The sequence below is a fragment of the Narcine bancroftii genome, chromosome 14 (assembly GCF_036971445.1).
Source record: "Narcine bancroftii isolate sNarBan1 chromosome 14, sNarBan1.hap1, whole genome shotgun sequence".
Taxonomy (NCBI): Eukaryota; Metazoa; Chordata; class Chondrichthyes; order Torpediniformes; family Narcinidae; genus Narcine; species Narcine bancroftii.
Window position 1 is genome coordinate 52,913,455 of NC_091482.1, and position 144,179 is coordinate 53,057,633.

The 144,179-nt window shown below is 40.4% G+C and overlaps 1 protein-coding gene across 8 annotated transcripts; it reads left to right on the forward strand.

Annotated features, from left to right (window-relative positions):
* The first annotated feature begins 28,239 nt into the window (after window positions 1-28,239).
* Window positions 28,240-109,483, forward strand: LOC138749301 (RNA polymerase II elongation factor ELL2). Of its 8 annotated transcripts, XR_011348549.1 has the most exons (14): window positions 28,240-28,649; window positions 37,313-37,360; window positions 51,974-52,092; window positions 60,917-61,080; window positions 62,916-63,181; window positions 74,329-74,453; window positions 83,221-83,335; window positions 86,653-87,133; window positions 88,504-88,567; window positions 94,011-94,182; window positions 95,375-95,507; window positions 96,788-96,832; window positions 99,482-99,559; window positions 106,535-109,483. XR_011348549.1 is itself a non-coding variant. In XM_069910517.1 (13 exons), the coding sequence occupies exons 1-12, from the start codon at window positions 28,515-28,517 to the stop codon at window positions 96,808-96,810; spliced, it is 1,845 nt and encodes a 614-aa protein (XP_069766618.1). In that variant the 5' UTR covers window positions 28,240-28,514; the 3' UTR covers window positions 96,811-96,832; window positions 106,535-109,483. The 8 variants fall into 8 exon arrangements, 6 of the variants coding, with proteins under 6 accessions (XP_069766618.1, XP_069766617.1, XP_069766616.1 ...); XM_069910517.1 differs by lacking the exon at window positions 99,482-99,559; XM_069910516.1 differs by lacking the exon at window positions 106,535-109,483 and having other exon boundaries at window positions 99,482-101,626.
* The last annotated feature ends 34,696 nt before the right edge of the window (window positions 109,484-144,179 follow it).

Consider the following 144,179-nt stretch of genomic DNA (forward strand, 5'->3'; position numbering starts at 1 on the left):
TCAGTTTGGCTCTGAAAAAAAATTCAGATAGCTGAGGATTTCTGACTGCTTCAGATGTCCTCACTTACACGAAAATTTTCAGACGTCATTTCAGCTTCAAAATTTTTCAAAAGATTTCTGATTTTTTTTTACTGAAATCCTCAATTATACAAAAAAAGAGTCACTTCTAGCTCCAAAAAATTTCAGATAACTGAGGATTTTGGATAATCGGAGTTGTACTTCATTGTATATAGCAAAGATAAAGCTATAAAACCAACACTTTGGGCTTGAGCCCTTCATAAACTTTGAGCAAAATGTAGGCAGGCACCTGAACAAAATGGTGGGTGGGAGGGGCAGGGGAGGAGCCCAGGCCCACAATCAAGAGATAATAAGTGGATAAGAGAAGGAGGGCACAAAAATGAACAGTGGGAGGGAGGATGACTCTGTGAATGGAGTGGGAAGGGGGGGGCGCGTGAGCTGAAGGAAAGGAGAAAGTGGGATAGGGAAGAGCTGCTGAGTTTCTCCATCACTTATGTATATTGTGTTTCTCTGCTCGATCTCTTTTTTCATGAGGCGACCAGTGATAATTCTGGTGAACCTTCACCCTCAAGCAAATTCCTGAGAATTGCAGAAGGATCTCTCATTAAAAACCCTTGCAGATGTAATTATGCAAAAGTGCTGGAGAAACTCAGCAGGTCACGCAGCATCTGTGGAAAGCATAGGGATATAACCAATGTTTCAGGCCTGAGCCTATCGTCAAATAATGAGCAAAAACCTTGATGTAGGGCTGGGGCCTGAAACCTTGGCTTTCTATAGATGTTGCGTGATCTGCTGCATTTCTCCGGCATGTATTTCACGACAATCACAGTGTCTGCAGACTTTCCAATTTAACTGCAGATGTAATTAAACAAGACGTCAGAGCAATAATCAGCCACCACTGATTTTCTGATCACTTCATAGCTTCAGTTAAGCATCAATGGGTGTTCCTTTATAAGGAGCTGAGGCTGACTTGGATGTTTCTTGCCCTGCCCTCATCTCCCCCAAAGTCTCAGGAATGTTGATATTTTCTAGAAAATGCCAGCAAATGCTCCTTTTCAATTCGAACAGTATCATACCAGGGAGAAAACGAAAGGCAATCCATCTTGCTGATTGCATCCTTAAGAAGCATTAACAAATTTGATAAACATGATTCCTCCTCGGAAAATCTGGAGATCTGCTCCTGATTACTATGAGCCCATTTATCACTGCGCTAATGAAGTATTGCAGCAGCTCTCTGACTACTGATGTTAGACGAACTGGCCCCTATATTCCAGTTTTCTCTCTCCCTCTTTTTCTTGACTTGCTTTTGTTGTTTTCCAATCAATTGGAAATTTTCCACTGATTCCCAACTCACTTCCCAACTCTACTTTGCTCAAAACACGATGCAGGTCATCTGTTCCAAGGATATTCATGAGACCTCAGCCTCACAAGTTTATCGCTCATCATAATAACAGATCTGTTTCTCAATCTTTTTTTGCTCTTTGGCTTTCCGTTGTGTTTTAAGCATTTTCCATTTTGAACAAATATTTGTTTACTGTCTCTCCCACTCCTATATTACCCAGAGTGAGATAATGTGGCATTGAGGCAATAGTGGTTGATGTTGCTGCATTTAAAGCTCCAGGAACTAGGGTTCAATCCTCACCTCAGATGCTGTTTGTAGGGATTTGCATGTTCTCCCCCTTATACAAATGGCTCTCAATCTTTTTGTCCCCACTCACCTTAGGTAAGCCCCTACTAACCATCCTCTGGGATGCCAGGTTGCTTTGTAAAAGGTCGCACTGACCCCACTTTTCTTGGTTCAGTGTGAACGACCCAACCTGGCTTTAAACACGAGTCGGTCGCAAGCCATTTAAGTGGGGAATCTCTGTGTAAAAGGGGCAAGTGCTGCTGCCTTCAGGGATCTTTGGATATGTACGCTAGGGTCCCCGTATTCCATCCAGCGGAAAGAATTCCCAATCTGCCCACTGGTCTTCCACATCAGGTGCCCCCCTCCCCCCACCCCCTGTCCCATCAGTGCCTGTGCAACATTGGGCTCAGCTGTCAATTCTGAATCCACAAAACTGAAGGGGAAGCAGAACATCCTCGATCTCCGGGGTCCGCTGGATAAGAACGGAATAAGTGACAAAAGAAAGGCCACGTGGTGAGGTGACGAATAACAAAACGTGGGCAGAAATACAGCAATTGCTGGAAATATTCAGCAGGTCGGGTGGCACCTACGGAAAGGGAAACAGTTAACGTTTCCGACTGTGCATCAGAACTGGGAATGAGAGAAAGCTGCTGGTATCAGAAAATAATAGGGGAAACAAGGGTAGAAAAAATATATCACTTTAAGGGTGTGACTAGATAATGTGGCAGTTAAACAGTAGTTACAAGCAGATTAATCGCTGTCTGCATATCTTGGTACGAACAGCTAGGCTGTGGGATGTACTCAGCAGACTAAACTAACAATAAAAGTGAACATCTTGGTCAAAATAATGACAGGCAGAAAAAAAAGCTCCAGACAGAAGGGGTGGGCTACGTAAAGTTGGAGTCCTGAAGGCTACCATATGCCCAAATAGAAACTAGGGTACTATTCTTCAAGCTTGCCCTGGGACTCATGTCAACAGTGCAGGAGGTCATAGATAGAAAGGTCAAAGTGCCAGTGGGATGGTGAATCAAAATGGAAGTTCAGGTTCACTCCTGTGGACTGAATTCAGGTGCTCTATGGAACCATCCTCCAATCAGCTTTTGGTCTCTCCACTGTAGAGCAGTAGAGTGGATTGGAAGAAGTGCAGGGGCAAAGAAATGGCCCCATACAAGGCATAACTGGGTGAAGCAGAATAGATGGCTGAAATGACCAGAAAACCAAACTGTAAAGAAGAAATGAGAACTAGTTGATTATCTAAAAATCATAAGCTGAATTCTGAGCCTAGAATATCATTACTGGATCTTAAACTGAGGAGAGGGAGGTCAGATTGGGAATAAGAAGTATTAAAGTGGTATACAGCTGGACATGGAAGGTTACACTTTTAGACTGAAAATAAGTTCCCTGATGTGGTCAATATGGAAGATATCATATCATAGGTTGCAAGTGTAGCCTACTAAAATAGAAGATGGACAAGTACTGCTTCACCAAAAGACAGTTTGGAGTCCCTGCATGGAAAGGGATAGTTATTACTGCAGTTGTTCAATTAAGAAGGTGTGGACACTAGAACAGGTCTCAGATGCCAATGGCATCTTATTAAATGTATAGGAAGTTACCAAACTCATTGCTGGCTCATGGATTGCAGCCAGATTCTTCACAGTCAGAAAAAAATGAGAGAAAAAGGATGATGCAGAGGCCCATCAGTTACTGCTACTGATGCACAGATCTAGTCACCTATTTTGAAACTTATACTCAGTTACTGACAACATGGAGTTTGCCCACTCTCCCCCTGAATGAATGGGTTTCTTGCAAGATTTAAAAATTTATTTACAAAATGGTCCAAGCCGATTCCAGCATCGAAACCTATGCTGTCCAATTACACCCAATTAACCTACAACCCCGTATATTTTGGTGGGTGGGTAGGAACTGCAGAACCTGCGGAAAACCCACGCAGGTCATGGGCAGAACATACAAACTCTATACAGAGAGGGCCAAATTCAAACCCAGGTTGCTGGCACCGTAATAGCACTGCTCTAACCACTAAATTTTGGTTTACTTCCAAATCCCAAAGAGATTCTTTGGCAGCTCTACATTGCCCCTAATGTAGGTGACCAGCTGGGTCATCATGGGATATTTATGAGCATGTCAGTGAGAATAGGTTTCAGGGAAATAAGTGGGGAATGATGGGAGAGCTTTGGGATCTGGTATAGGCTAGCTGAGCCAAAAGGCCTGTTTCTATGTCAGAGAAATGGTTGAGGTCCCTTTAAGCAATGATGTAGGGACAGGTAAAAGGTGGCTCTAGTGTGGAAGAGATGTGATGGAGAAAAATGAGAGAATAGAGACTGTTACAAAACCTCAATTCTTGTCACTTTGCAATGTTTGTCTAATCCCAATGGGGTTACTGTGGTGAAAGATTGAAAACAGATGCTGATGTGTGCTGTGCTAATTAGACATTGCCTGGTTGTTAATTGGTTTTAAGACAACAGTTTTGAGGCTCTGGAATCACTAAAACAGCTGCATGTTTAACACAAGAGTTCTGTTTAAATTTTTTTGTGTGTGTAGCAGTATTTGTACCCTCCACCTATCCGCTTTTACTGAAGAACATTGAAGCGTTGGAAAGGGCTCAGAATTGGGATATTTGGGTCATAAAATCCTCCCAAATTGTGCAGTATCCTGGAGTGAAATGAACATCTCCTGGAGAACCCTGAGATAAATCCGTCAGCGAGTGGGAGATGGCACATATCCAGGCCATGAACTGAAGAATTTCTCAACAACAAAGGGCAGTGTGGTTAGCGTAGGGGTTGGCGCAACACTAGTACAGCGCCAGCGGCCCGGATTTGAATCCGCCGCCATTTGTACTTTCTCCCCGTGACCTGTGTGGGATTCTCTGGCTGCTCCAGTTCCCACCCACCTTCCAAAATGTACAGAGTTGGGGTGTAATTAACTGGGTGTAATTCGGCAACATGGGGCTCATGGGTTGGAAGGGCCTTTGACTATTCTGTATCATTGAAATTAACTATTTACAGCCTATAATCTACTTTAAAAAAAATAGACATACAGCACAATACCAGGCTCTGTCCCACAAGCCGCGCGTAGCCCAAATACCCCAATTAACCTATAACACTCATGCTGCCCTAAATCTGACCTCCGTTGATGACCAATGAAGGGTCAATAAAAAGTATACAGTAGCCAAATGCTACAAAGATAGGCGGGTTGTTAGGAGGACACATTAGACCCAAAGGGATATTTTTAGACATAATGACTGGGTATGAAATTGTTGGATGGAGTATAACTGTAGTGTGAAACACTTTGGAAGATGGAATGAAAAACAAATGATTATTTAAACAGAATGAATCTACAAATCATTGCCATAAATTGGTGAGAGATCTCTGAGTGCATGAAACATGAATAACATGCTGGTACAGTGGACAATCAGGAAGGTCAATACACTACTGTACACAAAAGTGCATCAGGAATTGTTGCTCCTCAATTGTTGCCCATATCACTGCCTGCTGATTGCTTTCCTTGAATGCTGCGTGATCTGCTGAGCACCTCGGGCATCTGGAGATTCCTTGGTTGGCCCCCCATTAGGCTGATATAATGTCAGCGTTCGTTGCAAAAGTATGGAGTACAAAAATGGGGAAGCGGTGATGCAATTTGTCAGGATGTTGGTGATGTTACATTTGAAATTCTGTGAAGAATCTTGATTTCTATAAATAGGACCACCCCACTGGTACTGGAGGCAGTGAAAAGGAAGTTTCACTGAAGTAGGTAGTATGAAGAGGGATTGAGTTGGTTGGGTAAATATTTATTGTTTAGATGAATGCAAGATGTCATTGATAAACTGAAGCACCGAGGGAATTAACAAAGTACACAACTTGAAGGCAGAGAACATAGTTAATGGAAGGATCATTAACATTGTGGAAGATCAGAGGGACCTTAGGATCCAAATCCATAGATCACTCAAGGTTGTCATGCAAGTTGAAAGGATAATTAAGAAGTCCTATGGTATGCTGGGCTTCATTTATCAGAGGGTTAAGATCAAGAGTCATGAGGTAATATTGCAGCTCTATAAATCTTTGGTGAGACCACACTTAGAATATTGTATTCAATTCGAGTCACCTCCTCAGAGGAAGGATATAGAAGCTACGGAGAGGATGCAGAGGAGATTTACCAGGATGTTGCCTGGATTGGAAAAAGGATGAGAAGTAACTTTATAGACATCTACTAGATTATGAGAGGCATAGAAAAAGTAGATGGTCAACACCATTTTCCCATGGTGGGAACACCAGAGGACATCTGTGCAAAGACTAAGCAATACAATGTCACCGTAAAGTGATTATAAACAAAACACAGACGTTTTATTAATGTCCACAAGTCTGCTATATCTCCTCCCGATTCTCTACATATGACGATGAGGCAGCAGGTAAAACTTGAATCTCCCAGCATAGTAAGCAATAGACTAATGGTAAATGTGATTTGTTTAGATACCTGTATGGACATGATGAGGTGAAGGGCTTAGTTGTTTGATTTTATGTCTCAATAGCCCAGGTTTGATGCTAATTATCTTTCTTTGGCTTGGCTTCGCGGATGAAGATTTATGGAGGGGTAATGTCCACCTCAGCTGCAGGCTCCTTTGTGGCTGACAAGTCCGATGCGGGACAGGCAGACACGGTTGCAAGGGAAAATTGGTTGGTTGAGGTTGGGTGTTGGGTTTTTCCTCCTTTGTCTTTTGTCAGTGAGGTGGGCTCTACGGTCTTCTTCAAAGGAGGTAGCCGAACTGTGAGGCGCCAAGATGCACGGTTTGAGGCGATATCAGCCCACTGGCGGTGGTCAATGTGGCAGGCACCAAGAGATTTCTTTAGGCAGTCCTTGTACCTCTTTTTTGGTGCACCTCTGTCTCAGTGGCCAGTGGAGAGCTCACCATATAACACGATCTTGGGAAGACGATGGTCCTCCATTCTGGAGACGTGACCTACCCAGCGCAGTTTGATCTTCAGCAGCATGGATTCGATGCTAATTATAGGTTCTCTCTAAAGGGAGTTTGCATGTTCTTCCCATAACCAAGTGAGCATCTCGCAGGTACTCCAATTTACTCTCAAAGAAATGTAGTTGATCCAAATACCACTTTTCCAATCTATTCCCTGTATGCCTTGCCTCTCTTTATATAGCTTAGTACAGCCTCTAGTGTTTGTAGGGGAAAGGCATACGGTTGGGGTGGACTGATGGGAATACAAGAGAAAAGGTGTGGTGAGAGCAGGTTGGATGGGTGTTTCAAGGTTGGCATGAACCCAATGAACCAAGGAGTCAAATTCCATGTTGTATGACTCTCTATCCAATGAGATGATGTCTAGACAAGCATAGTGGCATCTTAGAGCAGACCATGCAAACCCTCTGATGGCCCAATTGAAGCATCATTCTCAAATCCCCTATCCCACCACAGACTGATGTCCTGTTACCATGTTGTACAGTTCATGGACTTTTTCCATAATCTCTAGGTTTAGTGTTAATACAGAACTTTGGTCCTGTTCTATCCCACTTCAGAGTGAGCAACTCTGTTTCATCAATGTTAATTTTCAACCTTATTTAGGGCTAGGGGTTTTGAAAAATTAAAATTTATTATGTCATTCTTTATTATTTGCTTTGGGAATTCACACATATGATTATTCTTGTAATGCTTTTCTTTATCTTCTTGTTCTCTGTAGAACATTCCATAATTGCACGGTACAAACTTTTTATTGCTGGAAATCAATAAAAAAATATCTTAAGAAGAAAGAAGCAGATCAGCATCATGGGGAGAATTTTCCAGCAATGAATTTTCCCCCTTCAATTTCAGGATATCAATCCAATGATGCATTTAAGTTATTTGCTTGTAAATTTTCATCCTACCGGACTGTTCATATGGATGAACAAATTGATTGTGAAAATAATGGGCTGTGTCAACATCATTCATTCGTTGAATATTGCAATAGCCAGAGACAGTTATTATCTTTACAACTGCTTATTTTTGAAAATATTGAAACTTTTATTTGAATCACAGCATAGAAAGAGACTCTTCAATTAATATTGCATAAAAGACTGTTATCCAATGTTCCATTGGTCCATTACCTTCTATGCTCAATATTACCTGCTGCCTCACTGTAAGAGACTGAGTGAGAGAAAATTGAGCTAGCCTGCTATCCAATTCACTGAAGAAATTGAAATGCTGACAGCCAATTGAGGAGATCAGATTTTCAGGGTGGCCCGGTTGGCGTTGCGGTTAGCGCAATGCTGTTACAGCGCTAGCGATTAGGACTGGAATTCAAAACCTGAGCTGTCTGTGGGGAGTTTGTGCGTTCGCCCTGTGTCTGCATGGGTTTTGCCCAGTGGGCTCAGGTTTCTTCCCACCGTTCAAAAAATCTACTGTGGTTTGTAGGTCAATTGGGTGCAATTGGGCAGCGCGGGCTCATGGGCTGAAAGGGCCTGTTATCATGCTGTATGTCCAAATTTTTTTTAAATTAAAATGCGTGGACAGAGGTAATGATGGAAGATTGGTTGCCTGAAATGTTAATTCTCTTGTTTTCTCCATTGATGCTTGTTTCTCTCCTGTGTATTGACAACATTCTCTATTTTTATTTCAGATATCTGTCATCTGTGATATTTTACCAGTATCACTGAAAATACTTGTTTGCCAAATAATTCCCCCAGTGATTGGACAACTGTGATATTAAAGACAAACAGCTTAGCAAGAGCTCACTAAGTCACTGTTAGCAAGGAAAGCAGCAAGTAAACAAATCTGCTCAGTGTGAAACTGTTGCAATCGTGCTTCATTAATTTTCACTGATGAAAATGGAGTGTTTCTACATCTTTTGGTTTTTGTAGCTTCTGCCAATACTGCAGACCACTCAGAGTTGTGATGTTAAAATTGCCTTGCCAACTTCAATAAAAATTTGCATTTACATGGTTCCTGGCACAGGGTACTTCAGCAGACCAAAATTTACACTGAGCCAAAGGACAGGATATAAATGCAAAGGTCTCAGAAAAATGTTTTAAGGAGAATGGAGATTAATCCAAAATAAATGTCACCTTTTCCCCAAATGTATTCTAAATGTATGTGTTTTTGAATGACCACTGTGTCAACAATAGGTATTTCAGTGCTATTAACATAATTTAGCATTGGAATGAAAAGCAAACCACACCACCCATTGGATCAATACTACCTAATCTGATAAATGACACACTGTTGGATATAGTGTTCAGCAGATCAATAAATATCACATTATTGAACATTTGTTGAGTGCAATTGACATTATTGCCAACAGCATGGGAGTTTCAATTGATAAAATTTTAGATTTCACTCTATTTCTTTTGAAGTCAAATCTACTCCATGATTTAGGTTAGGCCCCGAAACGTTGTTTACCCTTTACTTCCTATCGATGCTATGTGACTGCTGAGTTTCTCCGGCACATTTGTGTATTGCACTCAACCCCACCTTCTGCAGATTCTCCTGTTTAAAACCTCCCGCAAGATATTTGTGGATTTGGTGATTATTCTATGGATGATCTTCCTTATTACTCTCCACAGCTTTGGCGTTTGATGAAATCTTTTGCAGCAAGATCTGATTTCCTGTCATATTAACTAGAATCACGCAAAGGATCGCTGGAAGAACGCAAAAGATTGACTGACCATTTCTATTCATGGATGCCATCTGACCTACTGAGTTCCTTCAGCAATTCAATGTTTGCTCAAGATTGCAGCCTCTGCAGCTTGTGTGTTTCTATTTTAATTAGAATATTTATTTGACATGAGTGAATATCAATATTTGTCATCAAACATTTATCAGTGTTGCAAAGCAAATTGATAAAGGCAGATCTGATTTGTTTGAAATGTTGAAATACTTTAAAAAGAAATTTGAACCTGAGATGATGGAAGAATTCTGCAAACCTGTCACCATCTTTAGAAAATAAAGATATTTTAAAGATAGCGCTCACAGGTCATTAATGACTTCAACAAGTCATTATTCCTGGCTTGTTTACTTTTCACTGCTTGGTGGCATCACTATCTGGAATGGAGGTGCCAATGTTCAGGACAGGAAAAAAACTCCAGAGGGTTGTTAACTCGGCGGGCTACTTTACAGGCACCAGTCTTCACTCCATCAAGGACATCTACAAGAGGTGGTGTCTTAAGAAAGCAGCCTCTATCAGCTAGAACACCCAACACCCAGGCCATGCCCTCTTCACTCTGTTACCATCAGGATAGAGGTAGCGGAGCCTGCCGCAAAAAAAATTGTGGCAGGTTCATGATAATAAATTCTGATTCCTGGTTGGACTGAGAAGGAGGCAATGAATCTTCCTCATCCTGGTCTTCTGTGACTGACAGTTTGAACACTTTTTATCATTCATTTTCAAGATCCGGCCTGCATTTATTGTGCATTCCTCGTTCCCGTGAAAAGGCTGCAGTCTTCAACTGTTTCAGTCCTTCTGGTAAAGGAGCTCCGGTGGTGCCGATCCCCAGAACAAGAGAAAAACCACAGAGCTGTGAACTCGGCCCATGCCATGATGGGCACCAGTCTCCACCCCATCAAGGACAACTACAAGAGGCGGTGTCTAAAGAAAGCTGCCTCTCTCCTCAAAGTCCCCCACCCCCATGCCCTCTTCACTCTGCTACCATTGGGAAAGAGGTACAAGAGCCTGAGGATGAGCATCCATCGGCGCAAGGACAACATCTTCCCCTCTTCCCCTCTGCCATCAGGCTGTGAATGGGCTGTGAACCACAGGCACTACCTCACTTTCTCTTCTTTTTGCACCAATATATTATTTTTAAATGTAATTTTTAGGGCAATGCTTGCACTGTGACGCTGATGCAAAACAGCAAATTTCGTGACATGCTCATGACAATAAATTCTGCTTCTGTTCAGTTATAGTCCATCTCCAATACCCCACTTTACAAAACTAAGGCCTTCCTACGGAATCTTTCATAAGCCGAAATGGCGTAAAGCGATCACCATTGATTTCTTTGGGAACATTTTTTTGAGTGTTTCCAGACCCAAAAAAATAACCCACCAAATCATACCAATTAACACATAACATCTAAAATAACACTAACATTTATTAAAATAGGAAGGATAAAGTAGAAATAATCTATGTTCCGAGTAGTTAGGCTGAGTCTTCGGAGTCTGAGATGGTGGGAGGTACATGAGACTGGAATGTAGGAGAGAGAGGAAGGACATCTCATTGTAGTTCCCGGGGAAGGAACTGCTCGGATGCGCACTCAGCCTCTATAATGGCTGGCTGCTTTCGCCAGGTTTCTTTGTAACAGCGAAAATCCTTTCATTAAAGTGAACACTGGTTTCTGCGTAAAAGCGAATTTGCGTAAAGCAAGTATTCGTAAAGCAGAGTATGCCTATAAAATGGGGACAGTAGAACTGAATGATTGTGAGGCCACATCTGATAGCATTTGAGAATCAACTATGGTGGATGCAGTGGGTCTGGATTCAGCCAGATGTGTAAGGAAGGCAGATTTTCTGCCCAAAAGAATACAACATTCACGGATCATCATTCTTACTAATGAATAGTTGGTATCATACCCTCTCCCATCTTCCCCAAACTCCAAATTATTAAATTTAAATTCACAGCTGCTGGTTCTTAGGAGTGGCTGGTCATTCATTCTGGGTTACTAGCGTATCTGTGCTATAACAGACCCTACTGGTATTAAAGGCTCCAATAGCTCAGTGGTTAAAGCACTGATCTTGTAAACCAGGGTTTGCAAGTTCATTCCTTGCTGGGTCTTCATTTCTGTGAGGAGCACTGGACAAAGTGCTTACAGTAGACAAAGTTAAAGAATTTCATGTTCATTACATTCTACATGTAGTATTGTGTGACAATAATGGAACCTTTACCTTTTCCATGGAATTGGGCAAGAGTCACGTGTTGAAACTGGAGCCACATATGGGGCAAACTAGGCATGATTTCCAAAGATCAGATATGAGTGTTATCGCAAATTTGGACTGAACTCTCACCTTCCCAAATCCCAAACCTTTTATTTTGTCATGAATAATCCCTTGTAATTTGATTAGAACTTAATTAAGACCATAAAAGACATAGGAGCAGAAATAGGCTATTCAGCCCATCGGGTTTGGCCTGTCATGTAATCATGAGCTGATTCATTTTCCCATTCAAGCCCATGGCCCAGCCGGCCTTCTCTCCATAACCTTTGATGCCCTGCCTAATCAAGAACCTGTCAATCTCTGTCTTAAATACACCAATAACCCGGTCTTCACCACCACCTGTGGCAACAAATTCCACAGATTTAACATCCTCTGGCCTCCACATCTCTGTTCTGAGGGGATACCCTTCAATGGGTGCACTGTGTAAATTTCTTGATTATATTGTACTGTATGTCTTGTGTCTTTTTGTTTAATATGATTGCTGCACTTTGCACAGTGTCCTTCCCACAGCTGCAGCCACTACCAAATAATAACTATGGTTAAAGTAAGGTGGCTGTCACTGAACGATATTCATTTTTGTAAACAGTCAGGAAAATGGTTAGAATGCACACACAGGGCCTCGGGCTGAAGCAGTCTGTGGAGGTGGTACGGTACATGGCAGAGAGAGGTTTTTAATGAGGAACTTCACAGTTGCAACCCATGGAGAACAGGGACGCTGATGAAGAAATGGCTTTTGGAAAATTTAATCAAAAATACAATCTGACATTTAAAGGCATGATTGATGAAGGGGAGGTCAGTTTTCTTCTTTTGTAGATGAAATAGAGAGGCAAAAAAACCAAGATATTTTCGACAGCTGGTACAGAAATGAGTGAGAGAACAAAACAACAGAACCTTCAACAAACTTGGGACATGACCGAACTGAAATCGAATTAGCAGGCCGAAGGCTGAGGTAGGAACCAAGTGAATCTTGTTTGTCATTTCCTTTGAAAGGCAGGCAGTAAGTACAGCCTCAATGAAATGGGTGAATGGTTACTGAACCCATTCATTTCAAGCTTAGTGTACCCAGATCTGCAGATGGTGTTGGTGCAGAAGAAGCGGAGTGCTATTGCAGAGGAAGGGAAGCTGCGTTAATGCATTTTGACGTCAGCCAGAAAACACTTGAAAACCAGATTGAAAAAAAAGGCTTTATAAGAACAATGGACAACTACTGTATATGGCCTTGGCTGGCAGTGGTGGGGGGGAATAAAATGTCAGCACACAGATCAAATGGAAGCTACTGGGAGAAAAGGTGCAAATTGAAAGTGAATACGTAGATAGGAAATCCTAAGAGGAAAATAAGCTAAACCTGAAATAAAGTACCATGAAAAATGAGAAGGAGTTTTGAGGATGTTGGATATTGGAACCATAGATTTGCATGAAGTTTCTGGGTGTGGGAGGTCATGATGAAATCAGATTAACACCAAATCAGGTGAGAAGCAAACAAAAAAAAAACCATCAATTACCTTACAACATAAATGCACAGTTCTAATAAAAATAGTGAAGAGAAGTTATTGGAAATGGTTGAATTTTTATTGAGTCCCGAAGACTGCCACGTGGCCACATGGATGATAAAATACTATTCCTGAAGCTCACGTTGGACTTCATTGGAAGAGTTCAGGAAGCTGCAGATATGATCTGTCGGAGTGGAAGTGGGATGGAGAATTAAAATGTCCGGCAATCAGAAGCTCAGGATCGCCTCCTGGTCTGGACATAAGAGCAGAAGAAAGAGGGTCAAGCTTGCTCCGCCATTCAGCGAGATCATGGTTTAGCTGGCTGTGCCCTACGATCCCACTTGCCCACCAATTCTCCATAACCCTTAATTCCCCTATTCTTCAAAAATATATCTATCTGCAGGCTAAAGTATATTTCATGAGGCAGCCTCTCCTGCTTCATTGGGAATAAAATGGCACAGATCCACAGCTCTGAGAGAAACAGTTCATCCTTATTTTTATCTAAAATCTTCTCCCCTGAATCTTGAGGCTGTGTCTCCCAAGTTCCAGTATCACGTACTAGTAGAAACTACCTTCCTTCCTCCTCGTTGACTCTTCCTTTCATAATTTTATATATTTTTATAAGGTCCTCTGCCAAACAGTCACAAGCTCCTTCAAAGAAATGGTACCATCGTATTTGTGGCCATAGGAGATGCTTGAAATAAGAGACCTGGGCTGGAAGGTATACTATCATATAAATGTGACTCCAACAAAGTTAAGAACAAAGTAGAGGCTCATGTTGATGCATAGTTATAGAGGTTTTCTCAAAAAAGAGTTTCAGTGGTGGTCTGGAAAGATGATAAAGGCACAGGCAGCAAAAAGATACCTTTGGTCAATTAGCCAATAATACCAAAGTAAAAGGGGGTGTTCTACTGATGCACAAACTGAAGCAAAAGGATTACTTTGGAAATGCATGAAGAATACATGGGTGCAGAGAAATGTATATGTATTGGTATATACAAAGATACAAAGAGATTGTTAATAACATGCTACATGTCAGAACTGTAGAAATACACATCAAAAAAGAAGAGATAATGTCTTGTTGATGCACAGCCAAGAAATTCGGATTATCACTACCAATTGCTATTTTATCAGAAGATGAAAATGAGAACACAATGAGAACCTGGAACTCAGCAGGTCAGGCTGCATTCCTGGGGAGAAATGGACAGTCAACAATGTGGGTCAGAACTCTTTTTCAAAACACAGCAGCTCAACACAGCAGTCTGAATCCTGTTTGTAAAACAAAACAAAGGATTTCTGAGAAATTGGCTTGCACCAATGGAAACCAATTCACATCTCACGCTTTTAAGAGTATTTGCAGAATGATGCAGGTTAACTATTCTCTTCTCATCCCCATAGTATTTGAGAAGACAGTAGGTGCTTTCAAGCTGCCTACTGGGGTTAACTGGGCAATTTGCCCAGTTAGCGCCCCACTCACAAGGCAGCTTGAAGGGTTCGACCTGGTCAACATCATTCAAAGTCAACCAGGCCCCTGCCCTGCCTCAGAGTTAGTCAGAGAACCTAGTTATACTTGCCACCACCACCTTGAACAGCAAAATGGCCGACCCGGTTACTCCAGTGACGTCAACGCTTACGCGCTGGCGTCACAGGGAAACCCCGGCTGAAGTGTCTGTGGTGATCAGGGAAGAGAGAGGTCGCTGCCAGGACCCGGGGTAGAGGTGGGGGAGGGGGGGGGGAAGGAGAAGACACTGCCATGAGGGGGAGAGGTCGATGTTGGGGTGTTGCCATGATCAGCAGGAAAGGGGTCACTACCACAGGGGAGAGAGGAGGGGGGTCACTGCTGCAGGGGGGAGAGGAGAGGGGTCACTGCTGTGGTGGGGGAAGAAGGGTCATTGCCATGGGGGGGAGAGGAGAGGGGTCGCTGCCGCGGTGGGGTGAGAGGAGAGAGGCCGGTGCCACGGGGGCAGAGGGGTTGGAAGCTGCAGGGTGGGGGGGGAGAGCACGATTGACAATGGGAGGGTGACTGACAACTGATAGGCGGGACAAGGGAGACTAGTTTGCGAGACGTGGCACTTACCGCATCATTGTGGGGGTGGGATCCCCCTTAAATCATCAGGTTGGCGATTTACTGTGGCTATCCGCCCCCCCTTCAACTTAAAAGGTGCTGGAGGCACCTTTGCCCCACTAGTGGCACTTGGGTCACTTAAAAGTGCCTAATCTTTGATGGAGAGCCACAACTAAGCAGTCAAGAGAATCTTTAACAAACTGAGAGAGAAGACGCAAACCTTGTCTTGTCTGTGGGCCACACCTCTGACAATTGAGGTAAAATCATCAAGGTGGCTGCTGCGCTTTCCTAAGCAAAATATATCTTCCTCAAGATCAGCATGGCCAACTGATGCATGAGTAAAGAGAAACTATCAAGGCAACATTACCTGAGTTGCTTACAACATCCAATTATGGGAACCAGGGCCACCCACAGCAGAAACGAAAATCAAAAGAAATGCAGATCCTGGAAGTCTGAAATGAAAGCAGACAGTGTTGGTCAGTTAGCATCTGTGGAAAGTGAAATTGATGTAATATTTCAAGTCTGAGACATAGACATAGCTAACTTGATCAATTAAGTTTAAACCCTGAGGTTATGCAACATCAAGAGCAATGAGATGGAGCAGAATCTATCTCCAGTTTAATTGAAAACTGATAAGTGTCAGCACCAATAACAGTATCACTTAAGCAACAAAGGTTATGGGCACCTATATCAACACTATACACCACAGAGGGAAGTAGAGGCTCAAAGTTCAGAATGCATACATAGGAACATAGGAAGTAGGAACACGAGTAGGCCAAAAATGGTCCATCGAGCCTGCTCCGCCATTCAATAAGATCATGGCTGATCTAATTTATGACCTAACTCCACCTACCTGCCTTCTCCCCATATCCCCCAATTCCTCTATCATGTAAAAATTTATCTCACCAAATTTTAAATATGTTTAATGAAGCAGCCTCAACCACTTCCCTGGATAGAGAATTCCAAACATTCACTACTCTCTGGGAAAAACTATTTTTTCTTATCTCTGTCCTAAATCTACTCCCCAGAATCTTCTCGTTGACATCCCATACAGCCCTGAGATTCTTTTTTTCCTGTGGGCAAGGCAGAATGACCACTTATTGGTAGTGCAAAAACACTGCACTCAAGAAGATACATGTGAGCCACTCAAGAAATATAAACAAACTGACTGTGCAATATTGAGAGAAATAAATCAATGAAGTGCAAGAATCCTTAAATGAATCTCTGATTGAGTTTATTATTGAGGATCTAATAGTGGAGGGGGAGCAGCTGCTTGTGAACATGGTGGTGTGAGCTTTGTGGCACCTCTCTCTTTTTCTTGATGGCGGCAGTGGGAACAGAGCGGGTGCTGGGTGGTGTGGGCCCCTGATAATTGTTGCTGTCCTCCGATGGCAGTGTTCTGTGTAGATGTTCTCAATGGTGGGAAGGGATTTACCTGTGATGTCCTGGGCTGTGTCTTCTACCTTTACCATCATTTTACCACTTGAACAATTCTTAAAGAAGCATGATAATTAATAGGAGTTTAAGATGTGAACTAAAAGAAACTGAAGGGACACCGTGGGGCCAATTGGTCTGGATTGTTTATTAAGACTGATATCATGGAGTTTCAAATGTTTTAAAATGGATTCTCCAAGTTAAAAGTTTGAAGAAGACATACAAAAAATAGTTTCAAGATAAAGAGATCTAATATTATTGCAAGAAACAAATGGCCTTGCATATAAATGTGATTATTTCACCACATCACTCATGAGCGCACCTGGAGGTGCAATGAACTATAAATGAGAAAGGAATGCATTTCAATTTGACATAGATAAGTTGGTAGAATAGTTGAAACCATTTAATGCTGAGAATTTGGAAGAGTTACATTTTGTTAGGAAGAGGAAATAATTCAGAAAAAGAAAACAGTGCTGGGCAGGTTGAAAAAGTGGTTGTGAAAGCATGCCAATCCATAGAGGGACGGAATATAAGAGCAAGGATGTCATGATGACAAAACAATGGTTCTGCCGCAGTTGGAATACTGTGTCCAGTTCTGGATGCCTTGGGAAAGATGTGAAGGCTTTGGAGACCATGTGATTTCAAGAATGTGGGACTTTTAATTACGTGGCAAGACCAATTAGGCTAAGCTTGTTCTCCTAGGGACAGAGGAGGTTGTAAGAAGTATTTCAAATCATTAAGGTTACAGAGATTAGACGGTGAGAAACTATTCTCGCTGGGGGATGGTTCAAGAACTCGGAAGCATAGAACAAAAGTGACAGTAGAAGGATCAAATATGAAGCGGGGATTTTATTTGTACACAGCAAGTGATTAGGATCTGCGATTCATTTTTGGGGATAGAGGTGCAGACAGATTCAGCTGCAAAGTTCAATTGAGAGCAAGATAAATATTTGACAGGAAAGAATGGTATTGGGACTATGGGTTTTCTCACACAAAGCTTGTATGAACTTGACTGACCACAAGGCTTCCTGTGTAACTATTCTGTGTTACTTTTTGAGTGGGAAAACATGCCACTCAACAACAAATATCATGTGGTCTGAAAATAAACACAGTAAACAGATTTGAGTCTTGAAGTGTAACGAAGAAGCAGATCTTTGGGAACAAAAATCACTTACAGTTACTAAGATGCTTTGGACTGAGGTCACAGCAGGAAAACAACACCCCCACTAACTTTTGTGGTATGGCGTGTGTAGAGCTCGTCGAAAGAACCAAAGACTTGTTGATCCAAACCAAGGCTTTTATTAGCAAAAGACCGGAGCTCTTCACAGGTGGCCGACCAGTCCGGAATGATCCGACCTGGCTAGGGACACAACCCTTTAAGGCCCAAACAATAGGTGTGGCTTAGCTCTCAGCCAATCGCTGTAAGCACAGTCTAGATACAGTAACTATATACACTATGTACATTGGTGATAGATCTGTACTATCACAGCGTGGCAAGCCTTCTTTCATGCACCGATTGAAAGACCTTCTGTCTTGTCTTTTTGATTGTCTTTTCTTTCGAGACACAAGTGGAATGAAATCGTTTGGCCTGGCTCTCACTCCGTGCTTTTTCCATTGCATGAACTGGGTGCAACATCAAATGATTAGGATTTAGAATTTACTGTAGGGAATTGTGCTGGCAGCAGATTAAGCTGTTAAAAATCCCTCTGAGTATGTTACACTCCAAACACTGTATATGTATAGCATGAGTCCTCTATTACGTGCACTGAAATGAATAACTGGACATTGCATGTACCTTGCACATTACATCCTTGGATTATTGATTGTTAGGATTCTCCTTGTACACACACTGACAGAACATTGCACATCACCTTCTTCTGTGGCGCACAAAGTAAATTGTTAACAGCTGTGTAATTTTTCACGTTCCCCACATTGTTGCAGGTGTTCTGGGAGCCAAGGGACATTATGTCCTCCCTGTCCAATTACATGGTGTTCTTAATCCACAGGTCCATACTTTATGTATGCACAACTCCCATTGCATTAGATAACACGGCACTGCAAACTCCATGCTTTTCGTTATAAAAATTCTTTCCACTGCATGCATCCCTGAGCACCACAGTCCCAGCACATTGAGTGAAAGTGCTGCACTTTTCACTCATGATACCAGCAACATAGATTATTTTCCCCTACATGATCCCACCACCAGACACATCTTCCCCTCTCTGCTCCCTCATCCTTTCCCACTGATCACACCTTGGCACCCACCCCTGTGATCGCAGGAAGTCCCATATTTGCACCTACACCTCCTCCCGGCCTATTTCTGTTGACCCCCTCCCTCCATTACCCACCTATTACCTCTTGCCAGGGGGCCTGTGCTCCTCCCACTACCCCTCCCCCCAGCATTTTATTCAGGCGCCTCCTTATGCTTGCTCGTAATTTGTTGAAAGGCTCAAGCCCAAAACATTGGTTCTGTATCTTTATTTTTGCTATATATTTGACCTGCTAAGTTTCTCAGTGTTGGGTTTTTACTTCAACCATGGTGTCTGGGGAGGAGTCACGTGATGGAGTAGCGGCCAGTTGGGAAAGCCTGCCCTCTCCAGAAAAAAAGGAAAAAAGTAAAAAAAAAAGACAAAGCACAACAAAAATGAAATAGAAGAAATAGAAGATAAAGTTACAGAGAAGACAAAGAAGATGGCACCCAAGAAGGAGAAAGTAAAAACGACCAAAAAAAGAAGAAAAGTCACCGGAGAAGAAAGAAGAAGGCCTTACCTGCACGAAGGAACAGGGAGCTGTGGTGGCGAGGGGCGCCCGATCTCTGAGGTTGGTGCCTGCCCTGCAGAGTCGTGACCTCTCAACCGGTAAACTTCAAAAATGGCTCTTGGAGCCAAACGAAAGTATGTAATCAAAGGAAGAAGAGGACATTGACAGGAGGGGTGCTCAGCAGAGGAGCGGGCTGTCACAGTGCAAACAGCTGAGGGACACCTGATACCAGGGCGCTTAACTGGAGGATGAGGAAGGCGGCAGGGGAGGGAGCGAGGAAACAGATGAGGGAGGAAGACGAAGGGGTGACCGACAAGAGGATCAATGGCAGGAGGCCCCACAGACGAGCAGCCCGGGAGGGGAGGACCAACAGCAAGAGACCCAGCAAGAGGAGGCCCGACAAAAAGGTATAAGCAGCTCATCAGGAAAAACAGAAGAGGCACAGACACAAAGAAGAGAAGAAGAAGGCTAAGATCTTCACAGAGAAATAGAAGGTAAAACTGATGGACAGGATATATTCTGTCTTTTTTTGATAAAGCCTTTTTTTGAAGAACAAATTAGATCATTAAAAGATTGGTTATCATTAGAATTTAATCCAATTAAAAGGAAAATGAAAAGAACAGAAGAAAAAATGCAAAGTTTAGAACTGGTAATGACAGAAATAGGGAAAAGAGTAGAGAATGTGGAAGAGCGGGAAACGGCTGTAGAAATGGAAGTGAATGACTTAAGAGAAAAATTGGAAGAAAGTGACAAAAAATTAAAGAGACACAAGAGATGTTATCTCAGAAAATTGATATGTTTGAAAATTATAGTAGGCGAAACAACATAAAAAATAATGGGCCTGAAGGAGGGTGAAGAAGGCACAGACATGAAGGAATTTATAAATGGATGGATCCCAAAGGTCCTGGAAACAACAGAAATACAGGAAGAAATGGAAATAGAAAGGGCTCACAAAGCATTAGGTCCGAAACTGCATACACATCAAAAACCAAGATCCATTTTAGTAAAACAAGAGAAAATATACTGGAGCGGGCAAGGAGTAAAATTAGAGAAGATAATAAGCCATTGGAATACAAGGGTCAAAAAATATTTTTTTACCCAGACATAAGTTTTGAACTCTTAAAGAGGAGGAAAGAGTTTAATACAGCGAAAACAATTTTATGGGAAAAAGGTTCTAGATTCAAGTTAAGACATCCAGCCGTGCTTAAAATATTTATACCTGGGGAGCAAAACAGACTCTTCTCGGATCTGGAGGAAGCACAAGAATTCACAGAACGTTTGCAGGACAGAAGAAGAGATGAAGAGATGGAACAAGAATGAAGAACGGCGACAAAGTATATATAAAGATGTAAAAACAATGTATATGTAAAGAACTAAAGAGGGAAAAGAGAAGGGAAGGAAGAAAGTAAGGGGGAAAAAAAAGGGAGAGCTTTGTTATATGTGTTATAAAAAAGTGTTTTCTGGGGGGGGGCTGGGGGAGAGAGGGAATAACCGTTACTGCAAAATCAGTTGACGCTTGCGAGCAAGATCGCAATCCAAATGGAACGGGGAGTTGTGGTTGCCCGGCAAGGGATAAGGGGCAACTCAGAGGGGGGAGGAGCATTTGGGGTTATGGTATTATTGGGTATGGGAATTGTTGGGGTATTTTATGTTTTAAATGTGTTGTCGTACACTGAGTTTAATAAGGGAAAACTAAGAGATGAAAATGGGAAAAAGGGGGATGGAGGTGGCAATGAGGTGGAAAAGAGGTGTAAGGCGTAAGCAAGATATAAGATGGGCACGTTGAACTATATAACTATAAACATTAATGGAATACATAACCAGATTAAAAGAGACTACTAAATTTATTGAAGAAGGAAAAAATAGATATAGCATTTGTGCAGGAAACGCATCTAACTGAAGTGAAATATAACAAATTAAAGAGAGACTGGGTTGGACACGTAGTGGCAGTATCCAATAATTCAAAAGCTAGAGGTGTAGCCACATTAGTTAACAAAAATGTACCACTCAAAATAGAGGAGGAAATAATAGATCCAGCAGGGAGGTATGTAATGATAAAGTGTCAAATATACTCAGAATTTTGGAATTTGCTCAATATATATGCACCTAATGAGGAGGTTCAAAAGTTTATGCAGGATTTTTTTTTGAAGATTGCAGACACACAAGGAAATATATTGATAGGAGGGGATTTTAACCTTAATTTGGATCTAATGTTGAATAAAACTGGACAAAAGACAAGCAAAAAGAATAAAGTAGCCAAATTTATGGTTAAATCAATGCAGGAAATGAAACTTATGGATATATGGCAACACCCAAGAGAGAAGGAATATTCATATTATTCAAGTAAGCATAAAACATACTCAAGGATTGATATGTTTTTGTTGTCGGCCCATATTCAAGGGAGAGTTAGGAAAACTGAGTATAAAGCTAGACTACTATCAGATCATTCACCCCTGTTGTTAGCAATAGAACTGGAGGACATCCCACCAAGACCACATAGATGGAGGTTGAACTCCATGTTACTTAAAAGGCAAGAATTTAGAGAGTTTATTGAATGCCAAATTAAAAAATATTTTGAAATAAACACAGAATCGGTGAAAGACAAATTTATATTGTGGGATGCAATGAAAGCCTTCATTAGAGGGCAGAAAATAAGTTATGTAACTAAGATTAAAAAGGTTTAGAATCGGGAAATAGAGCAGTTAGAAAGGGAGATAGTAAGTACAGAAAAGGAACTAGTAAAAAGGATGAGAAATGGAGGACAAAAAAAATTAAATACGAAACATTACAAACGTATAAGGTGGAGAAGAACATAATGAAAACAAAGCAAAAGTATTACGAACTGTGAGAAAAAGCACAAAATATTAGCCTGGCAACTTAAAATAGAACAAGCTAAAAGAATGATACTGGCATCAAGGAAAAAGGACAAACAAATTACATATAATCCAAAAGAGATTAATGAAAACTTTAAGGAATTTTATGAACAATTGTATCAAATTGAGAACAAGGGGAAAGATGATAAAATAGAGGAGTTTTTCGCTAAAATTGAACTGCTGAAATTGAAAGAAGAGGAACAAAACAAACTAATAAAACCATTTGAAATAGAGGAACTACAGGGTATATTAAAAAAGCTACCGAACAAAAAAATGCCTGGAGAGGATGGATTCCCAATAGAATTCTATAAAACATTTGAAGAGTTATTAATTCTTCCTCTCCTGGAAGTAATGAACCAGGGAGAAGAAACACAAAACTTGCCAGATTCATGTAAGACAGCAATAATTACAGTAATACCAAAGGCAGGGAAAGATCCATTAACACCAGCATCATATAGACCAATATCTCCTTAACTCAGTCTATAAGATAATAGCGAAATTATTAGCAAACAGATTGGCTGATTGTGTACCAAAAATAGTAAAACAAGATCAAACTGGATTTATTAAGAAAAGACGAACAGCGGACAATGTCTATAAATTTATTAATCTAATTCATGCAGTTCAAGGAAATAAGAAACTAACAGTGGCTGTGGCTTTAGATGCAGAAAAAGCCTTTGACAAAGTAGAGTGGAACTACTTATTTGAAGTATTACAGAAGATCAATCTAACAGAAAAATATATTAATTGGATTAAATCTTTGTATAATGGACTGTTGGTGAAGGTAGCAGTAAATGCACATGTATTGAATCAATTTAAATTAAGTAGGTCAACTAGACAGGGATGACCACTATCCCCCTCATTGTTCCCCTTAGCAATAGAACCTTTGCCAGAACTGATAAGAATAGAAAATAAAATAAAAGGGATAAAAATAAAGTAGAAGGAGTATAAAATCAGCTTATTTGCAGATTACATCATAGTATACCTAACAGAACCAGAGGTATCAGTAAAAGAATTTCATAAGAAATTGAAGGAATATGGAGAAATATTGGGGTACAAGATCAATACAAATAAAAGTGAAGTGATGCCAATGAGTTATGCAGACTATACAGAATTTAAAAAAGAATCACCATTTAAATGGCAAACACAAGCAATATGATACCTAGGGATCAGGTTAGATAATAACTTAAGCCAACTTGTACAAACTAAATTATCAGCCACGAATAAAAAAATTGCAGGAAGACTTAGAACATTGGAAAGAATTACCACTAACGTTGATAGGGAGGGTAAACTGCATTAAAATGAATGTGTTCCCAAGGATACAATACTTATTTCAAATGCTACCAATTCCCTTAACAATTTTTTTTTAATGGACTGAAGAGAATAATAAGGAAATTCTTGTGGAAAGGGAGGAAACCGAAGTTTTCTAACGGTTTCTAACGGTAGCGTTAGATAAATTAACAGAGAGGTATATGTTTGGCCTGGAAGTCAGCCTGAAGAAAACTGAGGTCCTCCATCAGCCAGCTCCCCAACATGACTACCAGACCCCCACATCTCCATCGGGCACACAGAACTCAAAACGATCAACCAGTTTACCTATCTCGGCTGCACCATTTCATCGGATGCAAGAATCGACAACAAGATAGACAACAGACTTGCCAAGGCAAATAGCGCCTTTGGAAGACTACACAAAAGAGTCTGGAAAAACAACCAACTGAAAAACCTCACAAAGATTAGCGTATACAGAGCGGTTGTCATACCCACACTCCTGTTCGGCTCCGAATCATGGGTCCTTTACCAGCATCACCTATGGCTCCTAGAATGCTTCCATCAGCGCTGTCTCCGCTCCATCCTCAACATTCATTGGAATGACTTCATCACCAACATCAAAGTACTCGAGCTGGCAGAGTCCGCAAGCATCGAATTCACGCTGCTGAAGACCCAACTGCGCTGGGTGGGTCACATCTCCAGAATGGAGGACCATCGCCTTCCCAAGATTGTGTTATATGACAAGCTCTCCACTGGCCACCGAGACAGAGGTGCACCAAAGAAGAGGTACAAGGACTGCTTAAAGAAATCTCTTGGTGCCTGTCACATTGACCACCGCCAGTGGCTGACATCGCCTCCAACCGTGCATCTTGGCGCCTCACAGTTTGCAACCTTCTTTGAAGAAGACTGCAGAGCCCACCTCACTGACAAAAGACAAAGGAGGAAAAACGCAACACCCAACCCCAACCAACCAATTTTCCCTTGCAACTGCTGCAACCGTACCTGCCTGTCCTGCATCGGACTTGTCAGTCACCAACGAGCCTGCAGCTGACGTGGACATTCCCCTCCATAAATCTTCGTCCGCGAAGCCAAGCCAAAGAAAGATAACCAAGGTGGTCTGCAGTTACCAAAATTTAGAAAATATTATAGAGCTGTATAATTAAGGTATTTATCAGATTTTTACCAGACACGGGAAAAACCAGACTGGACTAAGATAGAACTAGATAAAATAGGTGAGAAGGTACTGGAACATATACTTTATAAGTGGGATGAAAAGGTGGTGCAATATAAAAGCTCACCAGTATTGCATCATTTATTTAATACATGGAAGAAGATCCACTTAGAAAGGAAAAAAAAAATGAATGACCAAATATCATAATTATTATTTTGATGCAAAATCCGCTAATCCCTTTTACAATAGACAATCTTTCCTTTAGAGAATAGGAGAGAAAAGGAATCAAAAGAATAGAAAATTGTTTTTTGGGAAATAATTTATTAACATTTGAACAGTTGAAGTACAAATATGGAATAACTCATGGTACAATGTTTGCATATCATCAATTGAAAGCTTATTTAAAGGATAAATGGGAAACAGCTTGAGATTACCTGAAGGAAGCAGCTTGGAATATGTGATTACAGACAGAATGATAATTAAAAGATTTACAACCAAAATATGCATTAAGCTGCAAGATAAGGAAAATGATGAAATAAACTATAAGCCTAAACAAAAGTGGGAAAAGGATTTAAACATAAAGATAAAAATGAAGCATGGGAATATTTATGTTCTGGAACTATGAAGAATACAATAAACACAAGGTTACGCATGATACAGTATAATTGGTTACACAGGGTATATATCTCTCCTCAAAAATTAAAAGAATGGGATTCAACATTTTCTGATAGATGTTTTTGCTGTAAGAAGGAAATAGTAACAACATTACATGCAATTTGGTCATGTACGAAAGTGAATACGTTTTGGGAAGAACTAAATCAGATATTAAATAAAATCACAAAAAGCAACATACCAAAAAATCCAGAGATCTTTCTTTTAAGTAAAATAAGAAGTAAAAAATTAGGCCTCAAATTGGATAAAGTGCAAAAAAAGTAGCAAAAAAATGTAAAATGTCAACTTGGAAAATGGAAGAAAGCATGAGAATACAGCAATGGTACATGGAAATTAATAAATGTATTCCATTGGAAAAAATAACATATAATTTAAAAAATAAAGTCATAATGTATGAAAAAAATTGGGCCATACATGGAACACAACAGAGAGAGCTTGCCTAGGACCTCCATCCCCTAAAATGATAAGAAGACAAAACGACTAGATTCAGTGTGTAACAAATAGATGACACATTTTTCTTGTTTATTTTCCTTTGTGTGAAGATATTGTTTTATGGTTTTATTGTGTTGTATATGTTAAATATTTATGGATTTTGGAGGGGGGTGGGAAGAGGGGAGGGAGGGAAAGGGTGAAAAAAGAGAGAAAATGCCACTGTGTATATTTAATGAGAAACGTTTGTACATATTTTGGTTGATATGGTTCAGTGTGAAAAATTAAAAATTATTTAAAAAACCATGGTGTCTGCGGACTTTCGTGTTTTACTCGAGCATATATTCTTTATGTGGTGTTTCTCCTGCGCTGTGATAAATTTTCCCATTCTCATTCATGTACAATTCTGATGTCCTGAAAAATTTATGTCCTGTATCCCCGATCACATACTATTTCTAATCCAACGAATTGAAACTGTAAACCCTGACTGGTGCATCGAATAGCAGGGTATTTTGAATTCCCGGTTCCAGGAGCATTGAATGATAAAGAGTGCTGAGACAACTTCTTCAGTTATTCACTGAAGCCCCGGTCTATCAAGTGATTGTGCATATCTGCTCACTGTCCCTTTATAGGAATCATCTCAGGAACACTGCTGCGATGTATTAATTAAGTTCAAGTTCATTATCATCCGATTGCACAAGTACCACCCGAGGAAGCAATGTTCTTTGGTCCTCGGTGCAAAACATGCATACAACCAGACATAAATCACATATAGACAACCAATACAAATGCAAGAGAAGTCAAATAGATAAATAAATGCATATTGTTTCATGAATCTGAGAGTCTCGGGTGGTTAATGGGAGCAGTTCTTTTGCCCATGGGAAGAATCTGCTCCTCAGCTTGGTGGTGCTGGCCCTGACACTCCTGTATCTCTTTCATGACGGGAGCTGCTGAAAGATGCTGTGTGCAGGTTGGAAGGAGCCCTCAGACAACAATCCCAGTAGATCACACCGATGGAGGGAAGGGAGACTCCAATGATCTTCTCTGCCACTCTTATGGTCCTGTTGATTGACCTCCGATCCATTTTTCTGCAGGAACTGTACCTATTATTGTTCCATGTACTTTGCAAAGGATATTTATGAGTTTGTAGTAAATTGAGTGATGAGACACCATTCATCACTTCCTGATGATGCTTTTCCCAAACCTGGGCACAAGTCATTTTGGGTCCACTGAGCAATAAGAATCTATTTGTTTCAGGGATACTAGGCTACAGGACACTGTGTTGCCCATCTTTGAATAGATTATACATGGTGTTTTGAAAGGCATTATCCTTCACTCAATATCCTGTCAACATATACGTGTAAGTTGTCCATGTGTATATGTTCATGAGGTGTTGTGTTCGGTGACAGAGCATTGATTGTTTACTGCCTATTTACATACCTTGTATACATCCTGTGATGGTATTTGGTGTGCTACAACCTTTTCTGTGCACTGTGTGCAAGGTGCAATGTTAACCCCAACTCTCACCGTTAAAATACACAATGGAGTGTGTGGTATGCCTTCACCAGGCAGGAGAATGTGCATTAAATTTTACTGGTACTTTGGTACTAAGTATCTAAGGTTTCTTTGCTTACTAGGTCTATATTCTCCTTGCATTGTGTTATGAGACATGTTAAGTTCCATAGACAATGTGTTGAGCTGCACTGGATGTGTTTCACCTTTCTGAATCCAAAGACCACTGAGTGACATTTGACTTTGCCCAATATTCTTTCCAATCCCATACATTGTATAATGCTCCCTTGCCATGTTCCTAGGTGCCTGTGCACTGAGTGCCATGTTCCATTGCCTACCCCAAAGCATATACATTGAGTGACAGATTGCACTGCCCTCCCCGGTCCCTGTGGATTGAGTGACTGCACTGTCCACCCCAAGTGCCTTTGCAATGAGTGACAGGATGCAATGAATGATCGGTTACACTGCCCTCCCCTGCATGTGTGCAGCGCGTGACGAGTTGCCCTGCCCACCGTGCCTGTGGATTGAGTGTCAGGTTGCCCTGCCCCCTCCCCAGCGCCTGTGCATTGAGTGACAGGTTGCCCAGCCCTCCCCAGCGCCTGTGCATTGAGTGACAGGTTGCCCAGCCCTCCCCAGCGCCTGTGCATTGAGTGACAGGTTGCCCAGCCCTCCCCAGCGCCTGTGCATTGAGTGACAAGTTGCACTGCCCCCCCCTCCCCGAACCTCTGCATTAAGTGACAGGTTGCCCTGTCCTCCCCAGCGCCTGTGCATTGAGTGACAGGTTGCACAGCTCCCCCGCGCCTGTGCATTGAGTGACAGGTTGCCCTGACCTCCCCAGCGCCTGTGCATTGAGTGACAGGTTGCACAGCACCCCAGCGCCTGTGCATTGAGTGACAGTTGCCCTGCTCTCCCCAGCGCCTGTGCATTGAGTGACAGGTTAAACGACCCAGCCGGTGCATGCACATTGAGTGACGGGTTGTATTGCCCTCCCCGGTGACCCTGCAACTGCGTGACGGGTTACATTGCCCTCGCTGGGGACTGTGCAGAGCCGGGTTCCTGTGTCTTTGCCTTCCTCGATGCCTGTGCCATGAGTGGCAGATTGCACGGCTCTCACCGGCGCCTGTGCCTTGAGTGACAGGCTGCCCCTGCCCCTGCCCTCCCCTCCCCGGTGCGCTGGGCTGGGCCGGGCCGTCCCCCCGCCCCGGGCTCAGCGCGAGCCCGGCTGACGCGCGAGCTGGCAGCTCCGGGACTCGAGCGAGCGGCGCTCAGTGGAAGATGGCGGCGCTGGGCGAGGAGCGGCGCTTCGGGCTGTCGTGCGGGTCCGTGCCCTCGGGGCAGCGGCTGTCGCTCTACCACGTCAAGCTGACCGACACGGCTCTCCGGGCGCTCGAGGCTTACCGGCGCTTGGCGGTGAGGGAGTCGGCGGCCGGGGGGAGGGAGGGAGGGAGGGGGGGAGGGAACCTGTTGCCGAGCCCTGGGGCATGGAGGGGGTCCCGGGGCCGGTGGCCGATCTGCCCCGGCAGGGTCCCAGCCCCCTCTCGGAGGCCTTCCCCCCCCCCCACTGATCCCGGCCCCCCCTCTGATCCCGGTCCCCTCCCCCCCTCTGATCCCGGTCCCCCCCCCCTCTGATCCCGGTCCCCCCCCCCTCTGATCCCGGTCCCCCCCCCTCTGATCCCGGTCCACCCCCCTCTGATCCCGGTCCCCCCCCCCTCTGATCCCGGTCCCCCCCCCTCTGATCCCGGTTCCCCCCCCCCTCTGATCCCGGTCCCCCCCCCCTCTGATCCCGGTCCCCCCCCCCTTTGATCCCGGTCCCCCCCCCCTCTGATCCCGGTCCCCCCCCCTCTGATCCCGGTCTCCCCCCCTCTGATCCCGGTCCCCCCCCCCTCTGATCCCGGTCCCCCCCCCCCTCTGATCCCGGTCCCCCCCCCCTCTGATCCCGGTCCCCCCCCCCTCTGATCCCGGTCCCCCCCCCTCTGATCCCGGTCCACCCCCCTCTGATCCCGGTCCCCCCCCCCTCTGATCCCGGTCCCCCCCCCTCTGATCCCGGTTCCCCCCCCCCTGATCCCGGTCCCCCCCCCTCTGATCCCGGTCCCCCCCCCCTCTGATCCCGGTCCCCCCCCCCTCTGATCCCGGTCCCCCCCTGATCCCGGTCCCCCCCCCTCTGATCCCGGTCCCCCCCCCCTCTGATCCCGGTCCCCCCCCCCTCTGATCCCGGTCCCCCCCCTCCGATCCCGGTCCCCCCCCCCTCTGATCCCGGTCCCCCCCCCCTCTGATCCCGGTCCCCCCCCCCCTCTGATCCCGGTCCCCCCCCCTCTGATCCCGGTCCCCCCCCCTCTGATCCCGGTCCCCCCCCCTCTGATCCCGGTCCTCCCTCCCCACCCGCACCCTCCGGATCTACTCCATCCCCTTACTTTGCGGGTCCGAATCCGCCAGCGGAGGCTCCCTCTGTGCCCGGAGACCCTGTCCTTCTGGGGTTCGGTGGTCTCCATCGTTCTAGATGCTTCAAACTTTCCCCCGTCCCCCACCCCCCCCCGCTCCCCGTCCCCCCCCCGCTCCCCGTCCCCCATCCCCCCCCCGCTCCCCGTCCCCCACCCCCCCTCCCCCACCCCTTCCCGTTCCCCCCCCCCGCTCCCCGTCCCCCACCCCCCCCGCTCCCCGTCCCCCGCTCCCCGTCTGTGCAATCTGACTGCAGATTACAACACCATGTATTGTACAGTAGTGGTTATTCTCTCAGACCCAATGTTCCCCCTGAAAAGTGCCCTAAACTATCCTCAAATGTCCTCTTTCATGCCCAGCTTCATCCTCCATGTGTCAAACCTTGATCTCTATATATCCTTCCTTCCCCAGTCATACCAACATTTCCTATTTTCCCTCAAAACCCTTTCCCATTCCAGCACCTATTCCTTATCAATCACCTTTCCTGACCCTATTCTCCACCTCAGACCTCTCTTACTTACCATTTATTTCCCCTTCCCCATTTTCCCTCATCCCATCTTCAAATGTTTGTCTACCTCCAGTTCTCCATCCATCATCCCATTAGACCATCCTAATTTAAATCCCATTGCCCAGATGCAGTGCCACGAGGAAGGCTACTTCTGCTTTATTCTCCAAAATGGTGTTTATTTTTGCATCTTCATTTTTTGATGGGTGCCAATCTGCCCCCACATTCCCAGAAAATGATGGATGATTGTTGGATCCTTTGTGATTCTATATTACAGTCTGAATTGAAATTGCTGGAGTTTTGAGATTGCTGCTACCACTCCCTTCCTTTCACCTATTGGTCAGTTTGAGCGAGCCTCTTTCACCCCGTTCTGCCCTACATGCTAAATCTGAGTTCCCTATATGATCCCCTGCAATTGTTCAATGTGCACCAATTCTTAATTAGCTACATTTTCTGCAGGTTTATTGAACCTTTGTTTCCAACAGTATGATTTGTTGTTTTACGGCTCTTTAAATCTCTGCCCATCAATAAAAAAATATGCAGGTTGTCAATTACTCACTGTTGCAAGTTGATATTTTAAAGGGATAGAAAAATATTCCTTTTTTTATAAAGGCAATTAAGTACAAAAGTATTAATGAGAATTAAAACTGATCACAATTAATTATTCAATGGTTCAAATTACTCTCTTTAATAATAAGTTGAAGGTTTCAATAGAGAAGGTTGAATTAGTTTTTGGAATTTGGGTTTCACTAAGAAATAAGAACCTTTCATGAAGGCGTGTGGAGGCCAAGAGATGTTGAGAGTTGGATCAAGGGAAAAAGTCATTCTCAACAGGGGCCTATATCATTTCTTCCCCACCCACCCCCCCCCCCCCCACCCACGGGGCCCAGCTTTGAAGAAAAAGCCTTGTTTTCTTTTCACCTTATGCAACATAATGTTTAAAAAATAGTTTTTTGTGTGTAGTAAGTAGGAGAAGAGTACAGAAGAAACAAAAACTTGACCATTTCACAGGGAAGGGGGTCCATAAACTTTGAGCAGTCCTAAGCACCTTTAAGCTGTGGATGTGTGCACGCACACCCACATTTTACAACCAGCACTCAAAGAGAGAATGAATATTTAGATACCTAAAATAATGTAGTAATTATTGAATGGAATCATACTTGTATTATATTAAAACAAACCAATACAGATTTATTAGCCATGAGGGAGAGGCTGTGCCAAAATTATCTTGAAACAATTTCAAGTTTACATTTGCACAAGCAGTCACTGCGCACAGACTTTTATCACAGGAAAACAATTTGCACAATCTAAGGTTTTTGCGCACTGAAAAAAGAATTAGAGGGAACATTAGTCATAAGGGACTCATAGTCAAGAAAAGGTTGAGAATGACTGGTTTAGAGAACTGAAAACAAGTGGCCCATAAGGAGTATAATATGTATGTTAGGTGGGGTAGTTTTAAAATCATAATTAAAAGCATGAATTTTGCACTGGTGGTAAAATAAAGGAAAATCCCAATGGGTGCAGGACAATTTAGCTATCTGGATTCAAGCCTGCAAGATGATTTAGGAGGTAGAGTTTGATGATGGAGTTATCATTTGAAGCTTGGGATCCTGGTGTACTGCAGGAATTGGTTCTGTGACTCTTTATGATGGTTAAATGTATTATTGCTCTGGATGTGAATGAAAGATAATCAATAAGTTTTCAGTTGACACCCAACGCTGGTGTTTTTGATAATGAGGAAAAATCATCTTTAATCACAGAATCATAGAGATCAGTTAGTAAGATAAACAAATGACACTTGAAAAAAAGGATACAAGATGTATTTTAGGAGGACTAAGAAGGCTAGAATATACACAATGAATGGTAGACTTCAACAAATGCAGTGGAACTGTGCTGGGACCTTGGTGTGCATGTTCAATGATACCTGAAGGCAGATAAAATGCCTCAAGGTTTATTTATTAGAGATATAGCACAGGTAACAGGCCCTTCCAGCTCACAAGCCCTTGGTGCCGATTGCACCCATGTAACCAATTAATCCCAAACGCCTGTGGAATGTGGGAGGAAACCTGGAGGAAATGCTCGCGGACATGGGGAGAACGTACAAACTCTTTACAGACAGAACTGTGCTCGAATCTGCGATGCTGTCACAGTAACAATGTTTTGCTAACTAATATGCTACTGTGTCAGCCACTTGCACTTGCTGTCTTTAACCAGGATTCAGAAGAAAAGAGACGTTACAGTAGAACTACATAAAATGTTGATTAGGCTTTAGCTAGAGTACTTTATACAATTCTGTCCATCACACAATGGAAAGGATATAAATGAAGTTCACTGAATTTTACATGGTATGAAGTGTTTCGACTGAGGTGAAATAATAGCTGGGTTTTCTGTAAAGTGCAGAAACCAGAGAGAAGCCTAGATTGAGGCACTGATAAACATTTTTGCTTGGCAGATGCTGCAACCACAAGGCATAGATTTAAGGCAAGGGATAGGAACTTGGGGTGGCATGCTTTGCATAGCAGTTAGCGTGAAGCTATTGCAGTGCCAGCGACTTGGGTTTCTGAGGAGTTTGTATGTTCTCCCTGTGTCTGCATGGGTTTCCTCTGGGAGCTTTAGTTTCCTCCTACCTTTAAAATGGTACAGGGGTTGTAGGTTAATTTGGTGTAATTGGACGGCATAGGTTTAAATGGCCGAATCGGCTTCTACTGAGCTGTAAATAAAATTTAAACTGAAGAGTGGATTTGGGGATTTTTTTTTCACCCAGACAAATGATTGAAATCATGTCACTTGGGTCCTTTTGATAATCACCTTCATTCTATATTCACTCAACCCTGAACCTGCCAAAAATGAGTATGGTTTATCTCGATCTTCTCTGGCTTTTTTTTTTCTTCATGTTTTCAATACTCAATTTTTTTGTCAACCACCTTTGTTCCAAGGATATGGACCTCAGCTTTTCCAGTGTATCCATGTACAGTCTCTCATTCTCATTTTCTTTCCCACAAAATCTTGTTGCCTGTCCATGTTCTTTCTTCCTAACCATATTGAATTTAATCTGCCATACGTCTGTCACTTCACTTGTCTGCATTCATTTGATGTTTGTGTTTTCTAAGTTCGCTAGTTTTGTGTGATCTGTGAAGTTGGAAACTATGCCTCGTATATCCAAGTTGTTGGGAGTGCATTATGAGAGAACAACTCCCAACCCTGAGGCACATTGTTGTACACTTTCCCCTTGTCTGCAAAACAGTTCTGCTCAGCGCACCTCTGTTTCCGTCACCTAAGCAATTTTCTATCTGTGCTGCCATTTACATCACGTGGGCTTAAATCTTGATGACATTGACACCTCCGTCAAATGTAACTCGCAATTGGATTTCCTTCATTGATTCTGAAATTGCAACCTAAAAAATTGTCATTTAAATTCAGCTTATGTTTCAAAACCTCGTGCCTGCCTTCTCCAATCGATACACGCTGGTTCAAGTAACCACTGATTTTAATGGTTGACCCTCACAGTGGTCTAGAGTGGCCAGGTCTAATTCTTGCACCCATTTTGAACTTGTGTGAAATTTCATGATTTTCCAGGTCTCAGCTGGAACATCTTTGTCCTAACTGGAGTTATAATTAATGCCTATGCAACTTTTACCCATACTTCCTTGATAACGTAGAATTAATGCTCTTTGAGTGTTTTATCCCTCTTCTGAGCAGCTAGCCTTTTATTCTATCTGTTTGTCATTTTTTTTTTGTTCATCCCGTATCTATTTTACCCCTTGCTGAGTCCAGAAGCATCTTTCTCCTTGGTAAAGGCTGAAGTACCTCAGTTATATCATTTATGTTCTTTAAATAGATCTTATTTTGATGGATCATTAGCTTTATCTTTCACCTTGCTCCTATCCCATGTTTATTTAAAGTATCAGAAGGAAGCCATTCAGCCCACTAAAGATCCACGCATTATTACAATTTTCTCACTGTTTTCCCAGTAATCTTTCTTGCATGCCCATCAAATCCCATCCCAACATCTGGATTCTGTTGCCACCCACCTGCATTAACAATAATTTACAGCCGCTAATTAATGCGATTTGAGACCAATGAAAACAAATTATTACAGGAAGATCGAGCAAACTCCACACATTGTAGGATAAAATCCAGGTTGTAGAAGGACCATAACAACAGCACTAGCTGTTGCTCTGCTGTGTTGCCCCAAAACAATTACTGCTGGTTATTATACACTCACTATTTCTTTTAAACTCCCTTTGCCCTTACTTGCAGTTTTGCTTTCTCTCCTGGTTTTCACCTGTTAAGAAACTGAAATCTATCACTTGCCCAATTTTGCTGCTTTAGTTTACCTAAAGAGGAGTCATCGTGACACTTAAGGTCCAACTCACCAGATTCATATTTAAATTATGAGCATCTGAAAACAACCTAGATGATTCCAATTTAAAAGGACTTCCAGACCCTGATGTAATAGCTTCCAGAAATATTTTTTAAGGAACTTAAGAGCGAGACATTCTAAAGCAAGCTTCGTAACAATTTGAAACATTGTGAATTATTGAAATTGTTTGGGGGTGGGGGGTGTAGTAGTTTTACTTATCCCTATGTTTATTTAAAAAATTATGTGATAATGGATTATTACTGAACATGATTTGAAATGGTTTAATGTTAAAATTTGAGAAACCTTCTTTCAGATATTTGTCTGTAGTGTTGTCATTTGTTTTGTTACTGGAATTTTCTATTCACAACATTTGTCCTTGATGAAACTTCCTTGTGTGTGCTGTTGAAATTGAGTTACCCTTTGCTTCAGCTAGTTAAAGTCAAAAATAGATTATTCAGATGGTAGTTTGAAACACATTCAAAGGTGATTCAGCTCATCGCATTTAGGATTTTGGGAAAAGACTGCTACTGCTCTCAAGGTTCATATACCCGGTATTATTTTTATTTCGCAACTGAAAACAATTGTCTTTTTTGGTTTGCAATCTTACTTCCATAGCTTTTTAAACACAATATAAACTATTCACCTGCAGGAGCATCACAGCCAAATTAATCCAACCTTTGGTTTCAGCCTGCTCTTTTGTGTAGTAAATCCATTCTGACAAATTATGCGATCAAATGGCAGAAATCTTTTTAAACCTCACAAAGTCTGAGATGAATTTTAAATGTTGCTGTAACTTCATTTCTGTCTCTGGATTGTTATAACTACATTATGAGCTTCTGTGAAGACTTGTAATACCATTTGAATTCATTTGGTTGAGTTTTTCTTTTCGGAAACCTTTGTTTTCTTCATTGCAAACATATCCATGTTGACCGCAAATCCGAAGCGGATTTAAGAATAGAATATTTTTTACAGGATTTTCTCACAAATATTTTGCCCTATACATTGCACTGCAATTTTTACCGCTTGAGATGATTTACCTAATGTTTGCTCATGAATTTTGACTCAGTGAATTTAGAACATAAACAGTTATTAAGATCAACTTAAATGATAATCAATCACTGCTGTAGTATGAGAAGTTTGGAATATTGAGTATCTGTTCTAAATTACACACTCAAAAAGGAGCAAAGAGAATTCACATTGAAATATTTGACTTTATTGTATTTTACAGTGAATAACCCATTTTGTTTCAAATTTATATAGACTAAAATTAATTCTTCACTTTGAGGAGATGAAGTTGCTCAGTGTACATTAATAAACATTTTTTTCTGAAATCTTTATCGGTTCTGGGAGACGCGCACAATCTTTTCTATACATCAAGATTGAAATTTGGAATAGGAATTCAAGATTTTTCTGACAAAATATCTCTAACATTTCACAAAAATAAGCATTTGTTTTGGAGGTCAGTATCCAGATTAGTGTGAGATAAATGAGCGTTGGCTCTTTGAGACGGATGTTGAGTAAGAATTTAACAGTTAGGTAGAATCTTAATTGATCAATATAGAAGCATTTGTGGATTAGTATTGAAAACATTTAACAGAAACTCATTTATTTCAGTCATTCTGTCAGTGCCTGTGGCTGAATCTAATTCTGACAATTTGAAGATGAAACATTTATAGAGCTCTCAAGAGGAAAAATAGTTCTTACATGGTTCTTTACAATATTCATGCATGAGCCACTTAAAAAGTTTACTGTGTTTATAAAGTGAAAAGTTCATTATCTCTTTGTTTTTTGTAATATTGAGCTTGAGATCCAATGCACAGTATAAGGGAACTATTTTTATATGTATTAACTGTTTCCATTTTTTTCTCGGATGGGAGATTAGTTATTTATTTAGTTGTCTAAAGAGTGATTTTAAACTGGAAATTTATAAGGGTCAGCCCATCTTTGTATCTCTTTACAATAAAATGACAGGGAAAATATTTTCACTCCTACCTCTAGAAATGTATCGACATTAAGTAATTAAATTGGCAAAATATTTCAAATATCAATGGAAGAATTGGTTGAATAATGTCACAACAATTGTTATTTGAAAGTAACAATTCCAAAAGAATTTTTTCACTAAATATATAAATGTCAATTCCATTTTCAAAAATAATTTTGTTAGTTTGTGAATTTTTAATGCGTTGCTTTGAAAAATTACAGTGATTTAATGTAATATAATAAACCCTTAAACAATGTACTTAGTATCTATGCCTGATTTGGAACATATATTACCAAATTACCCTCTTTGTGTGTTTGTTAAGGCATTGAAAGTTTGTTGGGAGTTTGATTTCTAAAATACATTTTCTCATACATTCACATTCACATAGGTTCACATATCCAAGAATGGAACAGTAGGTGAGATAGCAGTGAATACGCTAATTTTATTATTTTAAATTCTAGAGTATATTCAGTAGTTTTAAAAGTCCAGTCTGTAATAGGTAAACCAGAGTTTGCAAAGTGACTTGCTTTGAGCGTTATGCAGGGAATTATCAAAATGTTTCCAGGGAATTGCTCACATCAGGTCAGCATCCAAAGGTGAAATTAAAAAATTAATAGTATAGAGGATTTATAATTATTGTTATTGAAACAATGATTTTTAGAGCTTCAGTGATGACCAGAAAATGCAAAATAATATATGCAAGTCAACAAAGATAAATTTACCCTATCATTTTTGGATAAATTTTGGATAAATAGATTCTTTAAACTAAAAGTTACTTTCTTTCCTAGGGTTCCCTACCAACTCGACCTGTAATCTGCTTTCAAGGAAAACAGGGAGTAAGTACCACATCTAAGTATTTTCTTCAGTTTACTTAAGTTTTTTAAATGTGATAATTTTGATGATTTTGCTAATAGAGAAATTACGTTTACTTTGAGTTCATCTAGTTCATAATGTTAGCATCTAATATGAATCAGGAGTCCTCAAAAACCATCAGCACAGAATTAATTACTTTGAGTTATATGTTCGCCTCTGCATATGCAGTCTGAATCAGGAATATTTTACTAATATAAAATGGATAACTAATTACATTGTGTTTGATGACCACCACCAGTGGGCTGATATCGCCTCAAACCGCGCATCTTGGCGCCTCACAGTTCGGCGGGCAGCAACCTCCTTTGAAGAAGACCGCAGAGCCCACCTCACTGACAAAAGACAAAGGAGGAAAAACCCAACACCCAACCCCAACCCACCAATTTTCCCTTGCAACCGCTGCACCGTGTCTGCCTGTCCCGCATCGGACTTGTCAGCCACAAACGAGCCTGCAGCTGACGTGGACATTACCCCTCCATTAATCTTCGTCCGCGAAGCCAAGCCAAAGAAAAAAGATGATGTTGGCTGGGGGCAAAAATACTGCACTAATCATGGCAGAATTTCTCCAGATTGTATTTTCCTTTGAACAATGCTACATGATTTCTAATGCTTTCCGAATTACAGAAACGGGTGAGATTTAGAATAATTGATTTTGATGCTTAGGAAATTTTGTTAGTCAATGCTATACTTTTGACAAGAATGTAAGCAGAAATTAAAGCATTCTTCAAGGATGTAGACCTTCAGAAAGCAAGGAATAAAAATCAAGTAGGAATATCAGCTTTGGGAACAAAAGATCAGAGGGCCATATTGGTGAAATTTGCATATGTTCATTATGTAATTTCTCTAACCTCACCACTTGATGCAAAATTATAATTGCAGCTGTCAGACAGCAACGGCCATTTGTACAGTTGTGGAAGAATAGTTGCTATACTGTTAGTTGAACTGCAGAGCATCATACCTGTATCATTGTATTTGGTAAACTACATTTAATGGAAAAATAAATAATAACACATTAAAAAAAAAACATTTAGAAGTATACATGGAAACAAAATGTTTAGAGGCATATAGGGAAAATGCAGGTAAATGGAATGAGTAAATGGATCAGCGTGGACAAGATTCTCTGAAATGTTGCAGTTGGTCAAATCACCAAGTTATATGTTAGCTATGTAAAATTACAATATATAAACTATAAAAATAATCCATTTTTTAACTAGTGTACCATTAACATACCTGAATGCCATCAATGTGTCTTTTTAACAAAAAAAATCAGCCTGACCCTTGAAAGCTTCAACTAATTGAGTGTTGTGTGTTTTATTTTGCTTGTGAGTGTCAGTTGATAAATTTCTGCTTCCCCTTTGCCTTCTGACTGATCCATTTCTAATTTTGAACAATACACTTCAATCCATATTATCCCATCATAGGAAATAGTCATTCAAAAATGAAAAGCTGGAGCTCCAGAGCAAATTGTTCTGTGGTTTGGAATACATTCTATTCATGCCTACTGTTTCTCATGCCTTCTAAACAATTTTGTAGGCTTCTTCCATTCATCATTTTTGTTAACATTCTCTTGTGCGGACTCTTATTGAGTATCTCTGGACTCTTCAATGTACAATTCATCCTCGTATGTTTGACTTCAATTTTGGTCACCCATGGGATGATTTCATGACCAAGACAAATACTAATTTTGGAGCATTATGGAAGAAATGAGTTCAAGGTCTCTTTGGAGTGTTTATCCTTGAGACAAGCAAGTCTTCACAATGCAATCTTGATTGAGACCCTTCTAAGCTAAGACTCTTATTTCTGATGAAAAGTCATGAACTTGAAACGTTAGCTCTGTTTTTCTCTCCACTGATGCTGTCTGACTTGGTTATTTTTGTTTTTATTCCTGTTTCCCCAGTACCTCTGACCCACTTCTTGGTCCCAACTTCTGATCCGGATGATGATGAGAGAACCACTGAGGCTACAACCTCAGATCTTACTCTTCTCTTGCACTCCACCACTTGCTGACTGTTCAATTTCCAAGCCTGTTTCTGTTTGGAGACCTACACCTGAAATTAGCTGACATTACACATGCTTCCTTCCTGGCCCATATCTTTCCTCTTTGTTGCTTAATCTATCCATAACCAGGCCCCAAAAGGACCTATGGCTTCTGGCCCACATTTCTTCCTTTTTCGAGATAAAGCATGGGAACATCCCTTCCTGTCCATGAGCCTTGGCTGTCCATATAGACAAATGTGACCAACTAACCTCATGCCTCTTTGGAACATGGGTAGAAATGGGAGCACCTAAAGGAAACCCATTTGGACACAGGGAGAGGTACAAATTCCTTAGAGAGAGCAGCAAATTTGAACCCAGGTCTCTGGCACTAATTGTGTTGCACTAACCACAAGGCTAACAGAGCTGCTTTGATGATTACTCAAAATGAAAACAGTGTTTTTAATTTTAAAATATATTTTTGAAAATCCAATACCAGATATTTGTTATTTTACTGTTTACTGTTTGATTGGCTTTTGTAGTTTTCATATGGTAAAACTGAATACATTTGGCATGGGAAATTTTATTGTACCAGTTATATTGAGTTATTTTAGGTGTGATATTTTGTGGCTTTTACTTTGTGTTACTCCAAGTTAATATTCGTACTCTAATCATTGTCTCCAATGTTGAAAAAGAATCTTTCTTTCAAGTCCAAATTTGGAAAAAGGCTAATAATACTCAAAAGTAATTGTAGGGCTAAAATTCAGCTTTATTAATTTAATGACATTGTCTCTTCAATTTCCCACCCTTCTAAGGATTTGAAGACATCCTTGAGAAAAGTGTTCATTTTATGTGCTTGCACAGTTTGTATCTCAGCAATTTCACTAAACTTTGGAGGAAAGTTCACTTTGATACCTGAAGTTTCAGTTCCACTGAAACTGTGCAGAAGGATTATGCTATGCCTGATGATTGTTACATTTGCGTCATATGGGCAGATGAATGAAGTGTCATTACAAAAAGAACCTTAATATCATAATTACACTGGAGAACAAAATTTTTCAAAAGGTTTGCTTCTGGAAAAAATTGGGGACTATGATACACAACTTCAATCTTAACACAAAGATAATTTCAGATTTGTTGTATCACGTAGGAAATAGGAGAAACATTAAATGAACTTTTGTTAAATTTAGCATATTTAATCACATAATGATGCTGACACATGGCTTTAGTTCAACTGGACTAAAAGTGTTTTACCAATAGTTGGTCAGCATTAATAGATTCCAGTTATTCTGATACCACTTTTCCTGGTTGCAATGTCCTGATGAAACCTTTCACAATGTTTGTCACTGACTGCGCCAAGATTAGCAGGGAAGAAGTACAAGTGTGAATACAGAAAATGAATTTTGAATGACATGTTGCCCCTCATGGTTTTGGACATTTCAAGCAGCTGGATGTAGTTTGGTGTAAAACACGAAAATCTGCAGACTCTGTTCGAAGTAAAAACACAACGCTGGAGAAACTCAGCAGGTCAAACAGTGTCCTTTATGAAGAAAAAATAAAGATACATAACCAACGTTTCGGGCTTGAGACCTTCATCAAAGTATGAGGTACTGGAAGCTGGTGAATGTTAACCCTTCATTTAAGAAGGCCTGCAGGGACAAACCAGCAAACTGCAGGCCAGTGAACTTAACCTTAGAGGTGGGAAAGTTACTGGAGGGATTTTGAGGGATAGGATCTATCAGGAGTTGGATATGCAAAGCATAATTTTACATGGGAAATAATGTATCTCAAATTATCTTCAGTTTTTTGAAGAATTGACAAAGAGGATTGACAAGGCAGGGAGGTAAACATTGTCCATGTGGATTTTATCAAGGTCTTTGACAAGGTATGCTACCTGAGTCTAATATAGTGGGTTTATGTTGTGATCTTCCATATCCTTGAATACAGGAATTGAGCCTCAGGCACCAGGGTGTGAAAGCCCCATCCTTGATTTGAATAAGGTCGATTGTAGAATTATCACTGTTATAATGGTTTATGCATAGGCATCGGTGCTGTGCAGTTGGCTTAGCAAAAGTGTGAGGTGCTCATTCTGTCCGATAGCCTACAGGACACCCTTGGACAAGGTAGAGTACCTGTTTAGCCTCCCAATCAGGGTCACGTGAAACCATGGATCGTAGATGGTGGATAGTTTTTTTTACAAACAGATTCTACAAATTGTGAAATTAAAAACACTGGGCAGATGAATCTGCTGATCAATTGGTCAGGATGACCCAACCAGTATGGACACTGCAATTGAAGAAGGCAATGGGAAACCGCTTCAGTATTTTTTCCTGGTATAATCATAAATTCAACATCAACCACGGTCTCAGCTCAAAGATGGAGACTTCACCAAAGGAGAACAGGGGAGGTAACAGCTACAATTCGGAGGGTCAGGGATCGTGATGGAGAGACATGATCGCCCACGCTGAATGACAAGGCACTTGAATGAATGAATGAATGAATAATAAGATAATTTTGAGTATAGTCTTCCATTCCCTTATGTATTATCTTGGGCAAATATCACCAAAAATGCTACATTCACTGACGATGTATCACATTGTCCAGATATGCTATAAATTTTCAGAAAATATGTGCTTTACACATGGGAGGAAATTTATTATTAGAAGTAGTAATAATAATAATTTGAAATACAGTACAACTCCGATTATCCAAAATCAGATTCTCTGAAATCCTCAAAAAAAATGTCAGATAAACGAGAATATCCGAAATACTCATTTATCTGAATTTTTTTTGGAACCAAATTGACCGGGGACGTCAGGCTCCTGGCAGCGGCAGCAGTGGACCCCGGGCTCCCAGTGGCAGCAGCGGACCTCAAGCTCCCAGGCACGTGCGGGACGCTCAGGCTTCCGGCATGAACTGGGCCTCGGTAGGGAAGTGTCGGTGATCAGCGGTAGCCAATATTTTATTTGGTGAGAATTAAACATTATTTTAATACTTAAAAAGCCTTTGTTGTTTGTGGTTGATTAAACACTGTTACAAGTGATTTGGTTTTGCTACTGGGCTGTTTTTAAAAAAAATGACCGGTTCTCCAAACAAAAAAGTTTATTCAAAATGGGCTGAGGCCAGTCCATTTCGGATAATCGGAGTTGTACCGTAATGCTAAACTTTAAGATTATGTTTGATTATCTAAAATCAGAGTGCATAAAAACATTTATAAAACATTGATCATATTGGAATCAGAATTTATTGTCATGAACAAGACACAAAATTTGATACTTTGCAGCAGCGTCTTAGTGCATCTCTCATATTATAAACCACCTTACAACAATAAATATGCAAAAAAATTAAAAATAAGAGTGCACTAAAAGTAAAGCAGTGTCTTTGGTTCATTAATTATTCAGGAATCTGATGGCAGCGAGGAAGATGTCCTTTTGCTCGTCTTTAGGCTCCTGTACTTTTTTCCCAATGGAAGCAGAGTGAAGAGGGCATGGCCCGAGGTGGGGGTCTTTGAGGATAGAGGCTGCTTTTAACTTGCTAGTCATAACACACTAACTTTGTGTTTTCAACCTTTGTTCTGTATTATGTAATTTGAGTTAATTTCACCACAGAAGGCACAGCGTTTTAAACAGTTAACTTGAAATCTAAAATCTCCAGCACATTATGCCCTTAATTTTCAAGTTGGAATAATATTTTGTTCTGTGATTTAGTTTAAAACTTATGATCTCTTCAAACCTGTGACTATATATGAGTGTAGGAAGACAAATAAAACTGTCTCTGGTGGGTACATTGCTATAATTTTTTGTGCAATAACATCAAAAACATTAGATGGTTGAGGAGCCCCTAGTCTTTTTTAATGTATTATCTACAATTAGCTGAATGAGGGTTATTTTGTGACATGCTTTGTTTTTTTGCATCCTAACCAATTAGAAGCTAACATTGAGTATGTAGATGATGGGAATGGTTGAACCCAGGGTGTTTGCTTTTAAGCAATAAGGTTTTATGATTTGGATCATGAAATAAAAGATCAATAATGTAATAAGACTTAAAAAAATGTTTTTTAATTCCTGTGATTTTTTTTAATGATCCATATGAACACTGGAGTGGTAGATGCAACAAGATTTTATTCAGTATACATACACATGCAGGGAAGCCCTGATGGAGAAATTGATGGAAAAGTCCTTTTAAAGTCAAAGTACATGGATGTTTTTGTACTCTTTCTGAACAAAAGTAACAGCCCAATTAAAATTGTTATAATTGTTTAATTTGCTTCAATATTTTAAGTGTAGGGAAGAGGTTTAATAGATTGGGATATTTTCAGTGAGAGAATCTTAACTGACAAGATTTTATGAATATTCCAACACCTTTGTCGGAACAAAGTAGTTCACATCAATATTCTAAATGATTCTGAAGCAGCCTTTAATTATAGAATTGTGAGAACTAATTCTCTGGGTACACATCACCCCATTTATTGATTGATAGAACAGATATGTTCAGGTTTATTATCTGCTGTAATATGCAACCTGATGAAACAGTGTTTCTCTGGAGCACAAGGTGCAAACGTATACACACAATATGCAGTACACAATAACACAAAGAGAGATCATTTAAAATGAATATTTTTGGATGATTTATTCAATTACAGGATGCTGTTCATCAGTGTCATCCTGCAGGAAGAAGCTATTTCCCTGCCTGGCAGTTTTGATTTTGATGCTCCTGTACCTTGATGGTAGTGGGCCAAAGATACTGTGTCCTGGATGAAAAGAGTCTTCTGTAATTCTTTGAACCTGATTTAAGCAAGTAAATGTTTTCAGTGGAGAAAAGGGACCCCAGTAATCTTCTTGTCCATTTTTGCTGCTGTCAAAAATTGTCAAGATGGGGGCCTCCTGAACCTCCTTAGACGCTGCTGTGCCTTCCTAATTAATGAGGAGGTCTAGGATATGCACACCAAAGGAACTTATTCTCTACACTCTCTCTACAACTGACCCATTGGCGTGTAATGGAGAATAGTTGACCTTCACCCTCCTGAAGTCTACAATCATCTCCTTTGTCTTTTGCACGGTGAGATTCGGGTGTTTCTTGCACCATTTCACGAGGTGCCCAACTCCTCTCTGTAATTCGATTCATCATTGTTGCCAGTGAAGCCCAACTACTGTTGTATCATTTGCAAACTTGGTGATTCTGTTGAAACTGAATCTGGCCGTGCAGTGTTGAGTCGGCAGCACGAAGAGTGGCGGGCTGAGCATACAGCTCTGAGGTGCGTTGGTGAAGGAACAGACTGGTCTTTTAAAACTTGTACTAAAGTTGACTTTCAATAGACAATAGGAGCTGGAGTAGGCCCTTCGGCCTGTCGAGCCAGCACCGCCATTTTACAGATCATGGCTGATCAAGAAGGCCAGAATCCAGGTGCTAAGTCTCAGTGAGGACCGTTTACCTACCAGCCTGTAATCGTGAACCACAGCCTGGCAAATGAGGCACCGTTTTTCTAGGTGGTTCAGGACAGAGTGGAGAGTCAAGGCTTTCAGATTGGAAAGGAGGTGCATCGGAAGGGAGGCAAACTGGAATGGGTCCACAGTCACTGAAAAGTGAGATAATGATGTGTTCCCTTACCAGTTACATAAAGCATTTCGTGATCATAGATGTCTGTTCCACTGGGCTGTAGTTACGGTATATGTCTCTAGGTTTGAGGTGCAAAGTGGCAAATAGCCAGTCGAGAATATTCCTTGATTTGTGTCACATGGTGCAAAATATCATGGGTCTTGATGTCTGGTACTTGGTTTGATTTAGGCAATTGTCTATATCTTTGGCCAATGTCAATCAGTGAATCTCACTGTCATGTCAGTTTCCAAACCATATCTGTGAAATGGCCTCCCACAGTGAGGTAATAGCCCCTTTCTTAACAGATTGAGCTGTTTGTTTACACGGCTGTCCTTTAATTTCAAAATTAATTACTGTGTAGCTTACATCTGAAATTTAAAGGCTGGTTCAGTGGTTACTACCCTGTAGCTCCTGCTGCTTCTGCCTAACAGTAAAAAGGCAGATATTAAAAACTGACACTTTAGAACTCTACAACCATAATTTTTGACTGGAAGGAATGAGTCTCTGTATTAAAGTCCAGAATGTTTAACAATACCATGCTAACCATTTAGTTGGGTAGGTAGATGTGCAGTTGCATGAGGGTGTGATAAGGAGGCATCTGATAAACAGTAATGTATATTGTACACCAAACAGACTTTCCTTTGAAGAGTAAATCTGTTCAAAGAGCAAAGGAAATGGAAGATACAGAACTTCCTCTCAACCAAAGCACAGGAATCATTCCTAAAAAGAGCAGAATCCTTAAATATTAATTTGTGGATAATCACTATCAAGAATGGAGCTTGATTAGCGGGGAAATTGCCCAATTATTTCTACCCCGTCCAATTACAGTATTATCACTATTTAAGTTGCTCGCACTTGCCATTGGATAGTCTCACCGAAATGGGACATTTAAAAAACGACTCAACCTCATTAACTTAATGTCATTTCTTTAGGTGTCAAGAAAGTCAAATATAAAGTTCTCTCTCCATTGTCATATTAAATACTCCAAAGATAGGTTAATTGCAGAATAAAACACTCTTTTTCATTATTCTATGAAGCATGGAACAGAATAGTCTCAAGGCAGAGTAAAGCTGATTTTAGTTTGTTCCATTACTGTCAGTGCAAGTACAGCAAAGTTAGATACTGATGAAAGCTGTCCATACTTGATCCCACATAGCATTCCAAATTGAGCCACATCTCTGGTTGCATTCAATCTCCCACTCTCTACTTCTAGCCACCCTTTCTCTCCAGCCCCTAAGCAATTCCACCCCCCACCCCAATTTTCTTTTGCTCTTTTTTTCAACCCTCCTTTTTGTTTCCAACTAACTCATTCTCTATGCTTCTGTGCTTAAACTGAGGAATTGACAGTAAAGGCTGGGTTTGCTAGGTACACTTGTCCTCCGTCTGAATTTTTAAAAAGAAAATCAAGGATCCTGCACAAACATATCATTATTCAGAGAGAACCATAGGTTAATTTAAGAAATCTATATTTACACTTTTTTTTCCTCTATCCAGGACCCTGAAGAAAATAATAGGGCCCCGACTGCTGTTCAAGTTGAGATCAGGCTTGGTACAGGTTAGAAACCTGGGACTTCATGTGACTCAGCTGCTCACCAATTTTTTTTGGAGTATAACTTAATTTTATTAAAGGCTCAGCACACTTTACAGAACTTTAGTACAAGTTTAAAAAGATAAAAATATTTTGGGGCATTTATTATTGGCAATCTAACTTCTGGCATGAGAAAGTTTAAAAGCCTCTTTGATGGATTGATGTTTTGTGTAATCAGTTTTAACAGAAATACCCATGGGTGTGTTTTCAGTTGCTATTTAAAGAAGAGATCCAACTGGGGAATTGTGGTGATAACAATAACCATTCATGCAAACCATTTGCTGGGAGGCGCGGCACTATTACCTGACATGCAGAAACCGAGAGTATGAACTTGTAACAACAAGTCAAGCATTTGGCTTTTTGTTACTGCACAGTTTCTTGTACATTCTTCTTCTGGCTCTCCATCCCAGAGGATGGAGATGATAATTCTTTCAGTCAATTTGTGGGGTCTGATAAGAGGATACCCCACTCCTCATAAAGGAACAATGTATATGCAAGTAGGGGTTGCACGAGTCCAGACCCACCCTCTCGACATCCCTTCCCCGATTCAGCGGCCTGGTGGGATCCAAGGTGGCCGGGGGATGTTCTGTGCAGTAAATGGCCGGACCAAGCTTCGATGCCAGGGATCCCCCTTTCCGTGTTTCGCAGCATGTTTGCTAGTTGGCCGTTGACCCTACAAGAGGGTTCATCTGCCCTTTGACGGGCTTGTTTTTTTTTCATCCTGCAAAGTGTCCAGCCACTCTCCACCTCAGGCATGCCTGGTGGGGGAGCCGGTTTAGTCACTGACCAACCAGCCTTGCGACAGGTAGTTCAGGGTTACGTGGTATCAGTAGCACTCAGATGAGTGACCTGACAATTAGAAAGATTTTTAATTGGTTTGGAAAGAATATTGTCATGTTATTTCATATTACGGTCAGCCTTTTGCTGTTTAACATATTTTGTGAACTGTAATTTAATGCTTTGTGATATTATAGATCATAATCTTTAAAAAGGTGTGCAATAGATATGCTTACAAATAGACACGGATAAAACTTTGTAGTTATGACGAGAGACTGGATGATATGGGTTTATTTCCTAGAGGAAGCTAAAGGATGAGATATAACAATAATGAGAAGTATTATCAGGGCAGAGAAGAAAGAGTGTAAAAGGAATCTGAGGAATGTTTTTTTTTATCCAGAGGGTGTTTGCTATATGCAGTGCACTGCCTGAGAAGGTGATTTAGGTTTATATGTACAAGACGGTAACAGGCCCTTTCGGCCCATGAGTCTGTGCTGTCCAATTGCATCCAATTGGCCTACAATCCCAGTACATTTTGAATGGTGGGAGGAAATCAGAACCACCCAGAGGAAACCCACACATTCACATACAGTGCCGGATTTGGACCCCGGTCGCTGGTGCTACACTAACCGTGCCAGCATACTTTTGTAATATTTGAGAAGCACCAAGAAATGACCAAGTCCTAGTAAATAGGATTAGTATTGCTAAGATTTGCTGGCCATGGTGGACTGAAGAACTCTTTCTTTATTGTAAGACTGAACATAGAGTGAATTAGCAGAACATTGTAAGTTTTTTTTAAATTTCGAGTTCGTGCAGCCCACTTTACACCCAGTTAACTTACACCCTCAGTACGTTTTGAACGGTGGGAAGAAACTGGAGCCCCCGGGGAAAACCCACGCAGACATAGGGAGAATCTACAAACAATGCGGGATTCAAACTCCGGTTCCGATATTTAGTGCTGTAAAGGTGTTGCATTAACCTCCATGCTAACTGTGCCACCCCAAACATACCTCCCTGACCAGTGAAAACACTGAATCCTAACCACTAGACCACAAGGGAACATTTCTTTTGCAGTTATATTATAGTTCTGTAGATATAAATTATTTTCTGTCAGTTCTTCAGATAAAACTAAAATTATTTTAATAGAAAATAAAAGATGGCGACTGCATATTATGAAAATCATCCTGCACGGAGATCACCTGACACTTTGTTATATTTGTGATTTGGAATGCAATAATTTGCATCATCATTAAAAGAAGGGATCTTGCCATTATCAAAATTCATTTGTTTTTTTGTTCTTCAAATGTTCTTTTGTATAGGAATATTGAAAATGCACCTTTAGAGAATACTTAATTTGTATTTAGGGACAAGTTCCACGTAGAGGAAAATCCCTAGATGAATTTATTGCGTCTGAAGCTTAAAAACGTTTGACACATTTTAAATGTGGAAAGTTTAGAATGTTGACTGTGATCCTGACCTTGGATGGAATTTGGACATTTTCTTTAAATAAGAAATATTACATAGCTTTTGGGAGTAAATAATTGGGAATCTTCCTTCTCTCTTCTGTCTTACCTGTCTCTATTCCACTGCAGTAAAGCAATTGTAATATCCTGTTTATTGCTTCATCCTATATGCAGAATATAGCTCAAGATTGTAAATTTTTAAATCTTATTGAGTTGGTAAACTGATAAAGCAATCCCAGAGAATATTTTCTCTTGCTCACCTTGTACTGTCCTCCGAATATCTTCTGTCTATTGACTCTATAACATGCTTTGATTTAGGTACCTCTGCTCCAGTTAAGAAATTATGATTTAACATATCACCTTGTTTATATGTAAAATCAGTATTCTAAAAAGAAATATATATGTTGGGTAGATCGCATGTGTTGTGCAATACAAGTGAAGATTTGCTTCAAACTTTACACTGGCTTTCATTGGCATGAGATCAGTCCCCAAATAAAGTTTTGTTGTGGAAACATATATTCGAAAACCTAACAGGAGTTGAATGTTTTCCTTCCTTCATTTCATGCCTGATTATTTTGAACATAGAATAAAGGCTTAGAGCAGTGTAAAATGATTCTGTTTTAAATTTAGAGCAAATAAGGAAAGGAAGATGCTGCACAATATAATAACTGAACAGATTATAATTTTCCATTTGGAACTTTTTAAGAACCTATCATTTGAACCTTCAAATACTTTGATAGAAGAATTTGCCCCCTTTAAGTAAGAGGAGAGATTTCCACATTCGACATTCAACGTATAACCAGGCAAAATATTCCCAGTGCTATAATATTTCGGCATTTACTGGCTGGAATACATTCATTATTGCGAAAAAAAATCAACTTCAGTGCTCTAAAACAAAAAAAAGGGGATAATTTTAATTGTGTACATAGGTGTGCATTCTTGAAAAAAACCAGCAATGTCTGGAAATGCTCATCAGATCTTTCTGAATTTAGAGGAGAAAAGTGTGATAACCTCTCAGTAGAATGGAGTTGATGCAGAAAAGTTGATTTGGAAGAATGGAGGGACTTTCCCACTCTTCACAAACATGTGCTATCAGATCTTTTGGATAATTGAGAAGTTGTATTGTGGCAGAAATACTTAAGACTTGTATAAAAACACAAAAGCTGCAGATGCTGGATTCTTGAGCAAAGATGGAGGAACTCAGCAGATCAGGCTGAGTCCATGACTAGTAATGGCTGGTTATCATTTTGGGAATGGATCCTTATTGAGGCCCGGGTTATATTCCATTTCTGAAGGGAGAAAGGAACCGGGGAGGTACCAAATGATGATAGGATATTGCACAAAAAGTGAGATGGATAAATAGGAAGATGGAGCGACAGAGGGAGGAGGGAATTGAGGAGAAAAGTTGGAACAGGTGATGATAACACAGGCGGGGGGGGGGGGGGGGTGACCTAAAATGGAAAGATTCTCGTTGACACCATTAAGTCCAAGAGGAATATGTTGTTCCTCAAATTTATGTTTAGCTTCACCCTGTCGCTGGATGAGGCCAACTATAGACATATTGGTGTGGCAATGACTGGGGGGGGGGGGGCGGGTGAAATGGTTGACAACTTGAAGCTCAAGCCAAGATCCACAGAAGGAGTGCCAGATTTGGTGAAGCATTTTTTCTTTTTGTGGCACTGAATGGAGGTGAGAGGGTAGATGTAGTGGCAGGTACAATATATAAACTATAAAGACCTCCATAACACTGAGTTACTTGGTGCTGTTTGTGAAAGCCATGGTTTTTTTTCCCCCTTCTATTTACTATCCTTTTACGCACAAGAAAAGCCTTTAAAATACATTATAATTTTCACAAAACCTATTTACTTATGTTGATTTATGGTATCAAATAAGTTGCTTGTGAAAGTAACATATTTTAATTTTATTATCAAAAATGTCATCGAAATTGAGTCATGGTTAGTAGTGTTAGATGCATTAAGTAAATGTACTGTTTTATGTGTCATTTTTCATTCTGCAAATTTTTGTGCAATCTATATGCAATAATGTCTTGGGTTTCCGAATTAAAAGTTGGTATCTCTGTGTGTCCTGAATTTGATCTATTCCCCTCCCATCCCCCCCCCCCCCCCCCACTATGATATCACTTTGAAATTTACTTCCCCTGAACTTGAGGTGTTGCTTGATGTTGTCAGTTTTCACATTATTGTTAGTTTTTCATTACAGTGAGAACATTTATTCTTCTGCATTTAATTACAGCAAGTAAACCATTTTTAAGCAGAAATAGGGCCCATTTAAACATTTTAAGTGTATTTGAGAACCATAATGTGCAGTGATTTGTCATTGTTGCAGCATGTATTATTTTAATAGTAATTTAGCTGAACAGTGGCATCTACTGGGATCACTGATGTCGGATGTGCAAATTTTTGGAGACTCTCTCTTCTATTACCTAACTTGTACAACTGAATTAAGAATATGCCGTGTAAAAGACAAAAGATATTGAAAAATGTAATTTGAACAAAAAAACAATATTATAGTCTTAAATTATGTAAAATTCACTTTAATCAGATAACTTCCGTAACTTACAAACTTTAAATTCCAACTCCATTTGCTGGTGCTGTAAGAGTGTTGTGTTAGCTGTTACCATCAAAATGAAAACCCCCCCCCCCCCAAGTTTTCAGATAAAGTCTTACTAATATATCTAATACTGATAAAAATAAATATTTATTAGGTAAGAGTAGGGAGACACTTTGGGAGAGTTGCCCCAGAGTGAGTGGCATCCTGGGTGCCACCATTTCATTTCAATGCAATTTTATTAAAACTTTACCACCTTTCCCGTGCTGACAACCCAACTCAGTTCCACACAAGGGTCCCGGTCAGCACCTGATGCACCTTCCTCATGTTGACAACCCAGCTCGTCTTCACCCAAGTGGTGGCAGTGAAAAGAATGCGCATGCATTGTTAGGTTAGCGGGGCAAACCTGCACATGTACAACGAAGTCTCAGCACTCCCCCATCCGGTCCATCCACCCAGTGTTATCCGTTCGGACAATTTAATTATTTATTTCCTTTATTTGGCCAGTTGTTTGAGTTTGCAGTTGATTGAATTATGGAAAATGGGGGTTTTACTATATTTTTGTATTGTGAAAAAAATTAAGTAATTGATGTGTGATTATGTTTTATTTGTAGCAGTACATCAAAATACCCGCTCCTAGATCAGACTGCCACGATGGTGTGCGATGTTTTTCATTCTATCTGTCAACTGACAGCAAAGACAAGCCTCAAGCAAGTTTTGACTGCATCCACCAGTATGTTTCTTGGTAAAATAAGATATATAGCAGTTAAGGCAAATTCTTGTATGTCATAGTCGTTTCAAGTCAAGTACCTTCAGTGAAGGAGTTGAACTACATCATCTCATTGTCAATTAACTCAAGTGTTCATTTGGTACTTTTGAAAAAGCATAAAGTATTTTCAGTCTTCCCATTTTTAAAAACTATTTACCCTTTTGTAATTTTGTTGTCTTCAGTGTGAAATTCTTGTTCACTGCTTATTCTGACCTCCACTTGTTTATTCTCGTAATTTTTTCCCCCCAGCAATCTTAAACCTTTTTAATTGTTACATGATTAAATGCAGAGGCTGGGAATCTATATTCTTTTGTGTATTTTTCAAATTTAGTTATCTGTGAATACTTAACCTTCATTTAATGTTGGATATCTAGCTAATTTTTTTTTACATGCAACAATTAAATATGTCTTTGGTGGATAGTTACTTTCACTGAGGGCTTGTGATTGATATGGGGTAAAAGTTAAATTTCACATCTGGAACATTTGTAAATATAGTATGTTTCCCCATATCCAAAAAGCTTGGGACCAGGCAGTTTTTGGTAATTGGGTTTTTTTGGTTAACAGAACAAAACCGATAAAATCCATAAAACTGCACAGTAGCATCAGCTGTTGCCGGTTCCTGACACTTCCCCATCACCATCGCTGGTCCCCCAACTAGGGTCCCCACTCCAGCCCGGGAGTCTGTTCTCCTCGATGATGCCAGGACATAGGATTCTGGGAGACAGCGGCACGCAGTTTGTAAACCAAGTACAGCGGAGGATAAAGAAGAAATGGAAAGAGAGAGGGGAGGGAGTTAACTGAAATGAGGACAATTGGCGTTATAATTTCTCCTAATTTATCCCCATGCGCTGCCTGACTCATTGACTTCCTCCAATCGCTCATTGATGGCTTGAGATTCCAGCCTGCTTCTCTGAGCTGGCATCCAGCTGTTCAGTGTCTGTCTTCCCGGCTGGTTCTGACACTCTGTTGTTACCAAACTAGCGTCAACAGAGCATCAGAACCCCACATGGACAAGACGGGTGATTTTTTTTTTCAACTTGTGACGTCACTGTTGGCATTACGAAAAAGTTGGGTTAATGGAACATTTCGGTTAACGGAATTTTGATTAAGGGAAACGTAGTATTGCAGTGATGACTTCTTAATTTGTTTCCCCTTCAGCACTCAACCGCAATGATAGCAACATTTTTAAAGATTGCATATTATGAGAGCTTAATGATGCCTGTATCTCAAACCAAAAGTAGTAATTTTCCCATTAGCCCTCAATTCCATGGCATGGTCAATGTGTCTGATATACTACCAGTGTGATTCACTTCAACTAACTGAGGTGGTATGCCACGATGTGACCCACAAGTAATCATAATAAAATATTCCAGTTGAGGAGAAAAAAATCTACTTTCATTCGTGCGATAAGAAAACTGCATTACTCATCCAAATTTCTACTCTGACGTTGCTGTTAATAAAGCACGACTTAAATATTAAATCTGGGAAAGAAGATGGAAATTACGATTTTTCTGACTCCATTGTGGCAATGCACATATTAAATTCAGCTGCTACTATATTTTGAACTCAAAACACTGAATGCATGCCATGATTTTAAATACTGTGACTGGAGCTAATGCTTTTGTGTTAATCCTATATTAAATTCATCTCCACATAAAAGCTATTTTATGGCAGTGTAGAATCTTCTTCATTCATTGCTCGAGTTGTACCAGATCTGAAAAACATTGAGGGTAATTCAAACACCAGCATCTGATTAATTCCCAGCCAAGAATAACATGGTATGCATTTTTATATTCTTGGGTATGGTGGTGTTGCAGCAGTTAAATTGTTTGATTAATAAGCCAGTGTCCTGGATTAACATTTCAGAAATATAATAGCAAATGATGGCAGCTGTGGAATTTAAATTCAGTTGATATCATGGAAGTTTTAAAAACTAGTCATAAATAATAATGAGCATTTGTAAGAAAAAACCATGGGTTTACCAATTCCTTCAGCAAAGGAAATGTGTCTTCTTTACCCTGTCTAATTTACATGGACATCATTTCAGTTGACTCCTTCAGAGTCAGGATTAGTAGATTTAGGATGGAGATGATAAGGATCTGCTTTTTCCCAGAGGGTGATGAATCCATTGAAGCAGTAGGAGCTACCCCAATAAATATATTTAAGACAAGGTTGGATAAATGTTTACATAGTAGGGGAATTGAGCGATATGAGGAAAAGGCAGGCAGGGAGGTGGAGATGAGCCCATCATCAGATCAGGCATGATCTCATTGAATGGCAGAGCAGGCTCGACAGGCCAAATGGCCTAATCCTGCTCTTATTGCTTATGTCCTTATTTGTAAAGGTACAAGAAGCCACACAAAACAAGGGATATTATGCATGTGCAAGAAATAGCGGCCTTGCTTGCGATCCTGAAAAAAAAAACATTTAAAAAAAACCTTTTAGGACTCGTTAATGATAGTTTTACATTTTTTAAAAAATGTCATCTGCAAACTTACTAACTATATTAACTACATTGTCATGAAAGTCATTAATATAGATGACAAACAACAATGGACCTAGCACTGATCCCTGTTGCACTCCAATGGTCACAGGCCACCAATATGAATAACAATTCTCCACTATCACCTTCTGACTTCTATGATCAAGCAATTCTGCATCTAGTTGGCCAGTTCACCCTGCATCCCATGCAATCTGACAGTGGGCCAAATAAACAAGTCAGATACTTTATTGACTTTGTAAATGAAGCCTGCGCTTTAATCTGACACCACACTTGATTTCGGCACGAGTAATTTTGTACCAACCTTTTCTTTCCTTGACATGGCATGACATTCTTATAAAATAACTAAATTTTCCTGTTCTTGCATGAAATTCTCTGTGTTTTCTCCACACCAGTCTCCCCTTGACGCATACCAGTTTTGGAAATAGCGGTGATTGGAGAAGAAAACTGATGTATGCCTTCAGAGATGTGTGGGGAATCTCACCAGGGTAATGTTGATGTGTTTCAGGTTGGCTGCTGCTGGCAACCCAGTAGCTAACTCCAGAGCTTCCTCTTCCACAAGCAATATCCTTTGACTCAGGAGATTTGTCATTTTCCTAGAACTTTGACTGTAGACCCTAGATCAGGCAGCCTCGTACCTAATGCTAGCGCTCCCACTAAATGCACCAACATAAAGATAACATGTGCAATTTAAAAGAAAAGTAAAACATTTCTGAATGTGACAGGGTATTTGGCCTGTCTTATCTCCACTTTTATTTTTCTCCCATTATGTTCTTTCCCACAATCCTGACTTAAGTTTTTATTTTTAGAGTAACTGGTCTTTCTGGTCCACAAACACACCCCTGTGACCAATTAACCTACTAATCTTGTATGTCTTTGAAATGTGGAAGGTAACTGGAGCACCCAGAGTAAATTCGCGCAGACACGGAGAGAACGTGCAAACTCCTCCCACACAGTGGCGGATTCGAACCTGGGTCGCTGGTGCTGTAATAGTGTTCCACAAATTGCTACATTAACCGTGCTAGCCCAATTTAGTATTAACAAGATACCACTGTAGAAGGCCTATGAAGCCCATGCTGTCCAATTATATCTAATTATCCTTCCTACCTTGTACATTCTTGAATCACATCAGAAATATTTATGCTCTGTATTTGGATGTGAAGTTTGGATAAATTGTCAAACAGAAACGAGGCTGAATTAAAGTTAATATCGCGATATTCAGTTGAGTTGCGTGGCTGGCGTAGCATTTAGCACAATGCCTTTACAGAGGCCGTGGTTTGAGATTGGAGGGGGAAAATTATAAGGGGAACATGAGGGGGAAATTTCTTCATGCAAACGGTGGTTGGGATGTGGAATAAGCTTCCGGCAGAGATGGTTGAAGCAAGGACGTTATTTACATTTAGGGAAAGACTGGATAATTACATGGAGGGGAGAGGATTGGAGGGGTATGGACCAGGTGCTGGTCAGTGGGACTAGGAGGGTGGGGATTTGTTCCGTCATGGACTAATAGGGCCAAACTGGCCTGTATATGGTTACCAGCAATTGCAACCGGACCGGGGTTCAAAATCTGCGCTATCTGCAAGGAGTGTGGGTTTTCTCCGGTGGGTCCAGTTTCCTCACACCATTCAAAGCATACCTGGTGTGTAGGTTAATTGGGTGTAAATTGGGTGGCACGGAATCATGGCTGAAATGACCTGTTACCATGCTGTATGTCTAAATTTTTTTTTAAGGAAGAAAAGACATTTCTTCAAGCCTTTGGGTCCTTTTATGGTTTTTACTTTTTGTACATTAGCATTCAAGTTATACTTTTGCCCATATTATTATTGGCTTCCTCAGAGGGTTTTGATCCAATCTGGCTGATTTCCAATATGTTTCAAAGAAATTATAAGGTGTGGTCAATCAGGGGATCAACAATGATTTGAATAATATGTGTTGATTACTTTTAAGCAGGAGGGTTATTAATTTTACTTGACTCAAAAATCCAAGATTCTTCACGCTTAATACAAAATTCTTTTTCTTACATGATTGCTACATAACCAATCAACTTATTAAAAGTGTTTGCATGCCAACTCAAGGATCATGACCCCCTTTTGTATGTCTTAAAAATTTTTTTTAAATTTTTTCAAACTAGGAATCATATTATCCAAAATATACACAAACATTTCCCTCTTGAATATACAGTGTCATTTTCTCCTCTTTTCCCCCCTCCCTTCCCTCCCTCCTTCCCTCCCTCCTTCCCTCCCTCCTTCCCTCCCTCCTTCCCTCCCTCCTTCCCACCCCCCTCCAAACCCATTAAACGTTCAACATAGACAATACAATAAACCCATTAAACAATGTCATCACACAATGAAAATAAACAAGAAAATTGTGTCATCTACTTTTACACACTGGGTCAGTTCATTTCGTCTTCTTCTCGTTCTATCATTCTAGGGGGGTGAAGGTCTGCGGTAGGCCCTCTCTGTTGTGTTCCATGTGCGGTTCCCAAATTTGTTCAAATAATGTGACTTTATTTTTTAAATTATATGTTATTTTTTCTAATGGAATACATTTATTCATTTCTATGTACCATTCCTGTACTCTCAGGCTCTCTTCTGATTTCCATGTTGACATTATACATTTTTTTGCTACAGGTAAGGCTATCATACGAAATCTTTTTTGTGCTTCATCCCATTTGAAGCCCAATTCTTTGCTTCTTATATTACTTAGAAGAAAGATCTCTGGATTTTTTGGTATGTTGCTTTTTGTGATTTTATTTACTACCTGACTTAGATCTTCCCAAAACTTTTCCACTTGCTCACATGCCCAAATTGCTTGTCTTGACCATTCAACTTCAGATTTTGAGAACTTCCTTATTTAATAGCATTGGATTCTATTCAGTTATATGTCTCAGTCATTTTTTTTTCTTTTACATCAATTAATTCCTTTATCTATGACCTGATAAATCTGAGTAGGTTTCTGTATTCACAATAAAGTTCATGATAGTTATATATGGTTGCAGTGTATTGCATGCAATTTTGTCCCAGGAAATAAGATATGGGAACCCTTTCAAAGCAAACTAATAGACAGCAGATTACCATGAGGTGTCGGGCTCAGAAGGAAGAGCCTTCTTAGAAACAGCTCACCAATGTTCTAGGGCTACAACACTGAATAAAATACCCTGTATTTACATTCAGAAAGATTTTATCAAGTGTAGCTACTGCAACTTGAAAAACAAAGGTTGAGATTTAATAACCGTTGGTAGATTTGATGACTGGACACCTGAGCATACAAGTTTCAGCATTTTGTTTGTTTGTAGGTTTAAGCATGTGGGGGAGGTATTTACATGGTGAAGGATTAGGTCACTGACAATTGTCCAAAAGTGCGTGGACTTTTAATCATTTGGTTCAGAAAATTAATCCAGGCTGGTCTTCATTCAAGTGTTGCATGTCAGATGCAGAATTTAAATGGTAGGAGATCCATGAAACAAATAATGTGCACCTTCATTCAGATTTGACAAATTTGCTTGATTTCATTGGCATGAAAAAAGTGTTTGCCCAAGCTGCAAGATAAGTATCATCTGAGAAGAATTATTTTAAATTCGGGAGTAATGTGTATAATAAGGATAATACCAAATAAGGACTTAAATTAGGGATTTCCCATAAGATTGGTGAAATAAACAAGTTTTAAAGATGGAGTGATTATGGGGTTTAAGGGAGAATTATAGAGACGCCTGAGAGGATATAGCTGCTGATCATGGATGTTGAGAGATGAAGTGTTCCATGGAAGCAGGTGGAAAGGTAGACAAAAGGAGTCATTCAGTGCACATGATCCAACTTCAGACAGAAGAAAGCTGGTTGACTAAATGTGCCAGTGTACAAGGAGAAGAATTTTAGATAAAGCTGAGGAGCTGGCCATAAAGCTACTGGAGTATTTAAATTAAATTAATCAAAGAATTCCTTAAGATTTCTTACAGAAGTCCATTGGAACTGGACATCAATATGAACTGCAGTCTTTTTGTGATTAACATTAACTCTGGGAGCTGTATGAAACAACAGCTAAGCCAATACACAGACCCAAGGTTGTTTCTCAAACATCACCAGTAAAATCCCCATTGTCCGTCACCTCCAAGGAGTGTGGATGTCGGATATGCAAATTTTCTGGTCCAATGCCTTGCAATACACCATTTCAAAGACAAAAAACAGTGCAAAATTTAAAGTAATTTGAAGATTTTAAAAAAAGTAATATAGTCTTTAACTATGTAAAGTTCATTTTAATCAGGTAATTCCTGCAACTTAAAAATTTTAATTTGAATCCCAGTTGCACAGTGTTGTGCTATCTGCTATGCTAACCATACTGCCATTATAATTAGCCCACTCCCCTCGTGGTGACAACCTGACTCCTCTCTATGGAATTGTCCCGGTCAGGTCCTTGGCACAACCCGACTCATCTCCATGCAAGAGTCCTGGTCAGGCCCTCGGCGCAACCCAAGTCACCTGACTCACCGCCTCACAAGTGTCCCGTAGTCTCTGAGTTTGTTGTTAAGTAGTCTGATGTTCGAGGGATAGCAGCTGTTCCTGAACTTGGTGTTGCGAGTCTAGTGGCACCTATACCTCTTTCCTGATGACAGCAACGAAAACAGAGCATGTCCTGGGTGGTGTGGATCATTGATGATTGCTACTGCTCTCTGATGGCAGTGTTCCTTGTAGATGTTCTCAATAGTGGGGAGGGTGTCCTGGGCTATGTCTGCTACATTTTGGAGAGCTTTACGCTCAGGGGTATCGTTGTCTCCATACCAGACCATGATTTACCCAATCACCACATTCTCCACCACACCAATTTCCCCCAAATTCACAGGTTTTTTTTGAGACCGTACCAAGTGAGTGCATACATGAGATCTGATCATTTGAGAAACTCTTGTATGTTTGTGATATAAAGAATGAAGCAATAAAATTCCACTTCAGTTAATTTTTCTTGCCAAAGTTTGTTCACAGTATCATTTTAAAAATCAAAAAAGAACGTGGGATTGGAATCAAGATTAGGGTATGTATACCCATAGTTAGGTCACATTAATCCAGGCAGTATTACAAATTACACATTAGATAAATGATTAACCATTATAATGGTCTGCACATCGATTGGTGGTTGGTAAGTGTGATTAAAAGACACATGATAATTGTGGTTAAGTCAAAATATGTTAGTTTTCAGTGATTTATTTTAAATGCATGCGAAGCTTAGGGTGTTCATTTTCAGTCGAATGAATCAGCCATATGGCAGAGAATGCATTTATTCAGGTGATTGTGGAATTTTGAAAACCTTATGCAAAGAAGAAAATTTTATTCATTTGAGTTGTAATTATCATTCATTCCAATTTTACTGGTTAATTTCTCGACAAAAGGGACAAAAGAATCCAATTTATAATTTGGAAACAAGCCATTAGTGACTATGCTATTCTCAGGAAGATCCAGATGGGACAAAAAGATACAAATCTTAATTCTTAGTGTGTGTGTGTGTGTGTGTGTGTGTGTGTGTGTGTGTGTGTGTGTGTGTGTGTGTGTGTGTGTGTGTGTGTGTGTGTGTAATTTCTCAATTGGACAGTACATTTCGGATGCTGGGATTATTGTGAATGATATTTTAAAACTTAGTAAATATGGTTTTAAATGTAAAAATATACCTTTTTCCTGATAGAATAACACAAACATTTTTGTCAAAAATTAAGAAAACATTTACAAATATACAACTCAGTTGTGAAATTGACAATAGTTATTTATTTTTGTCAATATTTGTGACTGCTTGTTTCAAACATGGGTATTTTCGATGGGTAGACCAAATAACAACAAAAAAAACTCGTTAAACTATGCTAATTTCTTTCATTGGGGCTTTGCAGTTTTGTGATTTGTGTTTTTCCCTGCTGTTGTTTGTTCCTTTAACTTAATTGAACACTAGGTGACTAGCATTGATTCACTGTTTGTCTGGTAGATAGAGCACTTGAATCATGTCTGTATCATGGAATGTAGTCAGTGTATTATTTAAACATGGACATTTCTAAGTGAACATTGAAAATGGAGTAAGATCATATGAGAATATGAAGGTTGAAAATTAAATTGACTGAATCACTGTTAGTTCATCTAAATCTTCCTATATTCTGCTGGCATTATTTCCTTTGTAATGTTAAACTTACTGTTTTAAACATGCAAAAGTAGATTTTTTTTTGGTCTTATTAAACATTTAATCAAAAAGCATATTTTAATAGAGCTAGAACTTTTAGTTGAAATTTATACTACCGAGTATTTCTTTTGTTATTTAAACCAGTTTTGAAAGAAACCAACTGGAGTGCCTTGGAAGCATTCAAGATAAAATCACAGTTTGTGCCACCGATGACTCCTACCAGATGACTCGAGACCGTATGTCACAAGTAGAGAAGGAGTCTTGGAGTCGAGCAACAATAGAAATTAAACCCGAGACTTCATATCAAGGTAAAAATGCATTAAAATAAAGTAATGCTTTCTTTACGCATTCAATGATAGATTAAGTACGATGTACCAGTTTTTAACCAAGCTCCATCAAGCCACAAACTTAAGAATTACTGTAGTTTTCTGTTGAAATTTATTTCTTGTGTATTTGGCAAATTTATGACATGGCAAGATGGTCCAAAGATAATCGTTCATTTTCATAAAAGAATCTTCAAGGTATTTTGGTTTTAATCCCACAGGACAATGTGTGCTGCTGTACATAGAACATCACAGCTTATTACAGGCCCTTTAGCCCACAAAGTTGTGCTGACTTGCATCAACTTACTTCACAACAATATAATTTTCCCTACCTTACACCCTTTACACTTATTTTTTTAACATTCATGTATTTGTACAATGTATTTACTAAATCTGTAGGTTTCTCCACTTCCATTATGAACCAATTGCCTGATCCTCCCTTCCAATTAGCAGACCCCCTCAGCTAATCCCCTAATCTCACCCCACCACCTCCACTGATCCCTCACCAAATGCTATGGGCTACATGCCAATTTTCTCCACATATCAAACCTTGCCCTGAGATTTTAACTCTTACTTGTTCACCTGCTCTTTTATCTCCCACATGATCATATGTTGTCCATTTGCACAATCTCACCCCTCAAAGAACATGTGTATGAATTTATAGCTCAGAAAACTGAAATAGTATTAATTCAAATGTAAATGTTGAAGTGTGCAAGGTATGAAAGATGCATTTTAATATGTATTTCTATTTTCTAAAAGTTTGATTGGTTTAATAATGTATGTACATTTGTAGGTTTCTGCACTAAATTTGGAAGTATTATTTTCAACTACAGTACAATTCCGATTATCCAAAATCTGATTCTCCAAAATCCTCATATATTTAAATTTTTGGATAAATGAGGATATCCGAAACAATCAGAAATCCTCATTTATCCAAAATTTTTTGGGGGCTAAACTGACCTTACAGTTTGGAAAAAAAATTCACTCGACATGAAATTAGATCAACGATTGTCCTTATTTCAGGTAACTCCCTCCCCTCTCTCTTTCCATGTGTTCTTTACCTAGCCCTATTTACTTTTCTCTCCAACTCTCCCTGTCAAACTGCATGACACTGTCTCCCAGTTGCAAGCGCTCAGAAGAATCCTTTGACCTGGCGTCAAGGAGAGCGGCCTCCCAGGTAAGAACAGGGACCTCGGGCTCAGTGGCATCCCCTTCCCTCCCTCCTCTTCGCAGCGGAGCTCCCAACTCCAAACCCTACCGCACATGCACCCTAGACTCCCTGGTGGGCGTGTGCGGTAGGCTTAGCGGAGAATTCGGAGCCTGGTCTCGGGCGTTAGAAGCTCTGGGAAGACAGGGGCCCGCCTATTCACCAGTGAGAGTTCCAGTGGCTCGGGGATCAGTGGCAGCAGTGGGTTCGTGTCGGGGATCGACAGTGTTGTGGCCAGCATTTTTTTGGGTAAGAATTAACTTTCTTTCCTCGTTGTTTGTTGTTGTTTAAGCACTGATACAAGTGATTTTCTGTTGCTACTTGGCTGTTTTTAAAAAATGACCAGTTCTCCGAAAAGACCATTTATCCGAGATGGGTGCGGACCTGACCATTTCGGATAATCAGAGTTGCACTTCTCTTTTTTAAAATAAGTCACACTTTAGCTGACATCCTTGAATTGTATCTTTTATTGTAGGTTTCCTTAGTGCATGTCTATTTAATATTCCACTGAGTCATGAAAGTCCATTATTAACTTTTTTATTATAAAATAGACCCTTTATATCTTGTTACACGGCATGTGTATCATCATTTATAGCCCAGTCTTGTTTCATAGGTACACGCAAACCAATTGGTGTTCGAAAGCAAACAACAAGCCCAGCTACTGATGTCATTCCACTTCGAAAGCACTCCCCCACTATGATTCCATGCATTGGGGTGAAGAAAAATCCTGTTAATTCCATTAGCCAAAAGCCTCTGAGAGATCGTGTCACCCATCTTTTGGCTTTGAAGCCATATAAAAAGCCTGAGCTAATTGTGTGGTTGGAGAGAGAGAAAGCTAACCCAAAGGACAAGGCTGAACTGCCATATGTATTGGATCAGGTGAGAAAGAACAAAGGAAGAACTTATCTAACTCAAAGTTGATAACTGCATTATTACTTTTGAAATATAATTACCATTGTAATTGAGATGTACAGTAGAATCCCCATTATCCGGCACCTAAGGATGCCTCATATCGGTTTGAATGGGACTCACTATTCCAATGAAAAGGCAAAATACAGTGCAAAATGATAAGTCATTTGAAAAATAAAATCAGCATTGTAGTCTTTAATTATGTGAAGTTCACTTTAATCAAGTAATTCTCAAAACTTACCAAATTTTAATTCGAACCCTGTCGCTGGGGCTGTAATAGTATTATGTCGCCAATACGCTAACTGTGCCGCCGTCATAATTAACTCCTTTTCCCCACGTCGACAGATAAAGACTTACTAATATATGTAATACTCGTAAAGATAAAAGGCACTTTCAGGTGGCCAATTGCCCCGCGCGTAAAGCCGCACGTTTAGGCAATGTGCGGCTGTTTGGAGGCCATCGGAATGTGCAGGAAGCGCTCTTGAGGCAAGCTACGTAACCCTCCTCTGAGAGGGATAATTAGCTGAGCTCAGCAGCTCCCCCAACCACCTGAATGCAGCTGGCTGAAAGCGGATGTTAAAGGGTCAGGCTGCTGATTACAGCTGACACTGGGCAGGAGCCGAATGTGCTCAGAGCCGCATCCTGTGCAGCTGTGTCCTTCAGGTGGCCAGCGTTGCGCTTTAAAAGCTACCACCTGAATGGCAATTTAAAGGGCCGCTTCTTCTTCTTCAAGCGCATTCTTAGCGTAGAATACACCTGAAAAAGCCTAAAGACTCTTTCCAGGCAGGGAAAGGGAGACATTTTAGGAGAGCTGCCCCAGTGGCCTTGACCAAGTCTTCGTTCTGGTATCCTGGTCTGACCGTCGGAGCAACCCTACTCACCTCCATGCCAGTGTCCTGGTTATGCACTTGGAGTGCCTTCCCTGCATTGCCAACCCAAGCCACCTCTACGCCAGTGTCCAGGCCATGGGCTCGGCAGACCTTCCCTGTGCTGACAACCCGACTCACCTCCATGCCATTGTGCTGGTCATGCCCTCTGCACACCTTCCCCGTGCTGATAACTCGACCCACCTCCATGCAAGTGTACCAGTCAGGCCTTCAGCGCAATCCGACTCGCCTCTACTCCAGTGTCCTGGTCAGACCCTCTGCGCACCTTCCCTGCACTGACGACCCGACTCACCTCCATGCAAGTGACAACAATGGAAAGAATGCATTTGCATTGAGGGACATTGCTAGTTCAGTAGGGGAAACCTGCATATGTCCAACAAAGTCTCAGCACTCCTCCTCAGGGTCCATTCACCCAGTATTATTTATTTGGAATTCATTTATTTCCTTTTTTTTGTTTGAGTTTCCAGTGTGTATACCTTTTCTTTTGCCATTATAATATCCCACCAAACAGCAGTGAAATAATTAAGTAATCTGCTTTAGGAAATTTGAATGTGGGATTTTAAAAAAAAACCCAGCTCTAATATTGTCAGTACTTGATACTACCTTAAGTCACATTATATGTTCATATCTCTCCTCGAATCCATGGACTTAAAATTGACAGCAGTGCTAGACTTAAGCCATGGGGACTAGACTTAAGAGAGTGTTATCCAAGGGATGGTCAATGAATGGAATAGAATACTGAGGTGGTTTGCATTTAACCTAACTTTAGAGATATTTTGAAATTGAAAATTATGGATTATAATTTTTTTAATTGGTCTTTAATCCAAATATTGTTAATGCACAATATAAAAAGCATGTACAGTACATTATCAGTTAACCGAAAATCTCAGCTATCCAAACTTTTTATCAGTGCCAACTTGACATCATAAGTTGAAAAATAAATTTCACCTGATGTGCTCATGTGGGCTCTGATGCACTGTTGGTGCCAATTTGGTAACCACAGAGCTCAGAACCAGCTGAAAAGGAAGTCACTGAATGGCAGGTGCCTGCTCAGAGAAACAGGCTGGAATCTTGAGCCATCGGTGAGAGTCTGGAGAAAGTCAGCGGGTCAGACAGCGCTTGGGGAGATTGTCCTCATTTGAGGTAACTCCCTCCCCTTTTCAGGTAACTCTCTCCCCTCTCTCCATTTCTTTACCCACCACTATACTTGGTTCTCTACTGTCCTGGGGTCATCAAAGGGAGTGGACTCCCGGGCTGGAGCAGGGACCTCGTCCTCCTGTGCAGGATCAATGACGGCGTTGGGGAGGCGTCGGACTGGTGATGGTAGCAGGAGCAGGGACCTCGGGCTCCCAGGCAGGATCAGCGACGGCGGTGAGGAAGTGTCAGGGATCAGCGACTGTGGCAGGAGCGGGGACCTTGGGCTCAAGTAGGATCAGCAACAGCGGTGAGGAGGTGTCGGGAATTGGCGACAGCAGTGGAGAGGTGTATTCTGCTGAGCTACTGGGCTGCTTAAAGCCTTTATTCAGTTATCCGAGAAATCCAGTTAACCAAAAAATGTCCAGGCCCATTTTTCAGATAACAAGAAGCGTACTGTATAGATTTTAAATAGCACAATTTCTGAGTTTTTTTAAATAATTTTTTTATTTTTCACACTGTGAACCATAACAACCAAAATATGTACAAACGTTTCTCATTAAATATACACAGTAGCATTTTCCCCCTTTTTTCCCCTCTTCCCTCCCTCCCCCTTCCCACCCCCCTCCAAAACCAATAAATATTCAACATATACAATACAATAAAAACATAAAACATGGTCTTCACACAAAGTAAAAACAAAGAAGAAAAATGTGTCATCTACTTTTGCACACTAAATCAAATAGTTTTGTCTTCTTATCATTTTAGGGGATGGAGGTCCAAGGCAAGCTCTCTGTTATGTTCCATGTATGGTTCCCAAATTTGTTCAAACAATGTGACTTTATTTTTTAAATTACTATATGAGTATTTGAGGTCAATTTTACTAGGTGGGAATTATTTTCTGAGACCACTAGCTTGAAAACCAGAGCAACTTGTTTTTAATGTAGCTTCTTTAATTTAGCATAATATTCCAAAGTAGTTCATACAAAATTTGTAACCATATAAAATTTGACATAAAACTTGTGAGTTACATATGGATAGATGAATAGAAATTTTATTGAAGACTTTAATAATTGAAAGTGAATTTGAGTTTTGGAAAATAATTTCAAAATTTGTGACCTTGATGAAAAAATTAAATAAAGGAATGATTGAGAGACAAGAATTAGAGGAGCTTCAAATAAAAACACAATGCTGGAGAAACTCATCAGGTCAAACAGTGTACTTTTATATAGCAGTGATTAAGATACATAACCAACGTTTTGGGCTTGAACCCTTCATCAAGGTGTGAGCAAAGTGTAGGCAGGTGCCCAGACCAAACAGCCTGTCTGCATTGTGTTTTTACTTCAAGCATGGTATCTGCAGACCATTGTTTTTTATTTCTTAACTGGGGGAGCTTGTTTTTCTAGGTAGATTAAAAAGCTCTAGGAAATCAAAAAGATATGAAGGGAAAAGCCATGGAGGTACTTGAAAACATAATTGTTTGCTGGAACTTGGTGTAGGTTTCCAAGCACAGGAGGAGTAAAAGGTGAATGGGGCTTGGTACAAACTAAGAGATTGGAAACTGAGTTTTAAAAGAGGATTAAAGATAGAATTAGTGAGGTCAGTCATTGCACTTGGATAGTCTATTCCCAGTGCCCACTTTGAGATAAGGAGCTCAATAGTTTAGAGAAATCAGAATGATCAAGTACAGCTTGTGTTTGGAACCTGCTGGATGATGTTGCTATGGGGCATCGTGTAGATGAACCAAGGACATATTGTTGGAGGACACTGGAGGTAGAAGCACATGCACAAGAAGAAAAGCTTTTTCAGGTGATTTAAAAAAAAATATAAACATACAGCAAGATAACAGGCCCTTCTGGCCTATGAATCTGTGCTGGCCAAATTCCCTAATTAACCTACAACCCCTATACATTTTGAAAGGAAACCAGAGAACCCAGAGGAAACCCATGGAGACACAGGGAGAACTACAAACTCCTTACAGACAGTGCTGGATTCAAACCCAGGTCGCTGGCGATGTAATCGCATGCGCTAACCGCTACGCTAACTGTGCCGCCCACTTCTTGCCAGCAACTGAATGGATATTTATGGAACCAGGCGAAAGATATTGCAAACAGGCAAATGGTGATGGAGCAGGTTGTTATGTAAAGTTTTGTAGGCAATATGAAGAGGGAAAAATGTGTTTAATTATTTTTAATTTATTTAAAAACTTTGATCATACATGTAGTCAAGTACAAAATTTAAAAGTACAAGTGCAAAAGTAAATCCAGTATTTACTCCAAGATGGTTGTACCCCAACCCCCACCCACCCAAGAAAGACCCGAAAGTTTTTAAAAAAATAAATTTAGAAAGAAAAGCAAAATGGACTGCTGAAAAGAGCAGCTCATTCACGGATTATAAATTCCTATTCGATTAATTTGCTTTGGAGAAAATCAACACAGGTTTAGAGGATTATGAAGAACATAATTAAAGATTTACACCTGAGATTTGTAAATATGGACTCCAGACTTGTAAAAATACGTGGTACTTATTCCTCAAGTTACAGATAATTTTCTCGAGGGGAATACAACTGTATTTCTGCATTCCAATGTGCCATTCTTAGATGTGAATCAGACTTCTATGCAACTGTGTTATACATTTTCTAGCTACCGCCGACACAATTTTTACAAATTCTGTTTGATGTTTGGGTAGCTTGGTTCTTTTCCCTGTAATATTACCCAGTAAAAATATTTCTGGGTTTTGTGGAAATTTGATTCGTGATCTGTTTTAAGAAATTTCCTAGATCAACCCAATAAGGCCTTACTTCAGAACATAACTAAGTTGAATGTAAAAATGTTCCTAGCTCCTCGCCACATCTAAAACATTGGTCTGATGGTTCTGAATTTAATTTGTTTAATTTCGGTGGTGTGAGATATAATTGATGCAAAAAATTATATTGTACTAATCTATATCTTACATTTATCATGTTAGTCATACTATCCCAACCTAGTTTGTCAATTCTTACGTTAAGTCTGATTCCCATCTCTGCCTGGACTTGTGAACCCCCCCTGTTTGGGTGTTCCCATTTGAATTTAAAGATACATTGCTGAAGTAAACTTCTTTGTACTTCCCTTTCGAATCTCCACATCACTATAATTTGGGGAAATTGTTATTATCAAATTATGCAAAATATTGTTCATGGTTTAGAAAAAGGCCTCAGCTTTACGGATTGGAGTGATTCAGAATATTGAGTTTCAGAAATGAGAGCAGCACTGGGTTTGGTGTGAGGAGTTGGCAGGCATAGAAAGAGAAAATCATGGTCATTTAAAATATTGCATCAAAGAAAAACAAGACGGCGAGGCTAACACAAATCAGTAGTTCTAGATATACAATGATGAATGGGTTATTTGTAGACCTGCATTTCATTCCCAGGGTTAGATAATTTTTCATAACTTGGCAAGTAGAGGAATGTGGGTGGCATGAAAGAATTGCACAACTTTGTGTAATGTACATTGGTGTTTTGTCAAGAATTTAGCAGAATTAATAAATTGAAGAACAATATTTTGAGGTCACCGTCATAACTAAATATTTTTAAGATTGACACAAAACTAAACATTCTTTCAATTTTCTGATGCATTCCGTACAAACTATATTAATGTGTCAGATTGCTGGTCCTGCTACTATTCAGTTTATATTAATTGTTTATTTTTAAGTCATTAAATCGTTCATTTTTGTTTTGGATTTTCAAGAATTTTTTTCCCTTGGAAACACTTAGATTTGTTATCCTCATGTCGCTTATTGCGCACAAGTACAATTTTAGATATACGAGCAAATCCTGTTGTTCTTATCAGTTTGTCCAGATATGTAACAATATTACAAAATATTCTATTTCTTGAAAAAAAAATTTCACATGTGCTTGTTACCCTGAGCAAAGCATTTAGTGGAAGTCTATTTTCAGGGGATTCAGTTGTGCTGATAGGATATTAAGAAATCTAAATGGAAAAAAATAAATCGCTAATTGGTAGATCACATAATTAATTAACACAAATTAATTTCCAAGGGAATCTAATGTGGAGGAAGAAATTCCTTGCCCATAGGAACATTCAGTTATTCACTGCAAATTCTGTTGGTATGTTGAAAGCACTGCAATTGTAGATATAATATTTTGCTGTCCACTTTTTTTGGATCTGGAGTTTCTCTGGAAATAGTTAGCAATCCATCTACAACCAATTTTACTCAGAATTAGTTCGCATCTTCAGGATAACCAATTTGGGGATGTAAACAGCTCCTTACAGCATTGCAATACATCTTGATTGATCTCAGTTGGAAATAACACTGGACAAGCTGTTCCTTTTAGTAAAAAATACAGAAATGCTGGAGGAACTCAGCAGTTCTCACGGCTATATAACCAATGTTTTGGGCCTAAGCCCTCCTTCATGGTATGAGTAATAAGTAAGTAAGGGGAATAAAAAGGCTGGGGGAGAAGGGAATAAAAGGACAAGGGGAGGAGCATAGGCCGACAGGCAAAAGGATTGGAAATGGATAGGAGGACAGGTGAGAATTGGCTCTGTGAGTGAGGAACTGCAGGAAAGGAGGCTGCGAGAAAGGGAGAGAGAGTACCAGATGAAAGGAGAAATAGGGAATGGGGAGAGATGGGGTAGAGGGGGGGTGCTAATGGAAACCAGAGGTCCATGTTCCTGCTATCCGGTTGGAGCATGCCCAGACCAAAGATGAGTTGTTCTGCCAATTTGCAGTTGGTCTCAGTCTGGCAGTGCAGGATAACATGGTCAGACATGTCGGCATGGGAATGGGGCAGGGAATTGAAATGGATGGCCACTGGGAGATCCCTACCATTGCAGCGCACAGAGAAAAGACGCTGAACGAATCAATCTCCCAGTTTGTGTCAAGTTTCTCGGATGTAGAAGGGACCACAATGGGAGCACCGAATTTAGTAGATGACCCCTGCAGATTTACAAGTGAAGTGTTGCTTCACTTGGAAGTACTATTTGGGAATCTGAATGGTGGTGTGGGTGCAAAAATAGCTAGATGGCAACAAGGTGATTGGTGGGAAAGGAAGCACGCATGAGGAAGTCATGGAGCAGTCCATGCCAAAGGTGGAGGAGAGAAGGTTTGTATGGTGGTGAGATCTTATAGTGCCTTCTATTTCAGAGAAATTTCATATCAGTAATTTTTTTTGTAAAAATATTGACACCAATGATATCTTTCTTCATGCTTCTTTGAACACCTTGAAGCACTTTGCTTGCTGAGAAATTATATTACTTTTGTCAGTTATATGCTGATTTCACCATCAATTCAATCTTCCTGCTGCAAATGGCTCAGAGGCAGGTTAATTCTCTCTGTTCCCCATTTGTTTTAGCTGCTTTCCAGTTTATTTTAATTTAGGGGGGGGGGAAAGTCACTCCCGTGTCCCCAAATTAAAAATTTAAATTGCAGTTATCGTAGTGGCCCGCGAACTGCGTGGCGACCTGGCTCAGAAAATAGCTGGCGAACGCAGTGATCGTGAGGCCCCCACAGGGGCCAACAGCCGTCATCCCGCGTGAGGTCCTGCATGGTGGGGAACAGCAGGCAATGGTAGGAATGCCAGCCAATCGTCAGAGGCAGGGAGTGAAAACAGAAAGAGCTAGCAGAGCAGTAAATCAGTCTTCAACCTCGACTCGAGTATGTGTATGTTGCTCTTACTTAGCGTAGTGCGCACGCTACAATATAATTAAAAAACAACATTTGTCTAGTTCTGTGAAAATTCGATCTATATTTATGCTTTCCAGCTTGAAGTCTCACTTGGGTTTTTTTTGGCACCTCTCACTAGAAGTAATCTGATTGCCAAAACCCAATGCTCTCTTTTTCATTTGCTATGCTTTATGAAATACTTTTTCTCCTGATCATTTCCCAGTCCATTGCATCTCCAGAGGCTCTCAGCTTGTTAACCCAGCTGCAATGTTGTCCCAATGTCTACTCCTTGATTGCAAAATTCATCTTTTGACCCGAAAAGTAAGAATTATTTTATATTTATGTTCAGAGGGATATATTGTGTGGCTTAGTCACCTGAAAATTGAATGCATGTGAAACAAAAATTCTTAAACTCTTTGATTTATGTAGGATCAATACATTCACTCCACTGTTATTATTTCGCAGATTTAGCAGCTCATGAAAAATATAATTTGAAGCAGGATTATAATTTTTATTCGATTATTTCAGATTGTAAGCATGTATTTTCAGTTTTCCTGTCCCCTTTCAATTACAATGCAGAATAATGTAGTACAAATGCAACTTTTGGGCCTTGGAGACTATTGACTCTTTGAAAGAGAGTCCAATTAGCTTCAGTTCAAACTCCCAGCAGTATTTTTCTCTTTAAATCATTTATCCAATTGCATTTTGAAAGCAGCTATTGATTCCATATTCAGAATTTATTATTATGAGCAAGTCATGAAATTCGGTGTTTTGTGACAGCGTCACAGTGCAAACCATCTTACAACAGTAATATTTTTCTTCAAAATTAAAATAGTGCACGAAAAGGAAGGCAGTGTCTTTGATTCATTGATTATTCAGGAATCTGATAGCAGCAGGAGGAAGCTGTCTTTGTACTGCTGAGTGCTCACCTTTAGGTTCCTTTACCTTTTCCCCGATGGTAGCAAAGAAGTGAGGGTGTGGCCAGGGTGGTGGGGGTCTTTGAGGATAGAGGCTGCTTTTTTTTTAAAGACACCGCTTCTTGTAGATGTCATTGATGGGATGAAGTCTGGTACTTGTGATGTCGCAGGCTGAGTTTACCCTCCGGAGATTTTTCTTGTCCTGAGATTTGGCACCTCCATACCAAATAATGCTGCAACCAGTCAGAATGGTCTCCAGGGTACATATCAAATCTCAAATACCTCACAAAGTACAGCCACTGGCGAGCCTTCTTCACGATTGCATAAACATGGAGGCTCCAGGACAGATCCTTGGAGATGTTGACACCCAGGAATTTGAAGTTTTGACCTTCTCCACTATTGAGTCCTCAATGAGGACTGGGTTGCAATCCCCCGATTTTCTCATGACATCCACAATCATCTCCTTTGTTTTGCTAACTTTGAGTGCAAGGTTGTTGGCATGCATCACTCTGATAGATTGGGAGATGGGGAAGTGCAGAGAGACCTAGGGGTTCTTATGCACCAGTCACTGAAGGCGAGCATGCAGGTACAGCAGGCGGTTAAAAAGGCAAATAGTATGTTGGCCTTCATATCAAGAGTGTTTGAGTATAGGAACAAGGGTACCTTACTGCAGCTGTACAGGGTCTTGGTGAGACCCCACCTGGAGTATTGTGTGCAGTTTTGGTCACCTTATCTAAGGAAGGATGTTCTTGCAATGGAGGGAGTGCAGAGGCGATTCACCAGGCTGATACCTGGAATGGCAGGAATGACTTATGAGGAAAGATTGCGCAAATTGGGATTGTACTCGCTGGAGTTTAGAAGATTGAGAGGGGATCTCATAGAGACATATAAAATTCTGGCAGGACTAGACAGAATGGATGCGGAAGGGATATTTCCAATGGTGGGGGAGTCCAGAACCCGGGGCCGTGGTTCAAGGATAATAGGCAAACCATTTAGAACCAAGATGAGGAGGAATTTCTTTACCCAGAGCGTGGTGAATCTGTGGAATTCATTGCCACAGAGAGCAGTAGAGGCAGGTTCATTGAATCTATTTAAGAGGGAATTAGATCTATTTCTTCTGTATAAGGGAATTAGGGGTTACGGAGAGAAGGCGGGGACGGGGTATTGAACTTTAAGATCAGCCATGATCTCGTTGAATGGCGGAGCAGGCTTGAAGGGCCGAATGACCTACTCCTGCTCCTATCTTCTATGTTTCTATGATAACACAAAAAATAAGACTGTTTTCTCCTTGTGTCAGTTATCTTGGTTATTCTATCCTCAACTTGCATCCATCACTTGATTATTCACAGAAGAGGACATTGTAAATAAGGCACAATCAGAAAATGTCCTAAAAGTGCCACAGAAAGGGGCAGGAAACATCGTATCCAATTAGGATCAGAATGAATTGAATCAAATTGAAGTTTGTAGTCTTTAAAGAGACAAACAGATGTACCAACACAGCTCCTCAATAGAACTATTGGAATAAAGTTGCACAGTATTAGACCTAAAGTAGCTTCCCTGAGTAAAATGTGAGTCTAGTGGTTTCATATTTTTTTTTGTACAGGAATTTGCATAATATAGTACCTTTAATACATTTGCGTTAATGTAGGAGTGAACAACACAAAAAAATTGGGGTCTATTATACATCATCAAATTTTCCTCAGTTTGAGCTTAAAGACTAAATCTGGATCTTCTGTCATTGACAATATCTTGTTGCATCTCAGTTCAGTGCAACTTTGTCAAAGTGAAGACCATCTATAGAAATACTTGATTTCAGATTTTTATTAGTTTGTGCAAGGGACATTGTCCTGTCTACAAATCTTTCTGCATCCATTTTGTGTGTCTTTACATCAATGTTTAACATGGATAATTTATTTAAAACATGTATAAAATACCTGTCCATTTTTCTTCAACTGGAATTGTAAGCTTTAAGCATTTTTCTAATTCACTGTTTATTAGTTAAATTAATCACTCAAAATACCTTCGGGGGGTGGGCGGGGGGGAATTAGGTCACTAATTTACTCCCTGGTCTCTGTGAAATCTAAAAGTAAAATACTAAAACTTCAGTAATGAATGTGACAGCAGAATACAGATTATAAAATGTTGAACCAAAATCGCAAAATTTATCAGTGCTAATTCCAAGTCAGTACAAGCAAGCCCCAGCACGTAATGCTACTCTGTTTCAGAAACAACAGGTTTTAGGGATTGAATTCCAGCGATTTGTCTCACTACTCCTAACTGCTCTGAGTCAGGAGATGGCCTGAAAAGAAGCACGCCACAAAATAACCAGGATCTTTTGGCTTGGCAAGAAATGTGCATTCCCTTGTGTCTCAAAATATTTGGGATGGGGGAAAGTCATAGTTCTCTGATGAAGCCAAGGAATCTGGATACATTCTGAAGAACAACAGTGTGCCAGAAGCACCACCTTTGTTATTAAAATTATTTTTCTCTGAGTGTGTGTTTATTCTCAACATAGGTGGCAAAGTTGAATACAAAGGACAACAGCTACACACTAAAGGATGAACTCTATAAGGAAATTCAACAGGATTGGCCTGGATATAGTGATGAGGAAAAGCAGCTGATACGGAGGCATCTAACAAGGTAGGTTTTTGTGAATCCACAATTCTTTTAAGACTTTGCTTCCAATATAATTTCCTCAAACTGGCTTGCACATCAGGGGAGCCAGAAGTGATTTTTTTTAAAGATAATAAAGCAGCCCATCTCTGCATGAAGGAAGCTTGACCGTGGATCTAGGTGCGTATTAATCAGTGGCAATTCCAACTCACTCCTCTGTTATTTAATGGCATTACTGATAATACCAAAAGACTGGAGTTGCAGGACGATAGTCTTTTAATACCATAAGACGGACCATGCTCTTATTCTGGTCCGATTCCAGGACTCCTACTGAGGGATGGACTTGGCTTTATTAGGGGATTCCAGGGGGTGGAGCCACCAAGGGAAGGCAGGCCAGCCATACATGTGAAATAAACATGTACACAGTGCCAGTAACCAAGTAAAAGTGTATAGTGGTGTATTACCACAATTACAATCACTGAGCCCTTCACCATAAAAATCACAGATAATCAGTGATAAGAAACTTTAGCCATGTCGTCAGATGTTGGTTATCGTGCTAAGAGTGACCCATTACCTTGTACTTTAAAACCTTTCAATGATCTACAAAGTATATCAGAGGTTAAAAGAATAATCTTCACTCATCTAGAATACAGCTCTAACAATACTTAAGCTCAGCACCACCCAACATCAAGCAGCTCTCTTGATTGGCACTTTGTTAGCCAACCTAAATATTTAAGTTGATTATTATGTCTGCAGTATGTTCAGTCTACTAAAAATAGCACTGTGGTTAATAACTAAAACTTCTCCAACAACTATCTATATACCATTGAGTAGAACAAAGCCAGCATGTGCGTGGATAAGCCACCGCCTGCAAGATTCCTTCACTATATGACCAGGAAGTACATTGCCATTCCTTCCACATTGCTGAGTCTGAATCGTGGAATTCCCTACTTCGGAGAATTGTATAGCAATACAAATGAATTGCATCACATGGCAGCCCACCCCCACCACCAGGACATGAAAACTTCATCACGGCATCCTGGCAGCTTGAACAATAAATGTGATTAATACCTATATCCCAAAAAAACTAGTTAGAATTTTAGTTTTAAAGCAGGATCCTGTGATTTATATGAGGGTGTCAGGTAGAAAAGTAAGCGGCGAGAGGGATTGTCCTTGCTCAGATTACATGGTATTCAATATTTGGCATCAGCAAGGCCTCAGTAAGACCTCCATTCAGAACCTCATAATGAAGGCTAACATTTGCTTTCTCCACCTCCTGCATTTCTTTCTGCAGTGACTGATGCATTATGACACCCAGGTCTCCCCTTTCCCTAATTTATTTCTATTCATACAATATACTTTTCTATTATTGCCACAGTGATGGATAACCTCATATTTGTCTATATTATACTAAATTTACACATCGTCCAAGTCCCCCTCCAGCCTCTTGGAATCTTCCTGAAATCTCATACTGCCTCCCAACTTAATGCCATCTGCAAACAGAGATACAATTCCAATTATCTGAAATCGGATTCTCCAAAATCCTCGTTTATCCGAATTTAAAAAAAAAAAATTCAGATAAATGAGGGTATCCAAAACAAATCAGAAATCTTCATTTGTCAAATTTTTTTTCGGAACTGAACTGACCAGGGGCATTGAGCTCCAGCAGCAGTGGAGAACTCGGGCTCCCTGCTGTACCGGGGCTTCGGTGGGGAGGTGTCAGTGATCAGCGGTGGGAAGCATTTCTTTTTGGTGAGAATTAAATATTAATGTTTAAAAAGCCTTTTCTTGTTGTTTAAGGACTGTTACAAGTGATTTGCTGTTGCTACTGGGCCCAGTTCTACAAAACATATGTTTATCTGAAATAGGTCTGGTCCTGATCATCGGAGTTGTACTGTATTACATTCAATTTATTTGTATAGATCAGCACTTTACTGTATATTGTAAATACCTGGTGTCCCAGCACTCAACCTTTTGGTACTAGTAATTGCTTGTCAATCTGAAATGGACCCATTTATTATCGGTCTGTTTTCTGCCTGCCAACCAGTTAATTTCTCCATGTTAATATGCAGTGCATTTCTGATTATCTGAAAAGATTGGGACTGGACATCTTTTCGGGATATCTGATCTGTCGCCCAGTTTAAGCAGCAGAATACTTGTATCGGCCGTCGCCGATCCTGACACCTCCCGACTGCTGTTGCCAAACCTGCCCGGTTGTCCGATGTCCCTGCTCAGATCCCAACACCGCCGTCGCCAAACTTGCTCAAGCACCCAAGGTCTTTGCTCAGGTCCTGACACCTCCCCACTGCCGTCGCAGAACCTGCCCAGGAAACTCCAGTCCTGGCCTTGGCTGCCGACCCAAACCCTGACCCCCGTGGCCGACCCAGTGGAGCTCGTGACACCACGGCCGCCAACCTGAACACTGGCCCTGGCTGCCAACCCACCAGAACTTCCAACACCACGACCGCAAACTCTAATCCAGACCCCGACCACCTACTCACCGGGAGCTCCGGACACTGCGACAGCCGACTCCAGCATTGAGCCAGTCCACCTACCTGCAGACAATCCCAATGCTAATACCATTAATTCTCACCTGAGCCCTGACTGCTCTTGGGCTGGAGATTCCTGGGAGCCTGAGGTCCCTGCTCTGATCCCAGCCCAGTAGCATCAGCATAATACTTGTACAATATCAGCAGTTAAAACAACAACAAAGAACGAGGGAAGGGTTTTCAAGCACGAGAGCTCCATTGGATTCAAAATGATGCTAACAGTGTGACAGAGTCCCACTTGAGCAGGGCAGTTAAAAAATTCATGTCACTGCCGAACATTTTTGCAGATAACTGGTAATTTCGGAAAAGTGGCTTTTAGATAATCGGAAATATATTGCTTCACCTGCTATACCACGCTCCCTAATTAGGAATACCAATCTCTTGTGCAGGACATCATCAAATACTTTTGAACACCAACTGACTCACCGTTTTCCATTCTACTGGTTATATCCTCAAAAAATTCCAAGATCTCCCATGCCCACTTGAATTAATCCTGTCCCTGCTTTCCAAATGCACAATGCATCTTGTTCTTGCATCAACATTGTTATAATTTTCCCATTGTATTGTGCATGTGTGATGATGTCATCAACAATAATAGTTATTATTTACTTCATGACAGTAATTCCATCAGGTTTATGACCTACACATTTAAAAATAGCTGAATATTGTGAATGTGATTTATGGTGTGCTCATGGGATGTTATGCTTATAAAGTGAAAATCATTCCTTCTCATTTTTACTTTATTAAACCTAATTGCCAACAGAGCCTGGTACAAATTGTGGCTTCTGTGAATTGATGTGTGATCCAGTTGAGGCTGCTGACTAGGCTTGGTCACCAGCTCTGAGGCATGTCTGAGCTGCTCCATGCTCAGGAGGGAGTCTCCTTGTGAAACATGATAAATGACCTCCTCCAACCCCATATTCTCCCTCCCATATCTACTTTTCATGACTTCACCCTTCTTGCCCTAATTCCTCTGATAGTTTGAGACTGCCATTAAGAAGTGTTGCCCATACTGAGTCATTTCTCATGAGTGCACAGGGATGACGCTGTTCCAGCCAAGGTTGGGTTTCAATGTCTCTTCAAGTGATCAAGTCATAAGAATGATCACCTATAGTCTGGATATCCAAATTCATTTTAGTGGCTGTTCATATTAATCTGCAAACACATACCAAGCCGAAAGTGCTTGCCATCCAATTCCTAATTGCAGAACTACAAAATCACTTTGTTCATTTGAGTACATAACCAAAATATACCCTCCCAATCATTAGTCAAGGATTACCGGAGGCAATTTAAGCCAAATCTCCTTGATACATTTTGAAACATAAATTTGTGAAAAATTCGCTTTGGATTTTTTCCCCCATAAATTCTCAAGGAATTGACTTGATTATTGAGTTGCATCAGTCAAGCTGAGAAATCAAATGGATTATTATTTAATAATAAAATAATGCAACCAAAAATCAGGTGAGTTCAAATCGGTCTATATGAAGACTTCTGGCCCAGTCCTTAATAGAAATCGATTTGAATTGATCTGGACATTTAAAGATTTGAAAAATGTGTTTCTTTTTTAAAAAAGAAAATTCACAATAGTGGATTGATGTTTTCCAGACTGTTATCATTTATGTGGTAGCTTATATCCCTCTAATTAAAAATGCAGCAAGGTCTAGATTTAATTCATTAGGTATGAATTAGGTGAAGCAGTCTTGAGTACATGATCTTGAGTAATGTTTTTAGAACTAATTTCTTTTGGTAAAGGGTATAGAGATTTGCACTGGTGTTACTTTGTGGCCTTGGAAGTGTTATCTTTGGTTAGCAGAAAATGCGTGTATGTTGAGGATTATGACAAAGTTAGCAAAATAAAAGGTCTTGTAGCTAAGCTGCTATTTCCTGGTTTCATTGTGTTCTGTAGGAGTTTCCTCATCCTGGCCCATCCAATTTTGTCAGGATATATTTTGAATAAGGCACACCAACAAAACAGGCGATCAATTTCTGGGAGCCAAGACTAATGTGCAAATAACAGTACACCTGAGATAGTTACAGAAATGTACTGCGTGAATATGTGGGTTTGTTTGGTCCTTCAGCGTGAATATCTATTTTGTTTAGGTGACCACTTACAAATTATGAAACGTGAAATAGCTTGGATTTTCATCAGTGGTGAAATGGTATTATTAAAGATACATTGGAGATACTTTAAGAATTTTTGCAATTGAAATGTTGTCATATTTGACTTTCTAGCAGTATACAATACACTGGAGTATTGAGCTCTAAGTGAAGGTTACGTTTTTGGCATCAGCTGCATAATATTTTTGTATGTTTTGCACCCTGCATTTAAAGTACAGATTTAGAAAAATCAGAATCCATGCCAAAGTATGAGCCATTGAAGAAGTTAAGATACTTCACATGTTTTGTCTGCTTCGTGTTTTTGTAGATGAAAGGATTTTGTATCCGATCATCAAGCTCTGTGGTTGAATTGCAGTTTATAAATCTAAAGCCTGGGACTTTCCAGTAACTGTGGTGAGGATACTGCTCTGTTTACTGTAAAAGTACACTTTACCAGAAAATCTGCAAAGATTTAGACCAGTAAGACATTCCCACAGTAATTTGTTTTTGTCTGGATTTGTTGAGAGTATTTAAGACTCTTTATGTAAGACAGTCTGCCTCTTTTACCCATTGATTAGTCAATGGTCTATGTCAAAGAAATTGTGTAGATAACATCTAAAACTAGCATCTGTGCAAGAGTACGAGATGATATGCTATGCTCAGTGTGTACTTTCCCAAACTGTATGTTGATGACTACCAGACAATTAATTTTCAGACACAGAAACCAAAATGAACCATTCATATTTGTTAGAGCTTAACATATTTCATGTATTTCTGCAGTTATATTTGTTGTATGTTTTATTTTCTAAGAAATACTCCAAGAGGTATAAAATGTATCGAGTTATCATCATTTCTATTTACTATGATGGTAGAATTTTGTTTTCAACCAAGATAAAAATGCTTTGTTTAACTTTTAGCTTTGGCCTCTAGCAGTTTTTCCCTCTTCCCTAATTCTTAGTTTTAGTAACATTAATATTCAGTACATGTTGGTCAAGAATTTTCAAATATCTCAGCAAGCAAGACCTGTTTTGGCACTCTTGCATGTTTCAATTCATGTTTGGTTGAAGAATGATATGAACTCAATCTTAAAACAATGTGAGCAGGGCTTCACAATCTGTCTTTTGAGGCCGAGTTGCCATCTGTTACATAGGAACACCACGACAACGAGGTCTAAGGCATGAGTACTTTGTGGATCTGCAAATGATTAATGTAGCTATGGGGGTTGTTCAGCAGGCAACCAGGTTGCAGACTGGATCAAGCACAATTTGTCCCTAGGATTTTAAAATGGGTTGTAAGCATTTACGATTTCTCTGGACTGTTTTCACAAGTGATCTCATCTTTCTTTGCATTTTACTGCAGCTTCTAATTCATGCTATTTTAAACAAGCACACTAATTTTCAACACCATACCTAACCAAACAGCTTAAGATTCCATGAGACTCAACCTTCCTTCCAGATCTCATATAATGAACTTTAAATGTAGACATACATCACAGCAACAAGCCCTTCTGGCCCATGAGCCCGTGCTACCCAAATACCCCAATTAACCTGCATCCACTTAACATTTTGAAGGATGGGAGGAAACCCACACAGACAAGGGAAGAATGTACAAACACCTTACCAGCAACGCTGTAAAAGCATTGTGCTAACTGCTACCCTAACCATGCCGCCACTTGAATGCCTTTGAAAAATCCAAATAAACTATATGTGATTACTCATTCAAATTTTCACTTAACAGATCTGTTGCAGTGTCTGCTGTATTTACATACTATTTAACACTCTAACAGCTGCAGTTTTATGTTCTTTGAATACATCTGCTCTCTTCCATTCCAGTTCTTATGATACAAGCAAGATATCACTGTTCCTCCTCAAAACAGAAATATTGTATACTATTTGAAGTGGTCTTGTTAATGTTTAATTCTTTGAAATGGGTCTTAACTAGCTTTACCAGTGGTTTATAATATCAGCTCTATTTGTTGTAATCAAAAGTTGTGGTAAGCACAATACAGGAACCCTTGGGGGACAGTGTGTTCTAGATTTCGGAAAGCCAGATTTAAGCCCAGCCGAATTGTGCTGCTGTATCCACACCCACCCCCTTCCATTCGCACTGCCGTCTCTCCCCCCCCCCCCCCCCCCCCCCCCCCACCCTCACCCGCCCAACTCACATTGACGGTCTCTTCCCCCTCACCCGCCCAACTCGCGCTGCCGTCTCTGGCCCCTCAACCGCCCGACTCGCGCTGCCGTTCTCTCTCTCCGCCCCCCCCCCCCCCCCCACCAATCACCTGACTCACGCTGCCATCTCTCTCCCCACTTGCCAGTTTTTGGAGTTTTCCAGATTTTAGATGTCTGGATAAAGGATTGTGTACCTGTAATAGATTGCATAAAACACCACAGCTCAGAAACAGGCACTTCAGCCCATCTAATCCAGGCCAAACTATTATGCTACCTATTTCTGTTATCCTGCACTTGGACCATAGCCCTCCATACCCTTCTTGTCCAAATTTCTTATCCAAATTTCTTATCCAAATTTATCTTCAAATCAAATACACATCCTTCACTTCTGGTGACAGCTTGTTCCATGGTCCTACCACCCTCTAAGTGAAGAAATGCCCCCTAATGTTCTCCTTAAACATTTCACCCTTAACCCAAATCCTTTAGTTTTTGTCTCGCCCAACCTCAGTGCGAAAAGCTTGCTTGCATTTAACCTATCTATCCCCCTCATAATATTTGCATACCTCTATTAAGTCTCTCCTCACTCTCCGATGCTCCAGGAATAAAGTCTCAACCTAATCAATCTTTTCACGTAACTCAAATCCTCGTAAATTTTCTCTGTACTCTTTTAATCTTCCTTTAGGAAGGTGACATAAAATGCACACAATACTCCTTAATAGGCTTCACAACTTCAACCTAACATCCCAACTCCTGTACTCAATACTCTGACCTATGAAGACCAATATTGGACCAGATGCTGGTCAGTGGGACGAGGAGGGTGAGGATTTATTCCGGCATGGACTAGTAGGGCCAAACTGGCCTGTGCTGTATATGGTTATATGTCCTGGGGACCCTATCTAACCGTGACATGTTTCAAGGAATTATGTATCTGTATTACCAGATCCCTCTATTCAGCCTCACTCCACAGAGCCCTTTTACTGTGGAAGTCCTGCCCTGGTGTATCCTCCCAAAGTGCAACACCTCACACTTGTCCACAATAAATTCCATCTGCTATTTTGCAGCTCATTTTTCCAGTTGGTCTAGATCTCACTGTACACTTTGAAAGAGAATGTAGGTAGGTAAGTAAGTAAGTCAATGAATTTTCATGCAGAAAATTGTGAAGCAATATATTTTGGCAGAAAAAAAAAGTGGAGAAACAAGTGAGAGCACTTTGAAATACGATTCCTTTAATAGGGAATCAATAAGGATTCAATGGCCCAAAGATGACTGCCTGTGCCATAATAGTTCAATGATGCAGGAATTTATTTTTACTGTAGTCATTTGTGAAAACTATTGTGAAATATCTACTTCATATATTTTAAATCCGATGTTTTCAGACCCAATCTTGAAAGCTTTTCCTGAAACTGTCAAGTTTTCTTCCCTTTTACTTTTGAAGGGAATTGCTTAAATTGAAATGTCTGAAGGTATCGTTACCTGCATCACAACTTGACATCTTCATCTAAATCATTCACGTAAACTTTGAGCAGGGTATATCATACAAATAGCTTCCTCCCTGATTTGACAACATTGAAATCAATCGCAGGATTCTTGCCATGCTGCGGTTGACTTGGCAATAAAGGCAAATTATGTGAAGGTCATGACTTTTTACGTAGAATTTCAGAAATATGTATTTTCTAATCAAAATCACTTGATCTTTAAAAAAAATTGCATCTCTTACAGAAAGATTAAATATATATTTGCATTAAAAGCATGCTCTCATTCCAAATACCTGTAAACCTCTTTTCAAATGGTGAGGCTAATTTAGGATCATTTGTCTTGGAAATTGACCTCTTAAGCAGTGAAAATATTATTATGAATTTGCTCATATTTATGCTGTGTCAAATTCTATGCAATAGTCTGGTGCTCAACTGAACCTGAAAACAAATTCTGACAAGATATTAGCATTTTTGCTCATCTGCAACTAATGTCTCTTTATAGGAAACTTCAGCCATCACATTCTTGTCAGTCTAAGGATTTTCAACACAGTTCTTCATTCCAGAAGTCCCCAGGGAATACCTCACCACAGACCAGCCCTGTCAAGACTTCTTTGTTGGTAAGTAGTCAGATTTATGATTTTTTCTTAATGTCACCCCAATAATTTTATCTCTGCAAAAAAATAAAATAAATGTTCTGGATATTTGTATGGCTTGTCTAAGCTGCAGTAAAATGGTCCCTTGTTCATTTCCATATACAGTAAATAACGTGTGAAACTGCTAAGAACTAGAATGCCTTTGAAATTGCCAAAATGAACACGTGGATTTTTTGTGACTTTCACATTATGAGTGGAAGTGGAGTATGATGTACATATGCATTTAAGCTGGCATAGTAAATAAATTGAGTATGCATGGAAGAAATATTGATTGGAAGAAAATACATATTAGAAACTGGAGGTTTTTTTTATACAAATGAATAAGGTGTTCTTGTTGGTCAGGGTATGTCATTTTCTATATTTTGCCTTTTATAACATAATTTTTATCCTCTAAAAACATGGTAGATAATTGTACTTTTTGAGTTAAGTCATATTGCTGGATATAAAAATTAATGAAGACATTTTAAGATTTGCTGTAAAATTGAGCATTAGAATTATTTGTTGAATTTGACTGGGTTTACTACAGTAATGTAATTTTATTGCCTTTGTAATTGGTCGACAATTTTGAAGCTAGAAAAAATATCAAATGAATTTGTTATTAAATCTTGAGGATTTTACATGACTCATTAGACAGTCTAAAGGTTAAATTCAAAGTTCTATTATTATATTATATTATATTATAATATATGGCAAGCTCTCCACTGGCCACCGTGCCAGAGGTGCACCAAAGAAAAGGTACAAGGACTGCCTAAAGAAAGCTCTTGGTGCCTGCCACATTGACCACCGCCAGTGGGCTGATATCGCCTCAAACCGTGCATCTTGGCGCCTCACAGTTTGGCGGGCAGCAACCTCCTTTGAAGAAGACTGCAGAGCCCACCTCACTGACAAAAGGCAAAGGAGGAAAAACCCAACACCCAACCCCAACCAACCAATTTTTCCCTGCAACCGCTGCAACCGTGTCTGCCTGTCCCGCATCGGACTTGTCAGCCACAAACGAGCCTGCAGCTGACGTGGACATTTACCCCCTCCATAAATCTTCGTCCGCGAAGCCAAGCCAAAGAAAAAGAAAGATTATTAACATTAAATTCAATGTACAAGCCACCATGTGTTTACTGATTATGAAATCAGGTTAAAAGTTTAAAATCAGTGCAAAGTACGGTTTTATTTTAAATGCTCTTGCTTTCCACATCATTCTTCTTCCATTTCAACTCACTTGAATTCCTCCTTCCACATAACACTTCCCTTCGAATTATGCGCCCTTTTAATCATTCCCCTTCTTTCTCTTTCCATATTTTCATTCCTCCATTCTTTCTTTCCTGTTTCTTTTCCCACTGCCCTCTCACGAAGCCCTTTTCCTTGCCCTGCTGCTTCCCCTATTTTGTTGAACCAGGCAGCACAGAAGCAGACCTTTCAGACCACCTCATCCACTTCCATGAAGCAAATCCCATTTCAATACCTCAGGCCTGTCTTCCCTTCATGCCTTCCCTATCCAAGTACCTGTCTAAATGTGTAATGGACAGGTACTTAGATATCTTTGTTAATGTCCAGCTAACCATTTTTACCTTTATCCCCCATTTCTCCTTTAAGTTTCTGTACTGTCATGTTAAACCTGTGCCCTCTAGTTCTACACTCCTCTGCTCTTGGAAAAAGATATAATCTATGCCCCTCATAATTTTATAGATTATTATGTTCATCCCTCAGCCTTCTGTGTTCAAGTGAGAATAAACCCAGCCTATTAAAACTCTCTCTTCTACAGTCTTTCTATCACTATCTCATGTTGTGACCAGAACTGTCAACAGTGGTCCAAATGCCATCTAACCAATGTTTTGTACAACTTCAACATGACAGCCCAACTTTTGCACTAACTGCTTGGCCTATATAGGGAAACATTACCCTATCCACCTGTGCCTCCACTTCCAGAGAGCTCAGATCCCAATGTCCATCTACATTTTCAACCCTCTTAAAGTTCCTCTGTATACCCTACCTGAAGTTGATTTCTGAAAATACTTTATCTAGTACTTGTCTGGATGAAATTCTATCTGCCACCAATCTACCCAGCTTTCCAGCAGATCTTTGACCCTCTGTGTCCTGGGATAACCTTTTTCACTCAGGCTTTACCAAATTTTTTCATCGTCTGCAAATCTTCCTATTTTCTACCTTCTCTCCATTGACTCACCCTTTTCCCTTTACCTCCCTGAGCCCTTCCTCTCTATCCTCATATTGAAGTCTTTTTTTTCTGCCAGGATCATTTCCAAATACCATTATCATAAATTTCTTCAACATTTTGCGTTCAGAGATCTAAATTCAACTTCAGATCAGTGAATTATGTTTCAGCTGCTTGTCTTGGAAATTATAACCATTCATGTGATTCCCTGAACTATTTTTGAAGTTTTGGTTAGCCTCAAACTTTAAATCAAAATTACCTATGTGTTCAACACTGTTTATCTGATTGCCTATTAATAATTGTAAAAATTAAATCTAGAATCCAAAAATTGGTGGTTATACAGGTCGAGTACCCCTTATCCAAAATACATGGGATCAGAAGTGATTCAGACTTTAGATTTTTTTTAATTTTTATTTTGGAATAATGTGTGTAGGGTAACTAAGCAGCTCAGTAGCATCACCAGAATCCCTGTATCAGCTGATAAACATCAACGGCAAACATCGGCAGGCTTTCAGCCTTCACCTACGATGCTGTGTTTTGATTAAAAGGTTACAGGGCACAATAATGTTGCTGGTCATGTTACACTCAAACATGGCAGTTTAGTTGGAGATTACTTTCAGATTCCACATGAAAACGTTTTGTATTTAACAAAATAAAACTTGATTTCTGCTTACAAAAGAAAATAAATGCAGTATCAAATCCTCGAAATTCTGCTGGATCTCTTTTAAATGTTTCCTCCAGGCCTCATCACAGTGAGATGTGCATTAGATGTGTCAGTGACAGTGGTCAGTAACAAATTGGCAAGAACAGAGCATTGGAGCCACACGTGGGCAAGTGAGGTCAAATGTGGAATTTTTCATTTGTAGCATCATGTTGGCGCTCAAAAAATTTCAGATTTTGGATTTTTGGGTAAAGGGTATTCAACCTGCAATTTATTAAAATCCCTTCCAACATACTTTCAAAGTAAAAATGTTGCAGGGATTTTGGAGAAATTTGACCAAGTGGCCTAATATATGAATTGTGACCATTATATTCAATGTTTTTAAAAATACATTGAAGCTCCTGAAGTTTAGGTGTCTGTTATAAAGCTTTCCTTTAAAATGTACCTTTGTTGCAGAAACGGTCAGTGCCTTCAGAATGGACAGATTCACACAGAAACAAGAGAAATAAAGTATTACATTCCAGGAGTAATCAGCTGGTTATTTTGAATGGTCATCTTCCTCACTCAACATGCTCCACTGCCACATCAAATTCCTGTGTAGCTGTTAAAACGGAGTTCCAGAAAACCCATGCTTCACTGCATGAGAGTCGGAATGAATTTAAAAACTGCAAAGACACTACACAAATTCACCTAAGCAAAAGTGATAAAGGCAATTTTGATGTTTCTGGGAATTCTCGGAAGCAAATTGGACAAATGAGTTCAGAACAGACAGCTAGCCCTCTTCTGAAGGGTATGGAACTTTGTGCTGGTCACTTTAAAAAAAAGTGGAAAAAACACAAAGAAAAGGAGAGGGAGCACATGAAACCAGAAGCAAGAAAGTGGTTAAAAGAGAGTACAGCACAAAAGGATGAAAAATCTCATGAAGAAAATCTTAAAGGTAACGAAGACTCGCATTGAAATTTCTCTTCAATAGTTTGTATCTAAAGTCTAGCCATGGAAGTAAATCCTTGAACTCTAAATGACTTGTCACTAATAGTCAGGAAATCTTGTCATTCTTATGTAATGCAGGCTATCCCCAGATATATAAACACGTGTATACAGATGAGTTCCCATAATATTAAATTCAACAGACATGCAAATATTCATTCTCATGAACATCAGAACCAGTTTCCTCCCTTTCCCTCTCCTTTTATCGATTGTGCTTATATTTTAACTGTTTTGATGTTATTCGTTACTATACTATGGAGGCATGGTTGCAATATCACATGATATTTCTATATTTCCAACTTATGAACAAATCAACCAAAGTGAAATCCTCTTGTTACCTGAGGACAGCCTGTAATACTTTTAAGAGATGATTTTTAAAACTTGTGCTTCAACTTCAAATGAACATAGTTTAAGCCTTGAGATGTAGCTTTGTTTTCTCCCTGATCCATTTTAGTTATTATTTGTAATATCTGGTAATGGACATATTGCTTCGTAGTGCTGGTGAACTGATCTGGAAGATGGATTTTGTTTTTAAAATTAGACAACCGGGGCACGTAAAGGGATGCAAATTAAGGTGAGATGTAAATCAGCTGGAAACTAGTGGATTGACAGATAAGGTATGGCGGCTGAGTGGCTGCCTTCTCTTCCAGGGTTACTGGAGTCACAGAGTCCCACAGCTAGATATGAGGCACATAATACATTACTGCCTTGTGATGGTGTAAAATGTACAAAACCACTTAATTTCAACATTGTGTACCATGAAGAATTCAGGCAACTGTAACCGTAGCATTAAATTTGATCATTATCAACATGTAATTGTAAAACAAGTTCTGGATAATGTTTTAATGAAATGTTAATATATGAAATGCAATTCAATAAGTAGCCTTATTTTCATAGTACTGTCCATAGAAATGTATTATTTAAATAATATTGAAAAAAAAATTACAGAGGAGCTATGGGACATAGGTTTAACACTGAAAAAAGATTCATTACCCTTTCTATTTTTTAATTGCTGTAACTGCTCAAATATCGGTTCTGTGGAATGTGGTAGGTGCGTATTAGTGCATTTGCTGTTATTTTTCAACACAGTATATGAAAGCTTTTCATCATTTAGCTGATTACTGACTGAAAATAGACGTGAAAGTCCATGTACCTCAGCAGCTGTTGCTGTTAAAGTCATTTGGAAAAAAAAAATGAATGAAATGCTGCTACTAATTCCTGCTACCAGAAAATACCATGCAACTACCTTTGGCATTTAGTAAGGTCCATTGACATTTAGTATTTTAGGTAGTCAAATAACCTATATGATCTTATCTACAGAGCATGAAACCACAAATACATCTGCAACGGCTAGTTCAAGAGTGGAAATACCTGACTATTTATTGTGAGTAGTTTTAATTAAGTAAAAAATTTTGCATTGGGAAATTATTAGTGAAGGCAATATTGCTTGGTTTCTATTTGTAGCCTTGCGCATGTTGACAACTCAGCGTGGTTTATATCTGACAGATTATGGAAATATTGAACGCTATACTCTACAGAGTAACGGTCTAGTTTATGCAGCATCTAGAATTGTGCTGGTTGTTAAAGGGTTAAAAGAAATCCACTACAAATCCAAATTCTTGTGTTAAATTAAAATTTGTGAACTGGTAATGGGCACTTAAAACACTGAAGGAGAAAATATATTCCATTTTGCCCATGCAACTACAATAAATATTACATACAATATTGGCATCTCTCTCAGAAGATTAATGTGCATAATGTTTGACAGAGTACTTTGAGAACAACAATTGATAGAACGTAAGCCCATCTAAATGAGGCAGAGGTAGAAAAGGGGAAGGATGATTTTTTTATGTCTTAGCCAATTTTGCCCATTCTTAAGGGTATCCTTTTCACTTGCAGGATCACTAATCACTGGAAACATTTGGAGTTCACTCATTTTGCTTATTTTACATCCTAAAAATGAGTCGCTTAGAAATGCTAAATTTGTCTTACTCAACATTTGAAGACTTGTCTCTTTTCAGTGCAAACCTCGGCTGATATGTTTGCCTTGGTTTAATACTAGTTGACTTTTTATTAAACTTTCTGCTTCATGTCTGCAGTAAGTTTAATGATTCAAGTGGAAATGGATTTCAGTTTTTCCCAGTTATCCACAGGCTTTGCTGGTCTTAATATTGTTCTTGGCATGAATGTCTTCCCAGGCGGAAGGCAAGCATGGTGGGAAGGATGTCCAACAGATTTTCCCTTGGCTTTGAGTGCAGAATACTCAAGTTGTCATTCTTCTGCCTCTAAACTGGCTTATTTAAGCTGCAATTTTAGTTTGGGATTGACCAGCCAGAGGATCAGGCAGCTGAAGAACACACTGGCTTCTGCTAAAAGTATCAGAGAGGAGTATGGTGAGAGAGTGGAGGAGGTTGGGTGGTCACACTTTTTCTCTAGCAATGATCAAAATCCTGTAAAAGAAAAGCTTTTTGAGCAAATTGAAAAAAATCCACACATCACTAACTAACTCTGGAATAAGCAGATCTGGATTCAAGAAGCATCAGTTGCTTTTCATTTTAAAATCATTGTGGATATGTCACAGATATATTGGAGAGATTTGGTTTTCAGATTTATTCCTGTTGTCAATTGCACTTCTGCAAAAACGTACCAAGATTGTAGGTCACTTGAGTGTAATTGGGCGGCATGGGCTCGTGGGCCAAAAGGGTATTTTACAGTGCTGTATGTCTAAATTTAACATTTAAAGCTCAGACCAGTTAACTTGCCAAGGGCTATTAAATTGCTACATGGCACTCACTGACATTCTGAGGTACAGAAATATCGACTGTCCATTTCCCTCCCTGGATACTGCCTTGCCTGTCCTGCTAAGTTTTGCTTTAGATTCCAGAATCTCATCTCCTGTGTTTCTAGCTGAAGTTTTGTTCTTTAGATGTGATTATATGTGGGGAAAATAGCAATTAAATATTTGGTACTAAACAATCTTGATCTAATTGGATGACAAAAAGGCTTTTGTATTCCAATGCATCCAAATCAGTGGAAATGGTAGAGATGACTTCAGGGATAGCCTCATGTGAATGTCTTTGTTTTTACTTGGATAATTATCTGCTGTATCTGTCTAAAGTCTTAAATCAGAAGGAATTTTTGAGTTCTTTGCAGGTACAGGTACAGGTTGTATATAGATGGCAGGTATGTAGTTGAAGTGTAGTCCACTTTTTTGCTGGCAGACATTGTAAGTTTTGAGATTCCAATGTTGCCCTTCCCAGAGGATAGCTGGTCATTCAGCTGAACATTTTTAGATATCTTCTCAAGTGCAGTTTTAAAGAATTAACCCGAGACAGTCCCATTGACATCCATTTGGGCATCACCATTGCCGTTGTTTACTGAGAAGCCAAACAAACAATTGGTGGTGCAGCTGGATGAACTGCTGATGCTACCCAACCTCTGGTACTGTCAGTGTGAAATCTTTTCTATGAGGTTCCTTTGAGAGCTCAGGTTTCCTCAAACATCCAATCTGTGTTTGTTGGGTAGGTTAATTAACTGCTGTAAATTGCCCACCTCACTGACAAAAGGCAAAGGAGGAAAAACCCAACACCCAACCCCAACCCACCAATTTTCCCCTGCAATCGTGTCTGCCTGTCCCGCATCGGACTGGTCAGCCACAAACGAGCCTGCAGCTGACGTGGACTTTTTTACCCCCTCCATAAATCTTCGTCCGCGAAGCCAAGCCAAAGAAAGAAAGAAAAATTGCCTTAAATGTGTCGATAAGTGGTAAAATATGGGGTACGGTTGATGGGGAAAGCAGGAAGAATAAATAGGATTAGTGTAAGTGGGCACTGTAACTTTATGACTGTCAAGTCGAGTTCACACCATTGTAGGAAATGGTTATTTTGAAGTTGTAAATTTTCTTGCATCTGAAATTGAAGGTTAACAAGGAATATGTTATTACGCAATGCAGGCATTTTTTTTGATCGACTACTTGCAACTCTATGTAAAATTCACTTATCTGCCTTAATACTTTCCCTTTTACTTGTTGCCATGATTAAAAGATAAGATCCTTATCAGTTGTGGAAATGTGCTGAGGATGTTTCCACAATATGTTTAATGAATTTTGGCAATGGGTGAGAGAACAGTTGGGAACAATCAGGAAGTAAAGAAGTGGTCTCAATTATTTTGATTATATTCATGTAGCTCGACATTCTTGTTTGGATGTTGTACATTTGTGAAATAATGAAAAGCGCACCTCCATTGAGTAATGCAGAATTCTCTCACAACCTGGTTCTATTTCATTATTTAGCTACATCCACTTCGCAATATTCTGCATATTACTTACATTTTTACTGTTCAAAACTATTTGGAAAATAATGAATTATAATTGCATTTCAAGAGTAAACCATCTTGACTTTATAATGGCTTTCAAAAGTTTTCATAAAGTACTACACATTCTATTTTCCTCATATTTAACATTAGAAAAGGACAAGGGAAGCAAACACAAACCCTTCCCCACCCTCACCCCATTTCTCTCAAAGTTGCTCACTGTCCTGACAAATGTATGTTGCTGATCCATGCTCTTCATTGAGTTTAAATAGTAGAATTCTCACCCTGTAATGCATTGGATGCATGTTCACCACACAGAGTGCAGTTGTTAAGCTTGTGGTACATCATCATGTTACTTAAGCCAATTAGTGCAGGTAATAAATCCTGGCCTTGCCAGCATCACCTTCTTCCCATAAATAAAAGGAGACCTTATTTTAAATCTTATTTGAACATTAGATTCCATGAATTTTTGAACTCAGAAATCAGACTTTACAACTTCTTGAGTGATAGTTATCTCGAGTTCAAATTTATTATCACCTGATTGTACAGGTACAACCTGACAAAAGAGCGGTCTCCGGTCCTCGGTGCAAAAACATGCAAACACACAACCAGGTATAACCCATACAGAAAAGTTATACACATATATAAAAATAAATAAATCACCATCATAAGCTATTTATTTGCTGCCAAGCTTTCATGGTAACATCTGTCGAGATATTTAACAGAACGGTAAAAGCATGCAAAAGGGAACTGGTACGCAGCAATGAGACAAATTGTTAAGAATGCCATGCATTTCTTCATGCATCAGAGTATCATTTACATACATGGCTCAGAATAAAATAACAGGCTGTGAAACTCATAGTAAATCCATAAGTTTTCATTACAGCTGAATTTTTAGAAGTGGAATTGAGTAGATAAGATTATTGTGTGTGAATCAATTTCTAGGCCATCTTGTCCAAACTGTTGACTTCTCAGAACTGTGAGAAAATTAGTTCATTTACTTGTTTGCAATGCAACCTCATGGTTGAGTGCATGGTATATTGTGATAAAATATGAAAACTGATCATTATAGACCCTATAATTATATATGACCTGGAGGATGAAATTTAGATTCCTAGTCTCCTTGACTAAAGAGAAATTGGACAAATATGTAATCCCTGGATGGGTTTATGATATTGGCAGATCTTCCAAATATGTTTGCATCTATTAATTGGATTAGTTTTGAACCTGAAATTAACCTTCTGGGATTTTAGAAATTAGTGCATTTTGTGGCATTGGTTCACATCGTATGCTCCGAAGCATTCATATTAATGTAAAATACACACTCCGAAAGGTGACTGGTTGTTGTTGTTGTGCAACAGAACAAAATCAACATATTAATCAACAAAATCAACAAGAACAAAATCACATATTAAAGTGTTTCACCTTTTTCTTAAATGGACATTTGGTGGAGACTCCAGTTGTGGTTTTCAGAATTGCAGTTTGAGTTTTATTGATGAACAGGTACTGCATGTTCATGCAGGTAAATATTTTAGCCAAAAACGTGTTTAAAATGCTTGACTTCCACGATAGGATATTACATGTTATTGGGAAAGCAAAATACAAAATCTGGGCAGAAAATAACAGGGAAAGCCAGGTTTAATGTTGCAAATGCTCACTTTATTTTATTAGATGAATTGTTGGTCCAATGTAAGGCTGTCTAGCATTTCACATTTAATAATTTTTTACAAGGCATGCAAAAACTGACACACAATGGTATTGCGCTGGCAAAACAGTTTGCAACTGTACTTGTTTAGAATTGTCTTAAGAAATTCAGTGATTTTATTTTACACTTAAAATCTATCAGTTAAACCATTTGACATTTAAGCTGCCAATTCTTCAGTAATATGATCATTGTGTTGCAAGGTTTTTTGAAAATTCACTTTAATTATTGCTCATCTTTGTGTTTTATAGAAAATAACTTGATTATATAGTTTATCTGAGAAGTGAGCCAATCAGATTCTTCAGTTGTCAATTTTAGTATAGTTTCTTGGAATTTTCCAGTTTTTCTATAAATATACTATTGAAAATTTGACATTATTAAAATAGTTTTTTGTCATGTTTCTGCTTAATTTTTTTTTCAAGATGTATAATAATTTAACTTGGGCTCTCAATAACCTTGTGCTCTAAAAGACAATGAAAAATGCTACCCACCAAATAATGTCAAGTCCACAGCTAAATATAAATCTTTATGATATGGAATAAAATCTAAATTAAAATGTTTAAGTATTCAATTAAAGTTATTCTAAATCTAAAAACATGGATCTTGTATATATATACATGCTTCAGAAAGTCTGGGACTGTCCTTCTTTCCTATCAGCCCTTAAATTTTCACACAAATAACTAAAATCACAGAGTTTTTTTAAAAAATCCTTAATTATCTTTCAAGGGTATTTTGTAATCAAGTATTAATGATTTACCTCTTTATAATATCATGTTTTTGAACATGTAGTTACATAGGCAACTTATTTTTGCAGGAAATATACTGCCATTACAACTTTAGAGCTGTGTCAAAACTACCGCAATGATTTCAATGCAGAATACCACGAATATAGAGAGCTTCATACAAGAATTGGAAATATAACACAACAGTTCATGGAATTGGGTTCAAAGATCAAAATGCTTAACCCCGGTACAGAGGAATACAAGGTAAACGAATGCATGTTTGATTAGTAAAGGATATAGCCATCTGTTCTCCGTTTCCCCTCCTTTGCACATGATGACACAGTAAAACTCACGAGAAGTGAGAGGTGATGGGGATGGAAGATGAGGTATGCTGTATACATTAGTCTTGATATGTGTTTTCTGTCTTTTTAATTATTATATATCTTTGTAATATTAACCTGCTTTGACATTTGTAAACGTGCAGTGTTTAAATCATTGAAATGAGAAATGAATGAATTGTAGAAGAAATATATTCAACCACATTCACAACTGAATTTCACCAAAACAATTCAAGCAAGATAAAGAACAAAATAATTAAAGTTTACTATGCACCTTGTCAAAATTACAATCAGTGGGTTTCATGAGGAGGTTTTCAGTTTAGGGAGGGATTAGAAAATATGGGAGACCATGCTGGAATTGAGATGCTGCTTAACGAGAAGAGATGAGTGTGTTAGAACATGGGTTGTAGAGTTTTGAATGTCAGGTGTACCTTGGATAGACCAGGTTTAGAGATTTCAAAGGCATGAATGTCACCTGGCAGGAGTAGAGACGGGAAAATATTGAGATGGGAGTATGCAGTCTTATTTATGACCTGGATTTATGTTGCGTCTAATCTGAAATATATAATGCCAAGACTGCAGGCAACTTGCTTTGATTTCAGGAAGTTGCAATAGAAAGTGATGACTAGAGAATGACATTTCTTAAGTATTGAAAAGACTGATTTTGATTGCCCCATTCTGCAAAAGAAATTTATCTTCATTTAATACTATGTCATGTAATTAGTCTGATAACTTGGTGGTGGTTAAAGTAACGGTAAGGGTTGAGTGGCTGGCATTGGAGATGTGGAAACTGAATAGTTAGTTTTTGGATGATATTGCAAGAAGTGCTGTGCAAATAATAAATCCAACAACCTTGTTTAAATCCTTGAGGTACATGAGACGTAATGGCATGATTGAAAAATAAACCATTGTAGATGATTCACTGGTTATAACAAGAGAGATTAGAAATGAAAGACAAGTGTCCAATTGGAAAACAATATGTACTCTTATGTTTCTAGCATACAGAATTTAAATGTATGCTGTCACAAATTTGTACAAATCAAATTTCATATTTCTGATTTGTCTTCAAATGAGGAACCCTCTTTAAGAGCAGCCCTTCCTACATTTTTGGTCTACAGATTTCAGACAGGGGAAATGAGCAAATAAAGTTCACAAGTAGGACCAAGGGACTTGTACTCCAGAAGCTAGATTACCAGACAGTGGTTGAATGTCACCAGACCACAGCACCAGCACCTCTTAACTATTTGCATCGTGAGTTTAATAATACTTTTATCTTAGAAAAGAAATTGTCCCTTGGATTGAAATCTCCTGCTTTAATGAAATTGCAACTTTTGGGATCAAGAATAACCCAAGGTGACCATGCATGTTCTGATGAGTTCTTATGGGAATGCTATTTTAAACAATAACTTGACCTAGAAATTCTTCAGCACCTAAAAAGGTATGTTACGCTGTGCAGGGACCTGTTTCAAGATTGTATACAGCACCCCAGCATCAGTATTCCACTGTGGCAGAGGCTTACATACATACATACCGCACAGTAACAGCCCAATTCGGCCCACGAGTATGTGCCGCCCAATTTACACCCCACTAACCTACGCCCCGATACATTTTGAACGGTGGGGAAAACGTACAAACTCATTACAGACAGCGCGGGATTCAACCCCCCAGTCCAGTCCTAATCGCTGGCACTTTAAAGGTGGAAACGGACAAAGGAAAATAAAAGGCACAAGGAGAGGGGAGGGCAAAAATAGAGATAACAGCTGAAGGAAGGAGAATGTTGGGACTATATAAAGGAGGGATGGTGGCCTAATGGGGAGGAGATATGGTGGGAGGCATGTGTGGGTGGTGGGCAGGTAGTGAAAGTGGGAAAGGGGAAAGGAACTGGGTAACGCAGCCTGGGAAACAGCGTGGAAGTATTGCCTGGGAGTAGACATTAGAGTTTATTTGGGTCCTGGGCATTGGACCCCAGGTAATTAGAAGCCAGAGATACATTTCTGTTGCAGTCAACTCTTTTTAAGACTTGCTAGTTGCTTAGCAGCTGTGCTCAACCCTCCGATGCCCAAATACATTTTGCGTCAGTGGCATTGTTTTGTTGAATACATACCATTTGGCATAACAGTGCACAAACCTACACTTATGCTTGTGGGCACCATACGTTTGGAAAACCTGGAACAAATTTTAAAAACTTAACTATGCACAAAGAACAAGATTTAATTGAGGAATTTATTTTTAGATTTAGATTCATGTTTCCACTGATTTTTTTTGTGCACAAAGCACTTATAGCTCCTTATCTTTTCAAACACAAATGTAGATTATTATTAAAGTTAAGAATGTTAAAAAACAATTGTTGCAATTTTAAATATACTTTAATGTGCAATATTAACATTTCATTTGGGCAAACCACTCTTTTGAATTGAGAATAGAAAATGGAAATTGATTATTTTTACATTGTACCAGGCTTTTAAGAGTTGCAATTTGATGGTTAAATAAAATTGATTTTAAGTTCTTAAATTTATGATATTGTATTTCAGATGGCAGAGGATCAAATATTTGAGGAATATAGGAAACTAAAAAAGGTAGGTTTTTATAGAATTTCAGGAATTTAATGTTTGACTAAATATTTTTACTGTTAAATTGCAATCTGTTCTATGTCAACAATCAATATTACAAGCATCTGGTTGCCATAACTTTATTTCCTTGCTGGTTTCTTAAATTCTAAATTGAAGAAGTATGTTAACCCTTTCTGGGAACCACATCAGGATGTAACTAGTATTTCCCCCGCAATGTTGTTGTGCGGTGTTTTCAAGCTGATCACGTGACCGTGAAATAAAACCAAAAAAATACAACCAAAATGCCGCAGGCCTGGGAGGGGGGGGTCAGTCTGTGGAAGGAGGGGGGAAAAAAACATCTTTTCTATAAACAACCCTTCATTGGAGCTAGAAAAGTGAAATTAAAAGCAAATGGGTTTTAAGTTATGGAGAGTTGAAGAGGACAAAGAAGATGTTTATGGGAAGACAGAGACCAAGGATGATCAGTTGGCACAGTTGCTTTCTGTGTCATCCAGGAGGGAAAAGAATGAAACCTAATGTGTAAAAGAGAGGAAGATGAGTGAGGGCAGTTTGAGAAAGAAATGAAAACGAGCTTGACCTGAGGTGTGCAGAGCATTGAGGGAAGCCTGAATGCTGAAAATGCTTAGCACGTCAGATAGCATTTATGGGAAGTTTAAGTAATTGTTGCAGGTGAATGACTTGGACAATACTGGAACTAATATTTCTAATGTTACAGGCATTGTCATCTATTTTTACACAGATCTGATATGAACTCTTTCGGTTATAATGTACTTGCTTTACTGTTCTCAATTATGAATGGATTAATTTTTGTGCTTCTGTATTCAGTTTTTTTTTACTTTTCAATTTAGACATACAGCATGGTAATAGGTCATTTCGACCCTCAAGCCCATGCTGCCCAATTAACCTACAACCCCCCCCCCCCCCCCCCCCAGTACTTTTCAAATGGCGGGAGGAAACCGGAGCCCTTGGGGAAAACCCACACAGACACAGGGAGAATGTAAAAACTCCTTCAAGACAGCATGGGATTTGAACCCTGGTCCTGATCACTGGTGCAGTAAAGACATTGGGCTAACTGCTATCATCCAGTTCTCTTAATTTATTCAATACCTTATCCCATTTTATGTGCTGGCTTCATTCATGCTTCCATGTCACTGTATTTAGCAAAATTCTTGTCAAGTTATGCAGGATCAAGAAGCCTTCAATATTAAATATGAGGATAATTATATTTATCTTCAAAGTAGCTTTGGATTTCTCAAAATTTAGATTGGCAAAACTGTAGGCACAGTTTCACACAAGTGATTGAAAATGTGGTTACTAGTTTTATAAAAGTCAGTGTTATTTTCCTGTTTGGAATAGGTTCATCCTACTTATCGGGAGGAGAGGGTTCGTTGTGAGTATCTGCACCGAAAGCTGTCTCATATCAAGCAGTTGATACTGGAATACGATCAGAGTAACATGCCATGATGACTTACAAAGCCAAGAGCTTCCCTGTTTGAAATTTTAAGACCAACTAGTTGTTTCTGGACACAAATAAGAACGTTTTCCCTTAACAAGTTTTTTTTTCCTCTATTTGTAAGAAGAAATCTTCTGACCATTGCAGTTTGACCATTACTGGAATAAAATTTGTCAATGAAGGACTGAGTTGTATCAGTGCTAGCAACAAATTTTGACTTCCTGTGATGTATAGCAGTTTCAACTGAGCCATAAACTGCATATCTTTTATATATTTTTGCAATGTATAGATGTCCTACATAAAACATTAAGTACTGTTGTAGTTTCTTGGAAAATATTTATCTTTTAAGATGCCTTAAAATGAGTTTAAAACTTAAGTCTGCCATGCATTTCTATGGGGCCAATATTTAGTGTACACATTACATTCATTCTTTTGATTAAGATGTCCTATATTGTAGCGCTTTAGATACCATCATTATTATATTTATCACAAAACTACCACTTTTGTCATAATACTGCCTTAATTTTTTTTTCCTTTGTGAGATTAACACTAGTCTAACTTTGCTGTTACCTTGGTTTGTTGATCAAATGGCTACAAATGGTTTGTCTTGTCCCGGATTATACAAGTGTGTGGAAAAAATGTATTTTAAAAAATAATATATTCATCAAAGATTGCTTAAAAAATCTTTCACAAGAAGAAACAAAATAATGACTGTGTTCTAGATATGCCACGTTCACAGTTTTCCCAACATAGATTTTTTCCTAATTATATTTTTCAACATTCTTACAAATAATTGAGGGTTTATAAGGAATTAAACATAATTTGTGAAAAAAAGCCAGATTTGGTAAAAATTTTATTGCAGAGAATATTGTATAATCTTGGAATTATACGGATGGTGCAAATGTGTGATGTAGAATTTTCTGTCTGCCTTTGCTATGTGGAAACATATTTGAATATCATCTGTACTGATTTTAATGCATCAGTCCACATGTGTAATCTCTGTACAAAATAATTTATTGCTCGATTGTTTTGCTTTTTTGCACAATCAAAACAGGATGATTTTTAAATGCTGAGGTGACTGAGCTAAGTGTAGAAAATATGGAATAAAAGGTGTTTACATATGATGGATGTGGTTTGTTCATAGGGAGCTGTACTGTGTTAGATCATTAAAAAACACTGATAAAATTCTGGCTCTCTTTCAGCATAGCCTGTGATTTGGATGAATCCACTTCTACAGACGGTATCGAGCACAAATATTAAACTCACTGTAGAGTTCTTTGGTATGCTATTGATTAGTTTGTGATCACATTATGTCATATTTGAATTGTTTGTGTTCATGTCGCTGAAACTTCAACCGACACCAGTTATTCAGAGCTATTCTGATCTTGTTCTCTGAGCTGCATGCTGACGTCAGTGTGAAATTAAAGTATTTTTGGAATTGCCTGCTGATGCTGTGCAGGTATGATTACTAAAGATCTTCCAATCTCTGGCGAAAAAGGCTGGAATAAATAAATCGTACAAAGGTTGGCTTGTGATAGAACAGGGTTCCATCCTGTGGTTATCTGCTACTTCAGCATCTGCTCCAACTATTTGTAGCCCACTCACTTTAGGCAGACAAATTTACAGATTTTGCATTGTTTCTTTGATACGATGAGAGTTGTTATCCTTTACTCAGAATAGGTATCTATTTCTAAAGAGTGGTTTTAGTTAATTTGGCTTCCAGTATAATATATTTTTGCTTCTATACACTATGCTTTATAATAGGAAGTTCAAGGACTTGAATGTTGATTCATTGATACAAATGGTTGAAAAAATGTTGCTTTAATGTTTCCAAGCAGCAAATTCCAATGGACAGAAAGATGTCACTGACATTTTTGATCCCGATTGTGATGAAACGGGTACACAATCCGGCGCTTGGGGGAGGCGGCCGGGCGACTGGAAGAGGGTGGGAGTGGATAGATACGGCAATACAATTTGGGTGGGCTTTTGAAATTCGGAACACACTGTCCCCAAGGGTTCTGGATAAAGGATTGTGCACCTGTACCAGTTTTCAGAGTTGTTCTCAGCTCTGCATGTCTGTTGTAAAACATTACAGCACAGTGCAGGCCATTTAGCCCACAATATTGTGCCGATCTATACCAATTTATCACAGGTAACATTCTTCATTAGCCTCATCATTTTTTTTTCTCCTCCTGTCGTTTCTTCATCTCTTATCACATTTGTACTGAACCTGAAATGCCCAAATATAAAATTTAAGTTTAGACATGCAACACGCTCTTTTGGCCCACGAGCCTATGCTTCCCATTAACCTAGTATGATTTGAATGGTGAAAGGAAACTGGAGTCCCTGGGTAAAACCCATGCAGACATGGGGAGAACGAATAAACTTCTTACAGCGCCGGATTTGAATCCCAGCCTTTGTCGCCGTAACGGTGTTGCACTCGTCGCCACACTACTGGTGCAACCCTGAAATGGTGTTACACTGACACAGTCCTAATCTAAAAGTTACAGAACAGAGCTCAAGCAAAAAAAAATATTCAGCTTCCTCTGAGGTAATATGGAATTCAGAACTCTGGCCCATGTGATCTCTCAACACGTGTCTGACAATATTATTGCGTTTTGCCAGTATCTGCAATATTTTGTCTTAAAGGAAATCTTAAAAGAAAACAGTTAACTCTGGCAAAAGAGTTAAAAAGCAGTTTTATAGTGTTTGATACCCAATTTTATGTTGAGTTTTTTAAAAATCATTATATTTGGAGAAATGAGATTTTGCAACCAAAAGCCGTAAAGTTTCAGAATTTTCTTTGGTGAATAAATTTGCACAGCATTACTTACAGCTTAACTTTTGTTTATTTGCTTTTGCAAATTCCAGATTTACATATTGTCATACTGAAAATTGCTATTTTCATGTTGCTTTGCTGTCGTTGTGAAGAACAATCTCGTTCTCCCAGCAGCATTGCAGCTGTAATTTACCATTTCTTCCAGCGAAGAACGTGCTCCATGGATTATGCTGTGTCTATCATCAGTAATGGCATTTTGTGGCACGTGATTCTAGAAAGGCCATTTCTCTTCGCTGGCATCAAACAAAGTGACATGCACCAACTGAGAGCTTGACACGCGACAATCTAATTTACTCATTTGAATAGCAGTTAATATTTTGGGGTTTTTTTGTGAGGAGGTCTGTCTTGTGTTTATTTTGCTGTGCAATTTGTTTTGGCCTTTCAGCCATCCAGTGGAATTTTAATAAGTGCTAAACTTGTGTACTGTTGGGAAGTATTGGAGTCCAGCTATGTATAACTATTTGATACACCCTCAAATTATAAAGCTCTTGGTTGTTGTTTTTATAAACATTGGAGTTCACTTTTGTTACCAGATCAAACCAGCAATCACAAAGAAGGCATATCACAATTACTTTAGGCACTTGCAGGTGGCCAATTGACCCGCTTGTGAAACTGCATATTTTGGCAAAATGTGGCTGTTGGGAAGGCCACGTGAATGTGCAGGAGACGCCTGCAAAGCGAGTTTGGTAACCCTCCTCCGAGAGAGATAATCCCTGCAGCACAGTGGCCTCCCCAGCCGCCTAAAAGCGGCTGCATTTGGACGACAGTCAGCTAGCCAGTGCCTGACAGTTCCTCTCCCATTCCCCACGCTGTCGGACTGTAAGCGCAGGGTTGTCCTCACACTGATCCCGCAGCCCCGCTCACGAAATCTGTCCCCCACACTGTCATGACTGATTTTGGAAGTAGGGAGAAGGGGGCTGGAGTGGCCAACGAGGAAGAAGGGGGCTGGTTGAAACAATGCTGGTACCCGATGAGCGCCTCCTTCTCCCCTGCCGGCAACTCCAGCCTCCTCCCCTGCTGGCCACTCCAGCCCCTATACTCCCCCACCAGCCACTCCAGCCTCCCCCTCTGGCCACTCCAGCCCCCCAATTCAGCCGCTCCAGCCTCCTCCCCCTCCAGTGCTCCAGCCTCATCCCCTGCTGGCTGCTCCAGCCCCCATCCCTGCTGGTGCTCCAGCCTCCTCCCCCACCGGCCGCTCCAGCCCCAATACTCACTCTCCGGTTCTCCAGACCCTGTACTCACCCGCCAGCTGCTCTAGCCCCCGTGCTCACCCACCAGTGCTCCAGCCTCTTCCCCCGGGAGAGAGTGGGGCAGCGGGATCAGTGTGGGGACGTCCTGCACAAGGGACAGGAGCCGGAATGCGCTCAGATGCGCATCCTGGCACAGCTGACCTTTCAAGAGGCCAGCGCTGCGCTTTCAACGCTGCCACCTGAACTGCAATTTAAAGGGATGTTTCTGCTTCTTCAGGCACATTCTTAGCAGAGAATGCACCTGAAAAAGCCTTTTATTAACAAAAAATTCACCTTTAAACTTTAATTCAAAAATCCCCCTTTTTATAACAATGCCCACTGGTTACCATGCAAATCTCTATAATAGTGTAAAACTAATAAATTCCTCAGCCTAAATATAATATATGTAATCAAAGTCTAAGCTACACTTCTAACCAGTCCACAGAAAAACTTAGACCCAAAACAAACTCAAAACACATAAGACTCACAAAACTTCCATCTCAACTGAAGCAAAGATCATAAACAAAATTCAGTTTGTTTGATAAACTGAAGCCAAAAGATCTTTAAGAGAGAGAGCACAAAATTCAAAGTTGTCTTATGTTGCTTGGTCTGGATCCTTCTGGCTTCCTTGAAATCCCAACATTCTCAACTGTCCTCCAGACCATGACTCATGCTCTGGGCCACTCCACAGCCATCCCCAGTGGTGGTTTATCGTCCAAGTCCAGAAATTTTTAGATCATTTTCTGCACATGCTCAGTTCAGCTCCCACTCTCTCAGCAATCCACCTTCACCTTGGCTCTCTAAGGCCAACTGCCATTTTTTTAACATAAAACCAATACACAACACAGAACTCTGTAACACTGTTTATTTTGTTCGATGGAGAAATTGCCTCATCACACTGAATTGTGTCCCTTTTTCTTTGGAACACGTGTCACCATGTGTACTTTTAAGCACAGATGAGAGTTGCTGAAAGCTCGAGTGCCACGATTTTACAACTGACAAAACATTAAAAATGAGGAATTCATGGCACCAAAAAATAGTTCAGGGCTCTCATAGCCACTATCAACAGGGCCAAAGCCAAGTATTGCCTCATGATCGTCTGGAACACTCAATCCTTTGGAAATCCACTTAGCAGAAACATTTGGCAATTCCATTGAAATCCAATTTCTACCACTGTAATTTTAAAATTTCTGCCTCATTTTGAAATGGGCTCAGTAGAATATTGAGTGCGCAGACTGAACTTTAAGGGTAAAATATCCACTCGTAGTTGAGATGGTCTTGTGAATGTCCTAACTTCCAGTGCAGCTACCTCTTCCCTTCTTGAAAACTCCCGATACTAAATCAAGTTGTTGCTGTCTGGTGTCCCCTCCAATAGGAGAAAGAGAAGCAAAAGAGAGTCCCTTCAGATACATCGAATGTCTGTGCATTTGCCTCCTTTGGTCTTGCAGTGAACCTGAGCTGGTTCTGAACTTCCAAATATGATCAATAGTTGCTAACACCAAGATGTTCAGGAGCCCTCACCATTGGCTGGCTCACGTATCACGATTCCAATACCTGGTGTTCACAAGCCAGTCTCTAGCACCCCACAGCCTAGGATGAGTCCTTCAACCACTGAGCCCCTCACTAGGGTCCCTTCCCTGAAGGATCCCCTCCCAGGCTTGTCCTCAGTTTGGGTAGGAGGGGGGTGTATTCTCCAGCTCAGGTGTATCTGTCTAGACTGTACAAGTGAAATTTAGTCCAGATGGTGGATTATATTTCAGAAAAGAATGACATGCACTTGTAACTGAACAACAGAACAAAAGTGTTTTTACACCCTTTAACTTTTCTGAAGTACACCTCTTGTTTCACAGAAGAAACACCATAACCAGCATGGCACCGCAAATATCAGGTAGCGAAATGGCCCAGTAACTTATTTGTATTGAATTCAGTTGACAAACCGATAGCGGCCATTAGCCACCAGGGAAACCTCTTTCACAGCCAGGTGAGTTGCCAGCGTGGTTGCTGGATGAGTATTCCACCCTGAGTGTCGACGTGGCACTCGAGGCAACAGAGCTTTTCCCTTTGGGGTGAAGAAGGATGAGAGGTGACTGAATAGTCTAGGGGTGGCCAACCTTTTACATCCCGTGTCCATTTTTTTTCACGCATGAGTTCAGATGTGCCTTACAACTCTTGGTCCCCCATTCAATTATTGGGAAAAAAATGATGATATAGACATATTTAGCATTTTTACATTATATATTGATTTAATATAAAAAACAAGATAAACATTACATAATGAGACTTTTGAGTCTGTTTTGATTTCAGCCAAGCTTTTAATGTTTGGTGTTATCTAATTTTGTTTATAATTGATTTCATGGCTTGTTCACATCTGTACGTCATTCTGAAATGACTGGCAAGATTTCTTAGTTCTGGAAAATGTTCACAGGGTAATGATCACCAGGAATTTATTTGGGACTGAGGGAAGCTCATCAAATTTCGTGTTCAATAATGAATTTGTTTTCAAGTCAATTAAGTTACTAGGCATCTTCATGTTTTTTTTTTGTTCACGAAGTGAAAGTGGGTTTATAAATGCAAGTATGTCGTCTTCTTCAGCAAAATCACAAAATCACAAAAAAACTTTCAAATGACTTGTAATAACCCAATTTTTCAATTTTTTTGGTAAAATTGCCATTATCCCACAACATTGCCCTGCTCTTTAAGAGCAGAAACTGGCTCAAATCCTCATTTTCTAACTGAGAGGTGAACAGTTTTAACTTCATCTTGAATGCAGTTACTAAGCCAGGAAATAATTTGTTTTTGCCCTGGAACTTCAAATTTATATCATTGAGATGGCTGGTAATAATATCTACTAAAAATGCTAAATCGAATAGCCAATTGTTATCACATCAATGGGCTCTTTTCTCGGGCAGCTTATTTTCCTCTTCCAGAAAATTTTAAGCAGTATTTTTCAGTTTCCGAAATCTACTCAGAACCTGCCCTCTAGAAAACCAATGCACCTCACAGTGAAGGACGAGATTTCCATGTTCCAAATCTAGCATTTTACAATTCTCACCTGTTTAATCCTCTTGTTCTAATTTTATTCACAATCAAAAACATAACATGCTGTGAATTTAAGTCACCACAGTGACTCTTGGTGGATAATGCAGTGATATTTTAGTAGAGGGCGACCTAAAAAAGTTTTCAGTTAAAGTTGTAGTCCCAGATGGTGCTCTATCAATCAGCCAATCACCGATGAGTTTACTCGAATCTAGTTGTAGATTTTCGAAGCATGATTTTACTTTGATCCTCTTGTTTTCCCTAGAAGCAACTCAAGACCGATTAAGTTCTTCAAAGATGGTAAAAAAAATTATCATCAAATCCTCTTATAAAAATGCTTAACTGGGCGACATCACATAAATCAGCAGATTCGTCCAAAGCTAAAGAAAAGAAAGTACAAGCATGGACGAGGTCTTTCAGTTGCTCAGATACATTATGATTATACGTCTCATAACTGCTTTGACAGAGCAATTTTCTCTACTTTCAATATTTTTATCACCCAGACATCTTGCAAATATTTGGAGACCAGGCTTAACAATTCCTTCTCTGTCAGCCAACGCTAAAGCAATATCATGGGACACTTCTGTCATCGTAAAACTTTCACAACTTCTTTTAACAAATATATTTTGTCGTCATTTGATTTCTTCCCACTGTTCATTGAACTCGCGCTTACTATTGCTTCCTGCTTTTCTATTGTGTTGTGATGGGAAAAGGAATGTAAAAGAAAAAGTACAAAACTGCAAATGTTCGCAAAGGACGAACGAAGCACAATTCCGTGGCGCACGAGTGCCAATTGTAAACTGACTGGCAAAACCTGCGACTCACTGCTGGTGCAGACACCTGGCACCTCAGGATCAAACAAGGGTCAAACATGTATCGAACAGTTATGGAATAACTGCACACTCATTGAACACAGATTAACGTGAAAGAAGATCATATTCACCAAAAAGTGTGCACGACATAATAAAATTGCAAAGTTTTAGATTTATTCTTAGTAAAACCCATTTCTAGCTCTAATCTACTTGAATTCCTGTTATGGATTTTTTTCTACAAATTGATTTTTGGTTAATACTTTTTGCATGAGTAGTTTTACTTTTTTATTATTATTATCACTGAGGTACAATGCGCCACTTTTTGTGCATTCGCCATAGGTTTGCCATCCCTGGAACAGAGGCTGACAAGCTTATGAAATAGGATGGACATCCAACATCTTTCTCCCGGGTCGGCAATAGCAAATAGCAGAGGACATCTGTTTAAGGAGAGGGAAGGAAAGTTCAGGGGAGACGAGGTCAGAGGTAAGTTTTCTACACAGAGTAGTGTATCCCTGGAACACATTGCCAGGGGTGGTGGTAGAGGCTGGTTCAATTGGAACATTAAAAGACTTAGGCATATGGATGCAAGAAAAATATTGTTGAGCAGGTTTATACAGGGTTGCATAATATCAAGATGCAACATTCATGGAGTATCCACTTAGAATTTTTATCTGGGCCTTGAATCCATAATTTCACCAAGCAACATTAAGATTAAACAATGCTTATTTGGGTTAATACCAGATTCCCTGCAGATGGCTCCCTATTAGTTCAGTCATGGTGTTTCATTTCTTTGAGTAACATTTTATCTGTCACCTTCCATCTCAGAAAAAAAAAATTTGCAAAATTCATTGAGCAGTTACCTTCGCCGTGCAGTAAATGTCATTTATTTCTGGTCACTTATGTAACTCTTAACTTCATATCCATCTTGATCAAGCTATTCAGTTACTAATTATTGTGTGGGTTTCAAGATTATCCTGATCACACTGAATTGTTTTCCTTTGTGAAAATCTACGCTCACATGCGGAAGGGCCTATACAACTAGAAAATCTTTAAAGCTATAAAGCAAGCATTTGGTCAAATGCCATCAATAATCCCATGTACACTTGGCAAGCCCTTCTCAGACTGAAACGATTCGTCTTTGGATGAACAGCTTCAAACTAAAGCACGGAAAATGAAATTCTGACTTGTGTACCTGGCAACCTGCTGCTTTCTGCAAGCTGTAAACAGTTAAACAATATTTTGTTCTTTTTTCATAAAATGTACTGGTCTTGAATGGATATTGAATCTGTAACTTTTATTGATTAGAAAGTGTGTCTTTGACCAAATGAAATGATACTGACTGCAACAAAAAAAAACACCCTTCCAGTCCATCCTGTTAATTTCTTTCTGTGTCATGTTGAGCCTCCTCGTAGAATGGATGTGCTTTCCTTCTGTCTTGGCCCAACTCTTAGGGTATAGACATTTTTTTTAAATAATATTTGATTTAATTTTTAATGTGTATAAAATATATACACATACAAAAGAAGGAATCATTGAATATATATACAAATATACAAAAAAATTGTATCCTTAAAATGCACATTAAGCCTAGAAATAACCCATCGGTACCTTAAGAGAATGGAAAAGCAACAGTGGACAGAGAGGGAGAAGAAAAAGAAGGAAAAGGGGAAAGCTGGCATCAACATTTAATACAATCAAAATAGAAATAAAAATATTAAATTACCAATAAAGGATGAACATTAAATATAAAATATTTAATAAATAGACTGAACTATCCGAGCATTTAAATAATTCCAATAAGTCTGCCAAATATCTATGAACATATTAGATTCATTTCTAAGATTATATGTAATTTTCTCCAAGGGTAGACAAATTTGCATTTCCTTCTTCCAATGATCAATGTGTAAGAGGGAATCGGATTTCCATGTTACCGCTAAACATTTCCTGGCTATCGCCAAAGCGATTTGGATTTACTTTTGGGGAAGTTAACATTCATGACGGCCAAATTCCCCAAAAGTAAATATTGCAGATCAAGAGGAAAATGCATCTTCATTCATATTTTCCCCAACTGTGTCCAAAAAGGTCTTAATTTCATGTATAACCAAGTAGGCATGTATAAAAGTACCAAATCTATGCCACACCTAAAACATAGATTTGAGTTTTACCATTTACTATTATGTAACTTTTGAGGTGTGAGATTGAGTTGATGTAAAAAAAAATTGAAATGTATAATTCTATATCTTAAATTAATTAGAGCTGTCATACTATCTAAGCCAGTGGTTCACAACTTTTATCTTTCTGCTCTCATACCACTAATCCCTATGCCATCTGTGATTAGTAAGGGATTGCTTAAGATGGTATGTGAATGGGAAGGGAAGGTTGAGAATCACTGCTCTAGACCCAATTGTTACTGAAATATTTTGCTTGAGAAAAATTTTCAATGGCCCATTTCCTTTGGAGTTATGAAACCATGCACATAATGAGTCAATTAGATACAATTAAAACAGTGGTTTTCAATTTTTTTCTTTCCACCCACATACCACCTGAAGCAATCCCTTACTAATCACAGAGCACCAATAGCATAGGGAATATGTAAAGTGGTATGTGAGTGGAGAAAGGTAGAGAACCACTGATCTAAGCATAAATTTGACCAGCATTGTTGATCAATTACAATGCCCAAATCTGATTCCCATCTCTCCCAAGATCTATGCAATCCAATTCTTGGGCTTTGGTCTTGCAGCAGGCAATACATAGTCAAAATAAATTTAGTTGCATTCCCTTTTCAAATTAGAACCTCCATGTCTGCGCAATATGTGTTATGATTGCTGTCGAGCATTGGATCAGAGGTCAAATCACAGGACTATGGGAGCAGCAGAGAGGATCCCCATCCCACCCGCATCAACATGATCTGCCAGAATCATTGCCTGAAGAGGGCTTGCAAAAAAAATAATTAAGGACCCCCCCACCACCCCACACACTGCATCTTCCACCTACTCCCATTGGGAAAGCGATACAGGAGTATCAGAGCCAGAACCAGGCTGAGAAACAGCTTCTTCCCACGGGTAGTGATACTGCTGAACAAGTGATGATCTGCTCATACAATCCTTTTGAGACTCTACTATTTATTTGGCAATATTTATTTGTGTTTATACATGTGCAGAAAATAAATCGCTTGTAAAGTTGTGTGCTACGTCGATATATGTGTTTACATGCTTTTAAACTGAGGACTGAAGAATTGTTTCATCCAGTTGTACCTATTTAATTGTATGACAATAATAAATTTGAGCTATTTGATTGATGCCATCCCCTTTTCTTTAAAAGCAAATGAGTAGTTCCATTTTCCCTTTGCCTCAAAGTCCTCAGTAAAGCACTCCACTGTTTTCCTTTGTGCAAAACGCCGTCACATTCCTTTTACATCTTTGCACTTTGGCACAGAGCAATGTTCAATTAACTGTTCTATGAAAACTCGGAGAATGACTGCAAATTACCTGTTTAAAAAATGGTTTCAAGGTCCATTTGAGTTTAAGCGTTGGCATATAATGTGTGCTTACATATAATATATGTTGATTTTGGATTCATGTCAGCACCCAACTAGTGTCCATTGTACACGGAAAAATTGCAGGATTCTGAAAGAAAGTTGTAACAGCTCTCCAGTGTTTCTTAATTTTTACACCGCACACTGTTTCTTTGTTCAGAATCATTTCACTCTCCCAGTTCAGTGGGAGACTGTTCAGTTTGTGTCCAGTTTCTTTTCTTGCTTATGGATCCCTGAAGGGGTATCCAGAAAAGCTTCCAAAAACAAAGTTGGTCTTTTCCAGACTGAGAACTCTTGCTAAGGTATCATTTGATAAAGATGCACTAATACCAAGATGTAATCACTTCTTTTCAAATTTTTTTGTTTTGCAAAGCGTTAATGAGAGAGATTTTATTATCAGTCCAATTTGGGGATAGAATATAGACTTGAATAAATTCATTTATTCGAATTTGCTGTTTCGTAGCATTTAGAGTGGCTTACCTAGGCAATTTCGGATTGTTTTTGCACTTGAACGTGATGCAATTCAACCCCAATTTACAAATGAAATAGCAGTGGAAACTTAGTGTTCAAACAGTTAATAATCAGACAACTTTTCAAAGTCAGACTTCAGATTTATTACATACATGACATCACATAAACCTCTGAAATTCTTTTTCCTGCGGTCAAGGCAGACTTCCCACTTATTTGTAGTGCAAAAAAAAAACTACACTCATGAAGATATGTATACATGTAAACACATAAAGAAATGTAAACAAGCTGGCAGTGCAAAGCAGAGAGAAAAAAAAATCAATGAAGTGCAAAAATAAGAATCCTTGAATGAGTCCCTGATTGAGTTTGTTGTTGAGGAGTCTGAAGGTGGAGGGGGTTCCTGAACCTGGTGGGTGCGAGCCTTGTGGCATCTATACCTCCTTCCTGATGGCAGCAGTGAGAATAGAGTATGTGCTGGGTGGTGTGGATCCTTGACAATTGCCGCTGCTCTCTGATGGCAGCGTTCCCTGTAGATGCTCTCGATGGTGAGAAAGGTTTTGCATGTGATATCCTGGGCTGTCTCAAATACCTTTTGCATGGATTTTTGCTCAGGGGTATTGGTGTCCCCATACCAGGCCATAATCAGACAGACAGCAAACATTCTGTAGAAATTTGCCAGGGTTTCCAATGTCATATCAAACCTCTGCAAAGTCCTGAGGAAGTAGAGGCGCTGACGTGCTTTCTCGTGATGCCTGTGGTAAACTACTGTTATGCTATGATTGGGTACTACCGGCTGGACATGCTTCCCAAGACCGATGCTATCCACAGCCCTTTGCCTGCTCCCCATTCCACTCTGCCTTGAACAGTCAATGAGGTTGACGGCTGTTCCAGTCTATGGTTAATAAAAGCCCATCACAACTTCAATATTTCATGATTATTGATGTTGTCTCAATGCCATCAGTGTGTTGGTTCCAGGAAAGATCCTCCAAGATAGTGACTCCCAAGAACTTACATGTGCTCACCCTCTCCACCTCTGATCCCTCAGATATCACTGGATCCTACACCCCTTCCTGAAGTCAACAATCAGTTCCTTGGTTTTGGTGACATTGAGGGCAAGGTTGTTGTTGGTCCACCTTTCAGCCACGTTTTCAAGCTCTTCTGTGTGCTAACTCATCACTCCTTTTCATACAACCAATTACCCTAAAAATTTTAAAGGAAATAATTTCAATTGAGAAATGTGTTATTCGTGATTATTAGAATACACACCATCCAATCAATACCCTTCAAAAAGTGTGGCAGATATCATAGAATCTACCATCAACTTGGATTTTAAAATTTACATTTTTTTGGAAGACCATTTAATTCCCATACTTTTTGTGTATAACACTGGGAACTTGTGTTACTTCAAAATGGTCCACATTTTAAAATAGATAAAATTTTTAAAAACATATTTTTCTCCATCATGTATATGTCTTAATAAAACATGCTTGATTTTAATATTTCAGCTGCATTCAGTTTGACCCATATATATAATCAACCTGTGTGCAAGTGATCTGACAACTGATTAAAGGTAAATGTAATCAAGCACTCCGGTTAGCGCAACTCGACGCTGTCTGTAAGAAGTTAATACGTTCTCCCTCTGTTTGTGTGAGTTTCCTCCAGGTTTCCTCCCACCGTTCAAAAGGTACTGGGTCAATTGTGTGAAATTTGGTGCAACAGCTCATGGGCCGAAAACGCCTGTTAGTGTGCAGTATGTCTAAATTAAGATTAAATTAATATTAAAAATTGTTTATCTCCAGACTGATTTCTCCTGTTTCTTCTCAATATAAAACAGATTGTCAGCTGAGTGAGAGGAGAGATGGTGATAGGAAAATCTGTTGTCCATGGCCTCAAAGTGTAAAATTCATAGATTCAGGCTCCCTCTAGTTTCAGGAGTTTCTGAATGCAGTTCATTGCTGCTTTTTGTTCCAATGCTTGTGGTTTGTGCATGCTTATATATTTTTATGTGTTGCTTCATGATATCAGTACAGTTTGGAAACTGGTGCGTCCCAGATTGGGCATATTACAAGCGCTTTTGAATTTTAAATTTCAACATACAGCACGGTCACAGGCCATTTCGACCCTCGAGTCCGCGCCGCCCAACTTGCACCCAAGTAACCTACACCCCTGGAACGTTTCGAATGGTGGGAGGAAACCAGAGCTGCCGGGGAGGCCCACGCAGACATGGGGAGAACATACAAACTCCTTATAGTCAGTGCGGGATTCGGACCCCAGTCCCGATTGCTGGCGCTGTGGAGGTGTGGCACTAACCGTGCCACTGTGATGTGATCCTTTTTAAAAGAACAGCTGTTGAACTGTCGTCCATAATCTTCAAAGTAAAACGAAATGGAACTAGGCAAAGAATGAGCAACTTGGTTTGGATTTCCATCGCTTGGGCAAAAGGAGTATCAGAGCCAGGCTTTGTCCCACGGACAGTAAGAAAGCTGAACGACCAAAGGAACTGCTCACACGAACCACTTGAGACTCTCCAGTTCATGAAACAATGTTTATTTATTTATATAGATGAAATATTTGTCCTTTATAGGTGATGCTTTTTTTTGTGCCTGGTTGTGTGTCCGTATGTTTGTACCAAGGACCGGAGAACACTATTTTGTCGGGTACAATCAGATGACAATAAACTTGACTTCATATGTACCAAGATGTTTGCTGGGCGGGAGGTAATTTCTCATGCATGGAGGACTTCTGGCCGACTTCTGCCCCGGGACGGAGCCTGTTGATGACCCTTAAGGACCGACATGCAACAATCAAGCAGTGAGCAGCCCTGTGCAGGAAGCTGCTTTAAAGCAGCGGATGAGCTCCAAATGTCACCCTAAATCAAGAAAGTGCTGTGTAAAATTACATTCAAGCGGATGATCGCAGGATATAAATTGGCTATAGTTTGCTCCCATGACATCACCACCCTGCTACCAAAGAGCACTACTAAATACATCAGTCAATTGTAGAAGGTGCAGCCACCGATTTGCACAAAGCCACAAATCTCATTGCAACAATGACCAGTTAAAGGTTAGATGGCGCTTAGGTCTTCTTCAAATGGTCTGATTGGCTGGGGATTGGTTTAGCATCACGTTCGATACCTGATACCTCTGAGCAGCTTTTTCTCTGGAGAGTATCACCCAAAACTGGGCTCTACTGAAATCTGAGGGAGGAAGGTTCAGGGGAGACACCAGGGGTTCATTTTTTTCACAGAGGGCCATGGGCGCCAGGATGGTGGTGGAGGCTGAAGCATTCGGGGCACTTAAGAGACTCTTAGACAGGCGCATGGATGAAGGAACGATATAGAGGGTTACAAGGTAGGAAGGGATTTTTTTGGGTAGGAATATATAAGTCGGCACAATATTGAGGATCGAAGGGCCTGTACTGTGCTCTAGTGTTCTGTGTTCTTCTTTGAACCCATAACCTGTAATTAAAGTATATAGGAGATGAAAATACTGGACCCCTCGGATGTTTCATTCTGAGCAGGAGATGTATGTGAGATCAATGTGGGGGCCAAACTAGGAGCCCTGAAGTCTGAGCAGAAAGCCAATATTTTTCATTTTCATTGTTCTGTTTATCAGAATCAGGATTTATTGTCATGAACAGGTCATGAAACTCAGTGTTCAGCGTCAGAGTGCAAACATTCATATTATAATCTTCCTACGACATTACTGTCAAAAATATAGTGCTTGAAAAGCGTCTTTGGTCATTGATTATTCAGGAATCTGGTGATAGAGGGGAAGAAGCCATCCTTGTGCCGCTGAGTGCTCGTCTTTAGGCTCCTGTACCTTTTTCCCGATGGGAAGAGGGCATGACCTGGGTGGTGGGAGTCTTTGAGAATAGAGTCTGCTTTTTTTTTAAGATGCCCCCTCATGTCGATGTCCTCGATGAAGTTTATTCTTCTCCTGAGATTTGATGCCTCCATACCGTACCAGGCAGTGATGCTAACAGCCACGCTGCTTTCCACGGAATATACCAAATCTCCTCAAACACCTCACAACGTACAGCTGCTGCCGAGCCTCTTTCACGATTGCATCAACACGGAAGCTCCAGGACAGATCCTCGGAGATGTTGACACCCAGGAATTTGAAGTTGTTGACCCTCAATGAGGACTGGGTCGTGTTCCGCTGATGTCCTCCCAAAGTCCACAATCGTCTCCTTGGTTTTGCTGGTGTTGGGCGCAAGATTGTTGCCATTACACCATTCAACGAGCTGATCTATCTCCCTCCTGCACACTTCCTCATTGCCGTTTGTGATTCTGCCAACAACTATGGTGTCATCTGCACCATACAGCCATGGGCGTATAACGAGTAGAGCAGTGGGCTGAACACACATCCTTGTGTTGATGATCAGTGAGGAGGAGACATTGTTCCCAATTCCTACTGACTGTGGTCTTCCAATGAGAATGTCCAGGATCCAGTTGCAGAGGAGAGTACAAAGGCCGAAAGTTGGTAGCTAATTAATTAAATAAATCAATGAAATATAATTGAAAGTGCGCTTGATTTGGAATTTATGTGTGAATCAGTTTGTACAGGGCAATCTTTACATTTGGCATCAGTTTTCCAACTGGTTGCTTAAATAGTTAAGATGATGGAAGGGAGGGAAACTAATCCCTGGTGACTTCAGTTCTTCTGCACAGCTGGTCCACATGCTCAACACAGTTCAGATATGTTACCAACATTTTGGCGTGATTAATGATAAACTCTGAGAAAAAAGAGCGGCTTAGCAGGCAGAGTTCCCGCAGGCAAGTAATTCACAGGAATTGTGCGTAAAATTGTAGATGCACAGTCTACGATCGTCTGCCCCTGGACTATTTGTCTTGCCACCGTGCGTTGCATTCTTGTCTCCACTTCATGAATGGAAATGCACAATTATAGAGTTGTCAGATTCTCCACCATAATGAGTTTGATGGAAAGAACCAGCTGTGCAGAAATAAATGACCAAATGTGTGATTCACTCATTTCCTGTGACTGCCTTCTCACTTGAGATAGCACCAAGGAAGCATGAAATGGAAAATTAGGTCTCATTCATTCCAATCTCCTCCTGTAACCTACCGCAGACAGAAGGGGGTAAAGAAAACCTTTTAAAGTTTTATTAATCCAGGGGATGGATTGCTTCTGGCATTGCATGCCTCTAATTGTATCAGAAGAGGTGAAGGCACACTGTTCTCTTGGGCGGCTGCCATACATGTGGAGACCATATTGCTGTGAGATCAGGAACAGTCAGGCGTTGGCGTGGGGGGTGATGGGGAAAGGTGATTCAGTTCAGACTCAGGACAGCATCTGACTTGCAGGTGGTGGCATTCCTTTGGTCCGAGCTTGGGATGCCCTCCTGATATACCTCAGATTTCAGATTTATTGTCAGAGTGCATACATGATATCACATACAACCCTGAGATTCTTCTTCCTACAGGCGAGGCAGAATTACCACCTATTGGTAGTGCAAAATAAAAACTGTTCAAAACAACTGTAAACAAATTAAAAAATGTAAACAAACTGACTGTGCAATACAGAAAGAATAAAAAAAGCATTAAAGTGCACAAGTCAGAGTCCTTAAATGAGTCCCAGATTGAGTTTGTAGTTGAGGGGTCTGACGGTGGAGGGGGAGCAGCTGTTCCTGAACCTGGTGGTGCGAGTCTTTGTGGCACCTCGACCCCTTTCCTGATGACAGCAGCGGGAACAGAACTTGTGCTGGGTGGTACAGTTCCTTGATGATTGCCACTGCTCACCAACAGTAGCATTCTCTGTAGCTGCTCTCGATGCTGGGGAGGGTATTGCCTGTGACATCGTGGGCTGTCTCCATTACATTTTGGAGGGCTTTAAGGTCGGGGTATTGGTATCCCCATACCAAACCATGATGCAGTTGGCCACCACACATTTGCCAGGGTTTCTGATGTCATACCAAACCTCCCCAAACTCTTAAGGAAGTAAAGATGCTGATGTGCTTTCTTCATGATCTCATTATTGTGCTAAACCCAGGAAAGATCCTCCAAGATAGTGAAGCCCAAGAACTTAAATTTGCTCACTTTCTCCAACTCTGATTTCCCCCAGTGATCTTTGGATCGTATTCCTCTGGTTTTCCCTTCCTAAAGTCAACAATCACCTCCTTGGTTTGGTAACATCAAGTACAAGGTTGCGGTTGGTGGACCATTCATTCAAGTTTTCAATCTCCCTCCTGTATGCTAACTCACCCCTGTTCTTTATACAACCCACTATCGTGGTTTCATTGACAAATTTGTAGATGGTGTTAATGTTGTACCAAGCCACGCAGCCGTAGGTATAGAGTGAGTAGAGCAGCCCTGTGAGGCCCTGGTACTGATGGAGATTGTAGACATGTATGTGCCCCAATAAGTGAGTTGCTTCTTTATTCCCCTAGGTTGTAATAAACTGCTTCAGTGTTATGGGAGATGCGCTAATCCAGGCAAGCGGAGAGTACTCCATCCCACTTCCAATGTGTGCTTTGTAGATGGTGGGTGGTTCTGGGATGTGGAGAGGTGCAGACTCTGACCTCCTTACCAATCCCTCAATATTGAAGTCTGGTGGATGCTGTCCAATTTCTGGTTATTTGGTGACTACCCATAGGGTGGTGAATCTATAGTATTCGCTGCCCATGGAAGCAGTGGAAGCAACTGTGGTGAACTGATGTCCACTCATTAACCTGGCTCCGCCCCATCCTGTGACTGTACCTGTGGCTCCTCCCCCTTGACCCGATAGAAAGGCTCCAACACCATAACCCCCTCCCCAGAAAACCTGGGTCACAGCACTGGATGATCTTCAGGTTTATTGTAAATAAAAGCCAATAGTTCTGTAACTCCAGTCTTTTCAGTTATTGATAGCTCATCAGTAACCTCAGTAAATATATTTAAGACAAGGTTAGATAGAATTTTCCATAGTAGGATAATGAAAGGATATGGGGAAAAGGCAGGTAGGTGGCGATCACCCTATCATCAGATCAACCAGGATCTCATTAAATGGTGGAGCAGGCTGGGAAATGGCATTGCTGAGTGTCAAGGTGATAAGAGACTGTTCTTGTAGGAAATGATGAGATGAGGCATTGACGATAAAGGGCTCAGACCCGAACCTTTGGTTACCCATTGCTCCTTATAGATGCTGTCTGACCTGTTGTGTTTCTCCAGCCCTTAGATGCCCAGGGAAAGGTCTATAAATAGAACAGAAAAGGAGCTGGATTGTCAAGCCCCTCTGATTCAAACCTAAAATTTGATTCAGTCTGGTAGCACAATGTTAAATGGATTCATATTTGATTCCTTTGTATTTATTGGAATTTTGTTAATTAATGCATTAAAATATGATGATGTGGTGGCCCTTCGCAGCTCCCCCATGGGGCCTTATGAAATGAAGGATGAATGCGACGATCCAGCAGGCTGCACGAAGCCCGCAGCGCTGCCCTCCAATTGGCCACAACCTATCAGGGTAAGCGGATCACAAACACACCAATCAGTGCTGAGGGGGGCTTTGACCATACCCCTCAGCTTGAGAATAAAAGCAGGGCTGTGAGGCCAATAAAGCTCAGTGTTAACTACACCCAACTGGCGTTTGGGTCGTTCTTTCCAGGAGCTGCGTTCTGTCTGAGTTAACCTCCATGCAGCTATAACCTCTCCTGTGCTATAGGCTCCGCAGAGCCAAAACTTCTAGCAGCCAGCTACAAAGGAACTTATTTAAAGCATTTTTACAAAAGAACCAGAGATTGATGGGTATCTGAATAGATAGGGGGAAGTCAGGGATTGTGGCTGAGTGGAGAATAGATCAGCTAATGATGGAATGGCAGAGCAGACTCGACAGGGCGAGCGACCTACATCTGCTGCCATATCTTATGGTCCCATGGTCTTATGGGGGTGATCGTTGCTCCATGCACCAAGCTCACACCTGAATATTGGCCTGGTTCTCCTACACCCAATCACGCCCTGTTACACTTTGTGAGGAATTGAAGTTGTTCCATCAGTAGTAGCAAATGTCCTCAACTTTTTGGATAGAGGGAAGGCCATTAGTGAAATGTTTGAAGATGGAATGGGTTAAATCATGGGCATGAAGAGGATACCCAGAGATTACACTGGACAACAAATATTTTTAAAAGGTTTGTTTCCTGTAAAAAGGAATCATTTCTGATTTGCTGGGTCACATCGGAAGTTAGAGAAATGTTAAATTAACTTTTATTGAATTTAGTATGCTTAATTGCATAATGATGCTCACACAGCCGGCACTGGTGGGCTCCAGTACCCCCGATACCACTTTTCCACGGTCGCAATTATCCTGGTTAAAAAAAAACCTTTCACCGTGTTCGTCACTGACTGCACCAAGATCAGCAGGGAAGTGCGAATGCAGAAAATGAATTTTCAATGCATTGTTGCACCTCGTGGTTTTGTTTGCTTGAAGCACGTTGTCAATCAGCTGGATGCAGTTGCCAAGGAAATTCTCATCAACATCCTTAAATGCCTTCCAAGTATGCCCAGGCCTAAGTCAACATTTGCATAACACCTGCATGCCCAGACGTCCTTGGACTGACCAAAACAGCTTGCTTTGTGGGCATTATACTAATAGTCTTGAAGTATGGCAGGAAATTACAAAAATAGATTATATCTAAAAGCAACAGTACATGGTAGGAAACTTTTAAGGTGATTTTTATGATCATCAGCCCAAAATCCATATTCAGGAAGCAAAATCCTCACTGTGGTGTAATCTGAGCTGGAGTGACTGAAGTCCACCAACGTGGCCACCTTCCTTCCACTCCATCTGCCAGCCACTGGTGGTAATGTCAATAAAACCTTCCCTCACTGAAGTGATCAAAAATGGTAGTTCAGATTATAGATTTCTTGTCGGAGTACATGCACGACATCACATACCACCCTGAGATTCTTTTTCCTGTGGCTGAGGCAGAATTACCACTTCTTGGTCGTTCACAAAAAACTGTACGCAATGTAAACAAACTGTGCGATACAAAGTTGAAAATAAAACCGTGAAGTGCAGAAGACTTCTTAAATGAATCCCAGATTGAGTTTCTGGTTGAGGAGTCTGATAGTGGAGGGGTAGCAGCTGTTCCTGAACCTGATGGTGTGAGTCTCGTGGCACCGATACCTCTTTCCTGATGGCGGCAGCGAGACCAGAGCGTGTGCTGCATACTTGATGATTGGTGCTGTTCTCCTATGGCAGCGTTCCCCGTGGATGTTCATGATGGCGAGATGTCCTGGACTATGTCCACTACCTTCAAATTTAAATTTAGATGTACAGCTCAGTAACAGGCCATTCCGGCCCATAAGCCCATGCAGCACAATTTACGCCCAATTAACCTACATCCCCAGTTTCAAACTGTGGGAGGAATCCAGAGCCCCTGGGGAAAATGCACTCAGACAAGGGGAGAACGTACAAACCCCTTACAGACAACATGGGACTCAAACCCCAGTCCCAATCGCTGGCCTGTAAAGGCCCTGCACTAACCACTACGCCAACCAGAGCTTTATTCTCAGGAGTATCTGTGTCCCCATTTTAGACCAGTCAACACACTTTCCACTGCACATCTGCCAGGGTTCATTTGCAAAGGCTTCTGATGTCATATCAAACCTCCACAAACTCCTGAGGAAGTAGAGGCGCTGATGTGCTTTCTTCACAACGCCATCACTTTTTTTTCCAAACTTTATTTAAAAGATAACAAAAACATAACATACAGTATAGAAATAATGAAAGGAAATTTTACATTAACATCCATCCCACCCTCCCACCCCACCCTCCCCTCCCATCCCACCCTCCCATCCCACAGCAAACTCCCTTAAGGGGAGCAAAAAAAAGAATATATATATATATAAAGAAAATGTTAATAACATTTCAAAGTATACCTAAATGCATATATTTCAAATATGGAGACCACTTACTAACAAAAAAAGAATTATCATGTAAATTATAAGTAATTTTTTCCATAACAATACATACTTTCAATTCATTATGCCAACGTGCGATATTAATCTCAGTACCATCTTTCCAAGTACTAGCAACACATTTACACGCTACTGATAACACCAAACATACAAAAGCAATTTGAATTTTATCCAATCCCATTCCCCTTAACGATTACAAATTTCCCAACAAGAAAATCATTGGATCTAACGATAATATAAAATTATATAATTTCTCCAAAACTACTTTAATACCTTGCCAAAATGATTGAATGTAAAAAAGTTCCAATACACAAGCCACGTCTAAAACTAGGATCTGAATTACTAAACCCATTTTTTTTTAACTTTTCTGGGGTCAAATATAATTGATGTAAAAAATTATAATTAACCATTCCATATTATACATTAGTCAATTTAATTACATTGTCCTGACATATATTCACCCAATCATCTCCGGGAAATATAAAAACTAAATCACTCTCCCATTTAAGTTTAGATTTCTCCCAATCTGACTTATCCATACTATCTTGTAACAAATTATACATAACTGAAACATAACCCTTTTTCGGTATAGAGGAAATCAAAGATTCAAATCTCAACAAAATAGGTAAAATCATCTCTCTACCATAATTATCTTTTATCAAAGCTCTAAGTTGATAATATGCAAACAAAGAATTTACAGGTACATCAAACCTTTCCTTCAATTGATTAAAAGAAAGAAATTTCCCCTCTACAAAACAATCTTGTATTGTCTTTAGAGTCCCAAATCTTTAAATGATTATTAAACATTGAAAAAGGAATAAGCTGATTGTTATACAATTGAATTAAAATTGATAATTTATCTTTCAACCCTAACACCCTGTTTTTTTAAATCCAGATCTTTAACAAATGTTTCAATATCGGCATATCATATTGCTATAACAAAATCAAATTCCAACGAAATATAAATTCATGTATTTCAACCCTAGGTATACATGCCATTTCCAATTTGGGTGGACTACAATTACCACATTTTCAAAATTATTATGAAGCAGCCCAGCTGAAGTTTATTAGTAGATTGATGGATTTGGATCAGCCTCCCAACAGAGCTAAAGTGGAAATGGCGTGTATATCTAGGGTTGAAATACATGAATTTATATTTCGTTGGAATTTGATTTTGTTATAGCAATATGATATGCCGATATTGAAACATTTGTTAAAGATCTGGATTTAAAAAAACAGGGTCTTTACATTTCCATGTAAATCTATGCCATGCTATTCGGGCTAATTTACCTTTCCATAAAATCCCTCGCAATGCTTTATTCAAATCTTGAAAAAAAAACCCTTAGAAAGTAAACAAGGTAGTGACTGAAATAAATATTGAATTCGAGGAAAGATATTCATTTTAATACAATTAACCCAACCAATCACCAGATCTTAGGTACCAATTTTGGTAAATATTTAGCAAGTCTATTAGCTAATACTTATGTTATAATTTTCTTCTTCTTTGGCTTGGCTTCGCGGACGAAGATTTATGGAGGGGGTAAAAAGTCCACGTCAGCTGCAGGCTCGTTTGTGGCTGACCAGTCCGATGCGGGACAGGCAGACACGATTGCAGCGGTTGCAAGGGAAAATTGGTTGGTTGGGGTTGGGTGTTGGGTTTTTCCTCCTTTGCCTTTTGTCAGTGAGGTGGGCTCTGCGGTCTTCTTCAAAGGAGGCTGCTGCCCGCCAGACTGTGAGGCACCAAGATGCACGGTTTGAGGCGTTATCAGCCCACTGGCGGTGGTCAATGTGGCAGGCACCAAGAGATTTCTTTAGGCAGTCCTTGTACCTTTTCTTTGGTGCACCTCTGTCACGGTGGCCAGTGGAGAGCTCGCCATATAATACGATCTTGGGAAGGCGATGGTCCTCCATTCTGGAGACGTGACCCATCCAGCGCAGCTGGATCTTCAGCAGCGTGGACTCGATGCTGTCGACCTCTGCCATCTCGAGTACCTCGACGTTAGGGGTGTGAGCGCTCCAATGGATGTTGAGGATGGAGCGGAGACAACGCTGGTGGAAGCGTTCTAGGAGCCGTAGGTGGTGCCGGTAGAGGACCCATGATTCGGAGCCGAACAGGAGTGTGGGTATGACAACGGCTCTGTATACGCTTATCTTTGTGAGGTTTTTCAGTTGGTTGTTTTTCCAGACTCTTTTGTGTAGTCTTCCAAAGGCGCTATTTGCCTTGGCGAGTCTGTTGTCTATCTCATTGTCGATCCTTGCATCTGATGAAATGGTGCAGCCGAGATAGGTAAACTGGTTGACCGTTTTGAGTTTTGTGTGCCCGATGGAGATGTGGGGGGGCTGGTAGTCATGGTGGGGAGCTGGCTGATGGAGGACCTCAGTTTTCTTCAGGCTGACTTCCAGGCCAAACATTTTGGCAGTTTCCGCAAAGCAGGACGTCAAGCGCTGAAGAGCTGGCTCTGAATGGGCAACTAAAGCGGCATCATCTGCAAAGAGTAGTTCACGGACAAGTTTCTCTTGTGTCTTGGTGTGAGCTTGCAGGCGCCTCAGATTGAAGAGACTGCCATCCGTGCGGTACCGGATGTAAACAGCGTCTTCATTGTTGGGGTCTTTCATGGCTTGGTTCAGCATCATGCTGAAGAAGATTGAAAAGAGGGTTGGTGCGAGAACACAGCCTTGCTTCACGCCATTGTTAATGGAGAAGGGTTCAGAGAGCTCATTGCTGTATCTGACCCGACCTTGTTGGTTTTCGTGCAGTTGGATAATCATGTTGAGGAACTTTGGGGGACATCCGATGCGCTCTAGTATTTGCCAAAGCCCTTTCCTGCTCACGGTGTCGAAGGCTTTGGTGAGGTCAACAAAGGTGATGTAGAGTCCTTTGTTTTGTTCTCTGCACTTTTCTTGGAGCTGTCTGAGGGCAAAGACCATGTCAGTGGTTCCTCTGTTTGCGCGAAAGCCGCACTGTGATTCTGGGAGAATATTCTCAGCGACACTAGGTATTATTCTATTTAGGAGAATCCTAGCGAAGATTTTGCCTGCAATGGAGAGCAACGTTTTATAATCTACATTTAATAAAGAGATAGGTCTATATGAATACACTTTTAATGGATCTCTATCTTTTTTTGGAATGACAGTTATTAAAGCACTTGAACGTGATTCTGGTAACTTCTGATCTTCAGTAACTTGATTCAACACTTCTCCATATTCATTAGAAAAATCATCATAAAAGATTTTTAAAAATTCCACAGGGTATCCATCATCCCCCAGGGACTTCCCATTAGGCATTTCCTGAATAGCTTCCTTAATTTCAAAATCTGTAAATGGAGATTCCAATTCCTGAACATCATTTCCATCTAATACTGGTAACTTTAATTTAGATTAGTAAGAATCAATAGAACCATTATCCTTTTTCCCCTCAGAAGTATATAATTTCAAATAAAATGAATAAAACTGGTCATTGATTTCCTGAGGTTTGTAAGTAACCTTTGAATTCTTCTTAGCAACATTAATAGTCCAAGATGTCTGTTCAGCTTTCAATTGCCAAGCAAGTACCTTATGAGTTCTTCCCCCAACTCATAATAACATTATTTAGATCGATTAATTAAGCGCTCAAACTGTTAAGTTTCAACGTAATTTCAACCTCGCTAATGCAACTTTTTAAATCTTCTGAAAATCTTTCTCTAACTCAGTAATCTTATTTTCTAACTCTAAACTTTCTGCCATATATTGTTTCTGAACTTTCGTAGAATAATTAATAATCTCCCCTCTCAAACTAATTTTTTCAATAACATCGCATTAAACCTCCATCTAAATGACGTACGTACTACCTCTGAACTTTCACAAGAATAGTAATAATGAATGAACCAATGCCATCACTGGGTCCAGGAAAGGTCCTCCAAGATGGTGACTCCCAAGAACTTGAATGTGCTCACCCTCTCCGCCCCTGATTCCATCAATGATCACTGGATCATAAACCCTTCCTGAAGTCGACAATCAGCTACTTAATGACATTGGTGACATTGAGTGCACCATTTGGCCAAGTTTTCAATCTCCCTCCTGTGTGCTGACTCGTCACCCCTTTCTTCTACAACCCACAATCATGGTATCAACATGTGCTATTGTCATACTGAGCCACACAGTCATAGATATAAAGTGAGTACAGAAGAGGGCTAAGAACACAGCCCTGTGACAATAAATGTGAACTTTTGAACTTTTTTATTTAACTCTATCTACAGCTTAAAATGGAGTTGTCTTGCTGAAGACTGCATTGAAATGTCAACACTTTATCGTTCCTTGGATGGTAACGGGCCTGCAGAGTTTTCCAGCATTCCATTTCCCCGTTTCCATCAGCCACCTGCTGAGTACTTATTTTTTACACCACGCCAGCCAACATTTCTTCAGCCTTTCATGAGGCGGGAGAGAGCGAAGGAGGAATAACAGGGCAAGGGGGAAGGTGGGATGGCTGATACTTGACAAATGAACATTTTTTCTATCCATATTGCTTTTAACATTTAAACGTTGGATCTGTACCTTGTGATGATACAGATTCTATCACCAATGTGTATGTACAGATGGTAGTGTAGAAGGACCGTGATTGACTGAGAGTGTAGCCACACCTACTGGCAGGTCTTAAAGGATTGCTCCTCACCAGACCAGATCATTCTGGACTGGTCGACCTACTTGTGATATGCTCCAGTCTTTTGATTAATAAAAGTCTTGGTTTGGATCAACAAGTCTTTGGTTCTTTCGATACGCATTACACTCCTGAAGTCATTAAATGGAAAATTATATTAAAAAAAGTCTTGCAGATGCTGGGGATCTGATATGAAAGCAGAAAATGCTGGAAGTATTCAGTATTTATTTTTAGAAATTTAGACTTACAGCACAGTAACAGGGCCATTTTGGCCCAGGAGCCCGTGCCACCCAATTGATTTACAACCCCCAGTATGTTTTGAATGGTGAGAGGAAACCGGACCCACACAGACACAGGGAGAACATTCAAACTTTTTACAGGCAGTGAGGGATTTGAACCCTGGTCCCAATCGCTGGTTTCTGTAATAGCGTTGACGTTAACCTAGGATATCAGAGAACATCTGCCGAAAGATAAACATGGAGTTAATGTTTTAGTCCAATACCCTTCAGCCAAACAGATGGCAGTGGTTTGATCAAAGAAGGTTCATATTATTCAGATTGATAATAAAGTTTAATTCCATTTAGCAAGTAAACGCAGAATTAAATATCAATCCTTCTCACAACTTTACAAAATAATTAGCATTGAAAGGTAAAATGTAACTATATTCCAAATGTAATAAGCTTGCAGAGTATATCTCTGCCTTGGGATATAAGATGTGCCTTTAATGTAAAGAATTGCTTTGTACAAAAATATCTGGCATCAAGAATCCGTATTCGCTTGGAAGAATGCTGGTGTCACTCGGGGGGTGTGGACCGCACCATGTGACAATATCAAAATGTTTGTGTAGTGTTTCAGCAGAAATTTATTAATTTTCATAAAAATTTCCCTGTAGTTAATCCTACAGAGAAAGATTTTTCTTTTTATTCCTCGCGACATAATTCTTTTTCTAGAATTGATTATTTTTTAATATCAGCACATTTGCAGGATAGGGTTACATCTGTGGAGTATAAGTTTCGGATCATTCACTATTATTATTAGAATATTTGAGTTCACAAGATGTTCAGAAAGCTTCAAGATGGAGATTTAATACCATGCTATTGCAAAAACCAGAATTTATTAGTTTTTTTAAAACAGCAAATTGAAATTTTTATTGGTATTAACTGTAATTCTGTTTCTAGTCATTTTGTTTTATGAAAGCTTTTTTGCGAGGCCAAATTATCTCTTTTTTGTAAGTGGGTATTTTTTTTTCATATATAATATTGTCAATTTTATTAACTCTTCACTCTTTATTTTGGGGGGGAGGGTTGGACTAATTTTAAGTTAGACTATTAATATTGTGTTACAATTAACAGGGGGGGGTTATTTTGTGTCATTTTCTGATGTAATATTGTAATCATACCTTTTTAAATTTTTTTTTTCTATTTTTCTTTAAATGTAATTCTTTATTGTATTCATGTTATAAAATTTTAAATAAAGTCTTCAAAAAAAAATTCCCTGTAGTTACTTGCAACAAAAACATATTTGTAAGCCCAGCTTACATGTATCCATATACCTATAAGGCTAAAACTTGAGGCTAATTAATTTTTTTAACCTTCTAAAGTGCTCCGGTCCGAGCCATCATTATTACCCAATTACGACGGTTCGAAACACGCGGTTTCGTCTGCCCACCCTATAATCACGCGCTGTTGCTTTTGTCGCTGCTACCATTTTTATACTCGCTGTTTTTGTCAAATTTTCTCGTGTTTTAGCCACGTCATTAGTCATTAGTATTTGTGAACCTAGATCAATAATTTTTTTTGAGAATGAAGTAGTGTGATTTGTAATTTAAAGATATAATTTTAATTTTGCTGGTTGTTTATCTCACTACTATTGCCATTACATTCAGCGATTGTATGGCATTACTAAAGTCTATGGGGGCAGGGGTGACAGCATGAGTTACCCCACTGGGTGACACCAACTCCAATGACACCACTGGAGAAGAAGAAGGCTCACTGGAGGAGTCTGTGGAGGTTTGATATGTCACCAAAATCCCTTGAAAATTTCTACAGGTGGAGAACATTCTGACTGGTTGCACCACCATCTGGTACGCAGGTGCCAACGGTTAGGGCAAGAAAAAACTATTGAGAGTCGTTAATTTGGCTTGTGGCATCACGAGCATCAGTCTTCACTCCATCGAGGACATCTACAAGAGGCGGTGTCTGATGAAAGGAGCCTCAATCCTCAAGGACTCCCGTCACTCAGCGCATGCCCTCTTTCCTCTGCTACCATAAGGAAAGAGGTACAGGAGCCTGAAGACGAGTACTCGGCAGCCCAAGGACAGCTTCTTCTGCATCACCAACAGATTCCTTGAATGGACAATGGACAGAGGCCCTTCGTCACTTTCCCCTATTTTCTTGCCTATTTGTTTATTTTTAGAAATGTAATTTATAGCAATCATTGCAGTGCAACGCTGCTGCAAAACAGCGGATTTCATGACATGTTCATGACAATAGATTCTGCTTCTGAGAAATTGCAGAACTTTTCATCCCAAGGGCGGCACAGTTGGAGTAGTCTTTACAGCACTAGTGACCCTGGTTCGAATCCTGTGCTGTCTCTAAGGAGTATGTACATTCTCCCCGTGTCTGCGTGAGTTTTCCCTGGGAGCTCCGGTTTCCTCCCACCGTTCAAAACGTACTGGGGATCTCGGTTAATTGGGTGTAAATTGGGCAACACGGACTCGGGGGCTGAAATGGCCTGGTCGCCACAAATGAATTGAAATCTGTGCAACGCTGCCATCTGGTGGCCATACAGCTGATGCGTCAACAATTGATGAAGAACCATTGCAGCATGTGGAGCGATCTGGTGGGAATGGGAAGGGGAAGTTGGGGGGGAGGGTGGAGGGGGGGGGGTGGTCTCTCCTCATTTAAAGTGGAAAAGTGAACCGTGTTCACCGGTCGCTTTCCAATCAGTTCATCAGCAAAGGTTGCCAAAGGGAATAAAAATGAACAGGAGATATTCTTCTTCTTTGGCTTGGCTTCGCGGACGAAGATTTATGGAGGGGGTAAAAAGTCCACGTCAGCTGCAGGCTCGTTTGTGGCTGACAAGTCCGATGCGGGACAGGCAGACACGGTTGCAGCGGTTGCAGGGGAAAATTGGTTGGTTGGGGTTGGGTGTTGGGTTTTTCCTCCTTTGTCTTTTGTCAGTGAGGTGGGCTCTGTGGTCTTCTTCAAAGGAGGTTGCTGCCCGCCAAACTGTGAGGCGCCAAGATGCACGGTTTGAGGCGTTATCAGCCCACTGGCGGTGATCAATGTGGCAGGCACCAAGAGATTTCTTTAGGCAGTCCTTGTACCTTTTCTTTGGTGCACCTTTGTCTCGGTGGACAGTGGAGAGCTCGCTATATAACACGATCTTGGGAAGGCGATGGTCCTCCATTCTGGAGACGTGCAAATGGGAGAAAGACAACTGGAGAGGGAGAGAGAGTGAGGAAACCCAGGTCAGCACTTGGGTCATGGATGACAACCACATGGCATTGGAGAGCGCACTTGTCCTTTCAGTGGCAGCTGCACATTTAAAAAAAACACAATTTAAAAATGCATATTGCTCTGTGGCTCATCACTATTTTACAGAATGACAGGGGCTGAACCTCCTTAATCCAGCGATATTGGGACTGCCCATTGCCGAACCACAGAAAATGCCAGAGAACAGGAATCCCCTATGTAAACATGCCAAAGGTGGAACAAAGCTTAAAGCAGGAAATAATTGCTGTGGGGTGGCACGATTAGCGCTACGCCTTTACAGCGCCACCGATCAGGATATTAGTGCAAACTCCTTACTCGAAGCCCCGGTCCCGATCATGGCAGATTCAACCTGCACAGCACTAGCAATCAGGACCAGGATCTGAGTTCCCGTGCAGTCTGTGAGGAGTTTGTACTAACAGCAGCAGATTCAAACATGCCGGAGCACGGGAGCTGCAGGATAATAAAGGCACAATCTGTATCGCCATAGCTCCATTTGCCATTATTAAATCATCAAGACCATCAACCTTTGTTTCGAACGAATGTAATGGTGCTCTCTCTGATGGGAACATCAGAAGATTTTGATGAAGACATTTTTTTCCCTGTCTGAGCCCTGTTGGTTCTCAGACTGCGTCCATTCGGCCTGGACACCTCAGTCAGGGAAACGTCTTATCTGTCATGCCAATGTTGCAAGACTCGAGTGGTATCCAGTCCAATACATGATCTTCTCCAGAGAGCACAATATTATGCTGGGTGCCCTCATTAGGCATTGCACCGCTAGCATTCTCAAAGGTCTAGTTTTAGGTGCAATGATCAAGTGTACACGTACAACCAGTGTTTTATTCTGAGCAGTTTGGTTCAGTCTCAATGGAGAAGGGTCTGGGAGTCTGGAGTTTGAGGCCCAGTTGGCAGTGTTTCTCTGGACTACGGTGCACACACAAAACAATAAATACATTCTCAATTCAGCTCAAGGAATGGATGGTTTGTGCCTGAACAGACTGAAAGATTTGGTGCCTGGGGAAAAAAAAACAGTGGAATTGCTCTGCTTCCCTTACGATTTAAAGGCCTACATAGAGCAATACTGTAAAGTACAGGCCCTTCAGCCCTCAATGTTGTGTTGACTCATATTTTCCTTCCCCAAAATAAAGTAATAAACCCTCTATTTTTCTTTCATCCATGCGTTTGACTGAGTCCCTTAAATGCCCCCTATGAGTGGAAAGGAATACAGGTGTAGAAAGGAAAGAGACAGTGGAAGGATGCAATTACATCAATGACATCTGAAACTTGGGCGTACTGGGAGCTGATTTCAGATTTATTATCAGAGTACATACATGGGCGCCACAGTTGGCAGAGCACCAGCGCCTGCGATTGGGACCAGGGCTGTCTGCAACGGCGGCAGATTCAAACATGCCGGACCACGGGAGTTTCCGGGCCACAGAGCGCTGGGTAAGAGAGGTTCAACCTGTATTAATGGTGTCTGCAGTAGGTTATCCAAAGCATATAAAAAAGGCAAGGTTGCTTGTGTTGGGTTTGATATCTTAGAGTTTAGAGTGGATGCAATTTTTGTTATCAGATACGAAAAGTTACCTGCACTTTCTGGAGTCTTGTTGTAGATACTGATGGTCAGGGTGTGGTTTCTGTGGCAGGGAGGTTTGATGGAGGACTTTCATCTTCCAGATGTCTCATCCTCATTGTTGCGTATGAACGTAATGTTAGAAGATAAAACAAAGAACGTTAAAGCACAGTCAGGACCTTCAGCCCTCGATGTTGTGCCAAAGAAAAAAACAAAACTCTTCCTGCCCCATAACCCTCTATTTTTCTTTCATCCATGTGCCAGTCCAAGATTCACTTAAAAGCCAGCCTCAGCCACCACCCCAAACAATGAATTCCAGGCACCCACAACTCTCTGCGTACAAAGATGTACTTAACCCTGATGTCTCCCCTAAACTTTCCTTCCTTCACTTTGCACAGATGTCCTCTGGTGTTTGCCACTCCTGCCCTAGGAGGGAAAAAAAAGGGCTGACTGTCTTTCTCATCTAAGCCTCATAATCTTGTAGACCCCTATTAATGTAGCGGTGAAGAACGTTGACCAAAGGATTGGATCAGTGATAGGAGTTCCCAGGACTTCAGTCTGTGATGGATAGTTTGGCCTGGATATCCTCATGGAGAAGAAACTGAATGGATTTGCAAGCAGAGCCAGATTTGAGAAGGATTCTCCACATGATGGGAGGTGGGGTCCTAATAAATCCATGAGAAAAGCTTTCATTAGGTTGGCAAAATAAAAACCATTGCATGCTAAGCACCACATAGATTTGACAGGGCAAAATCTTGGCTGAATGCAAAGTTCCAAGATAAGTGGAGACTTGGGCATGGTACACAGATGAAATATATACATGTACATCCACGACATCTGCGTGCAGAGACATGGACTGCTCGTAGTGAAGAAGGTCTTTATTCCCCGGGGTGGATAAGGATGCAGCAGAAGTAAAACATGGAAGTCTGTAGACACAGTGATTTTTTCTTTCTTTGTAAACTATTTTTATTAGTATTTAAAGTATAAACAATTGAAAAATACAATTATATAATGTGCAACATAATTTAAATAAAAGGAAAAAAAAACACAATTCAAAAGATCCAAATCATATTGGGAATTGTATATCAAGGCATAACATCTTAATGTCAAAAACTATAACAATTACAGCACAGAAACAGGCCCTTCTAGTCCTTGCTGAACACCTTCTCCCACCTAATCCCATTGACCTGCATCCAGCACATAGCCCTCCAAACCTCTCTCGTCAATATACCTGTCCAGCTTTTCCTTACATAGTAAAATCGAGCCCGTGTCTACCACTTCGGCCGGGAGCTCATTCCACACTCCTATCACTCTCTGCGTGAAGAAATCCCCCCTCATGTTTCCTTTAAACTTCCCCCCACCCCTCAATCTCAATCCATGTCCTCTTGTTTGAATCTCCCCTACTCTCAATGGAAAAAATCCTGCCCACATTGACTCTCTCCGTTCCCCTCGTAACTTTCTATCAAAGAAAAGGTTGAAATTATAAATTCTTTTCAAAGTTATAAAATTTCTTTTTATAAAAAAGTTTACAATTCTCTTTCCATCTCTAATAATTTTGTCAATGTTCACATTATTCACAGTTGAACAAAACAGTTATCTATTATATTACCAAATCAAAAGAAAGAAAACCTTGATTGAAGAAAAAAACACATGGCTAGAAAAACTCAGCAGGTTAAACAGCGTACTTTATTTAGCAACGATAAAGAACTCTTTAGTTTTTGGCCTTGAACTCTTCTGAGCAAAATATAGGCAGGCACACAAACAAAATGGTGCAGGGGGGAGGGCCAGGGGAGGATCATGGTCCCACAGGTAGGAGGTAGTAGGTGGATCAGGGAAGGAGGGCACACCAGCAAACCATACAAACGACTGTAGACGCTGTGATTGATGTAAAAATGAAGGGGTGCTGCAGAGCTGTTCTGAAAATGAATCCTCCATAACATCCCCCTGAATAAGCTCTACACCAAACCATTGAAATATATTTTGGCTCCCTTTAAATTTCTGCTGTCTGTCCTCTTGAATAAGATATTACTTTAGAAGTCAGACAAAACCTGCTGCATTCCAGTTCTAGAGCCTTTCTCTTGGATATGGGTTTTTTTCACCCGGTACAGGACTGCGGAGCAGTTGAGTGGGTCAGGAGGGTGAATGGTGGTCACGGGTGCAGGCAGGTGAATGGAGGAAGTGGACAGGATCAAAGTGCTTGACAGCGTGAAATCCCAGTTTGTGACCAGTCTCTCGGGTGTAGAGAAGACCACAACGGGAGCACTGGATGCAGTAGATGACCCCTGCAGCTTCACAAGTGAAGTGCTACACTTGCGCCCACACCTCCTCCCTCACCACCATATAGGGCCGCAAACAGTGCTTTCAAGTGAAGCAATGCTTCTCCCCAGCCTTTTACTTCAGGCACCTGTTTGCTTTTTGTTCATACCCTGAAGACGGGCTCAGTCCTGAAACATCAGTTAGATATCGTTGCCTCCTATGGACGCTGTGGGACTGAGTTCCTCCATCACTCATCCTCGTCTTCTAACCCATCGCTTCCTGCATCCCACACTCATTTTTTCCCTCCTGCAATCCTCTCTTCCTATTTCCCTCCCTTCATTTCTTCTCTTCCCTCTATCTATCTTGTAACCTTCCTCATCTTCCATCTTCTCTTCCTCCTTCCCACTTTCTGCCTCTCTCTCACTTTCTCCTGCTCTCCTTTCTACTTCCTCCTCCACCTTCCTCTCCTTTCTACCTGTTGTGGTGCACTGTTAGCCAGAATCAGACACACAAAAGGTAAAAACTGTACAACAGGCTTTAATCCACAAAGATTTTCAAAGAGACAGGCTGGCTGTGGCTGCAGCAACTCTGAGTGAGGCCTCGGGTGGCCGGTGCAGGCTTATATCCCGGAGGGGGATTGACATCCGACCATGTAGGCCTTGATCCATTCAGGCCAACTGATTGACAGCCGGCCAGGTGTTGTCCTGTCCCCTTACACTCCTGCAGGTCAGAGCTTGCCCCCTGCAGTAGGCCGGTGGTGTACCACCACAACCTCATCCTCCCCCTTCCTCTCGCACCCCTTCTCCCAGCGGCATGGTTAGCCGTCTGTAAAGAGTCTGTACATTCTCCCCGTGTTTGTGTGTGTTTACCCTGGATATTCTGCTTTCCTCCCACCCTCCAAAACGTAAGGAAATGTGGGTCGATTTGGGTGTAATTGGGCGGCATGGGTTTAAATTCACCTTCGACTGGGTGGTAAATAATTTTTTTATTAAAAATATCTCTCTCTCTTCCAAAATTGTAAACATTACAAATTTACAGCCACCTGTGCCGTTATCCTGAGCAGGTGTTGGGATCATTTTGAAAAATATTTTCCAGGTTTAAATGATTTTGTTTCAGTAATGCCATGAGGGAACTGGTTATGTTGAAGGAGATCTTCATTCCCCTGTGGTGGGTAACAGTCGGGCAGAGTGTTCTGGGAAATGAGCCCTCCAAAACTGCCTCTCAAGTTAGAAAATGCGCTTCATCAACAATAATTAGAATATATTTTTGTTCGACTTTTAAATTTCCCTACCGGATTAAGGCGCTCTTTTGGGAGTCCGACAGAACCATTTGTGGATCTCTGCTCTATCCAGCTGTTTTGTGGTTGAGTAAACCAGCTGCTACTCCTACTTTCTCGTCCTTGTCTTCTGGAAACACATAATTTATTCTTGCCGGATTCAGACTGGGATCACTTCGCTGATCACCTTCGCTTAGTCCACGTCAGGGGTCTCCCAGTGGCCAACTGTTTAAATTCCATGCCCCACTCCTGTGCTGATGTGTCTGCTCATGGCCTCATACTGTCAAACAAAGGTCATCTGTCCCGTCAATTGAAGGGCCAACACCTAATATTCCGTCCAGGCACGCTTCAACCAGATGGCATTAATGCCGACTTCTCCAGTTTCTGCCAGCTTACTCCTCATTCTCCTTCCCTTTCCACTCTGTCTTCTGACCTCTGGCTCTCCATCCTGCTCCTTCTCTATACACACAGCCCCTGCTTGTTGGTGTGCCCGCTCCCCCTTATCCACTGATTATCTCTTGGCTGTGCTCCTTCCCCTACCACTTCCCACCCCTCCACCATTTAGTTTGGTCATCTGCCTACATTTTGAAATACCTTTTTTTTGGTGGGTCAATATACTTATTTATAATTTGTATCAATACAACGTATAAATTCAATAATACAGTAACATAAACCATATAAAATGATACAATAAATTTGTAATTTTCTCCCCAACCCCCCTCCCCCCAAAAAGAAGAGGAAAGAAAGAAAAAGAAAAGAAAGAACATATATAATATTATGAACATATATATAGTATTAATTGACTATATTTTATAATTGACTATTTTTTTAAAATTACCAACTGAGAGGGATGGATTTTTATTCATAAAATCTATATATGGTTCCCAAATTTTATAAAAGTTTTCAATTTGATTCCTTAAACTATAAGTATTTTTCATACAATTTTGCATTTCAATAAGCCATCCGTCTAATTTTACCAAATCCCACATTTTCCACGTTACCGCTATACGTTCCTTTCCAGTCGATACGGCTATGATTTTAAAAATTTTCTTGATATTTATCCCATTTCAATTTTATATCTTCTTCATACGTATTCCCAAGTAAAAATATTCTTGAGTCTTTTTGTATCATTAACGTCTTAATTTGTTCTAACAATACACTCAAATCTCTTCGAAATTGTTCCACTTTCACACAGGACCAGACCGAATGTAAAAAGGTCCCTATTTCCTTGTTACATCGAAAACACTTATCCAGATAATTAGGATTAAGTTCGTTCAGTTTATGTGGAGTATAATATCATTGATGAATAAAATTACATTGAATCATTTGATATCTGGCATTAACTGTATTTGTAACACTCTCTCGACACAATTTTGACCATATTTCCCTTGGATTTGTCTATTTAAATTTTTCTCCCATCGTAATTTTGATTTATATAAATCTTTTTCCTTTTTAGTTTCTTGTACTTTTAGTACATATTAGTAATACATTTCTTGATAATAAATGTACACATTCAAATTGACTTTGTGCTGGGAGTCTCAAATTTGTTCCTAATTTATTTTTTTAAATATGATTTTAGTTGATAATATGCAAAAATTGCATTATTTTGTATATTATATTTACCTTTTAATTACTCAAAAATTAAAAAGAAAGATCTTAAAAAACAATCTTTTATCCTCTGTAAACCTTTATTATACCAATGATCAAATAAAGAATGATTCAAAGTGAAAGGAATGTTGATTTTGTTTTAACAACATTTTAGGTAATTGATCATTTTTTACTCCCATTCCATATTTGTTTTAAAATTGGTGTTTCCATTTTTCATTTAAACAATTCACTATTCCATTGATACAAATTTTTTTCTGGGATAGTTTCTCCAGTTTTATTCATTTCAATCTGAACCCACATTTTGTCCGTACCTTGACGAAGGGCTCAAGCCCGAAACATTGGTTTATCTTTGCTACATAAGGTACACTGACCCACTGAGTTTCTCCAATGTCGTGTTTTTTCTTGCTGTCCCTTTCGGTGATCGATCAAGAATACATTACACAGGGCAAGCTCATCCACGCCCTTTGTGCTAACATGGGTGTTCTGCATTTGTGGCCATTTTTAATTTTATATTTACTACCGATGGTGTTAAATGTCCGTTTTTATGTCACTGCATTCCAGTAATGCGAGGCATCACACATTAAAGAGTTCCCAATGCATGTCAGATGAGAACTCTGCTATTTTGGGTACACCACCGACTCGCAAGTCTAACTTGATTTTTGTGGTATGTCACAAATGAAAGAGAGGAGAAAGTCTCAGGACTGCATGGGCGACACGGGTGGTGTGCCGGTTGGCACAACCCCTTTACAGCTCTCGTGATCAAGACCAGGCCTGGGTTCGAAGCCCGTGCTGTCTTTAAGGAGTCTGTACCTTCTCTCCGTGTCTGCGTGGGTTTTCTCCGGGGGCTCCAGTTTCCTTCCACCCTTCAAAAGCGTACCTGGGGGTAGGTTAATGGGGTGTAAATTGGGCGGCACGGGCTCGTAGGGCCGGATTGGCCTGTTACAGAGCTGTACATCTAATAAAACTTCACTCTGACAATCAATCTGAACTTTGAACCCTTTGAGGGCTCAGGCTGGAAATGTTAGTATTGTATCTTTATCCACTATGGACGCGGAGAGAACTGCTAGGTTCTCCTGGCATTTACTACAATCACTGCTTCTACAGACTTTGGTGTTTTACTCTGCTAGAGGAGCTCAGGATCAGTGGGAGGGAAAGAATGATCAATATTTTGGCATGGAAATCTTTTGCAGAGAAGAACTTTGTTTACAACCCTTGAGAAATTTGACTGATTCAAAACCCTGAGTTTTAACATTAACACAAAAGTGTGTAATGTTTGATAAACAGTCAGTGAAAAATACAAAACTTGGAGCAGTTTTTATATCAAAACTGACAAACATTCTGCCTGGAGGTCAGTGACTAGTGGAGTTCCACAGGGATCTACTCCGGGATCCCCTGCTCTTTGTGATTTTTATAAATAACCTGGATGAGGAGGCAGAAGGATGGGTCAGTAAGTTTGTGGATGACAGGAAGGTTGGACGAGTTGAAAATGGTGTTGTCGTAGGTGGCAACAGGATATTAGACAGGATGCAGAGTTGGGCGGAAAAGTGGCAGATGGAGTTCAATCCGGATAAGCGTGAGGTGATGCATGTTAGAAGGACACACCAGAAGGCTGGGTACAGGGTTACTTAAGAGTGTGGATAAACAGAGGGACTTTGGGTCCAAATTCACACATCCCTCAAGATTGAAAGGATAGTTAAGAAGGATGTGGAAGTTATGGAGAGGGAGCAGAGGAGATTTACCAGGATGTTGCCTGAATTGGAAAATAAGTTTTATGAGGCAAGGTTAACAGAGGTGGGACTTGAAGTGAGGAGAAGGGATTTAATAAGTCTGCAAGATTATGAGAAGCATAGATCGGGTGGACAGCCTGCACTGTTTTTGCAGGGCAGGAATAGCAAACACTTAGCGTACAAAATGTTTAGGGGAGACGTCAGGGATAAGTTTTTTTTTAACCCAGAGACTTGCAGGTGCCAGGGATGGTGGTGGAGTCTGAACATTAGGGTCATTTAAGAGACTCTTAGACGGGCATGTGGATCGAGGGAAAATAGAGGCTTATGAGCTGGGGAAAGCTTAGTACTCTTATTTTAAGGAATATATGGTTTGGCACAACGTTGAGGGCCAAAGGGCCTGTTCTGTGCTGGAGTGTTCAATGCTCTATATTCTAAGTAGAAAATAAAAGGTTCATCAACCTGGAATAATTGATTGAGAGTCAACACATGTCACTGCATCATTTCTAACCAGCATACAAGAAAGAGAATTGCTTTAAAATTGTGATAATTCTCTCATTCTTTGCTGAATCAACTTTTTCCTAAGAAGAGAAAAACCTAGAATAAAGTCAGATTTATGATGTTTTCAGTGAATGGATGAACTCTGTCTAAAGAACTGTGTTCAATTTTAATTTAGGGTTTATTCATTAAACTGTGGGGAAATCCAAATGTGACTAATAAAAATGCTGAAGGAGTTGATTATATCAGTTGGTCTTTAACTGGTTACTGTAAATTGTCTCCAGTGGGTAGAGTCTGTGATGGTGCGAGGAGATTAATGCAGAATTGTTGTAGAGTGATTGATGATTAGCACTGACTGGATGGGCTGAAGGGCCTGCTTCGGTGCTCTGTATTTTTAAGACTATTTGCACAGTCTGCAAGCTTAACAGCACGGTTAATATTACGGTGAGCTGTATCCTTCGAATACAGTCCGTCTGTAAGGAGTTTGCACGTTTTCCCAGTGTCAGCATGTGTTTACTCCGGGTGCTCTGGAATCCTCCGCCCTTCAAAACCTACGGGGGTTGTAGGTTAATTGGGGTATTTGGATAGTAAGTGCTCGTGGACCAGAAAGTCCTGTTATCGTACTGCACAACTAAATTTAAATTTTTGCACCACTGTTTTTCCCTTTGTAACTCTATGATTGTGTTTAGCTGCCCCCTGCCGGTCAGTGTTGATATTGCGCTCCCATCGCATTACTGGTTTGTGGAGAAAAACCTCTTGCATTTGAGTATTGTTAGTTCTGTTCTCATCCAGGCAAGTGGAGCATTTCCATGCCTTTTCTGACTTGTCCCTGGTAGATAGTGGAAAGGCTCTTGAGGTCTCAAAAGGCAGCCTACCTCCTGCAGAATACCAGGAGCCTGATCTGCTCTCGTACCTACGGCATTTATGTGGCCGGGTCCACGGCCGTGTGGCAAGCTCTCCCAGGACTTTGCTGGTGAGATATCTGCGGATGACAATGCCTTTGAATGTCAAGGGCTGGTGGCAAGAGATGCTCTCGGATCATTGACTGGAATGTGAATATTCCTTGGCTTCGCTGTTCCCTCTAAGCTGTGTACATGTGAACGCGCACACACATTTTGCAATCAACGCACAAAGGAAGTTAATCTGTGCACAAAAGGCTAGTTACCTAAATTAATGTAGTAATTAATAATTATTCTTATTGAAAATAAACTCTTAACTAACTGTTACTGTTAACTAGTTAGTTGGATAAACAAATAGTTAACCATACTTGCATTAAAACGTGACAAGACAGTTTTATTAGCCAAAATGATCTTGAAGCAATCCCAAGTTCACATTTGCACAAGTATTCAGTGCGCACATACTTTCATCACAGGGGAAAAAAAAATGGCACAACATCAGATTTTTCCCCATATTAATGACTACAAATGAGAGGGGACGTTGGCTGCCACTTTCCAGCCTATCCATGGACAATGCTAAGCACCTGCTGCTTCTCTTCCTAAAGGGGTTCCACACTGTAGACCATCGAGGAAATTCTCTCGTTCCCCTGTAATGGTGGTGGTGGGCAGAATCTGGGGGAGGCGATGGGGTGGTGGAGAGAAAAGGTTAAAGTTAAAGCCAGGCGGGGGAAAAGGGACCTAACTAGCTTTTTTTTCTGATTTGTAATGCAGAGCTTTGTCCTTGTGCAAGGCAAATGGGACTAACTTGACATGGAGCCATATACCACAGAACAGGCCCTTCAACTCAACCAGTCCATACTGACCAAGCTGGCATTCTGGGTGAGTCCCATTTGCCTGTATTTGGTCCATACCCATCTAGACCTTTCTTGTAAAATAGATCAGTCCAAATGTCTTTTGGATGTCAAAAACACGCCTGCTTCAATAGCCTCCTCTGGCAACTCATTCCAATTACAGACCACCCTCTGGGTGGAAACATTGCCACTTAAATCTCTCCCCCCTCATCTTATATATGCACCCTCTAGTTTCCCCCCCCCCACCCACCCACAGCACTGGCGTCACTATGGGGTTACGGACTGCACCGGGTGATGCCATCAGAGGAGGTGTCACCAAAATGAATCACGTGGTTTCGTCTCCACTCGCTATAAACACGTGCGTTTGTCTCAAATGCCAGAGGAAGGGGGATCGTGTGACAGCGCAGTGGACAGAGGAGGTCTATGGCAGGCATGGTACCTGCTCCACCACTCCCCTCCCCCCCACCACTGAATAAGTTCTCGAATGGCAATTTGTGCTCTCTGTGGTTACCCTAATGCCTCCTGATAAGATCTCTTCAGATTCTGACTCCGTGCTTCTATATTCACAAATAATCTAAAACTGGGCTTTGGTAAGTGTTAATGAGCCTAACTTTTAGTTCAGAACAATGAAGGAATACAAAGAGCATTTTAATTCAAGATTTAGACCATTACTTAAGGCAGAGAAGGATGATTACAGTCAGCTGTGATACAGATTAGACTTGGAGTTGAGTACACGGGGACTAGCGGTGATTAGAAGTAAAACACGAATGTCTGCAAACTCTGCGGTTGAAGTATAAGCACAAAGCAGGTGAAACTCATCAGGTCAAACAGCGTCCTTTATATAGCAAAGATAAAAGTACATAACTGACATTTCGGGCTTGAGCCCTTCATCAAGGTATGGAAAAATGTCGGCAGGTGTCCGAACAAAAAGAGTAAGAGGGGAGGGGTGAAGGAGGAGCATGGTCCCAAAGGCAAGAGGTAATAGATGGACAAGGGAGGGAGGACACAGCAGCAAACAGGGGCAGGGGGGATGGCTACATTTTTAGACCTACAGCACGGTAACAGGCCATTTTGGCCCACGAGCCTGTGTTGCCCAATTACACCCAATTAGCTTACACCCCCTGTATGTCGCAAACAGTGGGAGGAAACTGGAGTCCCTGGAGGAAACCTACGGGGAGAACGCTGTCTGTAAGAAGTTTTGTATATTCTCCTGTTGTCTGCGTGGTTTAATGCTGCAGGGGAAACTTTATTTACATCAGAATATTTTGTATTTTATGAAATATTTCAATTTCCATCATGTAAATGCCACAAGGGATTTGAGGAAATAATTATTTCCTTCTCATACTCAGTTTTATTGCCCAATTGAAATTACAGCATATTTTCATTGTATTTTTGAGATGAGTATCAAAATCAAAATTTATTGTCATGAACAAGTCATGAAATTCAGTGTTTTATGGCAGCGTCATAGAGCAAACATTCATATTATAACCATCTTACAACATTACTATAAATTTTAAATAAAACAATAATAGTGGATGAAAAGTAAGGCACTGTCTTTGGTTTATTGATTATTCAGTAACCTGATGGTGGTGGGGAAGAAATTGTCCTCCTGTACCTCCTTCCCAATGGTAGCAGAGTGAAGAGGGCATGGCCTGGGAGGTGGGGGTCTTTGAGTATAGAATCTGCTTTTTTAAGACCCTGCCTCATGTAGATGTCCTTGATGGAGTGAAGTCTTCTGCCTGTGATGTTGCAGGCCCAGTTAACAACCCTCTGGAGTTTATTCTTGTCCTGAGAGTTGACGCCTCCACACCAGGCAGTGATGCAACCAGCCAGAAGGTTCTCCACGGAACACCTGTAGATGTTTTCGAGAGTTTTCGGTGCTATACCAATTCTCTTCAGACACCTCACAGAGACTGCATCAACATGACGATTCCAAGATAGTTCTTTTGAGATGTTGACACTCAGGAATTTGAAGCTACTTACTCTCTCCACTACTGACCCCTGGATGAGGACTGGTTCGTGTTCTGGATCCCCCTGTCTGAAATCCACAATCAATTCCTTAGTTTGGCTGATTGTTGTTGTCACACCACTCAATGAACTGATCTATCTGACTCCTGTGCGTTTCCCCATTGCCGTCTGGGATTCTGCCAACAACCCGAAATGACAGAGGAAAGGACTGATGGACAGGAGAGTCAACTGCAAAAAATCAAGCTGCTGAAGGAACTCAATGGGTCAATGAGGAAAATGGATTGCCAGAGTTTCAGGATGAGGCCCTGAAGTGGGAAAGAAGCTCTTTCTCCATCTTGGACCTTATGGAAGGCTGGTCCCTCTGCCTGGCACACACTCTCAATGCCTGAAATATTGTGGTGCAAAGCCAAGGCGAAGGACAAGAACATCTCTCCTGGTGATAAACCAAACAGAACACGTGCCATTTGGGTAAAGTGGCTCGTTCTCATGGTAAGTTCAGAAGTAACTATTGGGCATAGAATTCATGAGATGTTGCCCCCATCAGGAATTTAAAGGAAAGAACATCAATTGAAAATAAATATGGCATAATGAGCGCAGCACTTAGTACAATGCTGTTACATTGCCAGTGACTGGGGTTCGAATCTGCCGATCTCTGTAAGGAGTTTGTACATTCTCCCCGTGTCTGTGTGTGTTTCCTCTGGATGGTCTGGTTTCCTTCTACGCTTCAAAATGTACAGGGGTTGTAGATTAATTGGGTGTGATTGGGCATCTGCTACTGTGCTGTGTATCTCAATTTAAAATGTTAAAAAATAGTACCATGGTCTAAAAAAAAGCCATGGGAAAGGAAAGATGGACAATATTAAAGGGAAGGAGAAGGGTCAATAGGTAATAGGCTACACCCCCTTGGTCCAGCCCTTGTCAGCACATTTCCCTCCAGAGGTGCTGCCTGGACTTGCTGGGCAGATTGTTCTTTGCTCTGTATTCCAGAGGGTTGCTAACTTGGCCTGCAACATCACAGGCAGCAGACTTCACTCCATAGAGCGCAAACTGCCTTTCGGGAACTCACTCAGCGGGTGGGGTGGGGTGGGGAGCAGATCCCATGCCTGCCATGGACCTCCTTTGTCCACCACTCCATCACACTTCCCCTCAAAAAAGACCCCTACCACCCACTCTCCAATCATTGGGAAAAAGGTACAGGAGCCTAAGGATGAGCACTCAGCGGCACAAGGTCAGCTTCTTTCCCTCCGCCATCAGATTCCTGAATAATCAATGAACCAAAGACACTGCCTTAGTTTTCGGGCAGTATTATTTTTTTCTAAAATTTTTATCGTAATGTTGTAAGAATGTTATAATATGAATGTTTTCACTAGGATTCTGCTGCAAAGCACCGAGTTTCACGATAATAAATTCTGATTCGGATTCGGATTCTGATCTCTCATCCCATTGTGTCTGCAGGCAAACATGAAGGTGGTTTCAAGATTATACGATGTAATTGCAGATCTCACCAGCAGAGGGCTCCATCAGTGAAGTCGAACGGCTGAGGTTTGGATGCTGATGGGTTTGTTGAGATGGCGAGAGAGCATCGTTCGGGTGTGTGAGGCTGGGAGCGAGGGAGAAGGCAGTCAAGAGAGAAGCTGGAGAGAGAAAGACAGAGATGGCGGGAAGAGAGAGCACAGAGGGACAATAGAAGAAAGGATGTAAAAAGTTACACCATAACAATTTCTTCCAGCTGAAAAAGACCCATCTTTTCCCTGATCAAACCTTTAATGTCATTTGTTACCCAAGGTCCCCAGAACCATCTTTGCTTCTTATCATTCCAGGAACCCTCTTACTCTCTCATTTTTAAATGCCTCCCATTTATCTGATGTGATTTTTTTCCCCCCTTGAACTCCTCCCACTCCACCTCTCCCAGTTCCTGTCTTGCACGATTACAATCTGCCCAATTTAACTTCCCTCCCTAACTTGAGGACTATCTTTATTTTTTCTGCTGTGAGTATCTTAAAGGTTACCAAGCAATGGTCTCTGTTCCCAAAGGATTCTTGCACAGACACTTGCCAATCCTCCTTCCCCAAGATAAGGTTATGTACGGTGCTGTCCCCAGTAGGACTTTTCACAAACTGCTTTGGAAAATCTGCTTGAATTCATTCCCAGCTCAGGGCAAGAAAAAACTCCAGAGGGTTGTTAACTTGGCCATTGAGATGGTCTTAAGGAAGCAGCTTCTATCCTCAAAGATCCCCACCACCCAGGCCACGCCCTCTTCACTTGTCTACCATTGGGGAAAAGGTACAGGAGCCCGAAGATGAGCACCCAGTGGCACAAAGACAGCTTCTTCCCCTCCACCATTAGGATTCCTAAATGAAAGACATTACTTTATCTTTATCTTGCACTATTTTTTATTTATTTGGTAAGGTAGGTTCATGGCAATAAATTTTGATTCCGATATTGATTCTTAAGCACCTAATGCTAAAGGAATCGATAAAGCCATCCATTACTACAACCCTGTTGTTTGTACTCCTCCTCTAATTTGTTGACAATATCTGCTCTCCTAAATCTTGCTCACCATCTGAACGCCTACAGGATAACCCCATCAAAGTGATCACACCCCCCTCTTATTTGTAAGTTCTACCCATGGAACTTCAATGGCCCATCCCTGAGAACCCTCTGATCAGCAGTCGAACATGCCTGCCTCCTTTTTCATCTCATTCCCTCACTGCCCAAAACATTAAGCCACTGGTCCTGCCCTTCCCTCAACCTTGTTTCTGTATTGTAGAATAAAATGCCTCGCATCTAGCAAGGGGGATTGGTAGATGTCGGACAAGGGAGTTTTCCAATTGCTTGACATTTACTCTTACAAAGTCTCACTACTACACCTGCATTAAATAAACAGTTTAAAAGACAAAAATACTATACTGTACTTAGACAGAAGAAACTTCACTTGCATGAATATTTAAGCACTAAATAATTTTACGTTATTTTCTGTCACATTCTTTGAAAACATTTAGCTATCCATGGAGCTGCCCGAAAGGTGAACAATAATGTTATAGACAATTAACTCTCCCTCCCACAAGTTTACAGATAAAACCTTCTTAATATACTTAATAATATTCTTTTTTTCTTTTTCTTTGGCTTGGCTTCGTGGACGAAGATTTATGGAGGGGTAAAGTCCACATCAGCTGCAGGCTCGTTTGTGGCTGACAAGTCCGATGCGGGACAGGCAGACACGGTTGCAGCGGTTGCAAGGGAAAATTGGTGGGTTGGGGTTGGGTGTTGGGTTTTTCCTCCTTTGTC

What these genes read in the sequence shown, in the direction of transcription:
- LOC138749301 (XM_069910517.1), top strand. Translation starts at nt 28,515, where the DNA reads ATGGCGGCGCTGGGCGAGGAGCGGCGCTTCGGGCTGTCGTGCGGGTCC. An exon ending in ATACGGAGGCATCTAACAAG is followed by an intron (nt 74,454 to 83,220) that starts GTAGGTTTTTGT and finishes GTCTCTTTATAG; the next exon opens with GAAACTTCAGCCATCACATT. An exon ending in CTGTCAAGACTTCTTTGTTG is followed by an intron (nt 83,336 to 86,652) that starts GTAAGTAGTCAG and finishes CCTTTGTTGCAG; the next exon opens with AAACGGTCAGTGCCTTCAGA.